This window comes from Equus przewalskii, chromosome 18, assembly GCF_037783145.1.
Source record: "Equus przewalskii isolate Varuska chromosome 18, EquPr2, whole genome shotgun sequence".
NCBI lineage: Eukaryota > Metazoa > Chordata > Mammalia > Perissodactyla > Equidae > Equus > Equus przewalskii.
The window spans coordinates 6,734,167-6,878,345 of NC_091848.1; the positions used below are offsets into that span (position 1 = coordinate 6,734,167).

General features: G+C 34.4%; 3 long non-coding RNA genes across 4 annotated transcripts; 1 reads left to right on the top strand and 2 right to left on the bottom strand.

The window, feature by feature from the left end:
• Window positions 1-4,299: 4,299 nt before the first annotated feature.
• On the bottom strand, window positions 4,300-12,285 carry LOC103543843 (uncharacterized). The gene is made up of 2 exons (XR_011529304.1): window positions 8,132-12,285; window positions 4,300-7,368 (listed from the first exon to the last, which is right to left on the bottom strand). It is a non-coding gene; the product is annotated as an uncharacterized lncRNA (long non-coding RNA).
• Window positions 12,286-15,302: 3,017 nt separating this feature from the next.
• Window positions 15,303-45,152, top strand: LOC139077091 (uncharacterized). The gene is made up of 4 exons (XR_011529307.1): window positions 15,303-15,418; window positions 16,366-16,458; window positions 31,988-32,074; window positions 41,803-45,152. It is a non-coding gene; the product is annotated as an uncharacterized lncRNA (long non-coding RNA).
• Window positions 27,314-94,801, bottom strand: LOC139077090 (uncharacterized). Of its 2 annotated transcripts, XR_011529305.1 has the most exons (4): window positions 94,649-94,801; window positions 89,098-90,656; window positions 37,267-37,324; window positions 27,314-28,419 (listed from the first exon to the last, which is right to left on the bottom strand). It is a non-coding gene; the product is annotated as an uncharacterized lncRNA (long non-coding RNA). The 2 variants fall into 2 exon arrangements; XR_011529306.1 differs by lacking the exons at window positions 89,098-90,656; window positions 94,649-94,801 and adding an exon at window positions 60,850-60,907.
• Between the last annotated feature and the right edge of the window lie 49,378 nt (window positions 94,802-144,179).

Sequence of the window (144,179 nt, forward strand, 5' to 3'; positions counted from 1 at the left end):
GACCAAACAATGTGCTGCCTCCAATAAACATATCTCAGCTCTGAAGACAAACACAGGCTTAGAGTGGAGGGATGGAAGATAATACTCTAAGCTAATGGCAAACAAAAGGAAGTAGGAGTTACCATATTTACATCAGACAACACATTCTTCAAGTTGAAAAAGGCAATCACAGACAGAGAGGGGCAATATATAATGATGAAAGGGACATTCCACCAAGAGCTCATAACACTTATTAATATATATGTACCTAATACAGGGGCCCCAAAGTATATAAAGCAATTATTAACAGACCCAAAGGGAGAAATTAACAGCAACACAATAGTAGTAGGGGCCCTCAATACCCCACTTACATCAATGGACAGATCATTCAAACAAAATGTCAACAAGGAAATAGTAGATTAAAATGAAACACTTGATCAAATGGACTTAATAGATATATGGGGAGCATTCCATCCAAAAACAGCATAATATAAATTCTTCTCAAGTGTACATGGATCATTCTTAAAGAGAGACCATATGTTGGGAAACAAGGCAAACCTCAATAAACTTAAGAAGATTGAAATCACCCCCAATCATCTTTTCTGACCACAATGCTATGAAGCTATAAATCAATCATGAGAGAAAAACTAGAAAAGTCAGAAATATGTGGAGACTAAATAGCATGCTATAGAACAACCATTGGATCAATGAGGAAATCAAAGGCAAAATTAAAAAATACCTGGAGACAAACGAAAATGAAAATACAACATACCAACTCCTATGGGATGCATCAAAAGAGATCATAAGAGGGGAATTCATAGCAATACAGGCCCATGTCAACAAGCAAAAAAAATTTCAAATAAATAACCTTAAAATGCACCTAACAGAACTAGAAAAAGAACAAACAAGCCCAAAGTCAGCAGAAGGAGAGAAATAATAAAAATCAGAGCAGAAATAAATGGAATCGAGACTAAAAAAGAAAAACAGTAAAAAGGATCAATGAAACTAAGAGCTGGTTCTTTGAGAAGATAAACAAAATTGACAAACACTGAGCCAGACTCACCATGAAAAAAAGAGGGAAGGCTCAAATAAATAAAATTAGAAATGAAAGAGAAGAAATTACAACAGATAGTGCAGAAATAAAAATGGTCATAAGAGAATACTATGAAAAACTATATGCCCACAAATTGGATAACCAAGAAGAAATGGATAAATTCTTAGACTCATACAACCTCCCAAAACTGAATCAAGAAGAATTAGAGAATTTGAATAGACCAAACACAAGTCATCAAAAACCTCCCAAAAAATGAAAGTCCAGTACCAGATGGCTTCCCTGGAGAATTCTAACAAACATTCAATGAAGGCTTAATAACTATCCTTCTCAAACTATGTAAGAGAATCAAAGAAGATGGAACACTTCCTAACACTTTCTATGAGGCCAAAATTACCCTGATAACAAAACCAGATAAGGACAGCACAAAGATTGACAAACCAAATACAGTAATACAATAAAAAGACCTTTTACCGTCATCAAGTGGTATTTATTCCAGGGATGCAGGGATGAGATTCCTGGATGGGTCTCAACATCTGCAAGTCAATCAATGTGATACACAACATTAACAAAATGAATAAAAAATCACATGATCATCTCAATAGATACAGAGAAAACATTTGGCAAGATACAGCATCCATTTATGATAAAAACTCTAAAGAAAATGGATATAGAATAAAAATACCTCAACATAATAAAGGACATATATGACAAACCCACAGCTAATATCATTCTCAATTGAGAAAAACTGAAAGCTATCCCTCTAAGAACAGGAACCAGACAAGGATGCCCACTGTCACCACTCTTATTTAACATAGTATTTGAAGTCCTTAGCCAGAGCAATCAGTCAAGGAAAAGAAATAAAAGGGATCCAAATTGGAAAGGACAAAGTGAAACTCTCACTATTTGCAGACGGCATGATTTTATACATAGGAAACCATAAAGAAGCTACTAAAATGGTTTCAGAAATAATAAATGAATACAGTCAAGTTGCCGTATACAAAATCAACATACAAAAATCAGTTGTGTTTTTATACGCTATCAATGAAGAAGAAGAAAGAGAAAATAAGAATACAATCCCATTTACAATTATGACAAAAAGAATAAAATACCTAGGAATAAACTTAAACAAAGAGGTGAAAGATCTGTACACCAAAAACTATAGAACATTGTTGAAAGAAATTGAAGAAGACACAAAGAAATGGAAAGATATTCCGTGCTCTTGGATTTGAAGAATTAATATAGTTAAAATGTCCATACTTCCTAAAGCAATCTATAGATTGAAAGCAATGCTGATCAAAGTTCCAAAAACATTTTTCACAGAAATAGAACAAAGAATCGTAAAATTTATATGGAACAACAAAACACCATGAATTGCCAAAGGAATCCTGAGGGAAAAGAAGAAAGCTGGATGTATCACACTCCCTGGTTTCACAATATACTACAAAGCTATAGTAACCAAAACAGCATGGTACCGGCACAAAAATAGACACACAGATCAATGGAAGAGAATCAAGAGCTCAGAAATAAACCCACAAATATATGGAGAGCTAATTTCTGACAAGGGAAAACACAGGCAGCATGCTTTTTGACATCGGTCTTAGCATCATATTTTCAAGTACCACATCAGACTGGGCAAAGGAAGCAAAAGAAAAAGTAAACAAATGGGACTACATCAAACTAAAATGCTTCTGCACAGCAAAGGAAACCATGAACAAAACAAAAGGACAACCTAACAACTGGGAGAAGATATTTGCAAACCACATGTTGGATAAGGGGTTAACATCCAATATATACAAAGAACTCATACATCTCAACAACAACAAAAATAACCACCCAATTAAAACATGGGCAAAAGATCTGAACAGAGATTTCCCTAAAGAAGATATACAGATGGCCAACAGGCACATGAAAACATGTTCAACATCATTAACTATCAGGGAAATGCAAATCAATACTACAATTAGATATCATCTGATTATAGTATAGTACAGTATACTAATTATAGTATAGTATAGCAGAATGGCTATAATTAACAAGACAGGAAATAACAAGTGCTGGAGAGGATATGGAGAGAAGGGAATCCTTGTACACTGCTCGTGGGAGTGCAAACTGGTGCAGTCATTGTGGAAAAATAGTATGGAATTTCCTCAGAAAATTAAGAATAGATCTACCATATGATCCAGCTATTCCTCTGCTGGGTATTTATCCAAAGAACTTGAAGACACTAAAGCATAAAGATGTATGCACCCTTACATTCATCACAGCATTATTCATAATGGCCAAGACTTGGAAGCAACCTAGGTGCCCATCAAGGGACGAATGGATAAAGAAGATGTGGTGTACATACACAATGGAATACTACTCAGCCATACGAAATGATGAAATCCGGCCATTTGTGACAACATGGATGGACCTTGACGGTATTATACTGAGTGAAATAAGTCAGAGAGAGAAAGTCAAATACCACGTGATCTCACTCTTAGTAGAAGATAAAAACAACGACAAACAAATACATAGAGACAGAGATTGGATTGGTGGTTACCAGAGGGGAAGGGGAGGGGGGGAGGATGAAAAGGATGATTAGGCACATGGGTGTGGTGATGACTTGTAATTCTTCTTTGGGTAGTGAACGTGATATAACCTACACAGAATCCGAAATACGTCACAATATACATCTGAAAGTTATATAATGTTATAACCCAATGTTACTGCAGTAAAAACAAATAGATAAATAATATTTGAAAATGTAAATGGTCGGATGGATTTGCTGTTGCTTACTTTTATCAATATGTAGGTTTCTTTTTTCCTTTTAGGTTAGTCCCTTGATAGGCCTTTCTGTGTGTTTTGGTTCACAGAACGGATAAACTTACAAAGCAGAGTAAAAAGGTGGAGTTTTATCTTCCGTACTTGAGTGGTCCAGGATCTCAGAGAAAATAAAAAGGTTAAGGTGCAGAGAACTATACAGTATGAGTCAAAGAAAAACTCTACACCCTCCTCTCTGGATGTAGATAAGAGTTTATATAATTTGGAAGGTACAAATTCTAATCAAGTAGACGTAAGGTCACTATGCTCTTTATATTCCTGTATTTATTTTTTAAAATGGTATTGAACTTTTATTGTGTGCCGTGGACACTGGTGAATAACAATAGACTTGACACTGCTCTCGTGATGCAAACACCAGCAGAAGAGACACAAATAATTAATAATAATGGAAATAAAGGTAAACTGCAGCATTACGTAGGAGAGACTAAATAAAACACAAATAGTAATGAGGTGCCCTTTAATCTGAAAAGTAATTATACAGAAATCAACAACATGAAAAGAACAGCATAAAATATAATTTTGAAAGTCAATTCTAATAATCATTATATACACATTTTACACACACACTATATACACATATATATGATATCTTTTATATTATATATAATGTAATTTATCAGACAGGATGATGCCACAAGGAAATTAATATGGATGGAAAATAAAGGAGTCAAACTACTGAGTCTTGTCACATTACAAAATTAACGGCCAGAGAGGCAAGGAGGGCATATGAAGTAGATCAGAGATCAGCAGTAGTTAGTAGCTGTTGGTGACTTAGCAGGAAAACCTGTCTTCTCTTGTAAGATAGATTTTTTCCCCCTAGTTCACCATTTCATTGAGGGTTTAGATCTCCATGGTCTCAAGTTTATTTTGGGGCTTGGTTCACTAATCTAAATATCTCATCTTGTTTGGTCTGCAGGCTCCCTTGCCTCTGAAGTGGCTATAGAAACCAAAGCCTTTGGTCACAGTTGATCAGTGGATATTCCCACCAGAACCACTAGCTTATTGAAGCAATATTTGTTTACTTCTCTGGATTTTTTTTGCAGTTTCTCTTTTTTGGAGTGGAGGTGCAGAGAGGGGATTCTTTAATATTTTGTCTATATCACCCATTCATAAAAAAGTGATTTTTATCTGTTGTCTGAATTTTCAATTGTTTTGAGGAGTATGGATCTTTCTTATACTTACTCTGCCACATTACTAGAAACATAAGCTCAATGTATATATTTTAAATTGATTTTTCTTTATCTTAATAATATTGCAGCATCTTTCTGTTAAAAACAAAATCTTAAATTATAAGTCACATTAGCCTTCAAAAAATTCACTGCATAAATATGTATACACACAAATACATGCACCCACATACATGGGCATCTGAAATTAAACTGATGCTTATATTATCTTTCATATGAAACTAGGGGCTATTCAGTTCATACTTATCGAGAATGGATACGTCAGCCTTTTACATCTCTCAGTATGGTATTAATACTCTTCAGCGTACTGGCATGAGCCATATATTTCTTCAGCCCATTAAACTGAAGCATGACAATCATATTGTTGACAATGCTGAAATTGAGAATAAAGAAAAAGGAGAATAATGTCTGCATTTAATGCATATTTATGTACCTATGACTTCATTTATCCAGGGAGATTCTTTGAATATTTATTCTGTGTTGGAGTCTGTGTTAGGATGTTGTGCTTGGGATACTCCAGTGATAAAAATAGATAACCTCTTTGTCCTAATGGATCTTACAGTAAATATAGCTGAAGTTGATGAAAAATTGCAAAAAACAAAGGATAAATAGTAGGATGAATCAAATCTCCTCTTGGCATTCTAATAAGTGACTGCATCATCCTGTGGAAGTGAAGTAGTTGGTGGAAAATATTTGGGAGACGGTTGAAGAGGAGGCTATGAGTGATTTATGGAAATAGCCATATAAAGAGGTAAATTTTATTTTTAAGAGCATTATGATTAGCAACTTTCAGAGGAATCAAAAAAAGATATGATCTCAAAGTTCTGTTTGCTTGTTTTTCTTAGCAAACCACGACTGGATGGTCTGCTGGTTAACAGCATACTGCATAAAAAATGTTTACTATGTTTTAAAGATTCCCAAATACCTTCTCCTAATTCTTGAAATTGCAGTTTTGTCTTTTTTGACAAATTTAACCACATTTCCTGGATATGCCAGCAGCTCCTCCTTGGTGGCCTTTGAATCAGCTTTTTCAACTCAGTTTAAGCATTGTACTCAATAATTTTACCATCTGCTCTCTTAGAAATATAGTATTTTATTTTTAAGAGGTTATCCTTTGAAGTAATTTCCTTTCCTTCCACAGATCTCTTAAAAATTATTTAATGTTTTAGACCTCCCTTGATTTAATGGTTCTTTATTATGAATTTCCATTCAATATCTTCTCACATCACACTCAGTATATTCAAAGACTAAATGTGATCCTGTTGAATGTATGTATTGTATCTTGATCAAGAGGCTGAAAGTATATGACATTATAAGGGGAAAATAAACATCGCAACATTAAGATGCACAAGTGACTTACAGCTGACCCTGTGCCATATCTGTTCTTTGCTGTGATCCCAAAGCAATTAAAGGAAAACGGAAACTTTGTTGTACTTTCAGCTAATCATTTATTTTATTATATCCAGCATATAACAGGTCCCTATTCTTCACCCCTTAATGACCTATAGTTTGTAGGATAATACAGTAAGCTTCTTTCTATTTAAATTTTTGGCCCATTGCTCATAAACTGATCAGTACCCTTGACTTGTTTTTCCTTAGATGTGCATGTTTCAGAAGGTTTTGTCATCCAGTATATGTAGGGTTTTTATGTCTTATTATACTTCTCTCTAGAGATTCTTTGCTAGATTAGAATATTTCTCTCGAATATATGGTCAGAGAATGATTCTTCTTCTCTTAACTTATCCTTAAGCACATAAAGTTGTTTTTTCTTGTAATTCCTGATCAAGGGTATATTCATATCAGTGCTTTCAAGCTTATGTGCCCTAAATATCAGCTCCTTCATGTAATCAATACCTGGAAGTTTGATTTTACCCAGAATTATTATGTCTCATGAGAGTCTCAACTTTCCTATGAACATCTCCTGAAATCAAATGAATGAGTCAGCCATCTTACATCTGTTTTTATCTATGCATTGAGGAAGAATGTTATGTTTATTGGGGCACTGTCTAAAATTATACATATGCATATAAACATATGCATAAACTGCTCCACAATTCAACTCTTGCACTTCAATTTATTCGACTTCGCATAAAAGATTCCAATTCTAAACCTTCATCACTAGTGTAAACAGCCCTTCAGTTGGATTTCTTTTTCATTCCATTTGCACTAAGAAATGCCATGTAAGCCTAATCACAATACGTTTAGCAAAGGCAGAAACGAAGGAGAAAAGCATGCTTATATGCTTTGTAAGGTGGCTGGTCAGCAACTGAGTTGTCTACCTCCATAGCCCAGTTGTTCATTCCCATACAGAAGCCTCCTAAGAAACTAAAAATAGCCACATATCAATGACCTGTAGAGTCACTTGTAAATATCTGAACCTGAAAATGATGGGTCTGTATTTCCTGCGTTTCTATGATTCTTGATGCCATTGTTTAGAATCATGACCACCATAATATTTCACTTTTTATTCAGCCTGTCTATATTATTTTTATCACAGAAAGATTTTTTCCACTCTAGGTCAATCTTTTACTTAGTTTCACAAAGAAAATCACATATCTTCAAGTGCCTGCTGGATACTGAAAAATTAATGTGGACTTCAAGTCTTCTTTATGATTAGACTGGAGTACACCTTATAAATAACAATAATCTTAGACAAAAACATTTAGAGAAATTTCCCCTTTCAGAAGTGTTTCAATAATGTAGAAGCTCTTCTTTTCCTAAGTACAAATACTGCTGTCTACAGATAAAAAAAAGTGGAGGATTTGAGCTATTTTTTCCCTGAAACATCTGAAGCTCTGGTGGCTGCTTTAAGTTTCCAGCTTAATATTCTCTATCAAGATAATATTAACTTTATATCTGCTGTAAAAATCAGTTTCATTTATTGTCAGAATAATAGACTCAACAACGTTTCAAAATTCCATGACAAGATTTTGTTTTCTATTTTGAAGACTAATAGTACTTATTTGGATCATCAGCATTTCTCTCAAAAGTAGAAATACATGCATCATTCACAGCAGTATCCACTACCAGATATCAGTTGTTTTCCTGTTGCTTTCCATTAAAAGATACTTTATGAGGAAATAAGCACCTGGAGCAATTCCCCAAGATAAGACTGTGATTAAAGCATTCAATCTTTTTTCCTGTCTTTCCTTCATGGATAGGCTCATCCTTCTGCTTTTCCTCAGAATAAACAGAGAGAACAATTTATAAGTGTATAATTTGTAAGGAGGGTGATGACCAATGCCTATGCTGTGTGGAGCCTGAAATGTTCCCAGAATTCTTTACAAAATCTTAATAACTTAGGACTACACACACACACACACAAACATACACACAGATCTATAATCAATATACTCAGCAGACTCTTCACAATTTGTTATCTTATCTGCCTCTAGTTAGTGATTTTCTACTTTTAAAAGAAAAATTTTGTAATAGCCAAACTCTTTCCTCAAGAACAAAATGTTAAGTGTAGATTCAATACATGTCACGTGGCCCTGCACTAGCTCTGGTTCTCTGGTTAGAGGTGGGAATGTGGGCCAGTGATATGCCACAGCCTTCCTCCCCTTTCTCTGATCAAATGAAAGCCCTAGTGAAAATAGATAAACAGCACAGCTTGAGTGATCTTGCTCTAGGTGTTTCCATGGCATGGAGGGAATATTTGAAAACTCTTCTTGATGTTAGCTTCTGTGGGAAGGGTAAGGACATTTTTATCGTTCTTGCTGTGGATTCTCCATGAAATACTCATTTCATCAAACTGGACAAGGAGGTATTGCAAACTCAAACATTAACTAAAATGATGAGTTTTCACACATTTTCACTGTGGTAACTGCACCATGAAAAGAAGCAAATTTTTTAGTGTTAAATATTTTAAAAGAGGTTTTCAATGAAAATTTTCTTTTAATATTTGAGGGTGTGATCCTTATTCAAATACAATAATCAAAGCTTTGTGTCAAACAAAATACACTTAAGTAGAATAAATTTATTTTTAAAATGAATGCTTGAAAAATGTGACATATATGTAAGTGTAAGCCGATTTGATTTCTTCAGGTTGAATTAGAGAGCTGTACACCAAGTCAAGTGCTCAGGATGCAGTGAGGAGGTCCAGACAGAAGAATTAGGCTCAGAGTGCTGGGCGATATATGCTTTTAGTCCAAAAAGGGACAGAAGTATTGAAAAAGAGCACATGTTCAGAGCTTTGCAGTCTAATTTAGTGTTCCTGAAAATTTGAATTAAAGTATATCTTAAACTGAGGCATTTTCCTGAAGCCCATAGAACGAAGGAAGAAAAAAAGGAAGGAAGGAGGTGGGGGGAGGCAAAAACGTGGGTACGAGAATGCTTCACAATAATCTAAAAGTTATTCACAATGTGCTCTGCAGTGGGGGTTGGCAATAGCATCCAGTAAAAGGAGCAGGAGGGGTGGAGGAAGAAGGCAAGAGGCAAGAAATTCAAGGAAGGAGAGAGGGGTCATAGATGCTTTATTTTCTGATTACTAGGGTGGGCATGTGACTGCGGAAAATGACAGAAGAACCAGCGGAAATCTTTCTCTGTTTTGTTTTGTTTTAGCTAACACGCTTCTGATGCTTTGTATTTCCTTCACCCAGAACCGGGTTTTCTATCCTGCAGCACTTTAGAACCATATTGGGATCTTTTAAAAATACCTAGACTGAACCCCATATCAGATCAATTAATAGCATCTCAAGCAAGGGAAGACCCGGCACTAGCTTTTTGTTTTTATTATTTTAATGTCCCATAAGTTATTGTAATGTGAAGACAATTTCAAAACTTATCACCTAGACTGAGGCAAGGATTGGACTGAAATTGTGAAGTGAAGCTAAGCCTGTTGAGGGGATTTTAGCACCTTTGAAGTTCTTGCCTTCCGACAATGGCAGCTCTTCCCAGCACAGGGATCATTGTTTACCTTCCTACCATAAATCCTATCTTAATTTCTAGAGATAGCAATAGTTCAGCCAATACTTGTCTTTTCAATTCCTTGACACTCTCCTCTAATTCCAATCTCAGGCTCTCCTCCCATAGGCTGACCCTAGAATAGTTCTCAACAATGATTTTTCACTATATCACCTGGGCTGCTTTTTAAAAATCACAGAAGTAAATCAGAACCTCAAAGTTCACCTCTGCAATTCTACCTGTATCTGTATCCATGAATCTGCCTTCTCACCTGCTGCAATGTCTTTACTCTTCAATCCATCGTCAAACTCTCCATTTGAGCTCAAGCTCTATTGTCCTAATTCAAAAACATTGATTCTGGTAATTTCCCCCTATATATCACGCATCATCAGTCTTCTTTTTTTACTGTATCCTCCCCATGCGTATATTACGTGTGCTTGTGCATTAGGCACAGATCAGGCAGAGAGTGTTACATAACTGGATGGGATCCTACACGCAGTAGAAGTGTCAGTGAGAGAAACTGTGTGGATCACCAGGTCAGTATTCTACTCACTGCAGAACACCCTGTGACTCCTCAGATCTTCATCATTTTGCTCATTTACTGACAGTTTATAAAGGTTGGAACAAACTTGAATAAAAATATAAAACAGAAGTTTTAAAGTTCAATTTGGCCTTGCCTGAATATGTTAATCACATCAGTTCCTCTCCTACTAACATTAAAAATATAATGATAGTCAAGAAGATTTTAGTTTTCCTTGATTTATAGGTATAAAAGGCACACTGTAAGTACAGTCCTTTCAATAAGTGCTATATTTAAAATGATATTTGCATTTAACTCTCTTAGGTTACTTCTGATGGCCGTACAATGTATTTAGAGTTTGAGAAAATGAAGCCATTCATTTGTCACAGAAACAATAATATTTTTGCTATAACTATTATAAAGTTTATTAGTGTTTTTCTCCCCTGCCTGAGGAGTAGAAATATCTACGGAGCCTTTTATTTTACCCAAAATAAAAACTAAGTGATTTTATTTTATTTTAAAAACTAAGTGCTTTGAAAAATTAAAATTGTGGCCCAATTTCATAGATCATAGTACTGCGTCTCTATTCCTCACAAATTTCTAAAATGACTTTGTTTAGATCCTGTTTTGAAAACTATATAGTTGATATTAAAAAATAAAATGCTTTTGATCAAATTAAGACGCCAATAACTTCCTGAACCACAACATTTTCTGGATTTTAATACAAAAAAATGCCAAGGAGAAACAAAAATAAAAATTTTAGAGAAGAAAATAAAGTTCCAGTGCCACATAAAATCTAGATTAATTGTCATAAAACGGTTTTATTACAATGTTTTTTATTTCAAGTTTATCATAACCCTTTCTGAAAACTTTAATTTAGGATAATTTATTATTTAAATACTCAGAGAACAACGTAAGAAAAGCTCTATTTTATGTTTAAAATGTTATATTTTACTTTTATTTGAATTTTTCTTCAAAGAATACCTGAAAATAAGAGGGAATTGAGGTGAGGACATTGTAAGATCTGCTTTATGACCACACAAACCTAGATTTGAATTTCTGCAACAATTGTAAAATTGGACAAGTCATTTACCTTCTCAGTGCTGCATTTTTTAACTGTAAAATTGGGGTGCAGTGCTTCTCATCAGAATTTTTTGTAGGGTCAGCCCTGGTGGCCTACTGGTTAAGTTTGACGCACTGTGCTTTTGCAGCCCGGGTTTGGGTGCCAGGCACAGACCTATACCACTTGTCTGTTAGCGGCCATGCTATGATGGCAGCTCACATAAAAAGAAAAAAGGAAGATTGGCAACAGATGTTAGCTCAGGGTGCATCTTCCTCAGAAAACAAACAAAGAAAAGAATTTGCTGTAAATTAAATTTGAGAGTATAGTAAAAGTACTTTGCTCAATCTACTGGTTATGAGTCTGTGCTCTTACCGCTAAGGCCAGGTTCCTTTCCCAGTCAGGGAACCACACCACCTGCCTCTTGGTTGTCGTACTGTGGTGACTGCATGCTGCTGTGATGCTGAAAGCTATGCCACCAGTGTTTCAAATATCAGCAGGGTCACCCATGGGGGACAGGCTTCAGCAGAGCTTCTAGAATGAGATAGACTAGGAAGAAGACTGGCCACCCACTTCCAAAAGAACTGGTCATTAGAACCCTATGAATAGCACCAGAGCCTTGTCTGATACAGTGATGGAAGGTGAGAGGATGGCACAAAAAGATCAGGCAGGGTTCCAGTCTGCTGTACATAGGGTCGCTAGAGTCAGAATTGACTGAAGGCACCCACAACAAACTTAATTCAATAACTAGCACATAAGGAAAGCTTCATGAGTAGTAGTTATAGTTTCTAATTCAACAGTTTCACATAGTTTTTCATGGGTTCAATGTATAATCTTGTGACTTTGTAATTTCTCAGTTTGCTTCATGTATATAATCACCTTGAATATTTCAAGCTATCATCTGGCTAGAGAGCAGAAACTTTAAGCAGGATTCTTTTAATAACAACAAAATAAAAATCTTTACTGCTTCTTAGGCTTCTGTGCCTTTCCTAGAGTGCTTCAGTGGTCTCACAATGAAAACCGACGGTCCTGTGGCTGTTTTGTTTGAATAAATGGGAAGCCATAGGAAGCCCCACAGTTCATTCCACAGTGTTCCCTCGAATATTTTGTGAAGTCTTTTATATAGTTTATTGGTTGTGAAAACAAGTGAAGCAGAGAGAAAGTAATAAGACTCTACTTCTTGATTCTGTATAGACACAAATAACATGTAACTCAGGAGCAGGTACGTGGTTGTGGTTAGGGGATACCTGTTTGCATGTATGCACATACATAAACCAAATTCATAATACGGAGAATAAAAATGTACTTCACATTTCTGAATTTGAAGAAAAATATATCATACAATGCTTTTGGAATACTCATTTGGGAAGACTATGATTAAAAATTCAAACAGAAGTTTAAGGTCAAAAATAAAAATTGAAAATATAAAAGATTTATGAGCTATCTAAGAGAGTGTTTTACTCATATCTCAGGTTTTCTTATACTTAGAAGGCTGATGAAAAAGAAAGGAGAACTAAAGAAATGGTAATGTTAACTAAGGAGAAAGAATAGTTCAAAAATGAAGTCACACTTAACGTTATCTGTCTGAACTAAACTGTGAGATTTACAGATTGTTAAAAACAATCATAAATGTGCTAGACACAACACATAAAAATAAAGTCTAGCTTGAGCTAATGACGATAAGCTTGATAGTTACAGAAAATCCAGTAAAATATTTAAAAAAATAAAAACAGCAAGAGTTAAGTACTGCTCTCATTCTTTTATCAGAAAAGTCATACAACACTATTTCCTAAAGAAATTGCGTTTATTATCTTTATATTCCTTTTGCTCCAACATGTTAATATGGAGATAACAAAAGAGAAGATAATCCTAAGCAGCTAGAGAAAAAGAGGAAACAATACACAATGATTGGTTGCTATAAAAGCATAATTATCAAACAAGAGAAATAAACATTTGTTAAGTTCATGACAGAAAGTTAATTTTCTGTTTAAGGGATAGAAAATTCTCAAACTGAAACATACTGAATGTGTGATGAAATTGATATTGTTAAAATGAGCATTATTGCTGATATGTAAGCTCTTACTTTGACAATCCATAGAATGTGAATGAATCATATGCATATCACCATGACTGAGCCTCTTAATGATTATTCAAAGATGTCCAGAAAAACTTAAATTGTATATCATATACTAAAAAAGTTAGCTTTCAATATTGTATAACTTGTCCTAATCATTATTAATGGCTTCAGCTTGGCTTTCTTAGTCTATCTATCTAGTAAATCTGATTTCCTCCTCTGCAAGAAATACTACATATCCACTCTTGAGATCCATTGTCCAATCTCCTCAGATTTCCAAGTAATACCCACCTAATCTCATTGCCTGCTTACTATCTCACCTTTGTTTTCTCTTTGCTTAGGAAAATTCGGAAGTGTGTTCTTGTTGTCCCAAATGGCCCTGCATTTAATAACACATCTTTTCTTTCTTTCTCTCTGGTCTCTCAATTTCCCATTCTTCTACTAGTTTTTGTGGGATTACCTCACGTACTGCTAGTTCACAATTCCTCATCTCAGGGTCTGCTTCTGGGGGAACCCAATTGAAGACACAGTGTTCCAATTAAATGTCTAAAAGAAAATCTACAGTATCACCACAAAAGTCAACAATTATGCAAGGATATATTTTTTAAAATTAGCTTGTTTTTAATCTTTGTTGAGCAAAGTGAAGTTTGTCTTCCATGAGCTATCAGAATTAATATAAGGAAAATATTAGGTCTTTAAAATGTCAAGAGAAATGAGACATTAAAATATAATTTAAAATTACATTTACCACCTTTTGGTACTTAGTATCTATATAACAAGTCCACTTGCTGAATAAGCAAGTACTTGAAAATTGCTGATGGAGGCTGACGGAACTAATTTACATAAAATTATATAACTTATATACTGTCAAAATTAGCTTTGACAGCGAACTGAGAAATAAAAGATTGGAGCTTAAAACCACCATTAGCATCCATATCAAATCTCCCAAATATTCCTTGAATTATAAAATGTGTATTCTTGTTGTTGGAATTAAACTCCCTGGTTTGTTTTAGTCAGAGGGCGATGCTGATGACTAGACTGCCTTTCATGGTTACCTCAGAATGTTTAGTGTTCAAAAACTTTAATCCAGAATTTTGAATCAAGTGAGATTCTTCTGTAAATTGTTTTAACATTAAAGAAACTATAATTCAGTCTATTTTAAGTAGAAGTTTAAAATTAGATTTCTAATGCTATCTGTGGGTTTCTAAAAGCAAAAGGAACACCAAGTATTTAGGAGTATGTAGAATAGTGTAATACATATTTCTGTAAACTTTCAATTAAGAATACTTTCATATTAGCAGAAAAATTGTGAAGGTAATACAGAGAGTTCGTATAACTCCCCAAACTCAGCATGAGGTGATACCGACCCTGATATCAGTTTCCCCACATTAAACCTGGCATACATGGGGTTAAAACCAAAACACTCATTCCCTGCTTACTCTCTGGCTTCCTGGCTCCAGAATCTACTATCCTCCATGGAGACAGACACCGTCAAGGACAACCACCTGGACTATCTCCTCCCGCAAAGAGATACAGGCTGGTGGGAAAGCTGCTGAAAAGCAAGGTCATGAGCTCCCTCCTCTCTGCAAGTGTCTCAAGGCCAAAGACAGGCTGGTGGGAAAGCTCTGACCAGCAAGGCCATATGCTCCCTCTCCCCAACCTAAAACCCCAAATAAAAACCCTTCCTTTTAGCTTTTCGAGGAGTTTGGGATTTCAGTGTTAGCTGCCCTCTCTCCTTGCTCAGTGCTGTGCAAAAATAAAATTCCTACTTTCTTCCAGCACACCCAGTGTCAGCGATTGGCTTGCTGTGCAACGGGTGAGCGAACTCACTTCAGGTTCGGTAACAGAGGTAGTAGATAAGAAGTTATCTGAATATTTTCTTTGTGTAAAAGAGCTTTCCTTGCTGGACTTTCTTTTCCCTTTATAATAGTGTGGAGTAGCCTCAAATGTTTGGTAATTTTGGACTGTGTCCTTATATTTTAGTTAGAATCTCCTTACATCAACTGCCCCATCTCCTTGTCCAGAATGCCATGGGAAGAGTGGGTATGGGTGTTGATTGGAGCAACTACCTTGATTCTTGCATTACAGCTTGTTTTCTGTGTCCAATGGAGAGGATGGAAGGGTGGAGGAGTAAGATTATAATAACAGGACAAGAAAGTACAGCAGGAAAAGATCTTTCACACAAATAAAACACTCAAAGGGCAAAGAGGAAATGGGGTTGAATAAGTAAAGATCCATGAATTTAAAAATCATCCTTAGGTTTATATTTTTATTTGTCCAGTTAAAAATATTATTTTTCATCACTCAGAAAATTTCATTAAGAAGACTCAAGTGTTTTTGTTTTTGTTTTTGCTCTTATTTTTTATTTTAGCTTAACAACTTTCCAATTTCATGGATTTCAAAAAAAAAATAAACCTTTCTGTAAGAGGAGAAACAGTGTCCCGTAGGAGAGGAATAAATCCTTTTCCTTCCACCCTTCTACATTCTCTGCTGGGGTCCCCGTAACAAAAGACAGATTAACAAGAGAAAAACAAATAGAAGTTTATTAACATGCATATCTCATATATACATGAGTGTGACTCAGGGAAAGAGTAACTCAAAGAGACGGCTTAGAGTTCAAGCTTACAGCATTTTCAACAAAGAACAATAAATTTATAGAGAAGTGACAAGACAAAAGAAAGCAGTTTTTGGCTTCCAAAGGAGGCAAACTGTGTGAAGTTAAATATACAGGAGGAAAGTCATGGAGTACCGTTTGGTTTGCAGATTCCTTTGGTGCCATCTCTGGGCTGATAAGAGTCTAGAGTCGTCTCCAGTAAAGGAGAACCTAAACCCTGCCTTTCTGCAGAAAGGATGGAGGTGAGAACTGCTTTCCAATGTTTGCTGCTTCTTAATTGCCTTCAGCTTAAAATAGCTCTTATGTCAAAGAGGCATGCTTTAGGGTGACATATTCTGGTTTCCTTCAGTCCTTTTCACGAAATGGATTAATTAAAACTAGAAATAAACTATCAGCCATAAGTAAGGTCATAGCTTCTTTCTTCCCAAGGGGCCCTCTCCTATATGTGTACATTGAACACAAGCAAGAATAAAAACCAGAAAGTACTGGCCTGCTGGTGACATGAAACAATAGACTCTGATTAGACACTCCAGTGTAGGTCTTAGCCTGATAGATGGCCCATAACTGGAAACCTGTCACTTTTCCTTAGCTGTTTATTAATTATCCAGATTGAGTAAATTATCATGTTATTTCGCCACTTTCTGGCAAAAAATATGCATCTGTTTCTTGGCTAAACTTGAGATTAAAAGACAGAGTGCTTGCTGGTTTTGCAAGATAATAGAGAATCAGCAGATGATGCTACGTCATCATCTAAACAAAAAGGCTTGGATAGCATCCCCGATCTCACTTCTACTGTAAAACCTTTCTACTATTTCTTAGGTTGGATCCAGGTATTTCTTTGGTCAAAATGCCATCTTACTAGGACATGGACAAGGAAAACAATAGCCTCCTGGATAATTCAAAATAGGAAATATCAAGATTGTGAGTTTTTTGTGGGGGAGAGGAAATTAGAAATAATCTTATCAAACTAAACTTGGAGAAAGGCAAATTGTCTCCTTGAATTAAAAATTGAATAAATGTAACTAAGCTTAAGTCAAATAAAAACAATTTTAAAAATTGCACCACTTTGCTGCAATTATTCACTTAATAATTGTTATGATTCTAAGTTTTCTTGACTTCAGAGGAAAAAGTTTAGACTAGTTTGATACATATTACATATGGAGTATGTATTTGTTTAATTGATGTATAAATGCATAAAAGCTTGATACATTATATTCGAAACCTAGCAGTCTATAAATCAAATTGTTTATATCTTCTGATTTCATTTAATTTGTTGATAATATTTTTCAATGCTCATCTTTCTCTTTTTTTTTAGTCTTATAGTTCTGTTTAATCTCAGGGTAATCACAAGTAGGTTTTTTTTTTTCTCAAATGCAAATGCTAAAGATATGTAGAGGGGAATGAACATAACTGTGGCACTGAAGACACTGTTGCTTTTTATTTCAGTTTTCCTGACTGATCATCTACTAAAAGAACAATATTAAGAGAATAAATTTTGCATACATTTCTTATTATAAGTGAGTTTTCCTATGTACGTCCAAATATCAACTGCAACTTCAAACTTAAAAATAAAACTCATTAATGTTTAGGAATAGTAGAAATGAAAAAAGAGCTGTATTACATATATCCAATCAAATCATATAAACATCAAAAAGAATGTGTTTGCCTTGGCAACAACAAAAACGAGACGCAGCTACATTTGATAATTCTGAAATTAATTTGCAAAAGCTTCGATACTGAAAAGTCCTTGCACACCATGATCTCAACGCAGTGGGAGGTTAGGAAGATCAGCCAGTAATTCAAGGCAAAGCCTCAAAGCCTCTGTAAATATTAGCAAAAGAGTTTACAGTATTCTATCGATACTGGGATGTGACAGAGTTCTCTAGAGCCAGGGAATTTGGCATAAGGTCTCATTACAACGGAGTGAGTGCACTAATCAAATTGCAGCTAATAAGTCCTGGAATGTATTCAAGGCTACACAACTTATGGTATTTGTTATTTTTCTCCAGATGGCTCCTTGATGAATTAATAAAATTAAAAGCTCGATTTTCTTATTTCTTGTTTGTCAGAGGCAATCTTTAAATTAGACTTACAAATGTTTCTATCCTCAAGCACGGGGTTAAATATGGGTTGCCTTTTTCCATCTCCTGGCACCACTGGGACAACCGAAACCTTGATTCAGTGTTGCCAACAGGCTTAATTGAGCTTGTGGAAAAAATAAGGATGTTCTACCCAGACCACAGAGAAAACTGAGACACTAATGCAGAGAGATTACCCAGAAGCCCCATCACCACTTCAGGCTTTCATACCAGTGAGTCAGTTTGAATACAGGAGACCACTGGCTTAAAGAACTGGTGTCACTATTTTACAACTTGCAACAAAAGAAATGTTTGCCTATGTTTATCAGAATAGGAAAATAATGTTATTTGAAAACTGACTGATATGAAGTTTTTGGCCTAGGATTCACCTAAGGGAAAATATTTTTCCTTTTTAAACCAAAAAGGTATTATGGCATTACTGATAGTGCAAACTAAGCCACATGATACTATATAAGAGAAATTTAAACAAAGAAATTAATTGATTATATAACAAGGTGATAGTTCAAAATTGTTTGAGGTCTGTATAGATCTACAATTATAAATGTGTATGATTATTTCAAAAACACATAGTTAATTTGATGTTTAGTCCACTCATATAAAGCCCTACTAAATTTTTCCTTTTTAATGTATATGTTTTATTTAATATATTTATATACCATCTATATTTTATATATATTCATTATATACCTTTTATAGAGAGAGTCATGAAAACCTGCCTGCTTTCTTTGGCCTTTTTCTTCTAAAAGGAGTTAAACTCTAATTCAGATTAGTTATTATTTCTTTAACCTATTAGGCAAAACTATAATCCATTCTCCTTCCAAATTTCTTCTTAACAGGTTAGATGGAAAAACTTGCCTTAGTCTCATTCATTCCAGTGTCTGTCTAACCTTCATTACCCATGTGTCATTCACTTTGCTTTTCACAGATGCTAATTTAATACCTGTTTTCATTAACTACTATTTTCCTTGAGCCAGTTTTTACAACAATTATTTTAAAGGCAACTAGAAGCAAATAGGAGACAAAATATGAATTCTAATAATATGCACTACTTATTGAAAAATTAAGTAATTCAAAGTAAAATTGTACCTATAGCAACACTCCAACATTCTTCCAAATGATTTTCTGTAGTTTATAGCTGAAGAAAAAAAAATAGCCTCAAGAATTTGGTAAGCAATAGCAAAGATATTATTCAAATGTAAAGGAGTAAATATATTTTTAGAATTCTGTTGCATATTAAATACAAATTTTTTTCCTGCTCTTCTTCATTTCTCCTTAATCATAAAGTCTGATTACATTCTATTTTTATCTCATAGGAACTTTTTTCCATTTTTCACATTTATTATCACAGTGTTTTGCCATTAGATTAGGTTACTGTGCCCTTGGTCATTGGGCAGGTTCTTCCTGTTCTTGAGAATACAATTCAGAAGACGAAAGGCCCATCTGCTTCCCTTTATTTCTTGCTAGATGCACTGCATTTGGAATTCCAGATGTCTCCACAACATCTATTATCTTTTTGGCTGTCAGCGTTTTTTGCCGTGAATATTATTCCACAGGGAAATATTGCAATTCTTGTGTTTTACTTTTCTTTGTATTATTTACTACCTCTTTTCTTCAGCTAAGTTTGTCACCGAGCATTCAGCGTCATCTATCATAGGACGAAAGACATAGACATTAAGCAGCAGCTTTCATTCTAGGAAAGAAAATTTGATTCCTGGAGCCATAATCAAGTTGCTGTTTTTGTTGAAATTTTCTTTTTCACTAAAATTATTTATTAAATTGCACAGTACAGTGGGCTAAAAATCAGTAGACCTGGATCCAAGTTATAATTTTGCCACTAGCTTGCTATGTGATATTGGACAGAGTCATTAAGCTCCACAAATTTCTGATTTCTCATCCATAAAATTAAAAAGCTGATATGGTGGGGGGAAAGTACATCTATATATATAGATACATATATATATATATATATCTATATCTATATCTATATCTATATAGATATATATACACTTTTTTTTAGTTTAAATATCCTTTTACTGAAGGAAATACACTTTAAATTGTAAATGTCTTTGTTTGAATATAGTGATAAGTGTCAACCAATCAAAAAACTTATTTAACCAAGTATTTCATGCTCATATTGTATTAATGAAGCCACATGAACAGTGCGAAATGTATCTTGAATAGCTCACAGAACATAAAATCTCATGAAGAAGAGAAATCAACCTAATTGTAACAAAAGACTGTGCATATTAATTGACAAAATATATTGTTTAAAATTGAAAGTACCAGGTGTTCAGAGGAAAGAGCAAATGTTGTGGGCTAGGATAATCTAAGAAATAACTTACAGAGAATAAATTTCTTTAAGGTAGATGCAAACCACGTGAAGAAATTTAATAAGTGACACAGAGTTTACAATTTACTTGTAATAGGTTTCACCTATTGTTGTGGTAATTCTAATTATAAATCTGTGGACACATAGCAATAAGCAGACATCATTTTTCATATGTAAGTGGTGATTTACAATAAAATGTAATATTTCATTTTAATTTATATGATAAAACTTTCCATAATGTAATAAATAATATAAAAAGAAATTCTCCGATTTGAGAAATGCTTTAAAATCAGTCCCTGTATATCAGAATCTGAAATACATAATGGAATAATTGTAATCCTGAAGGATCTCAGTCACTGTCAACTTCTAGACATTAAATATCTGAATTTGGCATTTGACCTAGCAGGAGTATCACTTGCAAAATAGTAGATATTTATTGGTTATTGTAAGGTGCACTACTTTCAGTCTCATAAGAGGCTGATCACGATAGTAGCCAGGAGACTAGGTTTCCTCCTGATGTAGGCAGAGGTCTGGAAAGTCTGGGTAGTTATATGCAAAGTATGCTGGCATCTGGGTTCAAAGCAAATTCTGATCTGGATTGAGAACGATCACTGGTACTCAGCTTGATTTATCTTCACTTTGGCTTACTACTAAACAAAAAATTAACAAAAGAAAGAATACACCAAGTAAGGATACCAGTATGTGAAAATCTTCCTTGAGTCCTTCCAAGTTCCCACAACGTTGGAGCTGCACAGAGAGATGTGACCACAATTCAGAGCAGCCAATCATCCCTCACTGTATTGTCTTTGATAACGCAAGATTTGAGAAAATCCTCAAACATACCGGATCTGATACAGTACCTGCTTTTAAAAAAATAGATGGCTTATTACAAATAAATATTTTATAAACAATAAACCTTGAAATGAAATTTATATATAAAATACCCCCACTTATATGCATATATCCCAAAATCCATATTTCAAATATAATAAAAGGGGAAAATAAATAAATTGAATGAAACTATATGCATTGTCTGCTCTGAAAAGGTAAAACTTAGTTCAGGTATGATTAATAATATATATCAGTATAAGATAAATTTTCTCAGCAAATTAAAGTTTCGTACCTTCAAATAATAGAAAATGAATGTAAAATATATGAACTCTCTGCAAGCCACAGAGTACAGTAGTGTACACTATAATCGTTCACCCCAGAATCTTCCCCTTGGCTCAGTGTGGACACAAGCTCGGTCTTGGTAGAACTTTGTAAACAAGCACAACACAATGTGAACGAGAGTTATCTGTCTGTGCATCACATCATTTCATGAGAAGTCTCCAACGGCTTTTCCACCTGAATCTTCTGATGATGCTGACAACCCTCTGCCCTCATTTCCACAATTAAATGCCACTGACCTTCTCAAACTTTCCAACAAACTACCTTTACCATTTTCCATAAAACATAAAAACTTCTACTTGCTATGGTACATCTGTTTTGTTAGGAATACAGTATATTTTTTAAATCATGTTAGTGTTTTATTATTATTGTTACTGCTTTTGCTAGTGTTCTTGTAACAATGTCCCATAACGTTTGGTTAGTCTTTTCCTAACCCAATCTCCCCAAAGCTCTGATACAATACAGAACTACAAAGAACTACAAAGCAATACAGAACTGAATTGGAGGACAATCTACCTCTTAGGTCACCATGAAATCATGTGGGAACCCAGACTTGCCAATGCCACAGCTGCAACTTCCTCTCATCATCCAGGAAGTTAGACAGTGGACATCCACATGTGTTACCTAGATTGAGAAACCATATTGGAAAACCAAGAAGCCAGCATCAACACCAAACTACTTCTTGTCATTAAAGACATTGGAGTATAGATATTGCAGTGTACTGCAGAGAACTCTCATTTGCACAACCATACTTGTCATCAGAATAAGACAAAAAGGGAGAGCAAAATGCTCTCCACCTTCCTTCTCACTTTTACATCTCACCCAAGTGCAAATGATATGAGAACCTAGTACCAGCTAGAAAATCAACAGTGGGCCAATCTGTGATATGTAGCCTTTGAATTCCCATCTCCTCAAACTAAAAGGAAAGAAACAAAAGCTGAAGGAGACAAACCATAGCATGCAGCACAATATGTAAAAGGTTGAACTTGACTGCATTGGAAGACAAAACTGAGTAATCAGATCCTTGTATCTGTTTTTAGTAAGTTTGTATTTAAGTGATATCTAAAGACAGAAGCCATTTCATCCAACACATGTTCTCACAAGTAGGACCCTAATTAGAAGTGTTGTGTCAATAAATACCTATTTTATAAAATGAGATAGAATTCCTGAGAGAAACAGAATTCCACCAAGCAGTTATCAAGGCACAATTCACGTTTTAGCAGCAGCGTAACAAGGGTGAAGTGGCAGGGATGTCTGCCGGCCATGCCGGCAATAAACATGTGCATTGTCTATTAATGGCCTTTAAATTATAATAAAAGAAGACTGAAGAGCCTGTTTGTTTTTCATTAACCTCAGTACCAGCAATTCTAAATAAAATCAGAGGTAAAATGTAGTTCCTGCAAAATTCTTTCCTGGTCTAAGTTCTCAGCAATTGTTATGGTTACAGGTGAGGTTTATTCACACACATGTAAACTTCAAATTACTGCATTTTTGTTACTTTTCTTTTGATAAATATTATTCTATTTAGAAGTGAATTTGGAGAAGTCTCAGCTATAGTTAGCCCCTAACACAACCACACACTCAGCCACATGGATGTGTTTCAGGAGCAGGTTTGTAACTGGTTGGATCCTTGTGCAGTTCCTGTCTCCAATCCTGTAGGACTACAGGTTCCTACATTTAAGCAGTAGATTTGAAAAAAAAACAGTGATAGCACAGTAACTGTAAACACGAAGAAAAAGAACTATGTTACTGCCACTTTGATATTCTATATGATTGCGTGGAGTATTTATTTGTGTTGGAAATGTAAAACCCCAAGGTTATTCAATCTTTTGTGGCATCTTTATTGCCATTACATTTCACTTTCAATTGCTACCATCAAGTCCTCTCATAAATCACATGAAAGTGGACATGAGCAGTCAAGTACAGAACCATTAGAATTTCTTTTAAAGTAGTATATTCTCTGACTTGTTTTATTAACATTTTTATAATGATAATTCATATTGGTTATAAAAATAATAAAGGCATGCTGAGTATCCTAGGTTTCACAAGATAGTCTGTAAAAATTCACTTAGAAATCAACTTATTCCAGTTACAGTGCAAATTTGCTCTCTAATCATGTATCTTTTGCCTGAGAGGATTTTCAGTTAAATCAGTTATCGGAGAATTAGCCTAAAAACCTGATAAAGTTACAATTCATAAGTAAAACTAAAGGAGAATAGAAAGCATTAAAGAATGAGTGAGTGAAGTCTTTCATTTTTTCCTTTACTCAATACTGATTATTTTGTCAGCATTTAAATGAGGACAGAGCAGAGCCTAATACATGTCTGAGTTTTGATTTTTCTCATTGTCTGCCTTCCAGTATCTCATTTTAAAAGATAAGTTCTACAAGTATAAACCACTGAATATCCAAGGGTATTTTCCAGGATCTCTCAGTATGTCTGAAACAATCTAAGTGTGCATTCTTATATAAGATAATCAACATATTATTCTATCTAAAATAAAATGATTCATCATGACTACATAATCTTACCAATTATTCAGAACTCAGAATTATGTTGATGTGCATATGATTACTGCTACCTCTCAGGGAATAAAGATAATCAGATTTGCCTAGAAAACTCCACAGTCATTTGTGACAAAGCTCTGTATTCTGTGTTTACCCAAAAATCATATTGCTATCTCAAACATGATCTTAGTCATATTTATTAGTTTTAGTGTATTTTTTAATTTCAATCATAGTTTTCATTTTCAAATTCAATTTTTTGGCATGCTTTGGAAAAGGCAGATTGCTTATTTTTTTTTTTGATATGGGTGAGAAAAACTGATATCCCTCACCGTAGTGTAAGACATGATTGTTAGGGTAATTATTTTCAAATAGTTATAATTGATGGGACTTAGATTTTATTGTTAAGAAATATATTCCATTTGTCTCATTTTTGACTAGGTCTTGGAGAGAAAGTTTCTCCACTGTACAATTTTAACACTACAAGTGAATTAGCTTAATTTCTCCTTGATAATGAAAAGCCTGCTCTATACCTTTCTGCACCTGGAAGACTATAGAGAATTCTTCTCCTGTCACATTTTTCCTGCCCCCGAGCTGGTATTATATATGTCAGGCAATCCAGGACAATCTTTTCTTTTGTGTAAGCAGCAGTATCTAGGATTTATGGCAGCTACTCCCTCCCGCTAGGAGAGTGGAGAATAAGACTCAATATGTTTTAAAATCCAGTATAAATCAAAATTGGTGAAAGGTAAACTTGAAAAAATTCTGTGCTCTTACAAAAACACCCAAACATTTGTGAGGATTTCTCTTTATACCTTCACCAGATGGTGGCGAGCAGTAATGAGAGGAAAGAAAATTACAATCTATAATTACAAGTGACTTCATAGATCTCATCATTAGTGACAGCTGAGGTACCTGAATGCATTTTGATGTGATTTGGAACAAATCAACTTTCCTCTCTCTGGCAATTTTTTTTTTTTTACACAAAAGCCGTAACTTTGAACAAGAGATGCAGTTGTGTGGAAAGTCTATGAGCTTTGATGTCTGAGGCCTCTATCCAAATTCCGGGTGAATTACATCCTTACTTACGATACTTAGTACAGGTTACTCAGCTTCTCAGATCAGTGACCCCCATCTCCATCTCTTGGGTATTGCTATATATCTAAGCATTTCCATTATGGAGGAAAAAAAATCCCAATATCCTAATATTACTACTGCCGTCACAGTTTTCCTCAGAAGGTATACCACACTCACAAACATTATTTTTGCAAAGATAATGCCAAGAAGAGATATAACTTCTGAACATGAACCACACAAGGGTAACAGTGGAGGAAGAGTTCCCTCCACATTCTCTCTGCAGAAGGCCTCCTGTTGTTAGAGATTCCAGCACAGTTCCTCTTTTGAAATGTATGTCTTTATGAAGCAATTGGGGTTAAATATATATCCATTCACATTAAAACTGAATTTTCTCTTTGTATTTTTTATGGTCCCCACATTTCTATCCTAGGGCATAATATAGTGTCAGATCTCTTCTCTGCTCTAATTGCATAAGAATTCAGGGTTTTATTACGTGACTTTATAGTAGGTTATGTCAAGTTCATAAGACACCCTATCTAGCAAGGAATATGGCATGCAATTGTAAATGGTAGCAATTATTGATAAATTATAATGGTTTATGTTTTCTAATATCAGATTAATAATTGATACTATTTTTAGTTATATTTCTACTGTATAATATTTGTAGTATTTTCTACTGTGTTGAACAATATTAGTAACATTTAATCATGTTGATTACAGAAACTCCCATTTTAGTAAAATTGAATAGAATTCAATTTTATTGAAATTTTAATAAATCCTATGATTTTACCTTTACTACTATATTTTAAGGTGAAACGTGCAATCCAATCAATTGCATGTATTCACTAATTTGACCATTTATCCAACAAACATAACTTTGAATCTAACTTTTCCAAATCTTGTGTAGGACAGTTATGTTGCAGGGAAACAATAATAAGAGTTTGTAATACAGTGCAATATCTTACACTATCTATTTATTATTGTCTTCATTTTAAAAAATATTTTAACAATCTCATATTCAAATGAATATCTCCTTTCTTTGTCTCCTTAAAATTGAAATTTTGATATTTTCTAACCATTGCTCTGTTATTTCTTGACACTTTCAGCCATTCATCAAAGTCCCCTAGAGCAGATATTAGCAGTAGAGAGAACCTGGAAGTCATGACATTGTAGTAGCAATAGCACGCCTGGCACCCACATCTTGGTTTCTAATACTTATCTCCAGTAACAGGAACCAGGGCTCCTTGGAGAAATGGCTGATTTTAGGACTGAGGCAGGAATTAGACAATTCTCTCCTAATTGATCTATAGATTCAATACAATCCCAGTCAATATTAAGCAATCTTTCTTTTTTTGGAGCTATTGGCAAGTTGATTCCAAAATACATATGTAAAGGCTAAGTTCCTAGAGCAGACAAAGTAACATTTTAAAAGAAGTACAAAGTTAGAAGAGAACACTACTTTATTTCAAGATTTATTTGGGGAGCCCAAAAAGAGCCACTAAGTGTTATTTACTGTAAAATCACTCCTTTTCCTGGGCTTCAGACTGATGCAGTTTCAGAACGGCTCTTAAATGTGTGGGGGTATGAGATGAGGTATTTTTATCTTTGTTGAAAAGCATAAAACATTTAGGATTGTGTCCATGTATCATTGACTGACATTTATATTTCAATTTAAATTAGCTGGCATTAGATATTTGTTTTCCATGCTCATGTGTTATTATAATTATCTGCATTATCTTCCTTAGGTTTATTTTCATGCCTTAACTCTGTGAAAAATTAAGTCTGCAGCTTTGTTTTCTTTAAAGGTTGTGCTGCTTTTATCTGTAAAAATTCATGAAGTGATTGAATATATAGTACAGAACAATTCCTTCCCTGGCATAAAACGTATTTGAACCTAAGAGTAAATGTATTCTTCAGAATAAGTATATTTCAAATTTATTCAAATCTTTGAGTACATTTATATGCAGAATTAGACATAGTTATATAGATACATGGGCAAATTGCTCTAGATTAACAAACACAATATCCATCAGAAAACTATACTTTCTGATTCTAAAAATTCATCTCAACCCATACAATTTGAAATATGGCACCTATCATATCATATATTTCTGTGATGTTCTTTTAATGATCATCAAGGCACTAGGAGTACTGAAATATGATTTTTAACTTGAAAAATTTATATCAATCATGAAGAGACCAATGTGTCTACAGTGTTAGAAGAAACATGTTTTCAACCCAAAACCTGGAGGTACTCAGAGCATGTAGATCAGCCTTCTTGGGCATTTCCATAAGAGAATTGTTTTCAGAGCATTTATTTACTCATTTAACACATCTTTAACAAGTACTTATTTTGTATACATGGAAAATGCTTCTGACACCAGAAGAGTTTTGCCTTTTAAGAGTTCATAGTGTAACAAAATATACATCAGATACTTTAAAGTTCACAAACAAAGTTACATGCATTTTTTCAGTTTTATTGTCAATTACAGAATGATATTATCTCTGTAAATAAGAGGACTGAAAATCATCATGTTTCAACGAGAAGTAAATGAAGTAAAACAAGTCTACATCCCTTAAATTTCAATACGGAACTCTAGTAGGTTAAACTATACTATGGGGTTATAATCTCCAAGTCTGGAACTAGTGCTCTGTTTAGGAAGAAAGTGACCTATCTATCTAGGGCAGGTTGGTTGAGAGAAGAATTTAAAAAACGTTTTCCTGAAGCTTCAATTTCTTTTTCTGGCCTATTCTAGAAGAGGAAACTTGAACAGTTTGAAATCTCTCTTCTTCATTACTCAACAATGTTCTCTTCCCTCAGTTTCTTCTGATGATCAGAAGGACTCGATTCTCCATCCCAGTGGTATCTAAACGGCTGCTCACTCATGTTCAATGGGTCCCCCGGACAGCATCTGTCTTCTTCCCTTCTCTTTGGCCTTTTAAAAATCTTTTTCTCCAAATTGCTCACACTCAACCTCTTCTCGTCATGTTGTTAGTCTTTCAGCTACATCAGATTTATTGAATCCTGGAGTGCAAGAAGGGAAAGAGAGAAAGTGGCTTTTAGAGTTTTCTGCCCACTGTGTGTAATAAGTGCAAGATAATAAGATCTTTCACACTCATCAGGTTAGCATTTCTGTGGGCCTCTCCTGTTCTACGTCACACCAAAAGAGTATTCATCAGTTACTGTTTCGCTACATACATATAAATCATTTACTTATTTTAGTGGGAAATTATTTAGTAAAGAAAATCAAATGTTTACACCACCATTAGTATGTGTCACAGAGAAACTGACCTTTCAGAAAATCATGAAAGACTAGAATCACAGGAAGCCACCCCTGAAAATCTGAGCTGCATTTTAGCAGTAAAGTAGATGATTGGCATCAACTTTTCAGAGAGCTCATGCGAAAAGCTGTATCTGCCATTTACACATTGTCTGTCTACTGCTATTTAGGTAAAATAATGTTTTTTCCTTCTTTTTCACGTAAGTTTTACCACTCTCAAGGAGAAGAGATCACAAAAGGGCGAGGCTAGCAGGATGTCAGCATCATCGGGATCTATTTTAGAGGATGTCTACCCCAGATAGATTTCAGGATGGCTTTTAATTGATTCCACTCACTATTTATTCACTTACACTTGGAGTTGTGTTCATAGATCTTAAGCTGCAATGTTTTGTTTTTGTTTTTGATATGTTACAAATCAATTTGAGCATCTAATAAATTTGGAACACAGTGGATTATTTGGAGCCATAAGTAACATCATCAGGTCAGTTTCAATTGCGCTATCTTTCAGTTTGTTGAAGCCACTGAACTGCAGTTAAAATGCCTCTTTTTAGCTTTACATTCAGCCCAGTGTACATTCCAAACATCAGCTGTAGACAACAAGATGGACTTTGCTGGTGCTATGGCACATTATATCTAGGGCCAACTCCTAACCACTCTAGAACTTTAAAAATGTTGCAGCAGCCATGTTTCTCTTGGGCTGCTCAGAGCTCTTTACAATAATTCAAAATATATTTCCAGTTTCTGGCAGGTATTTAAGGAGCTTAGAAGTCATCACTGTGTCCTAACATCAAGTATAGAGCTTGACAAACCAAAAAATCAACTACTCTTTTCTTAGATCTGTTAGAAAATTAGGTCACAGAGCAAAGCACTGCTCCCCAAATTGGAGAGATAAGCAGGCAGATACAAAAAGTGGAGCTGAGAACCCCATACAAAAACCACCACAGAAACCAGGATCAGAGTAAGAAAACCTGAGCTGTAATTGATGAATTGCTGGAGGCTCAGAGTAGTCAAGTCTGAGAATTAAAAACTGCTTGGGACCCAGTCAGAAGGCAGGCTTCACACTTTTGAGAGTTTTACCTCCAGAACCTCTACCAGGTTTGCAGTGAAGATGGAGAAAAACCTCCTCTGGCTTTTAACAGGGAGAGGAGAAAAGTAACCAACTTGAAATATGCTGCAGCATTCTGTTTTCTTAACGAGGCCTATGCTCAAGAGAAACTATTTTATCACAGCCTAAAATGCTGAGGCTTTATCAGAGCCTAACCAACCTGGGGCATGGGAAATACCCAACTCCAGCCCCCTCAAGCCATCATGTTCCTTCTAAAGGGGTGAGGAAAAGAAAAAAAAGAACTGAGTAACACTAGTGAAGTTCACAGTCCAGGTCACTGGACTGAGACCTAACCGTAGGTCTACAGACCTCTTCCCCTGGCCCTGCACCTTACCACTACACTACTAAGCCCTATTCACTGCTCTTCCTTTCAATCTGTATATCGTGCGTGTATTTCAAGGAAAAATTGTAAGGCATAATAAAAGGAAAAACGCACAGTTTGAAGAGACATAGCAAGCATCAGGACTAGAGCTAGATATGGCAGAGATATTGGAATTATCAGATCATGAACTTAAAACAACTATGATTAATATGTTACTGGCTCTAATGGAAAAAGTAGATAACATGCAAGAACGCATGGATAATGCAAGGAGAGAAATGGAAATTCTAAGAAAGAATCGAAAAGAAATGCTAGAGATAAAAGAGAAAAACACTATACTATAAATGAGGAACGCTTTCGATGGATTCATTAGTAGACTGGACATAGTCAAAGGAAGGATCTCTGAGCTTGAGGGTATTAAAACAGAAACTTCCACAACTGAAAAGCAAATAGAAAACAAGACTGAAAAAAACAAGAGAATATCCAAAAACTGTGGGGAAACCACAAAAAGTGTAATATACGTGTAATGTGACAACAGAAGAAGAAAGAAAGGAACAGACGTAATATTTGAAGTAATAATGACTGAGAATTTCCCCCAAATTAATGACAGACACCAAACCAGAGATCCACAAAGCTCAGAGAATATCAGGCAGGATAAACGTCAAAGAAACTGCACTTTAACATATCATATTCAAACTGCAAATAAAGAAAATTAAAGAAAAAAATCTACATTAAAGATAAAGAAGAATCTTGAAAGAAGCCAAAGGAGAAAAAAAAACCATGTTACCTATAGAGGAGCAAACATAAGAATTACATCCAACTTCTTACAAACTGTGCAAGCAAGAAGAGTGAAATATTTTAAGTGTTATGAGAAAAAAATCACCAATTTAGAATTCTCTTATTGTCTGAAGATTTCCTTGAAAAGTAATGGATAAATATTTTCTTGAACAAAATTGAAGGAATTCGTTGCCGATAGACCTGCCTTGCAAGAAATGTTAAAAGTTCTTCAAAGAAAAGGAAAGTTAGATAGGTCAGAAACTTGAATTTATGTAAAAAAAGGAAGAGCACTAGAGAAGGAATAAGTGGAGATAAAATAAAATATTTTATTTTTCTTAATGGATCTAATAGACAACAGTTTGTTCAAACTAGTAGCAACAATGTATGCAATGATTATAAGTGAATTAAATGGCAGCAATGATACAAAGTATGGGAAGGAGGAATTAGGAATATTTTGTTATCATAGGGTACTTTTCCCACCCATATAATGGGATAGTGTTGAAAGTGGACTTGGATTAGCCGTATGTGTATATTACAAACTGTAGGGCAACCACTGAAAAAAAGTGAAAAAAGAGGAATAATTGATGTGATAAGAAAGGCGAGAAATAGAATCATTTAAAATGCTCACTTAAAATTAGAAAAGGCAGAAAAATAGTAGAAGACAAGAATAGGAGGAAACAATAAGAGCAACAAACAGAAAACAGTAAGAAAATGGTTAATATCTGTCCAATTGTATCAATAATCACTATGAACATTAACAGTCTAAATACACCGACTGAAAGACAGAGATTGCCAGAATAGAACAAAAACAAAATCCAACTATACGCTGTCTAGAAGAAACCCACTTTAACTATAGAGACACATACAGACTAAAGATAAGGGGATAAAAAAACGTATTTCATACCACAACTTGGAATATGTAAAGAAGTTTAATCTATCCCTAAGTTAATATATTCTTTCTCGTAAGTAGCCACATCTCAACAATAATATGGGAGGGTTCAGAGAGGAAATTTTTATTCCTAACTGTTTAAAAGTTTAGAATAACATTTTTTAAATAGTTCAATTTAGGTAGTTTTAATAAAGAAAAATATTTTCTTTTTTTCTTCTGTAGTTCACTTGGCTGTGCTTCTCTTTCCAAGGAAATGCAACGGAGTTCTAACATCGGCATTCAAAGGGCTGGTCATTTGCTGGTCCTTAGGTATGCACAGGCTGGTTTCTAATATCAGACTTTAAAACCAATTGTCCTTAAGGCATAAGCTTTTGTAATTCTTTTGGGGTGTGCTTTGATATTTGTTAAATTTTTGCTCGGACAGTGCCCAGTAGCAGCCTCTAAATGATTCAGAATCACCTTAGCTTCCACTGGATGAGTATTTCTAACATTTTGCCATCTCTTTCAAAAAGCTGGCAGGCCCAGTGTTGTTCCATTCTCAACTTTTCCCACAGGATCAAGTTATATTGCCATGCTTGGCATATGGTAAGCCTATCAGCTCTCATCTCAATATATATAGCCCATCCCTGCCTGACCCTCAGACTCCACTTCTATTGTTATACTCCAGAGGAACAGAACAGATATCTCTTTGCCCTCACATTATCCTCTTATCCAGTGAATTCACCTTCTCAACACGCTGAGAAGTGACCTAGGTCTATAGTTTTTATTTCTTTGTTCTCTTACCTCTTACAAAAATATTTTTCCCCATCCAGGAGTAGATGATAGATAACTTTTCTTATATCCTAGTTTCCTCCTTCCTAATTTTAGCTTAGGGTTTTGTTTTTTTTTTAAAGATTGGCACCTGAGCTAGGATCTGTTGCCAATCTTCTTTTTTTTTCTTCTTCCTCTCCCCAAAGCCCCCCAGTACATAGTTGTATGTTCTACCTGTAGGTCCTTCAGGTTGTGCTATGTGAGACGCTGCCTCAGCATGGCGCCAGGATCTGAACCAGAGAAACCCTGGGCTGCCAAAGCAGAGCGTGAGACCCCCAGCTTAGGTATTTTATCTAAATATTAGGTGGACCCTCTTGTATAAGTTCTCCAGATTTGCTTATTAATAAGTTAAGTTGCTAGTTAGTAGCTTGCAAAACTAGAAAAATGTTTCATAATCCAATTTTCAATCTCAAAAATTGAGCATCAGTTACATGTTTATCTCTGCACCAACTCTGCCATAAACTATATTATCATTCCATACATATCATCCTCATTTCCCACCCTTAAACCATTCCAGACACATGAATTCCTAGGATACGCTACCAAAGAAAACAATTATTTCCATCAAAATTTTATTAGAATTCTTTACCTAGTGTATCTCAACATTATTTTCAGCCTGTATCGTTGTAGCTTGAGCTATATTGCCCTTGTTTTACTAAGATCTCCTCCATTTCTCAACAACATAGTTCATATTTTAGAACAGGGAATTCTACATGCTTTCCTTTAGTTTGTTATTCTCTAGGTCCTATCTAGCAGAAGGTCCTTCAGCTTTCTGATGTCTGAGTGATATTCTTTCTTAGAATTCTTGATAGACAAAATTTTCCCACTATTTATTCATTGGTTAAGATGTGGGATAGAAGATTTTGAACTTGAGTTTTGTGGAGGAAGGAGTTTGAGTCATGAAGAAATGACCTGGCTCATCAGGAGGCAGCATCGTTTCTTCAAGACCACAAAGTTAACAGTATTAGCAGTTGCACATCACCAACGTTCCGGGAAATACTTGTTTGACTATCCACTTACAGTTTTCATTTGCATTGCTAAGAAATTCTATAACACACAATTTCAAGTAACTCTTTAAATAATGGTAATCATTCATTTTTTCCTTAAATTAACATTCCTGTAAAACTAGCATAAGTAGGTTTATATAATAATTTCCAAAAACATAACTTGCAGAAGATTTAATGCAATTCAAAAAAAAAGTCTGACATGAACTAGTAGAATTTGAAGCAGAATATGTATGAGATCAGATGTGCTCCCTTAAAGGTTAAACACCTCAATAAGTACCTGAAGCTACAAATAGTAATATTAAGTACATCAGCTTTTTAGGTCATTTCCTAGATTCTACTACTTATAAGATATCATTGAATGATTATCATATTTATAAATGTCATACTTTTTATTCATTATTATCCTTAATGAATTTCATGGAAAGACTAGAAAAAGAGGTAAAACAGTATAATGTGGAAAAGATTTGCATATTCTTAAATATTGTATTAGTAGGATTAGCCTCCAAAAGCCTGGTGTGTGATATCAAAAATCAAACACATTTCCCTCTATAATTTTTATTGATTTACATATATAAATTTTTACAAATATAAGGTATGTGTAAAAGGATGAAGCTATATAACAAATTAATGAAATGGAAATGATATACAATTTTCAAAATATATGAATTCGTGAATAAAGGGAATAACTATGAAGAGATAGCCCCTAGACATGAGAAGAAATAGGTGCCCATCATTGTAGTACAACGTCAGCATCCTGGAGGCATCTCCTTAACAAAATGATTATTGTACCCAATTGTTCTTGCCTCAAGTTACAGCAGAATTTATTGCTTTAAATTAGATCTTTGCCTCCTGTTAAAAAAGCAGGATCAGAAGTACTTTTTCAAGTGTCATTTGTTCCTCCTCAGGAGTATTTTGGTTCAGAGGAAGCTCTAGGAATACTACGAACACGAACTAGACTAGAAGGAGTTTCCCCTACAGAGGAAGGGATGACAGTAATGGGTCAGGTATGGGCTATGGCTTCTTGGTTAAGATTTTGGCCTTAAACTTTAGAGGACCTGAAATCAAATGCTAGATTTCCCAATTGTGGACTAGGTGATAATATAGAATCTCTGATTTCTCTTCAGTACAAAAAAAAATTAATAATTCTATCTCATAAAATGTTTTGAAATGAAGAGAGATTATGCTGGTTAAGTATATGGCACTTTGTGACACACGCAAAGTGTGACACACACAGCTTTATCAAAACATATTTAGTACACCTGAATATGATGAGACTTTTCCAATATTCTGTGTTTTCCTCCCAAATTTTTCTTTCTTCATTTTTTGAAAGATTGGCACCTGAGGTAACAACTGTTGCCAAACTTTTCTCTTTTTTTCCTGCTTTTTCTCCCCAAATTCCCCCAGGACATAGTTATATATTCTAGTTGTCTAGGTCCTTCTGGTTGTGCTATGTGGGACACTGCCTCAGCATGGCCTGATGAGCGGTGCCATGTCCACACCCAGGATCCAAACCAGCGAAACCTTGGGCCACTGAAGTGGAGCACGTGAACTTAACCAATCGGCCAAGGGTCTGGCCCCCCAAATTTCTTAATTCTTGATTTCTACTCTAATATGGCTTTTTTTTCCCCTAAAGTAAAAGTGAGTAGACTCAAAGACACAGATATTTGTTTCTTAGATAATTCACTTCTTTCTGCCAAAGGAGACATTATTTCTGAAATTTTTGAAATTTCATATTGTCTATTATATCTTTTTAGACTTAAAACTCTATTTTGCTTTTCCTATATTAATATAATTCTAAATATCTATTGGGAAAATAAGAAATCACAGCTTGAAAATGAACAATAAAAGTGTGACATGATGAGCCTAAAGCATTGCTAAGAGGAAAACTTATGACTTAAAATGTACATGTTAAAAAAAGAAGCAAATTTAAAAATTAGTGATTTGAGCTTTCATGTCAAAAAATTAGGAAAAGCAAAGTAAGTTAAAAGCAAAAGTTAAATGAAGGAAATAATCAAGATAAAGGAAATCATTAAATAGAAAGCAGATGAAATGTCAAGAAAACAAAGACAAAATGTTATTTTTTGAAAAAAATAATTCATAGGTCCATAATATTACCCATTAGAAATTTTATTGCATTGTCTTCTAAAGTTGATCATATAGCTACCTTATGACCAAGTAATTCCACTCCTAGATGTGTATCAACCAAATAACATGAACAAAACATTCATAGAATTTTATTCATATTGTACAAAATCTAGAAAAATACCAAAATGACAACCGATAAAACAACAGATAAATAATTATGAGATATTACTGAAATAGAACACCCTAGAGCAACTTTTTAAAAAGCCAACATCTAATGAATCTCATAAAAATTATGCTGAGCAAAAGAATTCAGACACAAATTAGTATGTAGTAAGCAGTATAGCCCCATTTTTCATGTTCAAGAGTAGATTAGGTAGTTGGTGGTGATAGAAATCAGAGTAGTGGTAACCTCTGGGTAAGTATTAAGTAGGAAGGAGCAAAAAGAAGCATCTGGGGTGCCAGAAATGTTCTACACCCAACCTGTGGTTGTGTCGTGGGTTCCTCTGTGCACACACACATGTATCTCAGTAGACGTGACTTACTAAAGATGTCAGCGAGGTCAGATTACTCACATGATAAAAACCGAAATCTCTGTGAAGTGAAATAAATATAACTATTCATTAAATATATGAGAAGATGGTAACATTTACTAACAAAGGTAGAAATGCACAGTAAATGTGGTTATTTTTATCTTTAGAAAGTATTTAAAAATATCCAATGTCTATCTTTGAGGATTCAAGCCATCTGATGTACTACTGGTAGAATTATAAATTAATACAATTTTTCTGGAGGCATGCTGATGTTATATATGAAGAATAAAATGTGTGGATTTTTTAAAGAGAAACACTGCTTCTAAATATTAATTCTAAGGCAGTAATGAAAGAAGTGTGGTCATGTTTATGGTAAAGTGATGGTGTTAACGAATTACATTAACTGTAAAAATAGAGAATTTCATTAAAAAGCACATTTGTATTAAAAATAGGATCTTATGTAAAAGAAATATGAACAGTCCATTGCAAATGAGAAAAGACAGTTTTGGTTCAGTGGTTGTTAACGCATTTACTCCACCTATTTCTTCTATTTGTTTGACTTGTGCAATGAAAGAAAGCAGGCAGAGGGCATTTGGGGCATCTCTGTTTTGCTTCTCATCTATTGCTAATGATCTGATTGTAACATATGCTTTTACCCACCTTGTCTTGTAAACCCCAGCAATTAACATTTCCTCTTTCCAAATACAGCCCATTATGGTAAATAGTCTAGTCATTTAGAGCAGGAGAGCATAAAGACACAATCATATTCCTCAGTAAGGTTTTGTAGCTCAACGGCAAAATATTTATTATTTTGAAGGCATTTGAAATCAATATGCCTTATTCATAAAATATACATTATGAAGTAGTTTACATATGCATAATTATATACAGTATTAGCTGCAATTGATATCTCCCCTGCAGATTTAATACATACTCAAACATTCTTGAGGTTTTAAAGAAAATAAAAGGCTAATCATAAAATGGTATGAAAGCAGCCACTTAAAATTAGTCTTTTTCTAAGAATATAAAAGATGTCTAGTCTACAATATTAAACTATGTTTTGAATTACCTTAAACTCTGATACGATATTTCTAATTTTGAGAAATCTCAGTCCAGAGAGATTTTATCTGGGGATAAAGCAGACAGTTTATAACAAAATTATTAAGTATGCAGTGATAGTATTAAAGTATAATAAGAAAAAAAAGTAATTAGCCAAATTATTTGGGTAAAGGGAAAATATAATGGGTAACCTTCTAAAACTTAATAACAAAAGATGAATTGCATATGTGCTCTTGACATTATCTTGTTTGGACATTTTTGGTAGTTATACCTATTATTATTTTACAACTACTGAAATCTTTGGGAGAAAATAAAAAACAAAATTAACAAAAAAGGTTGAATTTATACCAATATTGAAAAAAATCAAACAGAACATATTCTTCCTTCCTTCCTTGCATCCTTTCTTCTTTCCTAGAACTGAATATTTATTCAGTGTAACATAAGTATTGCAGGCTTATAGTATAGATTTTGGAAACACTATTACAAATCAGCTACAAGATTCTGTAAGTTTGTCACCTTGAGACAACCACATTTATCCAATGTCATTTTGGTTGAAACGGTAACGCTTGTGCACCCACATGTACAGATATAACACTCATTCAACACATTTCTGTTGAATGTCTACAGTGGAACAAGCACTTTCTGGCCGCTTGGGACACAACAGCAAACAAAACAAGATCCCTCCTTTGTGGAGTTAAACTCTAGCAGAGTGACAAATAACAAACAAAGAACTGATGGACGCTGCGAATAAGCAGGTGAACAGAGAATACATTGAAAGGAGATACGTGCAAAGGAAGCAGGAAAAGAGGAGTTGGCAGTCCTGACAGGAGTGAGGGGTGGTGGAAGAATTAACTAGCAGTGAAGATACATTTGACCAAGAAGGTGAGATTTGAGTAAAGACTTGAAAGTGGTGAGAGAGTGACTATTTAGATATCTGGGGAAAAACGATACAGGCTGAGAGAAGAGAGTAAACTGTCAGTAGGGAGCATTGGTGTTTTAAAAAAGAGTGAGGAGACCCGTGTGACTTGGAGGAATGAGAGAGAAGGAAAACGGTAGGAGACGACATAGGAGAGGTGATACCTGGGAAATAAATCATGTAAGGCCTTTCCCGCAATTGGGAGGACTTCAACCTTACTCTGAGTAAAATGGGAAGGCGCTGCAAGATTTTGAGATCATCTGGATTTTAGTTTGAGAGGTTACTCTGAGAGTTGTGTTGTGAATAGATTGAAGGAGGAGGATTTAAGGGCGAGTTAGGAGATTGAGGGGTGATAATGGCTCAGACCAGGGTGGGAACAGTGGAGACAGAGGGCAGTGCTGTGATTCTAGATAGCAACACACACACACACACACACATATTCACAAATGTTTTGAGCTGGAAAAAGGAGCATGCTATATAAACTTCAGTACAGAACACATTTCTCTTAAACTGTAGTTAATATATTTTCATATCACTGAAGGTTTTCTATACCATTTTAATATTTTCATCCCATCCTATTACCTAATATTTTAAACATTAAGGATTTCTTGTATTTAGCTGTTCAGTTAAAATTTTGAACATATCTATGGATCTTTGTTTGGGATAGATTAATAGAAGGAAATTTGCTGGTTCAAAGGATTTGCATAATTAAAGTGGTTTAAATTTTTGTCCAAAGTCCCTTACAAAGAGTATAACAAACACATTGCTGTGAGAAATATTTAAGATACTGATTATTTTGCAACCTCCTTAACACTCAGTGTTTTAGGGGTTTAATATCTTCCCCCAATTGATAGGCAGGTTAAGAAAATGAGAATACTATCTCAATTTTGCAATTTTTGACTCAAGAGGTACAATATTTTTCACATGTTTCTTGGTTCTCTTTCTCCCTCTCCCATTCTACTGTTTCTCAGTTTATAAATTCACAAGACATTGCTTTTAAGATGCCATGAAGAAGAATTAAGGATCTGGAATTCAAGAAAAGACTGAATTAAAAAAAAAAAAAGCAATCTAGCTCTCCAAGTAGTGAATAGAAAACTAAATTACCCAGACAGAAAGAAAAACTAGAGTAAACAGATCTCACAAAGTAATTAGGCAGGAACTGCAGTTAAAGATAAACCTTGACACACACCACCCAATGGCACCTCCACCTTAACTACAATACAACTGTGGACAGTTTCCTGGCCTCCTCCTGTTCCAACATTTCCTGGCTTCTCTGGACCAATTTAATACTAGTTTATAGCAAAACACTATCACAGCAGCATATCACATATTTCCACTGAAGCATCAAGCTTTTAAAAGATAGGGAAAACATTATATGTGTAGGTGGAAATCCATTATTACTGAGCCAAATTAAAAGATGGACATACTGTAATTTTCTGACACAGTAGGAACACTGTAGAAAAGAATCTCTCGAAGTGGTATTTCTTTCCTCTGTTACTGGCCATAAAGTGTACTTTCTAATTAAAATTTTTAAATGACTTTAATTAATGAAATAAAAAAGGAACTATGTCAAAATTGGTTCATGCACACCAACTAGTCATTAATGTGAGATCATGAACTTGTTTAGCAGAAATAAAGATAGGATTTAGTAGTTGAAATCTTAAAATATGGAGAAAAATCTCCTATTTATGGTTGTTTGACTCTTTGGCTATCCCTGTATTACCACTGGCTTATAATGATTTTCAAATATAAATTATAATCTAATCCAGATGAAATAAGGATTTTGGAAAAGAAATTTACATTGACAGGAAGACTAATAATTTTGTTCCAGGGAAAGAAATAGTCATTTACCTGGCTCAAATATACTACGTAATTCTCTACCATATGACTTACCTGGTCACCTTTGCAAATAACTTTTTTTAGCAGCAAGAAGCATGAATTGCCCTTAAGTAGGTTCCACATACTTTAAAAATATGTTGTGGGATGAGATCTGGCGAGGATAAATGTCTCCACATTGTTCACAGGTCTGGAATTGGCTAATCAGACAGATGGAAAAAACATCAACCAGACACAAAGGATATTTCTTCTTCTACAGGTAGAAATAAGCCCTCTGCTCCTCTGCTAAAAGCCTGGAATATATTTTCCACATCCATTTGAGCATTGCAAGTGGAAGACTGCATGATACCAATAACAACGTTTCCATACTATTTCATATTCTTCCATACATAAACTTAGTTCCTACTTAGAATCTATTATAGACCCATGTGACTCTCACCAATCCCTCATCTCTACCTAAACTCAGCTTTTACTTCTTTATTGCATATGTTTTAGAACATATCACCCTTGTTTAATTTCTTTGACTTCACAGAATATAATACCCACAATGCTTCTTTCTCTATTCTGCAATCTTCTTTTTAAAAAAATAATTAGGGAGAAATTAGAGTTTTCTCTGTTTTGGTTTTTGATTTTTGCTGGGAAAGATTTGCCCTGAGCTAACATCTGTTGCCAATCTTCCTCTCTTTTTTTTATTTTTCCTCCTCAAAGTCCTGGTACATAGTTGAATATTCTGGTTGTAAGTCCTTCTAGTTCTTCTATGTGAGCTGCTGCCACAGCATGGCTACTGACAGACAAGTGGTGTGGTTCCAAGCCTGGGAACTGAACTGGGTCACCACAACAGAGCATGCGAAACTTTAACTACTAGGCCATCAGGGCTGACTGTGGGGTCATTTTTAAAGTAAACAGAAAAAATAATCATCATTCTAGCAGGAAAAAACTTACAGTTTTATAGTTAAAAAGTTAATGCTGATGGGGCTGGCCCCGTGGCCGAGTGGTTAAGTTCGCGAGCCCCGCTGCAGGCGGCCCAGTGTTTCGTTAGTTCGAATCCTGGGTGCGGACATGGCACTGCTCATCAGACCACGCTGAGGCAGCGTCCCACGTGCCACAACTAGAAGAGCCCACAACGAAGAATACACTACTATGTACCGGGGGGCTTTGGGGAGAAAAAGGAAAAAATAAAATCTTTAAAAAAAAAAAAAGTTAATGCTGAGATCTATCCAAAAGGCTATCATCTTGGTCACAAAGGACTTTTTTTTGCATTTTTTGGGGGCGGGGTGGCGTTTGGTGGTAGAGAGATGAGTTTTAATTCAATTTCAAGTAACTGGTGTCATGAATATTTTAGAGTTACCATGGCCTTTGCAACAGGACCTGAGATGTGTATGTGTGTGTGTGCATATGTGTGTGCATTTATGTTCATGAACAGTATCGGAGCGGCATAAATGGTAAGAGGGGAGATAGCTAGAATTGCCTTGCCCAATAAGTGACTCTTGGATATAATATTTATGATATTGAGAAACTCAGAGCCATTCTTCTCCATCTCCACCTCTCTCCAAAGTATTTAAGTAACTTTTTCCTTTTAGAATAGTTTTAGATTTATAGGAAAATTTTGAAGATAGTTCAGAGAGTTCCCACATATCCCACACTCAGTTTCCCTGTGTTATTATCATATGCATATATGATAATATATACATCAATGTAAGATATATTTCTCACAATTAATGACCCCATATTGATACATTGTGATTAATCAAAATCCATACTTTATTCAAATTCTTTATTTTTTATTTTTTCTAGTCCAGTACCTCATCTGGGATACCACGTTACATTTATTCATCATGTCTCTTTATGGCTTTGACAAATTTTCAGAAATTCCTTGTTACTGATGACCTTGACAGTTTTGAAGAGTACTGCTCAGAAATTTTGTAGCCCATCGCTCAATTGAGATTTGTCTGGTGCTTTTGCAATGATTAGACTGAGTTTATGTGTCTTAGACAAGAAGCACAAAGGTCAAGTGCATCCGTCATCACATCCTGCTAAGGATATATTATTATCAAACTGACTTACGACAGCAGATGTTAACCTTGATCACCTGGTTGAGGTGGCATTTTTCAGTTTCGGTACTATAAAGTTACTCTTTTTTCACCCTTTCCATACTGACCTCTTTGGAAGGATGTCACTATATGCAGCCCATGCTCGCGAAGTGGATAATTAAGTTCCACCTCCTTGAGGAGTATCTATATAAATTGTTTGGAATTCTTCTGCACAATACACTTTTATATTCTCCCCATTTATTTATTAAAATATTTATTCATATTAATATAGGCTAATGAAAATCTATTTTAGACTTTGGACTATAATCCAGTACTATTTTATTTATTTTGTCACTCACACTGGGAGTTTTTTCAGTTGGCTCTTGTGCTCTTTGATATATCTCCATCATTGTGGGGGCCTATTTTAGTTTTAGGGGATTCTTTTTGAGGACTTTACTTTCCTGCACTACAAGATGCTTCAGGCTTATTTTGTCTATCTCCTGCCCAAACATGCAATCAGCCATTTTACCAAGGAGACTTGATTTCTTTTATTGGAAAAATGGTATTAGAAACCAAGATCTGGGTGCTAGGTGTGCTCTTTAACACTGTGGTTACTTCTAGGCTCTCTGAGGTCACAGAGAAGAAAAATGCACGTGTGTATCCTAACCTATGTATATATACATACCTATAAACATCCCTATATATTACCAGCTACATCTATACTATACTAACCATGCCTTCAGGCTGATATCGCCAACTCTAAGCCATAATCACATAGATCATTCTAGCCTCTTCCCCTTGCTGGTCTGTAACGTCCCATTTTAACAATGAGAAAACTGGCTCCTACCATCTGCCATCCATTTACTTTATTGTTCAATTCTAGTACATACGTATTGTGATGTCAGAATCTTTAATTTGTGTTCCTGTGAGACTATAGTACAGTCTATAGTTTTCTTTTGCCTTTAGTCTTACAGGCTCCACTTATGTCCAAAGTTAGTCAGGTAAGGACCTTGCTTCCCCATTCCCTTCAGGGAAATTGCTTCGTCATACAGTTAGATTCTTTTGTCACAATCTGCATTCCATCTTGGGATTCGCAGATCTCCTTCTAAAAGGCTTTCTTTAAATATGTCATATATTAAGTTTCAGTCTTCCCACATTGCTGGGTAAATACTTTTAATTTTCCTCCCAAAGCATAGAATCAAACCATGTTAATTCCACCCACATTGGAAATGAGCCCCCAGCAGGAGACCCCGCTGGGCGCATCCCCCTAGCTTCGTAGCTCTGACAGTGGGAAGCTTTAAGGCTTTGCTTTATTGTACATCAGTTTTCTTTTATTCCTTGAAAATGAACCTACAGAAACTTCTTGGCTGGCTGAGTTTTTCACTTTGCATTCGTCTTCATAACCTCTAAACCCCTTTTTGGATTAATCTCCAACAAGAATGACTCAAAATCTGCATATATTTCAATTAACATTCTCCAAATTGATAAATATCATGGAGGTGTAAGAATTCCATATCATAAAGTTTCATTATGGAGAGAGTTCTTCATTTAAATCTTGTGTGTATGCATGAGTGTGTTATGCGCTCATACGTAAGACATGAGATTAAATATAGAGTTGAATTATATACTATTATATAAAGTAGGGACAAAGTATTGAAAAATCAAACAAGTTTTCATCTTCTATTTATATTTTGTGCTTAGAATATAACCGTTTTTAAAAATCTAAGGCTCTGAGTCTTTAAGGTAGCTCTGCCCCATTAATTTATTCTTTTACAAATATAGTTATTCTTTTAAATAATTAGCTCAAATATTTTATGAAGAATGATGTACTAAAAAATGACTCTTTTAATATTAAACACAATAAAATTTACCAATTTTTAAAATTAGGAATGAAAAAGCTTTAAAATCTGCTTCACATGTTGATGAATGTGGACAGAGACTAATTAGACAATTTGCTTAAATGTCAGACACTACTCTAAGGCCTAAAAAGCAATCTGGAAGCATGTTCATGTTAATTTCATGTTACTTTTCATTTTGTTCAACAAAAGGAAAAATCTTTTTTAAATAGAAAAACCAAAAAACAACGAGGAAAAAACAATTCCAGATGGATGACTCTGTTGACAACTGCACCAACAATCTGTCTCTTTAACTCAGACGTTAGCTTTGCTCCTAAAGCTAAAAATATTAGTCATTCTTGAGCCAAAACTTGCTTTCCTAACACATTTTATCAATAATCTTAAGATGCTGTTAGACTTATGCATAATCAGCAATCATTTTTACCTTAACCTGACTGTGCCTTAAATCTTGCTCACGCTGTAATCAATCTTCGCCTAAGTTTATTTCGTTCCCCTAGAATTGTCAGAACTCTTACCCCATACGACTTGGAGCCGGAGTGCAGTACAGGATTTACTTTTGCAAGATATAAACTTTTCAAATAATTTAAATTTAATGCTCCTGAACTCAAGTACAATTATTTTTTAGAGATATTTACTTAAAAATATATTTTCAATATGCAAAATCACTATGTGCTGTTCTTAAAAAGAATTAGCTCTAGGTCTAATTCAGACATATGCACGTGCTCTAATAATTATATTAATCTATATTCAAGATTGGCTATAAACTTATGTCATGGTATAATTTTGTTTTGTATATAATTTTAGCATGAAAATATTATAATACTTAATTCCATTTTATGCTTCATAATGGTGTTTAAATTGTTAGAGTTAATATTTATTTCATAGTCTGGGCTCTATGTATACTGTGTTCAAAGAATTCGTCATCATTTATTTGAAAAGGTGTTATCTCTATTATCTACTTTTTTATATATATTCACTATTATTTAAATATTATCTATTTTAAGTCGTTAAGAAACATTTTGTGATAAACTGAATAAGATAAAGTTCTTCTAACATTAAAAGAGCTATTATTTATCTATCCATTGTCTATTATGGTAGGTAGTAATTTGGATAGTGACCAGTGTAACTTTCTGGACACTTCTTAAAATTTACAAGTTAAGTCAGTTCTCTCTGTCTGTGAAATCAAAGTGCATTTTTCTTTTCTGATTAATTTGGCATGTAAATTATCCAGGAATTGAAAATAAAATATTCTACTCAACGTCATGTGGTTTTGGTTGTTTTTTTTGAGCTTATAGATATGAAAAAGCGAAATTCAAATCTTTAGGTCCAAATGCAACACTTGCCTTCAAGGTAATTCAGTTCTGAAATAGATTGGTTTTTTCCTACTCTTTTTTTCTAACTTTCAACTTGCTCAAGATGATTTTTTGTGTGTGTTTGTGTGAGGAAGATTGGCCTTGAGCTAACAATCATTGCCAATCTTCTTCCTTTTTGTTTGAAGAAGATTGTCCCTGCGGTAACATCTGTGTCAATCTTCCTCTATTTTGTATGTGGGACACCACCACAGCATGGCTTGATGAGAGGTGTGTAGGTCCAGACCTGAGATGCAAACCTGCAAATCCCAGGCCACCGAAGTGGGGCACGCAAGCCCAACCACTACACTATCTGGCTGGCCTTGCTCAAGATGACTTTTAAAGTTACTGAAAGAATATGTTTAATCTTCTATCTTCTGACCAAAAAACCCAAATAAATTATAAATGTATATTAAAATTAATATATATGTAAATATATGTGCTAAATGTGTATTCAAAGTCTGGTTCCAGTAATTAAATATCTGTAATTTATATCAAGACTTTTTCAGAGTCACAAAAATAGTAAGAATTGCAGATGAGTCTTTTTTTTTATTGAGGTTATGATAGTTTAAAACGTTGTGAAATTTCAGTTATACATTATTATTTGTCAGTCATCTTATAGGTGTTCCCCTCCCCGCTTTGTGCCCACCCCCGCTGTAACCACTAATCTGTTCTCTTTGTCCATGTGTTTGTTTATCTTGCACATATGAGTGGAATCATACAGAGTTTATCTTTCTCTAGCTGGCTTATTTTGCTTAACATAATACCTTCATGGTCCGTCCATGTTGTGAATGGGATGCTTTTGTCATTTTCTATGGCTGAGTAGTAGTCTATTGTGTATATATACCACATCTTCTTTACACAGTGCAGATGAGTTTTCAATACAGAATTATTGGTTATATCCCTTTTTTTCTGTTACAAAACTGCCTCTATCCTATTCTTTTGCACAAATTTACACATCATTTCTTCATTCATTTTTAGAATCCAGAGATGTAAAATAAGCCATAAATTTCAAAATTTAAAAAAGTAATATTCTACTTTTGTTTTACTATTTATTGAGATATAATTCACATGCCGCAAAATTCATCATCTTAAAGTGTAAAATTTAGTTGCTTTTAGTATATTCACATAATTGTGCAACCGTCACTATTATGTACTTTCAGAATATTTTCATCCCCTGGCAATAAAACCCTGTTCGCCGGTTCGGATCCTGGGTGTAGACATAGCACTGCTTGGCACGCCATGCTGTGGTAGGAGTCCCACATATATAGTAGAGGAAGATGGGCAGAATGTTAGCTCAGGGCCAGTCTTCCTCAGCAAAAAGAGGAGGATTGGCAGCAGTTAGCTCAGGGCTAATCTTCCTCAAAAAAAAATTACCTAAGATGTTGAGTGGCATTTTTCCCTTTGTGCACAGGTATTATTGACTGAGTTCACCGCTGTAAACAAAAAATTTACATTTAAAAGAGAACCTGAGTAATTGGCCAGATACTTCTGTCAAGTGCCTACTAAAAAGAGGTAGGAGCCACCTTCCTGCCATCAGCTGTCACCTGAGAGCAAGCGGAAGAGTCTACAGTGGTGAGCCAGGGAAAGTAAGAGAAGCAAGTAGATCCAAGAGAAGGCATCTTGGAGTTGTGTGAATTGTAAAAGTCACGAGAGCTCATGGTCCCTTTAAAATGGGCAGCTATTATGCAGTGGAAACAGATTAAGCCTTTATGCCACAGGGCAATATTGTCACCAGACTATCTGATTTATTAAAAAGAAGGCCGATCTCGGGTTATCCGTCTAGTACATAAGCAGTTTAGAAGTCTGCACTACATCAGTAAAACACTGAGCAAACTGAAAAATCAACAATTCTTCTTAGATTCTTCAGAGAAGTGAAGTCACAGGGCAAACCATTGTCCCCAAATTGGAGACATACACAGACAGATACACAGAATCACAAATTTACTGGAGCAGCATTCCACGCCATGAGTAAATACCTCTATGGGAACTAGCACTGGGATAGGGAAATCTGAACTGTAATTCAGAAATTTTTGGAATCTCTGTGTAGACAGGTCCGAGAGTTAAAAACTGCAGAGGTTCCTCTTACAGGGGGACCCTCCACACTTCTGTGAGTTTTACCTCCAGGAGCTCTATCACATCTTCACAATGAACATTGGAGAAAGAACTCCACATACTTCCAGCAGGGGGATGGAAAAAGAAGCCATTTAAAATATACCAGATCATTCTGTTCATCTGAACAAGGGCTGCCCTCAAGAAAAACTATTTTATCAGACATAACCTGCTAAAGTTTTTCAGAGCCTAAACTACCTGGAGGATGGGAAAATTTAACTGCAGGCCTTGCTAGCTGACTTGTCCCACCTAAAAGGAGAAAAAGACTGAGGAACACAAATGAAGTTCACAGTCCAGGGACACAGGGTCATCAAAAAACTGAAACCTAGTCATAGGATTAGAGAATGCGTCACCTTCCCCTACAATTTACCGTTAAGTTACTAAAGCCTTGTTTACTGCAGTTTCTTTTACCCAGTACATCATATTCACGTTTCAACAAAAAACTACAAGATATACTAAAAGGCAAAAAACCTGGTTTGAATAGACTGAACAAGCATCAAAACCACATTTAGATATGACAGGGATGTTGGAATTATCAGACCAGAATTTTTCTTTTAAATTATGATTAATATGCTAAAAATTCTAATGGAAAAGTATATAATACACAAGAACTGATGGATAATGTAAGCAGAGATATGGAAATTCTAAGAAGGAATAAAGAGGAAATACTAGAAATCAAAAACACCATAACACTAATGAAGGATGTCTTTGACAGGATCATTAGTAGACTGGGTGTGACTCAGGAAAAAATCTCTGAGCTTGAGGAAATGAAAATACAAATTTCCAAAACTTACAAGAAAATGTACAAACACTGAATTAAAAAAGAACACAATATCCAAGAACCATGGGACAACCGCAGAAGGTGTAACACACACAAGGGAAATATTAGATGGAGAAGAAAGAGAAAAAAGAATAAAAAAGAACAAAAGCAATATTTGAAGTAATAATGATGGAAAATTTCACCTGAAATTAATGTCAGATACCAAATTGCAGATCCAAAAAGCTTAGAGGCATGCCATACTCAACTGCCAAAAATAAAAGATAAAGAAACAATCTTGAAAGAAACCAGAGGGAAAAAATCTCTTATCCATAGAGGAGCAAATATAAGAATTACATCTGACTCCTAATCAGAAAACATGTATGAAAAAGAAGAGAGTGTAGTGAAACATACAGTTTTGAGAGAAAAAATCACCAACCTAGAATTCCATATCCTGTGAAATTTTCCTTCAAAAGTGAAGGAGAAATAAAGACTTTCTCAGACAAGAAAAATTGAGAGAATTAGTTGCCAGCAGACCTTATTTGCAAGAAATATTCTTCAGAAATAAGGAAAATTATGTATGTCAGAAACTCAGATCTACGCAATGATAGAAAGAAAATTGGAGAAAGAATCTGAAGATAAATAAAAACTTTTCCTTTTGTTATTCTTAGTGGATCCAACATATTATAGTTTGTTCAAAATAACAATAGCAAGAATGTATTCAATTATGCATGTTTACATATATGTACATATTTATGTAAGTGTTAAAAGAATAGTAGCAATGATATAAGGGATGGGAGAGAGGAATTAGGAGTATTTAGTATTTGCACTAGTTGTAGTTGTATAGTGTTATTTGAAAGCAGACTTGCATCAGTTGTAAATGTATAGAGCAATTTCTAGGCCAACCACTAAAAAAAAAGTTTAAAAAAAAGTCTAATTGACAAGAAAGGAGAAAAATAGAATCATGTAAAATGCTCAATTAAAACTACAAAAGGCAGAAAGAGTGTGGAAGACAAAAATGGTAACAAAGAATAGGATGGGAAATAGAAAACTAACAAATATGGTAGATATTAATACAGTTGTAGAAATAATCACTTTAAACATCAATGGTCTAAATAACAAATTAAAAGGCAGATTAGATCAATTAATTTTCAGATTGTATACAAAAATAAGACCCAATAATATGTTTCTAACAAGAAATAGACTTCAAATATAAAGACATATAAAGATTAGATCAAAGGTATGGAGATAGACATATCATGCCAATGTTAATCAAAGTAAGAGGGAGTAGCTATATTAATTTCAGACAGAGTGGGCTTCAGAACAATGAAAGTTATTACGGATAAAATGGGGCGTTGCTTAATGCTAAAAGGGTCAATATTGCAAGAAGATGTAACAATCCTTAATGTTTATATATCTAATAGCAGAGCAACAAAATGCATGAAGCAAAAATTGACAGAACTGCAAGGAGAAATAGATGAATCCACTATTATAGTTGGAAACTTTATTACCCCTCTATCAGAAACAGAGAGATCCAGCAGGCCAAAAATCAGCAAGGGCTTGATTGACTAACAGCACCATCAATTAGCTGGATAAAATGAACAACTATAAATTATTTCTTCCAACAACAGTGGATTATACACTCTTCTCAAGCTCACACAGAACATTCACCAAGATATACCACACGCTGGGCTATAAAACACAACATTTAAAAGAATAGTAATTGTACAATGTCTGCTCTTAACCAGATGGAATTAACATAGAAATCAAGAGCAGAAAGATAGCTTGAAAATCTCAAAATACTTGGAGATTAAACAAAACACTTCTAAATAATACATAAGTCAAAGAAGAAATCTTAAGAGAAATTTAAAAATATTTTGAACTAAATGAAAATGAAAATCTGATCTTAAAATTTGTGGGAAGCAGGAAAGCAATGCTTAGAGGGAAATTTACAGCATTGAATGCATGTGTTTGAAGAGGAGAAAGATTTAAATCAATAATCTAAACGTCCTCCATAGGAAAAAGGAAAAAAGAGAAAGTTAAATATAAAGGTAATCAGAGGGGCCGGCTCTGTGGCTGAGTGGTTAAGTCTGAGCGCTCCGCTGAGACCGCCCAGGGTTTCGCCACTTAGGATCCTGGGCGCAGACATGGCACGGCTTATCAGGCCACGCTGAGGCAGTGTCCCATGTGCCAAAACTAGAAGGACTCACAACTAAAATATACAACTATGTACTGGGGGGATTTGGGAAGAAAAAGCAGAAAGAAAAAAAAGAAAAGGTAATCAGATGAAAAGAAATAATGAAAATTAGAATAGAACTCAATAAAATTGAAAACAGGAAATCAATAGGGAAAATCAACAAAATCAAAACTGGCTCTTTGAAAAGATGATCAAATCAATAAAGCTCCAGCCAGACTAAGAAAAAAGAAAAAGAACACAAATTACTAATATCAGAAAGAAAAGAGGGGATGATACTACAGATCCCATGGACATTAAAAGGATGATCAAGGAATATCACACAAATTTGATAACCTAGATGAAATGGACTAATTATCTGAAAGACACAACCTACAGGAACTCACTCAAGAAGAAATGCACAATCTGAATAGGACTATATCTATTAAATAATTGGCTCAAAAATTAATAACTTTCCAAAACAGAAAGCACCAGGTCCAGAGGGGTTCATTTGTAAATAAACCAAACATTTAAGGAAAAACTTTTACCGAATCTCTACAATTGCTTTCAAAGGATAGAGTCAGAGGTAATACTTCCTAGCTCATTCTCTGAGGCCATTATAACCCTAATATCAATGCCAACAAAGAGATTACAAGAAAAGAAAACTGGTGACCAATATTTCTCAAGAACATAGACACAAAAATGCTCAACAAAATATTGGCAAATCAAATTCACAAAAGTATAAAAAGAATTATACATCACAACTAAGTGGGATGCAAATCTGGTTCAACATTTGAAAAATCAATTAATCTAATCTACCATGTTAATAGGCTAAAAGGAAATACCACATAATTATATCAAGATATGCAGAAAAAGCATCTGACAAAATCTAACACTATTCATGATAAAAGCTCACAGAAAACTAGGAACAGAAGATAACTTCATCAACTTGATAAAGAAGATCTGCAAAACATCCTCAGCTAACATCATACTTGATGGGAAACTCAGATCTTTCCCACTAAGATCAAGAACAAGCAAGAACGTTCCCTTTCACCTCCAATCTGATCATCATCTGGAAGTTCTGGCTGACACAGAAAGACAAGACAAGAAAAAAAAAGATACACATATTGGAAAGGAAGAAATAGAACTGTGTTTATTGGATGACATGATTGTCCATGTAGAAAATCTGAAATTATTGATAAGAAACTTCCTTGCACTAATAAGCAATTATAACAGGGTTTAGGATAAAAGGCTAATATACAAAAGTCAATCACTTTCCTATAAACTAGCAATGAACAAATGCAATTTGAAATTAAAAACACATTAGCACCACAAAATATTAAATGTTTAGGTAGAAATCTAAGAAAATATATACAAGATCTATGTGAAGAAAACTGCCACACATGTGGTATACATATACATATATATATATGATGATGCACTGTATCAAAGAAGAATTAGATAAATGGAGAGATATTCCATGTTCATGGATAGGAAGACTCAATATCGTCAAGATGTCAGTTCTTCCCAAATTGATTTATAGATTCAATGCAATCCCAATCAAAATCCCAGAAAATATTTTGAGGATATTTACAAAGTGATTCTAACGTTTATAGAGAGGTAAAACCCAGAATAGCTAGCTCAATATTGAAGAACAACAAATTTGGAGGACTGACACCACTTGACTTCAAGACTTACTATAAAGCTACCATAATCAAGACAGTGTAGTATTATCAAAAGAACAAACATGTCAATAAAACGGAAAAGAGAGCCCAAAAATAGACCCATATAAATGTAGTCCACTGATATTTGAGAAGGAAGCAAAGGCAATACAAGGGAACAAAGGTAGTCTTTTCAAGAAATGGTGCTAGAAATACTGGACTTGTACATGTAAAAAAGTAAATCTAGACATGACCTTACACTTTTCACAAAAATTAACTCTAAATGGATCACAGACATATGCGAAAAAACACAAACCTACAAAACTCTTAGAGGACAATGTAGGAGAAAACCTAGATGACCTTGGGTATGGTTATGCCTTTTCAGATACATCAAAGTAACGATATATGAAAAAACCAATTGATAAACTGCACTTCATTAAAATTAAAATTTACTACTCTGGAAAATATCGTGTCAAGAGACAAGACACAGACTAGGAGAAAATTTTTGCAAAACACATATCTTATAAAAGAACTGCTATGCAAAATATACAAAGACTACTAAAACTCAACTATAAGAAAACAAACAACTACATTAAAAAATGGCCAAAAGACCTGAACAGATGCCTCACTAGCAAAAATATATGGATGGAAAATAAGCACGTCAAAAGATGTTCAATATCACATATCATTAGGGCATTGCAAATTAAAATGAGATATTACTACACACCTTTGACATTAGAATAGTCAAAGTCCAAAACGCAGAGAGCAGCAAATAGTGGAAAGCGTGTGGAGTACCAGGAACTCTCATTCATTGCTGGAGGGAATGCCAAATGGTACACCCATTTGGAAGATATTTGGGTAGCTTCTTTAAAAATTAACATATCATACAATCCAGCAATCATGCTCTTTGGTATTTACCCAAAGGACTCAAAAACATGCCCACACAAAAACCTGCATGCAGATATCAACAGCAGCTTTTTAAATGGTTGCCAAAACCTGTATGCAATCAAGATGTCCTTCAGTAGATGAGTTAATAAAAAATGATGATATATCCAGACAATGGAATATTATCCAGCACTCAAAAGAAATGAGCTATCAAGACATGAAAATAATGAATGAACACTAAATGCATATTACTAAGTGATGGAAGCCAGTCTGAAAAGGCTACTATACTGTACGATTCCACCATATGACATTCTGGAAAAAGTAAAACTATGGAGACCCAGTAAAAAGATTTGTGGTTACTAGGGGTTAGTGGGGAAGGAGGGATGAACAAGCAAGGACAAAAGATTTTTAGGGCAGTAAAACTATTCTGTAAATTGTGGATAGAAGTCATTCAACATTTGTCAAAACTCGTAGACTCTACAACACCAAGGATGAACCTTAACGTAGACTATGGACTTTGGGGGACAATGTTGTGTCAATGGATTGTAGCAGATGGACCACTGTGCTCAGGATGTTGATAGTGGGAGAGGTTGTGTATGTGTGGGAACAGGAAACATATGGGCACTCTGTAATTCCCACACAATTTTGCTGTGAATAAAACTGTTCAAAAAATAAAGTCTGTTAATTAAAAAGAAGGCAAAGATTTGAATATTTTAATATAAAATTTCTTATATTTATAATACTTAGGATCCAATAGAAATATGACCATGTTTGAATTTCACCTATAGGCATATTTCTTACTCCTAAGTACAGAGTGTTACACACTATAGCAGAATTAAGGACAGAGCTTATCCACTTCCAGACTATTTCTGTTAGAAAATCAAATACATGTTTTTAGAGATGAACTGGTGAGGAACCAGATTAACTAGTTTGGGATCTTACTGACTTTTGCAGGATTAATGACTTCTTAGTGCTTAAAGCAATACGTCCTATAATTTGTAGAATTGAAATATATATTCAAAGTGATCTCTTCAATCCACTGATCTCTTCATTCTCCACAGGTAGTTGTGGAGATGGTAACAGAAAATATTTTGAAAAGAATAATTGAAATTTTAAGCCTCAATTTTAGGAAAATTGCAATTTTTAAGTAGATAAATGTGTATTAAATTTGCGGTGAAAATTTTATGAACAAATAATAATGAAAGGATATCAAACATATCTATATATGTTAAAAATAAAACTATTTTCGGGGCTGGCCCTGTGGCCGAGTGGTTAAGTTCGCGCGCTCCGCTGCAGGCGGCCCAGTGTTTCGTTATGTTCGAATCCTGGGCGTGGACATGGCACTGCTCATCAGACCACGCTGAGGCAGCGTCCCACATGCCACAACTAGAAGAACCCACAACGAAGAATACACAACTATGTCCCGGGGGGCTTTGGGGAGAAAAAGGAAAAAATAAAATCTTTAAAAAAAAAAATTTAAAAAAATAAAAAATAAAACTATTTTATAATTCTCTACATACATTTTATTTAAAGGTAAACAGATGTTATATTACACATGAGATCTGACCTAATGAAAGAATTACCTTGAAAATGTTCCACATATTCAGAAACTTTGATGACATATTTAGCTAATTTCCCATTGATGCCATTGATTTATTTTCTCATGCCCTGATCTGATTCTCTTAGGTGTACTTAGCCTTTACTAAGGGAAATATTTAAAAAAGGTGAAAGATGGAAAGAGCAATGTTCAAGTGAGTCACTCTGATGCATAGAGGGAACATCGGTATAAATGGTGTTTGGAATAAAATCCACCTAAACTTTTTTTCATTGTTGCCACACAAATCCATCATCATGAATATGCTTTTTAAAAACATTGCAGTGAAAGAAATATCCTCTTCTCTCTTTTTTCCTTCTGTGCATTAAATGTTTTCTTTAACATATGTCTATAGCATTTCTATCCATGGGTAACCATTCTGAGAATTGCAGCATGTATATAACCATGGAAATGAAATTCATATCTTTAAATTTTTACGTTTACTTGATAACTAGATAAAAATAAATAAAAAGACTAAATGATGTATGGACAAATATAATTTGTTAAAGAAATTACTCTCCTTAAAGATGAGTTGGAATCATAATTCCAATGAATAGTATTTTTTCAAAGAAAAAATAGTCTTCTAGGTTGATAGGGAAAGCAAATATTCTAGTTTCATATTTATGCAGAAGAAAAACAATTATTTTTGGTTTCTCAGTTCAAGAACATTTAAGTAAACCTTAAAACATGAACTAGTTCATCATGTTTATTTATTTACCATTACCTTCCTTTGGGGAAAACTGAACCTCCTGCAAAAGACAGTCTGACTTTAATAGAGTTGTATTTATTCTTTTTGCAATTAAGACTTTTCCTTCTATGCCATATGGCCTGAGAGGAAAAAGTAAACTATTCAGGAGAAGTATATGGTCTTCGTTGGGTCAGGCACTCCATCTATTTAGTATCTGGTATATCTCAAGTATCTAGCACAGCTCATGACACACAGTAGATGGTCAATAGTGATAGTTTCCTTGTCGTATAATGGTACGTTGCAGTTACTGACGTATAGTCCTTCCTATTGAACTGTTTTCTTTTTAGTACGTTCTAAAATTCAGTTCTTAGACAAACAAATATTAATACTTTTAAAAATTATGAGTCCGTGGAAAGAGTATGGTTGGAGGTTCTAATTCTACATTTACCATTTATTTGTTGTGATACCTTGGGTAAGTCACATAATTTCATTCGACTTTTGAAAAACTAACATTAAATAGATGATATCTGTATTAATATCCCATTGCTGCTGCAAGCAGTAACCACAAATTTGGTAGATTAAGGCAAATTTATTATCTTACAGTTCTAGAGGTCAGACGTCAAAACCAAAGTGTTGGCAGGGTTCCTCCTAGAGAGTCTAGGGCAGAATTCATTTCCTAGCTTTTTTCCAGGTTCTGGAGGTCACCCACGTTCCTTGGCTTATGGCCCCTTCCTCCAGTCGAGCATGTTCAAATCTCTCTCTCTCTCCCTCATTCTCTCCCTTTCCCTCTCCCTCTACTCCTGTCAACACATCTCTGTGTGACTCTCACTCTCTTGCCCTCCTTCTCATGAATAACCTTGTGACTACATTTGTACCACCTGGACAGTCTCCCCATCCCAGGACCCTTAACTTAGTTACATCTACAAAGTCCTTTTAAGGACTTTGATTAAAGTAATATAATCACAGGTTCTAGGGGTTAGGATATGGCTATCTTCAGAGGGTATTATACAGCAGACTACATTGTCACCTTAAAAGGTTTTTAAGAGGATTAAAGAAGTTTGAATATATGAACATTTGGTATAATGCATTGACCTTATTGGATACATTTTGTATATGTTTATATCTATCTATCTAACTATCGACATCTTTTTATATCTGTTTATTAAAGTTTTCTCTAACCAACAAATTAAGTAATACTTTAACATTTTAATATATTGTACTGTATTTTCATGTGGCTTATTTATGAGAACATGGTCATAAATATGAATGCAATATTTATTTTAGAAAACTTTCTGAAGTTGACTTTTGGAAGGTTGAAATATTTAATATTAACATTTTAAAATCAAGCAATGAAACACGAAATAGATTTGGAGGCTTAATAGAAAAATATTGAAATCACTGGAGTATGATATCTTGGCAGAGTGTCTAATTTTACACGATAATGGATTGTGCCTGAATGTTACACTTCAGTCTGTTCAGCCAGAAATTGCAGTCTTATTGTGTCTGTGTTGCAAGCTTTACACGTTCCTTTCTTTCCCTTTCGGAAAGGACTAAAGTAACTAAATATGGCATTTCATTCTTCACCATGACAATTTTTACATTTGTCATTTTTTATAATAAAACAAACCCCATATCTATTCTTCTTAAGTAAATTTGTATACTCCAGTTAATGATTTTGTTCAGTTAGTTAAGCATGTGATTGTATGTTCCATGACATAAGCTGCTACTGATCTCTACAAACCTTGTAAAAAGTCACAATATTATATCTAGAAAAGCAGTGCAGCAAATTCTAATTTTACTGAGTATTTAATACATGTGTTTAGCAGTATGAGATCCTCTGAGAAAGTCATATTGAAGTTAACGTTAACACAGAGGAAATCTTAGTGTCACACTTGAAAAGAAGACTGCAGTGCATATTTTCCTCATAAAAAAATTTCCTCTTCATATAAATGCCATGAAATATAAATTCACAGAATAAATTTATAAGATTTAGTTCACTGCACTTTCTACTATCTATGACTTCAACTATAAAACATCAATTGATTCTGTAGTGTGAGCTGAGTCATAGCTGATAGAGTACAATGGTGAATATTTAGGATGGCAGAACCAACTGCTAAATATAGCACACACACATACACACACATACACACAACATTTAAATTAGTCATCAATAGGGTAACATAAAAATCGATATTGTATGTTCAATGATATGGTATATTGTGTATAGTACACAATAAACACAGATATTTTATATTCAAGTACATATTGTACATCAGTAAAGATATTTCTTTCTGATAGAATTAAGTGAATATGAGCTTAGAGAAGTGACAGGAAATATTATTTAGATAAATATAAATTGAGGAACATAACTCAGTGCAAATTCACAAGAAATATTTTGAATGAAGACCATTACTATATTTTGTTATATGTAAAAATATATGTGGCTCTTACTAATATCATGTGTTAAATATTGATATTTTTCAAGAAAAGCCACATAACAATGGCTCTATTAAAGAAAATAAAATCAGTGTTCATTATTCTCTTGTGTAGAAATTTTGGATAACTATGTTCACTCTAATAATATAATATTTTTCTTATTAAAATTACCTTAACCCTTATTTCTTCACAATCATTAAATTACAAAACATAAGAAAGAAAATGGTAAACATATAAATATTCACTGCTAGTGGAGTTAAAATCAAGGAAAACCCCATAGGGATGTGAGTAGACTAGTCATATTCTGAAATATGAATTCCAAAAGAGAAATTTTTTGGAAATTTACTAATTTTTCTTTAATTCTATTTTCTTAAGGACTATGATTCACGGCTTTGAGGAATAATATCTGCTCTAACTAAACTTAGTTCATGATAGACACAACATTGTTTTATTTGTTCTCTAAACAGTAAACGACAAGAATATTGTCTGGAAAAGCATTGATCTAGCTAAAGGTCTGATAACACTTGTGTAATGCTCTCAAATTTAGATTTTAGATAAAATGTTTTGGCAAACTGAAGACACAGAGAATTGGAAACTAGAATGACTCTTCAAAATGTGGGTTTTGGTGTTGGACTGAATGAATTAAACACTCTAGCTCCATCATTAATTAGTTGTGTGAGCTTAGAAAATTCATTTAATCTCTCTTTGGTTATTTGTTCACCTATAAATGGGCATAATTATGCCGTAATTCATAAATTTATTTGTGAGAATTAATTGTTTGTTCTACTTTCTGGTACATATTGTATATAATGAATTATACTAATAAAATGTAATAGTATTATAATTTTCATTATTACTTCTTTAAAGATATTTCTCATGATTCACATTTAACTTTTATTTCCTTACATGCATATTCTCTGACATACTTTCCCTTTTTTGCTTCTATTTTTTATTATACTTTGCCAACTTTTTGTAAGAAATGTGACTCTTGTTTAAATGTTTGCATTTATTCCCCTATGGTTCAATGTAATGTGCTTTGGGCTTGTTTTAAAATTATTGTTTATAATATATAAAATTGTATAGTATAATTAAAGGAGGAATATCATTTGATTTGGTATTTGGGTGGTGATGGGGAAAAAATGTAAAATGGAGAAAATTTAGAGTCCAAAAGATAAAAGAAAACAAAATTTGCAGGAAATAAAATTCTTCCCTCCTCCAAAAAGAAAAGACCAAGTAGGAATCTATACTTTGCTACACTGATAAAATAAGTTAATATTGAACTAGGAATATTATAAATTATCTACAAATCCTCAGAATGGAAAAAATCTACAAAAATTTCTTCTAAAAATTAGAATTCAAGATCAACATACTTCATCTGATGAAAATTTTTGCCAAAATCTACAATGAAGCAGAAAACTCTGTCAGATAACACTTTACACTAAGTACACTCAATCCAGCATTTGTGGATATGAAAAACACACTGACACAGGAATTATTTTAAACTCAGAACAGAAATGGACAAAATACAAAAAATGAAAGTTTGTTGAACTCAGACAATAATGAAAGAAAAAGATAAACTCAGAGATAAAAACTAAAGTGAGAAAGGAGGAATTAAAATTTTGAGGGGTATTGAATAAAGGTAAAAGAGAGAGAGAAAATGAGATAAAGGAAGAGTTATAAGTTTATGAAAATTAGATAAAAAAGAAAGATGGAAAAGAGGGAATAACATCTATAAAATTGCTGTACCTGGGGAAGTGGGGGGAGCAAAAATTAAACAGCGGAACAGAATTAATATCTGAAACTATAATCAAAGAAAACTTTCCAGAAATAAAAGACATGAATCTTGATATTGAAAGGACCCAGAAGTCACCTGGGAATGTTATCCTAGAACAATCACCTGCAATATATATCCTAGAAAAAAACATTAGGTTTCAAGATAAAGAAAAAATTTTCAATTTTCCAGGCAAAATCAAGTAACATAGAAGGATAAAATAACTAGAATGACATTAAACATACAAGAGCTTACGGAATTCTGTCCCCACAAGATTCTCTTGAAGAATCTACTAGAGGATGTTCTTTATCCAACCAAGACAGGATGGCAAAGGACCGCTGTGAACATTTAACATTTATATATTAATATATATCAGATTAAATAAAAGATGGTTATGGGGGTGGAAGACTAATGCACAAATGTGTATGTTTATGATAAAATAACACAACTAAATAACACTCGTAATAGAAAGAAAAACAGGAAGAAAAATCTCATCAATTTTTTATAGGAAATACGTGAGATTTAATGTGTACCATTTAAAAATGACAAAATGCTTCAAAACACAAGAGAGAACTTAATGGTTTAAGGTATAACTGCAAAGATAACTACTGGAACAAAAATACAAACCTTCTTAAATATCAATTTACTTTAATACAAGAGAAAATAATACACATCTGGTAAAGAATGAAACAAGGCACAAGTACTATATTACATATAATTATAAAATAGTATAATGGAGTGGAGACCAAATTTGTCAGTCATGTAGAAAAACATAATTTTCTTAGGTCGCAACTAAAAAAAGGAATTTTGTCTAATCGAGCTCACAAAGCAAGATGTATTTATAATCTGTATAAAAGAGGCATACCTATTCAAAGTGAATTAGAAATACTAAAACTAAAGAGTGCCCAAAGTCAAATCTGAAAGATGGAAACAAGAAAAAAGTTGAGCAAACAATCTTTATATTTAAAAAAGTATAATTAAAGTCAAATGGTATTAAATATTAAAGGTACATTTTAATGCAAAAAGTCATAATTTACAATTAAAATATATGGACTAAATTACCCAGAAATTATCTCTATGAAGGAAAAGCCACAAAAGATGCAATGTAACATATGTAGAAACACACCAATTCTAGGAGAAAGAGTACAAGAAAAGTCTAATGAACAATAACAACAAATAAACAAGGGTATAAATGACATAAAGGTAATCAATAAAATTGATGTAATAGCTATAATCAAACTTTATTCCTCACATTTGACAATATACCTTTTTAGCAAGAAAAAAAAGGTGCCCCTGTGGCAAACACAGTTCATTGCCTACCCGCATCTATTCTCACTTTCATCCTTCTTCATTTCCCCATAATGCCTTGCACCTGTGGTGACCACGTGACCCAATACTGGGCAGCAGGTGACAAGGCATTTCTGTACGGAATTTCCAAGATATTGTTGCTACTGCTGATGTCTACTCCTGTTGTTTTAATTTTGGGGAGGAGGGAGACAAAGACTTTTTAAAAAATATCTTACATTTACCTGTCTGAAAGGAGAATCATGAAGCTACAGGAACCATGACAATACCATAGAAATAAATGGCACACTTAGGAATGTTGGAGCAAGAAGGTAGTGGGAAGCTACAATACTTGCAATGTTGAGAAGCCTCCCACAGACTCTGGACCACCTACTTTGAGGCATTTTGTTACAGGAGAAGAATAAATCCTTATTTGTTTAAGCCCTTGGAGTTGAATTTATGTTGCTTGAATGTAGCCAAATATAGTGTAAATAATACAGTTTATAACTACAACTATTCTATCTTTGTAGATGTTCAATTTTATAGATGTTAGTCTAGAGGATGCAGTGACTTTAATAAAACTGGAGGTTCTAAGCAACTTTGGTTTCCTGTGAAATTTTTATATTAAACTCCCTTCAGTTATCAACACTGATGCTCTCATTGAGATATCTTAATGCTCAGTTTTTAGCACTCAGTTTCAAGGACTAGAGTGAATTAAAAGTTCCTTGTGTTTTTCCTCAAAACTGTAAATTAACCAATGAGAATTTTGGTTTACACAGTTATTTCTCTTGGAAAATTTGGCTTTCACTAAATTCTACTGAAAATAGAGGCACATGTGTGGTGATGGATTATAATTAGTTTTTGGGTGGTGAACATGATGTAATCTACACAGAATTCAAAATATATGATGAGGCACACCTGGGAGCTGTGTAATATTATAATCCAATGTTACTGCAATAAAAAAATAAACTGTAAATTAACAAATGAGAATTTTTCTTCACAGTTCTTTCTCTTGGAAAATTTGGCTTTCACTAAACTCTGTTGAAAATTAACATCAATATGGTGGGGGTTAATCACTTTGTTTATATAACTTGCTGCTGTAAATTACTCTTTTACTTAATTCTTTATAGAATGTCCTCTAAAGTATTTATCTTCTTCATTAAGAGTACTTCAAAGTAGTTTAGGGAAAGGACCAGGGAGCAAAACAAGAGAAAATATGTTGTGAAAAGAAAGTTTAATTTCAGGCTAAATCAATATTCAAAATACATACTAAGATCTGTTTGAAATAACTCTGTTTAATATTTTGTTTAAAAATTACCTTTTCTTTGTATGTGAGACAGTGAAAATCTGAAATTTCTGGTTGTTTCTTTCCCTTAGGATTCTTGTCTATCTGGCTTATTTCCTTAATTAAATGCAAAACACCAGAATTAGGGATACGCTTTATCAAAGGCTGTTGGTGGAGAGTGGTTTTAGATACTTACAAATTTAAAAGGCTTTTTCTATGGCCTCTCATCCACTTTATATAGCTGATAAAATTTAAATAGAAATAAAAAGGGGAACAAACTCTCTGAAGCAGAATTACAACAGTGGCAGGAGTCACAGCATATTTTGGCTAAAGGATGTTATCCTTTCAGGGTTGAAATTGTGAGCTCAAAATGATAGCAAGAGTGAAGAAAAATTTCTAGCAGTTGCAAAGATATTGGGATTTAAGTAGACTTCAGCAATTTTGAAGAAGGAGAGATTGAGCTACACATGGCATACATTGAAATACATTAGGCTTTGAGAAATAGAGATTACTTAGGACTTGTGAAGGAAAATGGAAAACTGTAAAATTTATCCAGAATATAACATTCTATTCAATGTGGAAAGAATGTGTAAGATTATCCTGAATGTGTCTCTGAGTGTGGTGACTAATATGTATCTCAGCATTTTAGTGCACTTAAAAAGAAAGAAGAAAAGTAAAAGAGCAATGGAGGAGCACGGCTATGCCACTTGCAAGATAAAATGGAATCTCAATGTCCCTTTCAATGAGAATTTTTTTATTTATTTAATTAACGTAAGAAAAAAGAGGCCAAGAACTTTTTCTTTGAAATGTTTCCCCATCTCTCCTCCAAAGTATGTGCATGAATTTATATTCAAATAGACTAATATGTTTTGATGACATTTATGATAATGAAAGTCTGAATATATCAGCTGAGACTACAGTACTTTGCACCAAACATTCCTGCATTAATTCATCACATGTTTATTCAGCCTCTACCCATCTGGATGCCTGGGATACATCTATGAGAGAAGTACATAGTGATCCCTTTGTGGGGGACAGGAATTGGCCACCCCAAGATATGTCTCTTTGGCGTGAGGATTATTTTGGGCTGGTTACTTTTGAAAACTGCAGACAGGAAAGAGACTCAGAAAAGTGGAATTTACTTACCCTTTGTTAAGAGACATTTACATTGTAAAGGAAATCTCCATCTGTAAAGGTATCTCCCTCTCTGTACCAGGAAGGAGGGATGACCTTATCTCTAAAAACTCTTGATAAATCAATGTGGAAGGCAAGGACTTAAATCTGTATAATCTGGTAACCTCATATAACTGACTCCCCCCACCCCCAACATCCTCCTTTGTCTTTAGCTGAGGAGGGTATTTAAGGTGGTGGCTTCAGCCATTTTGGCGAGTTGCTCAGCTTGCCTGAGCCTCTCCCATGTATACATGTTATAAAGCTTTGTTTAACTTTCTTCTGTTATTCTGTCTCATGTGAATTTAATTCGTTCTCTGGCCAGAAGAACCCACAGCAGGTAGAGGAGACGTCTTCCTCCCCTGCACCTTCCATATTCCATAACGAGGGAACAAACAGGTGGATGGCAAGAGGAGACAGACAATCAACACTAAGCATAAAAAATTAGCATAGTATATAGTATACATGAAGTTGATAAAAATCTTTGGGAGAAAAAAGTAGAACACGAAAGAGAGATTAGGTGTGATGTGACTATTTAATACATTGGTATCTTCAGTTAGTTTTGTCTCGGAAATAGACACTTGGATCATACCAGCTTCAATGATATCAGCTTCCCATTCTAAATGTCTATAAGTCACAGCCAGAGCAAGGACAATAGAACCCTTCCCCAGCCGCCACCCCCTCACCCCAGCAAAACTCTCAATAAACACTAAAGTGACAACTGAACTAAAATTGACAGAGGACAGTGCTGCCCTGGGTGAGGAAATGTGCTTTAAGACAGAGAAAATACTCACCTCTTGTCGGTAATGTGGTAACAAATTACTCTAAAGTGGATCTACATCACAAGCACCAGAACAGAGACAACTATTTCAGATATTTTTTATGACAAGAAAAAATAGGTTGATAAATCTTTGTCCGAATATTAAGGAAAAGAAAAATCTGAGGATTGCTGTATATAGGAAAGTTTCCTAAGAAAAATACTTAGGAAAATATTGAAGAATCAACAGAGTATTGAAGCACCACATGCACGGTTAGTTGAAGAATCTAGATCATTCTTCATATGAATTAGTCTTAGTGAACATTGCAAAGGAGTTTTCTACCTATAATTAAATTTATCGTTAAAAGGGCAAAATAGCATTATGAGTATAGGTAGTTTATTGAGATATGCTATATCTGATAAGCAACTGATGTTTCAAAGATGAGACATGGCATTCAAACGTTTTAAGTCAATTAGAGGAAGAAGCTCATCTTGAATCTGAAAAGGCATGTTTGAATTTTTCGGAGAAAGTTATTTATAAACACATCTTTTGCTCCTATGAAGCTTTCACCACTGATAATGAAAGTGTTTTCTACTAGTTGGTGAAATTCTTCTCTAGTAAACGCCAGAAAATCACGTGCCTATGAGTTTAAGCATACAAGAAACGGAATGACTAGTTGTATGATTTCATAAAATAAAAGAGGTGATCTGACCGGTTCTGTCATTACGGATCTATAGGTTTATCTGAAGATATTAAAGTTATTTCTTTATTGGAAAGTTACACTATTTACTTTACACAAAAGAAAGAGAACATGTGGCTAGAAAAATTTTTTCAATAATCCTGCCTTCCAGATTTGTTTTGTTAACCCAATATATTTACCAGATGAATATTCAAAACATAAAGCATCATTAAAGAGGTTTATTTTAAATCTTGGAAAATAACAGTCAGTAATCTGTTTTTTAAACATAACAGGCAATAATTATTTAAAAGCAAAGTATGATTATCTTTAAATCTTTTACATTCAGTTGATGAGAATAGATCAAATTGAATCTCAGTGAGACATTTTTTATAAATGTCGTCTGGTGACTAAAATGTGTAAATTTTCTAGAACGTTCTCCAAAACACTTAACAGAAATACTTAAAGCAGTGCACTATAATTATTTTATGCTAATCCAATGAGAGTAGATTGGAAGTACATTTAAATGATGAAAAGATGTCTGCATTTTATTGTGCTGGTGGAAAAGAGGCCAACGGTAATGTTTCCAAGGGCACAACAAGTCTGAGAACACTCAATAGCAGTAATGAAGGAATCCGGTTTGATACTTTTAAAAATACATGTCAGGAAGAGAAAAAGCAGTTGGAAGACTGAAAGTTGAGTTTGATTCAACAATGGCTTTTTTGTTAACTCATTTTTTTTTTTTGTGAGGAAGATTAGCCCTGAGCTACCATCTGCTGCCAATCCTCCTCTTCTTGCTGACAAAGATTGGCCCTGAGCTAAGATGCTGTGGCATGCCCATCTTGCTCTCCTTTATATGTGGGACGCCTGCCTGGCACTGCATGGCTTTTAAGTTGTGGATAGGTCCACACCCGGGATTTGAACTGGCAAACCCTAGGCCCCCGAAGCACACAAACTTAACCCCTGCACCACCAGGCCGGCCCTGATTCAACAATGACTTTTGAAAAATTCAGCCAATTTTCACTAATTCATTCATTTGCATAGATTCTTCCCAGCATCTCTATGGAAATTATTTATTTTTTAAAAGATGACTAGGAAACAAGATATCTTTTTTCAAGATAATAAGTCCCCATAAAAATATCCAACCAATTTTCAATTTCATTAATTCTGCACCTTTTAAAATTACCACACAATCTGCAGCATGGTGCAATAAATAATGCATTATGATGAGCTCAAAACACCCCTTAAGATATTCCAGCAACTATAACACACATATTTGGCACCCCCATTTTCAAATATGCAAATCACACATATTATTCAAGACAACTGCTGCATCCCTCCCTCTTCCAGAAACATATCTGGTGGATTTTTTCTTTCATGGATCTTGCTTTTGGCATTGTATCTAAAATGTCATCACCAAACCCAAGATCAATTAGATTTTCTCCTAGGTTATTTTCTAGAAGTTTAATCATTTTGTGTTTTACATATAGGTCTATGATACATTTTGAGTTAATTTTTGTGACAAGTGTAAGGTCTGTGTCTAGAGTCACTTTTCCCCCCAGCCCAATTTGTTGAAAACATTATCCTTTCTTCATGGAATATTTATTTTTTACTTATAATTTTTAATATCTTTGTATTCTAAGTATGTCTCCATTAAAAAGTACTTGCATCTTTGAGAATCCAATCTGGCAATCTGTCTTAACTGCCAATGTTATTAAACTTTTTAAAATTTCCCCTATTTACTATTAGGTATTTACTGCTTTCTACAAACCTATTTTTTCTCCTTGTCTGTTTTTACTAAAAATGCTTTCTTCTGTATGCATTAAAAATAATTGAGGGTATTAGACAGTTTGTTTTGTTTCAGGATATTCCATTGCTGATGTTGAATTTACACATTCCACTGGCATTAATTTAATGTTTTTATTTTAATAATTAGAATGTTTTTGTGTGTGTGAGGAAGAGTGGCCCTCAGGTGACATCTGTTGCCAATCTTCCTATTTTTGCTTGAGGAAGATTGTCGCTGAGCTAACATCTGTGCCCATTTTCCTCTATTTTATGTGGTATGCCACCACAGTGTGGCTTGATGAGCGGTGCTGGGTCCATACCCGGGATCCAAACTTGTGAACCTCTGGCCACCTAAGCAGAGTGTGCAAACTTCAGCACTACGCCACCAGGCCAGCCCCTAGAATGTATTTTTAAATAAAATCATTATATACCCTTTTGGAAAAATCAAAACAAATACACGTTTAAGACAAGTTACTTCTTATCCATGAACTCTCATTAACTGTTGCTAAGTAAACAATATTTTAAAATAAATATTATTTTGAAATGTAAGAAAAATACAGAAATGTACACACTTCAGAAGTGTAGCACTTCGTGAATGAGAACAATGTCAAAATACCATGTTAGCCTTCAAATAGATCAAGAAATAGACTACTGCCAACATCTCAGAAATCTCCTCAATGCCCCAATCTCAGTCATGACATTTCTTCTCCCCACAAAGTTATCTATTGTTCTGACTTAAAATACTAACATTGTTTTGCCTGTTTTTGGACTTTATTTGAATGAAATCAAATGATATGTACTTTTCATATTCAGCAACTTTTGGTTAATATTATGATTTTAATATTCACTCATATTGTTGTTTATTGTCCACTGCATTGTTACATCTCGTTTTGTTTGTTTATTCTACTGTTAATGGATGTTTCCTTCCTGGGATTATTATGTTGTTATGAGCATTCTTGCACATATCTTTTAGTAAACATCTGTATGATTTCCTACTTCTGTTGATCATGTATGTGATAGCGGAATTGTTGTGTCACAGAATCTGCTGTGTCTACAAATAGTAAATCATGCCAAAGTGTTTTCAAAATGTTTGTGTTTATGTACACTCCTCCAGAAATCTATGGGAGTAGAATTTGCTCAATGTCCTTTTAAAACTTCCCGCCTGTCTTCTAATTTTAGGGACTCTAGAAGGATGTGGTAACATGGCACTATGGTTTTGATTTGCATTTTATTGATGCTATCAAGGCTAAGGAAAATTTTATAAGCTTGTTGGCTGCTAATATATGCTATATGATGAAGCGCTTATTTAAATTTCCCTCTTCATTTTTCTATTGGATAGTAGGTCTTTGCCTATTGATTTGTTAGCATTTTTATATTTGTAGATATGAATTCTATTATTTCATTTCCAGTAAATACATTCTCCCACTTTGTGGCCTACATATTCACTTTTATGAGGTCATATTTTTTGTTTATGTTTCTGCTCCTTTTGATTGTTTTAATAAGCAGTCCTATAGTCAAACGGACAAATAGATCTATGGAATAGAATAGAGAGCCCAGAAATAGCTCCACCCCTCTGATAAATATGGTCAACTGATCTTTGACAAAGGAGCAAAGGCAATACCATGGAACCAAGATAGTCTCTTCAACAAATATTGTTGGAACAACTGGATATCCACATGCCAAAAGTTGAATCTAGACACAGACCTCACATCATTCACAAAAATGAACTCAAAATGGATCATAGATCTAAATGTAAAATGCAAAACTATGAAACTCCTAGAAAGTAGCAGGAAAAAACCTAGATGACCTTGGGTATGGTGATTTTTTTAGATGCAATGTAAAGACATGATCCAGAAAAGAAATAATTGATGAACTGGACTTTATTAAACTTGAAAACTTCTTCTAAAAATACAGTGTCAAGAGAATTAGAGGCCAGCCTCAGACTGGGAGAAAATATATGCAGAAGATACAGCTGATAAAAGACTGTTGTACAAAATATACAAAGAACACCTAAAAATTTAACAAGTAAACAAACAGCCAGATTAAAAATGGTGCAAAGACCTTAACAAACACCTCACCAAAGAAGATATACAGATGGCAAATATGCGTAAGAAAAGATGCTCCATATCACGTGTCATCAGGGAATTACAAATTGAAATAACAGTGAGCTACCACTACATATCTGTTAGAATGGCCCAAATCTGGAACACAGACACTAGATCCTGACTAGGATGTGGAGCAATAGGAGCTGCCAAGCCATGAAAAGACATGGAGAAAATAACGTTCATATTACTAAGTGAAAGAAGTCAATGTGAAAGAGCTACACACTTTGTAATTTCAACTAATGATATTCTGGAAAAGGTAAAACAATGGAGGGAATAAAAAGATCACTCTTTGCCAGGAGTTGGGAGGGGAGTGGGATAAATAGGTGGAGCATAGAGGATTTTTAGGGCAGTGAAACCACTGTGTACAATATTATAATGATGAATATGTCATTATATATTTGTCCAGATTCATAGAATGTACAGCACCAAGAGTGAACCCCAAGGTAAACTCTATGGACTTTGGGTGATTATGATGTGTCAGTGTAGGTTCATTCTTGGTAACAAATGTACCTTTCTAGTGGTGAATGATGTTGGTAATGAGGAGGACATACTTGTGTGGGGGCAGGGGATATATGAGAAATCTCTTATACTTTCCTTTGAGTTTTGTTGTGAACCTAAAACAGCACAAAAAAAGTCAAGTTTTTAAACGCACACACACAAATAACACAGGGAGAGCTGTAGTCATGAGTTGTATCATTGAATATACTAGGAGATATGCTTCAAGCAATTCATTAATGATTGAGAAAACATCAATAAAATATGTGAGGAATGTGATAATGAGCATGAATACATTTTAATTAAAGACAGAAATGAAACTGGATAAGTAGAATAATATAGAGATATCACATATTTTTTCAGGGTATAAATAAAACAACTAAAAAGAGGATGATGAAGCAGAGAAAATAGGAAAAGTAGAAATAGAATAAAGTATAACATCACAAAAATCAATTAAAAATTTAAATAAAGATAAAATGTACTACAAGCATTATAAAAGATATTAGCATAATAGCTAATCACTAGAGCAAGATTGAAATTTTAGAACCAAAAATTCTATCAGAATCTATAAAGTTTGATATGTTTGAGACAGAAATACAGTAAAAATAGCATAACATAAATTTTAATTATAATTTGCCAGAATGGTGACAAATCTTTGCTTCCATCAGTGAATATGAGTTGTCCTAATTCAGTTATTAAGGATTTTTATACTTTTCAACGTTTTTATTTTGAAAATTTTCAGACCCACAATTTGCATGAATAATGAGATGAAAATTCATATACATTTATCTCATATTTAGAAATTTTGCCTAATACAAAACTTTCTAAGTTAGCTCTTGTGTGCTGTAGACATCTCCCATCTTTTGAATCACTTATTATTTACACAATAAAATGTTCCATATGCCCTTTACACTTCCTCTACAGTAGTCTAGAATCTGCCATTATTGATGCTAGTTTCTCCATTGCTATCAGGATATAGATTATTCCATATTATGAATTAATAATGATACCTCTAATTCCGATCCAAAATATAAAGTTCTTTTTACTCTTTTCTCATTTCATATTTGTATTTTGTTTCTACCATAGTGAAACACTTGATTATTCCAGACATTGGTATACTACTCATTTGTTCAATTCTATAAAAGGCAGGAAATAGTTTCAGAATTGTTACACTACCACTACCAAAAACAAACGTACTGAATAAAGTGCAAAATATCTTTGAAGAACTTTTTCTTCCCCTCAGAATATGTCCTGCTAAGGATGTATATTGTTATAATACTGCACTAAAAAAGTTATTTGATTTCCTTAATTTGTTCTTTTTTTTTCTTTTTCTGAGGGGGAGATTGTCCCTGAGGTAACATCTGTGCCAATCTTCCTCCACTTTATATGTGGGTCACCCTCACAGCATGGCGGATGAGCGGTGTAGGTTCACATCTGGGATCTGAACCCACAAACCTGGGCCAATGAAGCAGAGCACACCAAACTTAACCACTACCCCACAGGGCCAGCCCCTTAAATTATTTTCCTTTTAAAAATCTGTGGTTATGTTAAAATTTTAAACAAAATTCTATTCAAATATTTTTAGTTCTATATTCAACGTGGGTTTTTCTTTTTTTCCCATCCTTGTTGACTAACTTATTTAAATATGCAAACTGTATTATGATTCCAAATGTCAAAACTGTACCAACAGGAATGCTTCTAGTAGGCTCTCTTATCTCCTTTAACCTAGCCCCACCTACCCCTTGTAGATAAATGTATTCATTAGTTCCTTTTTCTTTATTGAGATATAATTGGCATGTAACATTATATTAGTTTCAAGTGTATGACATAATGATTCAATATTTGTATATATTGTGAAATGATCACCACAATAAGTCTAGTTAACATTCATCATCATACAGTGACAAATTTCTATTTTCTTGTGATAAGAACTTTTAAGATCTCTTAGCAACATTCACATATACAATACAGGATTATTAATTGTAGTCAACATACTGTATATTACATCCCCCTGACTTATCTCATAACCGGAAGTTTGCACTTTTTGACTTCCTTCACCCATTTTCTCCAGCCCCAACATCCACCTCTGCCAACCGCCTATCACCAATCTGTTCTCTGTATCTACGAGGTTTCTCTTTTTAGATTCCACATTTCCACATGTAAATAAGATCATACAGTGTTTGTCTTTTTATGTCTGACTTATTTCATTTAGCAAAATGCCCTCAAGTTCCATCCATGTTGTCGCAAATGGCAAGATTTTCTTCCTTTTCATGGCTGATTAATATTCCAGCATGTGTGTGTGTTTGTGTGTGCACACGTGTGTGTGTATCACATTTTCTTCATCCATTCATCCATCAATAGACACTTGGGTGGCTTTCACATCTTGGGTTGTTGTAAATAATCCCACAATGAACATGGAAGTGCAGATATCTTTTTAAGATAGGTTTTTCCTTTCCTTCAGATAAATACCCAGAAGTGGAATTCCAGGATCATCTGATGGTTCTATTTTGAATTCTTTGAGGAAATTCCCTTCTCTTTTCCATAGTGTTTGCCTCAGTTTATATTCCCACCAACAGTGTACAAGGGTTCTCTGTTCTCCACATCCTCACTAACACTTGCTATTTCTTGTCTTTTTGATACTAGTGTTTCTAACAAGTATGAGATGATATCTCATGGTGATTTTCATTTGCATTTCTCTGATGATTAGTGGTATTGAGCACCTTTTGATGTAGCCATTGTCCATTTCTATGTCTTCCTTGGAAAAATGTCCATTCCTATCCTCTGCCCATTTTTCAATTGAAGTTTTCATCTTTTTGCTACTGAGTTGTATGAGTTCTTTATATATTTTGGATATTAACCCCTTATCAAATATAATTTTTAAATATTTTCTCCCATTTGGTAAGTTGCCTTTTCATTTTGTTGATGGTTTCCTTTGCTCTGCAGAAGCCTTTTAATTTGATGTAGCATTAGTTACTGATTATCTTTATTATGCAAACATAAGCAAATGCATTTTTTATCAGACACATCTTTTTCGTTTCTTTATTTATTTTTATACAAAGTGGGGCCTACTGTAAACAATCTCTTCCACTATCTTTTACACTTAACAATGTATCCTGGAAATTACTCTCTGGTTTATCTTTATTTTTTTTAAAAAAACGATGGTTTCGTATCTTTTTCATTCTCTTCATCAAATGCAATGTGAATGTCCTTTAACTACAGTCTTGCAAAAGTATATATTGCCAAACTTTTGAATTTTCACCTATCTTATTGGTGAGAAATAAAATCTGTGTCCTATTGTTTTGCATGTCATTTATTGTTGAATTTAATCATCTTATAGATGTTTTAGATTAATTTTATATCATTTTACAGCCAAGTGTTTGATCTCTTTTTTCCTGCATTTTTAAGATTTTAAACATATTAACCTTTTATCTGTGATATGTCATAAATAGTGTGTTCCCCTTTATCATCTGCATTTTGATTCTTGGTGTTTGTTGAAAAAGTTATTTTAGTTTTATTTAGTCCTAGTTATCTCTCTCTTTTTTTTTTTTTAATTAATGTTATGATAGATTACAACCTTGTGAGATTTCAGTTGTACATTTTTGTTAGTCATGTTGTGGGTACCCCACTTCCCCCTTTGTGCCCTCCCCCCACCCCCCCTTTTCCCTGGTAACCACCGATCAGATCTCCTTGTCAATACACTAACTTCCACCTATGAGTGGAGTCATATAGAGTTCATCTTTCTCTGACTGGCTTATTTCGCTTAACATAATACCCTCGAGGTCCATCCACGTTGCTGCAAATGGGCCAATTTTGTCTTTTTTTATGGCTGAGTAGTATTCCATTGTGTATATATACCACATCTTCTTTATCCAATCATCAGTTTCTGGGCATGTAGGTTGGTTCCATTTCTTGGCTATTGTAAATAATGCTGCGATGAACATAGGGGTGCAAGGGACTCTTGGGATTTCTGATTTCAGGTTCTTAGGATAGATACCTAGTAATGGGATGGCTGGGTCATAGGGTATTTCTATTTTTAACTTTTTGAGAAATCTCCATACTGTTTTCCATAGTGGCTGTACCAGTTTGCATTCCTACCAACAGTGTATGAGGGTTCCTCTTTCTCCACAACCTCTCCAACATTTTTCGTTCTTGGTTTTGGATGTTTTTGCCAATCTAACGGGTGTAAGGTGATATCTTAGTGTAGTTTTGATTTGCATTTCCCTGATGATTAGCGATGATGAACATCTTTTCATGTGTCTATTGGCCATATTCATATCTTCTTTTGAGAAATGTCTGTTCATGTCCTCTGCCCATTTTTTGATCGGGTTGTTTGTTTTTTTGTTGTTAAGCCATGTGATTTCTTTGTATATTATGGAGATTAACCCTTTGTCGGATAAGTGGCTTGTAAATATTTTTTCCCAATTAGTGAGCTGTTTTTTTGTTTCATTCCTGTTTTCCCTTGCCTTAAAGAAGCTCTTTAGTCTGATGAAGTCCCATTTGTTTATTCTTTCTATTGTTTCCCTCAACTGAGAATCTGAAAAGATTCTTTTGAAACTGATGTCAAAGAGTGTACTGCCTATCTTCTCTTCCAGAAGACTTATTGTTTCAGGCCTAATCTTTAGGTCTTTGATCCATTTTGAGTTTATTTTGGTGTGTGGTGAAAAAGAATGGTCAATTTTCAGTCTTTTACATGTGGCTGTCCAGTTTTCCCAGCACCATTTGTTGAAGAGACTTTCTTTTCTCCATTGTAGGCCCTCTGCTCCTTTGTCGAAGATTAGCTGTCCATAGATGTGTGGTTTTATCTCTGGGCTTTCAATTCTGTTCCATTGATCTGTGGACCTGTCTTTGTACCAGTACCATGCTGTTTTGATCACTGTAGCTTTGTAGTATGTTTTGAAATTGGAGATTGTGATTCCACCAGCTTTGTTTTTCTTGCTCAGGATTGCTTTAGCAATTCGCGGTCTTTTGTTGCCCCATGTGAATTTTAGGATTCTTTGTTCAATTTCTGTGAAGAATGTTCTTGGGATTCTGATTGGGATAGCATTGAACCTGTAGATTGCTTTAGGTAGTATGGACATTTTAACTATGTTTATTCTTCTAATCCATGTGCATGGAATGTCTTTCCATCTCTTTATGTCGTTGTCAATTTCTTTCAAGAAAGTCTTGTAATTTTCATTGTATAGATCCTTCACTTCCTTGGTTAAGTTTATCCCAAGGTATTTTATTCTTTTCGTTGCAATTGTGAATGGGATTGAGTGCTTGAGTTCTTTTTCTGTTAGTTCATTGTTCGTGTATAGAAATGCTACTGATTTATGTATGTTGATTTTATACCCTGCTACTTTGCTGTAGTTGTTGATTATTTCTAATAGTTTTTCTGTGGATTCTTTGGGGTTTTCTGTATATAAGATCATGTCGTCTGCAAACAGCGAGAGTTTTACTTCTTCGTTACCTATTTGGATTCCTTTTGTTTTTTTTCCTGCCGAATTGCTCTGGCCAACACCTCCAGTACTATGTTGAATAGGAGTGGTGAAAGTGGGCACACTTGTCTTGTTCCTGTCCTCAGAGGGATGGCTTTCAATTTTTGTCCATTGAGTATGATGTTGGCTGTGGGTCTGTCATATATGGCCTTTATTATGTTGAGGTACTTTCCTTCTATACCCATTTTATTGAGGGTTTTTATCATAAATGGGTGTTGGATCTTGTCGAATGCTTTCTCTGCATCTATTGAGATGATCATGTGGTTTTTGTTTTTCATTTTGTTGATGTAGTGTATCACGTTGATTGACTTGCGGATGTTGAACCATCCCTGTGTCCCTGGTATAAATCCCACTTGATCATGGTGTATAATCTTTTTGATGTATTGCTGTATTCGGTTTGCCAAAATTTTGTTGAGGATTTTTGCATCTATGTTCATCAGTGATATCAGCCTGTAGTTCTCCTTCTTTGCGTTGTCCTTGTCAGGTTTGGGGATCAGAGTGATGTTGGCTTCATAGAATGTGTTAGGGAGTACTCCATCTTTCTCAATTTTCTGGAACAGTTTGAGAAGAACAGGTATTAAGTCTTCTTTGAATGTTTGGTAGAATTCTCCAGAGAAGCCGTCTGGTCCTGGACTCTTATTTTTGGGGAGGTTTTTGATTACCGTTTCTATTTCCTTACTTGTGATTGGCCTATTCAGATTCTCTATTTCTTCCTGATTCAGTTTGGGGAGATTGTAGGAGTCTAGGAATTTGTCCATTTCTTCCAGGTTGTTCAATTTCTTGGCATATAGTTTTTCATAGTATTCTGTTATGATCCCTTGTATTTCATTGGTATCTGTTGTGATTTCTCCTCTCTCATTCCTAATTTTATTTATTTGCGATTTCTCTCTTCTTTTCTTGGCGAGTCTGGCTAAAGGTTTGTCGATTTTGTTAATTTTTTTGAAGAACCAACTCTTTGTTTCATTGATCCTTTCTATTGTCTTTTTTGTTTCAATATCATTTATTTCTGCTCTTATTTTTATTATTTCCCTCCTTCTACTGACTCTGGGCTTTGTTTGTTCTTCTTTTTCTAGTTCTGTTAGGTGTTGTTTGAGGTTGCTTATGTGAGCTTTTTCTTGTTTAGTGAGGTGAGCCTGTATTGCGATGAATTTCCCTCTTAGGACTGCTTTTGCTGCATCCCAAATGATTTGGTATGTCGTGTTCTCATTTTCATTTGTCTCTAGATAATATTTGATTTCTTCTTTAATTTCTTCAGTGATCCATGGTTTGTTCAGAAACGTGTTGTTTAGTCTCCACATTTTTGCACCTTTCTCTGCTTTTTTCTTGTAGTTGATTTCTAGTTTCATAGCATTATGATCAGAAAAGATGCTTGATATTATTTCAACTCTCTTGTATTTATTGATGTTTGCTTTGTTTCCCAAAATATGGTCAATCCTTGAGAATGTTCCATGTGCACTTGAGAAGAATGTGTAACCTGCTGTTTTTGGATGAAGTGTTCTATATATATATCTATTAAGTCCATCTGGTCTAATTTTTCATTTAATTCTATTATTTCCTTGTTGATTTTCTGTCTGGATGTTCTGTCCATTGGTGTTAATGATGTGTTGAGGTCCCCTATTATTACTGTATTGTTGTTGATGTCTTCTTTTAGTTCTATTAAGAGTTGCTTTACAAATTTTGGTGCTCCTGTGTTGGGTGCATATATATTTATAAGTGTTATGTCTTCTTGGTGGAGAGTCCCTTTTATCATTATATACTGTCCCTCTTTGTCTTTCTTCATCTGTTTTGCTTTGAAGTCTACCTTGTCTGATATTAGTATAGCGACACCTGCTTTCTTTTGTTCATTATTAGCTTGGAGTATTGTTCTCCATCCCTTCACTCTGAGTCTGTGTTTGTCTTTGGGGCTGAGGTGTGTTTCCTGGAGGCAGCATATTGTTGGGTCTTGTTCTTTGATCCATCCTGCCTCTCTGTGTCTTTTGATTGGGGAGTTCAATCCATTTACATTTAGAGTGATTACTGAGACGTGGGGGCCTACCGCTGCCATTTTATGTCTTGTTTTCCGGTTTTCTTCAATTTCCTTTGTTTCTCGTCCCATGGTTTAATCTGTTCTGATAAAGAGCTGCTACTCTCTGTTGTTGTCCTTCTACTTATCTCCTCTGCTCTTGGTTTTGTAGCCCCTTTCCTTTTTTGGATTTTTCAGGAATGAGGGTTTTCCTGAGGATTTCCTGAAGAGGAGGTTTTGTGGCAATGAACTCCCTTAACTTTTGTTTATCTGGGAAAGATTTTATTTCTCCATCGTATTTGAAGGATATTTTCACTGGGTAGAGAATTCTCGGCTGTAGGTTTTTGTCCTTCAGATTATTGAATATATCATTCCGCTCTCTTCTAGCCTGTAAAGTTTCTGCTGAGAAATCTGCTGATAGCCTGATGGGGGTTCCTTTGTAGGTTAGTTTCTTTTGCCTGGCTGTTCTTAGTATTTTCTCCTTGTCGTTGACTTTTGCTAGCTTCACTACTATATGCCGTGGGGTTGGTCTTCTTGCATTGATAAAGTTTGGAGATCTATTGGCTTCTGTCACCTGAAGATCCATCTCTCTCACTAGATTTGGGAAGTTCTCAGCCATTATTTCTTTGAATAGGCTTTCTGCCCCTTTCTCCTTCTCTTCTCCCTCTGGTATACCTATAATCCTTACGTTGCATCTCCTAATTGTGTCTGATAATTCTCGGAGAGGTTCTTCATTTCTTTTTAGTCTTACTTCTCTCTCCTCCTCTGCCTGCAGCATTTCTATATTGCCATCTTCCAAACTGCTAATTCTTTCTTCCATATTATCGGCCCTACTGTTCAGTGCATCTAGATTTTTCTTAATCTCCTCTATTGTGTTCTTCATTTCCAGTATTTCTGTTTGGTTCTTCTTTATTGTATCAAACTCTTTTGTGACATAGCTCCTGAACTCGTTGAGTTGTCTATCTGAATTCTCTCTTAACTCATTGAGTATTTTAATGATGGCTGTTTTGAAGTCATCATCATTTAGGTTATATATCTCATTTTCTTTGGGATTGTTTTCTGTGTATTTGTTATTTTCCTTCTGTTCTGGAGATTTAATGTAGTTTTTCATATTGCTTGATGTTGTAGATTTGTGCCTTCACATAGAGATAGAGTTTAGTTGCTCCTTCCACTTGTTTCAGCTGCTGTGGTGGGGGAGCAGCTGTTTATACTGCACCAACCAGGAACTCTATCCGCAGTTGCTAACTGGGCCTGGGCCCCTCCTTGTAGTCACAGTGGTCTTCTGGATTCCCTCTTCTGCTGTGGGGGCCGTCACGGGGGAGCTTCAGGCTGCTGGTGCCTACTGTTGCAGCCCACCTAGACGTGCTCCCTCCTTGGGGTCTGCAACGGTGTTATGGGCTTTTCCAGCGGCCAGGGGTAGGATCACTTATATTTGCTGCTCCGTCACTGTTGGCACCCACAAAATCTCACTTGTCCACTATGGGTCGCAGCAGAGCTATTAGCATCTTCTACAGTCTGTGGTTAGCTCACCTAGCTATGCTACTTTTGTCCCGGGGTCTTCCAGCCTTGTGGCTGCCAGATGGGTGCTCTCTACTAGTGCTGTGCAGAGGCTTTCCCTGAGGCTGCTGTGAGCCTGTAGGATTTCCCCTTAGGCTACAGAGCTGGGTCGCTGGAACTCCACCCAGCCCCAGTCCTGTTCCCCAGGAACTCGGGGAGCTCTTTGCCCTGTCTGGGGGATACCTGGAGATCCCAATTTCAGTGGTAGCTGGTCAGCTGCTGCCCTGCCTGATATTCTCCTCTCTGGGCCCCTCCTGGTGTTGTGGATGCTGGGCGTAGCCCCTCCGCTAATAGCCGACAGAGAGTTTTGTCTGCTGCCAGGGCAGAACTCTGGAGCTTCCCCTCCGGGCCGCAGGGCCGGCCTCTGGAGCTCCCACCAGCCCCAGTCCTCTCCGAGATCTCCGGCAATCCCTTACCCCATGGGGCGGGCAATGGCAGCCAGGGGTCACCTCGCCCTCTGGGACTCTCCGGGACTTTCCCGGAGTTGTGAATGCTGGGCGTTGCCACTCCGCCAATGGCAGACAGAGTTTTGTCTGCTGCTCGGGCGGAACTCTGGAGCTTCCCCTCCAGGGCGCGGAGCCGGCCTCTGCAGCTTCACCCAGCCCCCGTCCTCTCTGAGATCTCTGGCAATCCCTTTCCCCACCGTGCAGGCAGTGGCAGCCGGGGGGCCTCCGTACCCTCAGTGATTCTCTCTGGGACCCTCCGGGCACCGCGAACACCAGGCGGGATCTCCCCGCCAATGGCGGGGAGAGACTTTCCCCGTGGGTTCAGGTGTGTAACTCTAGAGTTTCCCTCTGCATTTAGGAGTAATTGCGGGAGGTTTAGGTAGGGTTCTGGTCACCTGTTTCCACCGTCGCTCCTCTGTTGTGTGCTCACTCCTGCCCTAGGTGTGTGTTGATCTTCTGGGGGCATCCGTTGGAAGAAAGCCGCTTGCAGGTACTAGGCTGTTCGGTCAGGGTCGGAGAGTTTTCACCTATCTCCACAACCTCCCAGAGGGAAGTCTGTCCCCCTTCCAATGTATAGTCGCGTGGGTCTCTCAGACGTCCAGAGATGCTGTCTGGATATCCTTTGCTAAGCGATGAGTGTCCAAATAATTGTAGACTCGAAGGGGGAGAGACAAAGAGGACTACTCACGGCGCCATCTTGGATCCTCCTCAAATGGAAGCATCTTTTGTTATAATGTTTTTTCTCTTGTCCTCAGTTCCTGAAATTGCGTCAGAGCCATAAAGGTGAAAAGGGTATCTTGTTGTTCATAACAAGCCCCTTTCCACCACAACTCAGTTTATGTTAGTAAGATGACTTTGGACCACTCCTAAGGATGGGGGCTGATTGCCAGGGGGACCCTAGTTATCTCTCTTTTTAAAGATTTTTTTGATGAGGAAGATTGGCCCTGTGCTAACATCTGTTGCCAACTTTGTCCTTTTGCTTGAGGAAGATTGTCCCTGAGCTAACATCTGTGCCAATCTTCCCCCATTTTGTATGTGGGATGCTGCGACAGCATGTCTTAATGAACAGTGTATAGGTCCATACCTGGGATCCAACCTTGTGAACTCCAGGCTGCTGAAGCAGAGTGTGTGAACTTAACCACTTACATCACCCAGCTGGCCCCACACTCTTTTATTTTAATGCATCAAAAATTTAAATCATACTTAGGAAGACTTTTCTGAGTATTTTCTTCTGGTAATTGTACAATTTTATTCTTTTCATTTAGATTTCTAATCTATTTAGATTTTTGGAGTGTGGTGAGAGATGTGGATTTAATTTTGATTTTTTCCCCAATTGGCTATACAGTTTTTCTAAAACCACTTCTTGGAGTCCATTCTTGCTCCAGTAATTTGAGATACCACCTTCATAAGATGCTAAATTTTCACATATACTAGGATGTATACATTAATTTTCTACTTTATGCAATGATTTGTCTGTTATCTTAAAATTCATCCTCAGTTCCTCTTATTGTCTCTCCAGGCAAATGGTCAGGTCACAATATGGTTTGCACTCTGTACTCTGAGAGGAAGAGGATACGTGTTGAAAGGATTGCAAGGCTTGGCTAATACAGTTCCCCATTAACTGGTGGATATGTTTGGAGGTGATCGTGAGGTTAATTGTTGTTTTTTTGACCACTTGTAGGGTGCTGGATAGGAGATAAATTATTGACATGAGAGTACTTTCTCATGACTAGAGTTTCAACATCCTGGCAGGAACTTCAGGAACCAATAATAATTTGTTGCTGAAAATGATTCCTTGAAGTTTGTAAACAAACAGAGCCAATAGTGAATGAGGTAAAGGTTCTGGTACTGCCTTTGAAGAGTGTTTAGGAAGGGGTCAAAAGGCCTGAGAGGAAAGACTGAAGTGTTAGAATGGTTTTATCTCATGAAGTTAGAGAATGCACACTGGGCCTTAGAGCCCAAGAGATCATAGAACATGCCTTTCATGTAAGCAGTAAAAGCAAACGAGGGGACTCATACCAGCCTCTTTGGGAATCTCAGTGGTGACTGTCCTCCAACAGGTGGAAGTAGACAGCAGATACTGCTCCTGGAAAGAGCTTTCCAGAATTTCAGAATGGCCAAGCAGCATCATTTAACCTATAGAAACAAGGTGGAAACAGTAACAATCATGGGAAATAGACTGTTGTTACAGTCAGGGGGACTTTGACTCATAAGGATCAATGGTTAGGGTTGCTACATTTATGAATGTCTACACAACTTTCCATGTAATCAAACACAAAAGTAATAATGTGTCACATTGCACGTGCCCAAGTATCTACCAACACACAGAGTAAAGTGCACCATTTATTTTATATTTATTCAAAGCTGGCAACAGAATTGGTATGATTGACCTACAGTCAAATTGTAGGCATTTAGGGAATTGTGGTACACAGTTCTGGAATGGATGTTAGGGTGAGTGAATGTTTCCTCGCCATTATTTGCTGATTCATTCAGAGGTGATTTATCAAGCAGAGCCCTAGATTCTGGTATTTAAACACACACACACACACACAGAGACATGAATCCAGAATCTCTTCTGTATTATCTTGTTTTGAGATGGACATATATGTAATTGCAATATAGTAAAATGTAATAATTATAAAGGCAGTGTTTTCAAGTGAATGAAAGCACAAACTAAATGTCTAAGTCTGCCATGGAAATTTTGATAAGGCTTTTTAGAAAAAGAAATGTATTTGGTCTAGTACTTGAAGGATGAGTATACACTTTCACGGTTAACAGTTGGGGAATGTCTGTTGAGAAAGGAAGTCATATTCAAAAACTGGAAGTATTTGGGAATTCCAGTCTGTAAAATTCTAAGTGCATGAAAACTGCATGCCTTATTTGCATGGTATTCTATGCTGATGATTCTAAAATGGAAGGAGAAACTCTGGGAATAAAGGTCAGGCAACTGTATTTCAAAATGCAATCTAAAAGAAACTTGTGCACAGCCAGATTTAGAACCAAAAATCTAGGCAAGTGTATTAACTGGTATAAAACAGATTAAAGAAATAGCAGAAAAATAAGTGTCTCTGAATGTTAATGATCCTGACCAACGCTAAGATAAGTGAAGAGGATTGGAATTCTCTTTGGTTCTTCTGGTTAATTTTCAGTAGCAATTGTCTCTGAAGTTCCATTAAAGGCTAATGTCCCAGTAGCCCTATCCTTTGAATTTCTTACCACCTGTTCACAATTGCTGAGAACAATTTACTGCTTATAATGCACAAACATACTTGTACCTAGATGCATAGAAAGCACTGGTTTATAGGAGACCATGTGGAGAACTGGAACAGACATCCAGACTTGAGGGTCAATCATGATGCTTGGGGTAAAGTCTGAAGAGGAAAACACTTATTTAAAAATATTAGATGCTAGACCCACATAATAATTGCTTAGAATCCATGTGATTAAACTCCAGGTGGCTCTGGACTTCAATGTACAGTGTTAAAGTCCCTTCAGCTCGACACAGATGAAGTAAAATGATCGTCAGGAGTTCTACTGAAACCTAAGGGCAAACCGGTTGATTTTACATTTTGTATTTGCTGCAGGGCAGCTGCTAAAATGGAGACATTAAATTGACATATAGTGTAGCATCAGGACCAGGGTCTCATTTTAGGACACATTTAAATCTTCTCAACATTCCTCTCTTGTAATTGCTCTGACTTTTGAGCTCCATTTTACTTAATGACACTCAGTGAACTGAATTGCTTCAGTGAAATGAGAAAGCAGTGAGGAAATTCAGTGGAAGGTTTGATTACATCCTTGTTGTAGCCTAGTTTCTGAATAATCTTATACCTTGGTTATATAATCTTCTTTTCCTGGTTTATCCACCATCAAAATAGAGAACTATTCAGGGATGATATAGTTCCCTATTGTGTATTAGTCATATTTATAGCTAGGACATTGAAAAATAAGTTATAATATTTGAATTTGAAATTTCTCTCTTAGTAACCTTAGATTTATTGCTTTTAAATCCTGCAAGCTGAAAAATTTTGTACATGAATGTATATTGTTTTCCTTGGTGATTATAACTTATTTTGTGTGGCTTCTTCTGATTATTTGGTTAAAGTATTAAGTGCTGATGACATTTCTGTGCTAATCTGCCCATGCAGGGTAAATTTTATATTTTAAAAAGCATGTTTTACAGAAAGATGTAAAAAGTAGGTTACCAGAAATTTAAGGTTTCATAAGTACTCCATTGTCATGCTTGCATTTAAAGCCCCCGTGCATGCTGAGATTTTACGTACAGGCTGAGATTTTTATATTTAAGCAGATGATGAAAGGCAAGCCTACACCGCACCAGTGAGTTGCTAAGCCACCAGAAAAAAGCAAACTGTTCTAAGCATAAGAACCACTCAAGCTGTGAGCTGTGGAATCCATAAGCTGTGTATAAAATGAGGTCACTGAATCATGATCTCATTCTGAACAGAATCATTTGGATACGCATGTAAATCAAGATGGCTTGTTTGAAGCCCAAGTGGTGTTGGTGAAAATTACACAGTTTGGTACAATGATATGCGCATGCAGAAAGGTAAAAATAATATTTTTCATTATATAAACCCATTTCCAAGTGCAATCAGTTGAGTGCCAGTTCTTATTTTTATATTTGCATATTCAGAACATCTTTTTAATTATAATGATTAAAATCCACAACATACCAATGGATTTTTTAAGCAGGTCATTTCAGAAACTATTTAGAAAAAAGGATGATAATATACTAATAAGAGAATCTATTGAAAATAATGGTAATAATACACTATTGTTTAGCAACATTAATTGAAAGTTACTATGAGTAGAACATATTTTTATGCTTTTTGGGAAAGAATAAATAAATTTTCTTTTACTTCTTAAGTTACATAACTTAAGCATGTTTTACAAGGTATGAATGCAGACCCAGTTCAGAAAACAGGCTATCTGTCAGAACACAGATGACTATTCTGTCTTGTAAAATACAGGGTGGCAAAAGGGATAGAAAATTCACAAAGGCTTTGAAAGAAATTAAAATTAGCTTTTGCATTATGTGGCACTCAGGAAATAAAAAAGGAGCTCGATTTCACCAACTGAAAGCTAAAGCTCAAAGGACTGGATGGAAATTAAAACGTCATCCTGAGTTTCATAATAGGAAAACTCACCAAATAGCAACACCCCTCTCAAGTGCCAGCTCTAGTCAAAAATAAGCTATGAATGGTGATGCATTAGGAAAAAAAGCAGTGACTAACAATTGTTTGCAAACCTTAATATGATAATATAATTTTCTGTAGAAAAAGAGATGAAACTTACTGATTTAGGGAAGGAATTGAAAGGCAGTAAGCTATTCGTGAAAAGTTGAAACATTTTCAACACCTTATCTGTAAATAGATAGATACCTTTCATTTCACTTTGATAAGGGTTACAGGAAAGAATGCTATGATAAAAAGATAAAGTTTATGGTCTCTAACTGCAGTTCATTAATTACTCTAATGCCTGCTTGGTTTTCAAAAAATGAAAGAGTAGAGTGTGAACGCGTTAGTCAAAGGAAAAGAAAAATACCATTAATAAACTGCTCTCTAAATTTACTAAATTAAGACTGTAGATAGCATCCATTTCAACTATACTAACTTTTTTTAACATGTGCTAATGGCTTCCTAGAATCATGAATAATCAAAAACAACCAAAGAAAGGGCATTGAGCAGTAAGAGAGGTGATGTTTAGGTGAACGAAGTAAATACCATCTGGAGTGACAAAATGGAATGATTTTCCGAATGGATCTTATTGACCCTAAGGAACTTTTCTCCACAGCTTCCAAACTCTGTGATATTGTAAAACTGAGTTTGTTCTGAGTCTATCTCAGTCTCACTTTCTCTGTTTCTCTGCAAAACAACCAACAAAAAGTATAATTATGTTTGTTCTCTTTCTTTTACAAAGAGAGCTACTCACACTAGCAAAATTGGAAAAAAAAATAAATTATGTGACATCTGTTCTTTCCTGTATGTGGTTCTTACATTTCTTTACTTTTTACTAGCCAGGGCACCAATTCTGTTCAGTCATTATTTCTGAATATTTACCTCTCATTGCCACCCAGTCCCATAAGGGGTCATGTTGGAAACTAAGGTAAAAGGAAAACTCAATAAACCTAGTTTTATTTAGAATGTTGATATTTGTTATCTTGGATTTTTGCTTCATGGTTGGCTTATAAAGTATAACTGAACATTACTGTGGATGTTTTCATGGCCCCTTGAATTTTATACCTAACGTGTGCTTTACTCATTTCAGTCCATTCCAGCCCTGTAAAAATTCTCCCAGTGATGCAAACCAGCTTCCTTTTCATTCTTCTCATTGCAGATATTCTCCCAAGTCTGATTTTCTATTATTTCAGCAAAATTCATGGATTCTTAATATCATTAGGTAAGATGTCAGACATTTTTGGATGGGATATAAAATTAAGACATGGTCTTACTCCTAAATATTTTAAAATACAAAAAGATGAAGAAATATATACAAGTAATTATTGTGTATACTGAAAAATGCAAAGTCTACAAAAGAGATTAAAACCTATGAGAGACTAAATCAGTGAAAATGTTTTATACTGATAAAAAGATGCGATAAAATGGCATCATTTAAGCAGGAATTAAAGAGATTAAACCTTCAAAAAATCTTTAAACCTTTGAAAAGCAGAACCAGGCATCAGTTCTCAAGTTGGAATGAATGACATTGGAAGACACTAGGAAGAAAGCCTAGCTGCTACAGACAAGAGAGGCACTATATTATGCTCAGAACCTAACTCAGTGACTCAGAATAGCTCAAAATTTATAATTACAAAAACATCTGACTTTTGGGTTAAGATTCTGTTGGAAGATGTGGTTGGAGAACGTAAGTGAAAATGAGAATTTGAAAATTTTTAAGAGAGATTAAAGAGTATTGAAGAATAGATGCCAGTGGAGTTAAAAATGTCATAGTCTGTATTAAAATACTCATTTATATTGATTCAGACACACACCAGAATATAGTAGCACGAAATTTGGTGAAGAGAAATATGTGAATGAGTTTCTAATAGCCCAAGACTGTTTCAAGGGTGATAGCTGAATTGCGAGAGAGTGCTAGAAGCAGATTGCTGTTAATAAATGGCTAAGCGATAGTATCAGAATTACGGCCTAAAACACACATTTGAGAAGAAGATACACATCAAATATTCTCCCTTTCATTAGCATTTTAAAGAGTCTGAAAATATGATAAGAGAAAGTGTTTTTTAGAGATATTTTTAGCTATAGGGTTGGAAAGTGGGTTTTAGTCTGGAGAGAGTCAATTTCAATAAAAGTTTGAATGCAAATGAGATCCCTTTAGAAATGCTTCCAAATGTGGAGAGTTTTTCCCCAAAAGAATGTGATCGAGACACTGGAGGGACAGGTTGGTCAGAGAGATTGTGCTTTAGATAAGGCAAAACGATGAGATGAAACCTATCTAGAGGAATATCTGCCTCAACTCAATTCTTGAAAGTTAAGTGATGCTCTTTAATGTCAATACCTGTATCTAGGATCTCAACTGAGTTGAAACACTAAGGGCCACCTCCTTGGCAGCAAGGAAATGATTTCAATTAAGATTTCTAATTGCATATTCATACAGCTTACTTTTTTCTCATGATTACCCCCGAGCCCTGATGTACTCAGACATGACCACCATAAACCAGAACACTGGGACTTTTCAAACGTCTTAGACAAAGCATATCTTCAGTGTAGGTCATCATTGCAAATAGAGCTCAGCTTTCAAGGACATCACTGCCAACTCCCACACATTCATAAAATTAAGTCTGAGAACTTATCTTTCACATTCCTCAATTCCACAGTCCTTATCAGGGTAAATTAAAATGTCAGCAGTCTCAATAATTTTACAGCAAAATTAAATGAAAGGAAGAAAACTGTTAAAATCATAGAATCTCAGACTTTTAAGTTAGCATTTAAATTCATAACATTTGGGGTGGAAAGTATTGAAAATATTGAAATCCGATCCAATTAACTTGACGAGTATTACTACGCTAATATCTGAAATGATTTTAGAGAATTTTTTTAATGAAGAAAACATGATAAGTAATATACTACTATAGCCTTTCCATTACACAGATGTTTAAGTTGCAGGAAGAAAAGAAGGTCAAATGGGTTTTTCCTCCAAATTTTTCAAAGTCTCAACATTATTTGAGAAAAATTGATGGAATACAAGTTGAAACCAAAAACAGTTTTACAGAAAAAGTTCATGCGTAAGGCAATACGAACAATAGTTTCCATTTAGACTCCAGTAAAACTCAGGATTGGAGTGTCAGGTGTGCCACAATTAGTCGATATCTTTTCTCAAATGAAATCATTTCAACACTATTTATTTGTAGCTCAATTAACTTTTTTTAGATCTCAAAGGAAGTTAGTACTCCTCTTGGCCTTTATGAGGCTTCTTTCCCCTGATTTTATTCATTTATAAAGCAGAATTGTTAGGTAGAAGCTGACTGTCAATTTTCGCAACAAATCTTTATTCCTCTCGGCATTGGGAGTCCAGATCCTGTTCTTCCCAAACTCTCAGGTTATTCCCAGAAGTCTTTTCTTCCTGAGGTTCAGTCCTAACCTCCTTTTAATAATCCTACTCCCTTCTGACAGAAAATACCTACTGTTGAATATCCCAACCGTGCTCCACTGTAAATTTTATCGTAAATATTAGTTAATTATCCAACATTTAATAAATTTTAAATTCCACCATTTGATTCCTACTGCCAGTCACAATGTATGGAATGTTTTATTCTGCTTCTCTGTGTGAACTTTACATTCATATCCCTTCCTCTAAAAGCCTCATAGATTGGAGTTTTGAGTTTTTGTTTTTTAATCCAGTAAAATGGCTATTTTGGAGATCTGAATTCATCCTTGAAAAGTTATTCTTAAATATATGATGTTCATCTGTATTTTGGAATACTGACAAAATGAATAACATTCCGATTAATCGATCTTTTTGAAGGCAACTTGAACTAAATGGCAGTTTAGTAAAACCGGTGAAGATAAATAAGATTTGAGGAAAGGAAAAATATGCTGCAAGAGAGGGGTAAAGATAGAATCCAAAATGTATGCTGTAATTTCTGTGTAACCTGCAGTTATTTCCCCATCTCTTACAAAGCTATCATGTTTCCTTGTGGTTCACATTATGTGGATTTTCATTCTTTCTACTTCATACTCCTTGTCATCTACCAACATCCTTATCACTCATTTATATTTATTAGTATATGTATATTTCTCCTGTACTCCATTTCTCCTGTAATGGAGTATATCCTATAAAAGCTATACAGTGAAAAATATCAATGGTGACTTATTTTAATCTGTAATTAATCTGAGTTAATTTTAATTGAATTAAAATCAAATGTGAAGAGTAGCATATTTTTGATGCTATAGAGCCCTTATCAATTAAAATATTGGAGATAACACAGTAAATGTAGATTTTATTAACAATGTATTCACTAAAATTTTGCTTGATAATTTAGATTAGAGAGGAAGGAAGGGGAAAGGAAGTATCCAGTTAATATGTAGAGCATTGTGATTTTGTCACAATTTTATTCAGAGTGAGCCCTCTGTTTGCATGTATGAAACAACCATTGGTTCAGTCTATAATAAACACGGAACTACAATCAGAGAAACTATCCTTTTATAATCACATCACTTATAACAACATTTGATTAAACTTACAAATTTTATGGCATGCCTGGTCAGATAGGCAGAAATATTTTGTTTCATAGTTTTCTACAATTTAATTGTGCAGAGAATTGGCTAAAAGTGAAAAACCCCTTGGAAAATTGTAAACACAATTGTTTTTGTTGGCTTACTTGTTTGTATTTTTAGTGTTAAAAAGAGTGGACAAAGGATACCAGAGGTACATATGGTGCAAATAACCAATGATCATGGTTGCTTAGCCAACAATGGACCTGTCCCCCTCATCCTTTTTAGTACAGTAATCCCACTTTTGTTTAGACATCTCATAGACTTCAGATGAGGTGGGTCTCAAACATAGCTGTAACAAGTGGATCGTGACTGGAAGGCACCTCTGTCAATCTTGTTTCCCTTCCCATTGATCAGGTTAGAAATGGGTGTGTGTCAAACTACTGGCCAACTCTTCAATATTTGATCATTTTTAATATGAAAAAATATTCATTATGATTAAAGATAGCTGGGTTGAAGTTTTCTGTTATGTGTGGATAAACAATTCTGATATAATAAACTAAAATGGTGAATTGGCAACTCAAGAAAAAATAAAATGTTTTCTATAAAGCTGATGTTTACTTTGTCAAGGTGTGTGGACTACTAGCGACCTATATAGTGTGATGTGCAGAATTTGACAACATCTACCTCTCTAAAATCTTTGATTCATTACTCCTTTCTTAAAAATCCCAAATGAACTTATTCAATTGATAAAACCTGAAATACATCATTTAAAAATTTTGGCTACCGTGTTTGTTAAGCATAACTCTGTGATCCGGTCAGTTTTACCAAATCAAGCAGCCTGTTATTCAACAAGGCCTGAAGGAATGTGACACAGGACAAGTTGTGGTGAAGGATAACAAGAGGAACACATGACTAGAGCGGGAAGTACATTCTTACAGTGCAACTCAAAGGGTAAAAACAGTCTGAGCACTGATCACCTGGGAAGACAGCACAAAACGCACAAATAAGGATGGAATGACAGACAAGATCAAGTCACATTTACCTTGCCAAGGACTGCTTCTGTTTGACAAATTATTATCACGCTCAGAATTCTTCTCCAAACAGTCTTTGGTTCTCTGCTGTGTTTGCAGCCTTCTAATAGCCTTTATTTGGGAAGCCATTGTTCAAGGAAAGTTCATGAATTTTAAGCTTGTACAATAATTCAACAACTTTCTAGGTTAAGGATGAATATGAATTGCTGTTTTTATGAGAAAGCATAGTGTAATTTTTAAAGGTAAATATTATCACTCAAAGGTAGCATTTCTGGAGCTAGGAAACACATAGTTAAGCAGTATTTTCATTCTATAAGTGGCACTGCTCTTCATACATTTAGGCTGAATCAATCACAGGAATATATCTTATCATAGATGTTTTTAATTTTAATACCAATAATAAATAGATATTTCTTTCTAGTATTTTTTCCTAACTGTGAGGACGTTCAGGATTTTGTTTCCTTTTTTTCTCTACACTTTCATTTGAAAGTCTAATCTATGTTTGTATAAAGGATGGAAAAATATCTTACAGTTAAATGCAAATCAAATCTTTGATCCAAAACAACCTGAAGTCAGCTTTTTATTTTCCAAACTCTGAAATCTTTGATCATGTTTGCGAATTTTACATTGAACAACTATGTATCAAACACACATACAAATGTCCCTTACATCTATAAAGCAGTCAATTTGATTTAAAAGATCAGAACATATCTAATAAATTAAGCTGTTATTACTCTAATCCATAAAGTATAATACAAAATGAAGGGTAATAATATTTTATATATATTATACATATGCACACACACACAATCTCACATATATGTATTTGGTGAGTTTTTTTTGCCAAATAGAAAGTGAGTTTTAAGTTTGCATTTATTCTATTGACTCATTTGAATTCCACCAATTGTCAGAAGGCAAATTCAATCAAAATAGACTCTTTTCAATTAAAAGAGAGACACTGGGATTGCCACTCTTATACAAGCCTAAGAAACCTGGCTGCGTCCCATGTGAAGAAGAGAAGTGGAAGTGAGGATCTCTTTTAAGCAGATATTCTGGAGGGCTATTTTCTTGACAAAGGAGAGTGATTTGAAACAAAACAAAGCAAAACTTCAGTAATAGCACAGGGTAAAATAAAGCTCTGGGGCAGACCCAGTGCCATAGTGGTTAGGTTCATGCTCTCCCCTTTGGTAGCCCGGGGTTCTCAGGTTTGGATGCCCGGCACAGACTGACACACTACTCATGAAGCCATGCTGTGGTGTTGTCCCACATACAGAATAAAGGAAGGTTAGCACAGGTGTTAGCTCAGGGACAGTCTTCCTCACACACGCTCAAAAAAGAAAGAGGGGCTGGCCTGGTGGCGCAGCGGTTAAGTTTGCATGTTCCACTTTGGCGGCCTGGGTTCTCTGGTTTGGATCCCGGGTGCAGACATGGCACCACTTGACAAGCCATGCTGTGGCAGGTGGCTCACATATAAAGTAGAGAAAGATGGGCACAGATGTTAGCTCAGGGCCAGTCTTCCTCAGCAAAAAGAGGAGGATTGGCAACAGATCTTAGCTCAGGGCTAATCTTCCTAAAGAAAAGAAAGAAAAGAAAAAGGAAAAGAAAGCTCATTACTGCTAAGGACTCCAGATAGATGGAAAAGAATTCCCATGAAAAACTGAAACCTCAAGCCTGTACAACTAGATTTGTGCAGATATTTTCAAATTTGAAAATTATATGAATCTTTTTTAAAGTTGTGAGGAGTAAAAGCAAAATGGCAGGAGTCTGCAAACTGTGTTTCCACTTCCAAAAACAACACAAGCAAGATCTACCATAAAGATATCGGAAGACAGCTTTATATGTATGTAGATATACATGATACACAAACACACACGCACATATATGATTCTGTGTGTATTGTATGATGATCTGGCATGCAAAGTCAACCTGTGTGTTAGATATGTGTAAAGCTTTACACACATGCACACACAAGTGATTTGACATTGCTATGTGATGTTTTTAAACACTAAAATCAATTGTATTCACCTAAGGAAGTCTAATATCAACAGAATAAACAAAAATCATTGAAACATAATTGTTATTATATATATAAAGAGAGAGAGATTGTAAACATATCACAGGCATTTTTTAAGTTTGAAAATTATAGAAAATGAAATTTCCTTTGTTTAGTCTAAGAAACAGTGAAGCACTTGTATTTAGTTGAAAATTACTGTAAACAGATGTGACCAGAAGATAATGGTTGTAAGAGAACATCTCAAATGACACTAGTTACACTGAGGTTTTTATGGTGTGTGAATTAAAAAGCTTATTTCTATGTGGAAAAATAATTTAAAAGTATGATCTTCAAAAAATGTAATAAATTCAGTTTTCTGTCCAGAGTGATCAACGGTATCTATAATGAAGGACAAGTGCAAAATTGTAGAGCCTGGAACTTAGCAAAATACTGGAGAACCCCTTTACGAGAAGAATAAAACAAAATCCGACTGTCCTAATTCTGCAAAAGGGGCTAGCTGCGTGAACACATTGCGGGGCCCCTCCCTGGCCTTGAATGTGCCTTCAGCACTGAAGGGCCCTGACCCTCAGGCTTCACAGCAAATCCACTACTAGGTACAATTAATGAGAATTCTTTCTTTCCTATATGAGCCCTATTTAATGATTTTTCACAATTGTAAATATTTCTCAAGGCATAATGTTCAAATAGACAAAAAAGTTACTTTTCAGATGGGTAAAAACAAGCTCAATTGCAGAACAGTGACAACTAGAGCCTTTATCTCTTTAAATTGAATCATCAGCAGATACAACAAAGAAAACATGTTGCTTATGACTAAGAATAAAGCATACTCTAAATTAATCTCACTTGATACCTTTACCTCAATATAATTAAAAAATGAAAGTTGTTCTTTTTTTATTAGTTCCCTGCTTAATATACATTCTGCAGCCTGCTGCTTTCTTTGGGGCCCAACTCATTAGAGAGCAGGTGAGTTTAAATAATTGTATTTTACCTTGCCAAAACACATGGAAAAATTAATTCAATTTTGATGAATTAAAATGTAATTTTACAAAATATCATTTCTTAATCCCATGAGATCACAAATTCTGAAGAAATGTATCTTATCATTATTTTGTTTTAGCTAAAACAATGGCTATACAAATTACTCCTGGTGTTACTAAGCTATAGGAAGTCAGCTAATATTCTTTCACATGAACAAAAACTTAGTCCCTCCTACGTGCTTGGCACTATTCCCAATGTTGGAAGAATAAATCAAACAGAAAATATCCTTGCTCTCCTGTAGTTTACACTCTGGTGGAATGAGAGAGACAAAAAAGCAGTTTCTGCTTTGCAAATTTTTCAGAGGAAATATCTGCATTTCTATCAGTTTCTGTTCCATAAATGTGCTAGTGACATGCAGTTACCAAAAATATTGTCCTAATGGCCACATCCCTCATGTAACTCAAAAAAATTTGTATGAATATTGGCAGTATGCTTACTAAATTTCTCACATAAGGAATGTGTCTAGTGAGTGCTGGACTAACCAATGAATCTAATAGCCCTGGACAGAACATTATTGAAATTAACTGTCAAGTTTTCGATCAAGGGAAATAATAAATATATTCAGCTGTTTTCATTCTTTATTTGCAGGAGGATATAATCTAGAGACAGCCAAAGACCAGACAAAAATCAAATCAAACAACACACCCAGAGAAGAATGGAGAGATTGGCATCCTACAATGACAGCAGGCAGGAAAAAAGAGCATAAATTCAGCAATGGAAACAGAGAAATGACTCTCTCGTGGAGTTCTGTCTCTTTTGCTTAAGGTTTGTATGCATTAACTTGTCAGACTATCATTACCACTCATCTTAGACGAAACTTGAAATTCAAAGTTATTTTAGCATTTGTATAGTTTTTCACTATTGTTAAAACAAGAATGTCCTTTTCTAGGTAAATATTTCCAAACCTATTGATACGTTTGAGATGATACAACTATGAACACAATGCACTTTAGGAAATACCATGATAGGGAGTCTTCAGGGAGGGTGCTGATGAGATGTTATGCTCTTGTAAGAGCAGGGATTTTAATGCAGTTCGTTATTTTTCTACTGCTGTAACTATAACATAATACACATAGTTTTCTATAATTTGATTTAAATTTTGGTATTTAACATAGTGAGTCTGTGTGGTGTTGGAAAAATTAATCATATCTATATTCAGAAGAAGTGAGTTTTCTTACTCGTCCTTCACGCAAATGATTTGAACAGGCTGTTTGTTCTTAGTCTCAGCTCTATCATACATAATCCTTCAGTAATTATTCTAAGCTCACAGAGTTAAAGACTAAATAAAACCACCAGTTCATACATTCATTGATTTATTCATTCATATACTTACTGAGTAAATGTTTCTTTGGTTGTTGTAGTATGAGAGACACTGCTAGGCCCTGAGCATAAAACAATGGAAAAACACAGTGACATTTTGGTTTCTCCTCTCACGGAGTCTGAAGCCTAATAAGTGAGGCAGATATTATTAAAGTAATTTTTGTTGTTAGTGCGGTGGAGTTGATTCTCACTCCTACTGACCCTGTGGACAGCAGAGCAGAACCCTGCCCAGTCTTTCTGCACCATCTTCTCACCTTCCGGTGCTGTATCAGACAATGCTCTGCTGTGACCCATAGGGTTTTCATGGCCGATCTTTTCAGAAGTGGGTAGATGGGTCCTTCTTCCTAGTCTTTTGGAGTCTGGAGGCTCCACTGAAACCTATACACCATTGGTGACCTTGCTGGTATTTGAAATACCAGTGGTACAGCTTTCAGCATCACAGCAACACACAATACCACAGTGTGACAACTGACAGGTGGGTGGTGTGGTTCCCTGATCAGGAAATTAACCTGGTGGTGAGAGTGTCAAATCTTAACCACTAGACCACTAGGTCTGGCTATTAAACAAATGAAAATTTAATTTTGGAAAAGCTAAGAAGACAAGATATGCAGTATTATTTGAGAGCATATAATAGAAACCTCAGTCTGTGGGTCAGGGAAGGATTCCTGTAGGTATTAACGTTTCCATAGTACATGACACCACTTAAATTACGTCATTTAGGAACCTATTAGATGTGTGTCTATATATGAGACTCTAAGTTCTTTCAGAGAAGGGATTTCAGTATTTTTTTCATTGCTCTATGTCCCAGTGCCTAAAATAGTGCATGAATGGATGGATGGATGAAGCTAGCACAGTGTTTATAAGGCTGGTAAATTTAATGACTTTCTTCCACTGTCATATTGTGACACTTAATAGAAACTCAATTTTTCTCAAAATTTTCAGTTTTTAAGAAACTTCAGATGCAGGAAATATATTTTTAGTTTATTCATTCAACATCCCTTTGACAGTTATAGAGTATCTACTATTGCCAAACACTGTGTCACCAAAAGGAAAACTACCCGCCTCTTTCCTCTATATTCAGAAAACACTTCACTTCTGACACCAAATGTCCAGAGTTTTCCATGCCAACCAATGCTCTAACTCTTCAGACACCCGCTGGTGCCCTCCACTTCAATTACGGCACTACCTACCCAGAGTCGGTGCAGAATCCACAGTTTAAGGGCTCAGATCCACAGACTGGCTCCACTTAAGCGCCAACCGCAAATGGCGGATCCTCAGCTTACCCAAATTTTGTCTGACGTGTCTACAAATCTGGAGTTCCCATGACCCCATCCTCAGCCCTGTAAAAGAATAAGTAATATAATGGGTTTAAGGTGCTGCATTAATAAGAGCTGCCATTGATTAGCTGTCTAAAAAGAACTCAAACTTTAATTTGAATTCATTTCATTATCTCTAATTACGTCTACAACCGTGAAAGAAAGCTATCACTTATATTCTTCAATTATGGAAACTGAGGATCCACTAATTTAAGCAGATTATCCATGCCACCTGGGCAAAACTGGTGATTTGGACCTAGGACTGCCTAGTTCTTAATTTTTCTTAAGAATTCTTCTATTCATATGCCATTTAGAAGTGGGGTGTTTATTCTCTTAATATCTGGGGATTTTTAAGCTATCTTTCTGCTGTTGATTCTAGTTTAATTCCATTGTGGTCTGAGAGCATTCTTTGTATTATTTCTATTTTTTTGTTTGTTAAGATTATATTTTAAAGCCCAGAAAGTAGTCTATCTTGGTGAATATTGCGTATAAACTTGAGAAATATGTGTATTCTGCTGATGTTGGATGGAATGTTCAATAAATGTCAATTAGATCCAGTTGATTGATGGTGCTGTTCAGTTCAGCTGTATCCTTGCTGATTTTCTGCAGGCTGAGTCTGTCAATTACTGGCAGATAGATGTTGAAGTTTTCAGCTATAACAGTAGATTTAACTATTTCTCTGTACACTTTGCATTAGTTTGCTGGGGCTACCGTAACAAGGTACCACAGATGAAGTGGCTTAAACAACAGAAATTTACTTTCTCAAAACTCGAGAGGCGAGGAGTCTAAAATCAAGCTGTCAGCAGGTTTGGATTCTTCCAAGGCCTCTCTCCTTGGCTTGCAGATGCTTGCGTTCTCCCTGTCTTCACATGGTCTTCTGGATGTGTCTGCGTCCTAACCTCCTCTTCTTATAATGACTCCAAGCTTATTGGATTAGGGCCCACAGTAATGAACTCATTGTAACATAATTACATCTTTGAAAAACTTATCTTCAAATACAGTCAAATCATAAGGTACTGGGGGTGAGGACTTCAGCATATGAATTTGGGGGGGCACAATTCTATCAGTGGTTGCCTCACATATTTCAATGCTCTGTTAGATGCATACACATTAAGGATTGTTATGTCTTGGAGAACTGACCATTTTATGATTATGTAATGTCTCTATCACTGATAATTGTAGTTTTTCAGAAGTCCTTCTGCTTTGTCAGAAATTAATATAGCTAACTCCAACTTTCTTACGGTTACATTAGGATGGTATATATCTCCCTATCCCTTTACTTTTAATATGTCTGTGCCTTTATAGTTAAAATGAGTGTCCTACAGAGAGCATATAGTTGGGTCTTGCTTTTTTGGTCCACTATCTGTCTTTTATTTGGTGAATTTAGACCACTCAAACTGGAAGTGATTGTAGATCTGTTGGATTGCTATCAACCATGTTTGTAACTGTTTTCTACCCACTGCACTTATTCTTTTTCTATTCTCTCTTTTTTTCTTTTCTCTGTTTTTCTCTTGCTTTACTTGAGAACTTCATATGATTCTATTTTTTCTTCTCTATTGGCACATCAATTATACTTCTTCTAAAAATAACTTTAGGGGGTGGCCCCATGACACAGTGGTTAAAGTTTGGCATGCTCTACTTTGACAGCCTGGCTTCACGGAGTCAGATCCTGATTGCAGACCCACACCACTCATCAGTGATGCTGTGGCAGCATCCCACATACAAAATAGAGGAAGATTGGCATGGACGTTAGCTCAGGGAGAATCTTCCTCAGCAAAAAAATAAAGAAAGAAAATACTTTAATAATTGCCCTAAATTTTGCAATATGTGTCTACAACTAATCTAAATCCACTTTCAAATAGCACTCTATCATTTCACAAGTAGTGCAGGTAGCTTATAATCTAGTGCTCCCAATACCTTCTTCCCATCTTTACTCAATTTATGTCATTTATTTCACTTATTCATAAGCTATAATCACCTACTACCTTGTTGCTATTATGTTTTGAACAGTTATCTATTAGAGCGATTAAGATTAAAAAGATAAAAAATTGTCTTTTCTTTATTTATTCCTTCTCTAATGATCTCCTTTCCTCATGTAGATCTGAGTTCCTGCCATATTATTTGCCTGTTCTATGAAGAATTTATTTTAACGTTTCTTGCAAGACAGGTCTACTGGCAACACATTCCTTCATTTGTTGTTTGTCTGAGAAAGTCTTTTCTTCTTCCTACTTATGAAGGATGATTTCACAGGATAGAGAATTCTGAGTGGGTGAGTTTTTTCTTTCATCGCTTTAAATAGTTTATTCCACTCTCTTCTTGCTTGCATGATTTTTGAAGAGAATTCCAATATAATTATTATCTTTGTTCCTCAATAGATGATATTTTTTCTCCCTCTGCCTTCTTTCAAAATTTTCTCTTTGTCTTTGGTTTTTCTGCAATTTGATTATGATATGTCTAAGTGTAGAATTTTGGTACTTAAACTTGCTTTGTGTTCTCTGAGTTCCTAAGCTTTTGGCTTAGTGTTTGTCAACAATTCTTGAAAATTCTCAGCCACTATGACTGCAAATATTTATGCTATCCATCCTTACTTCTCCTTTTAGTATTCTTGTTATGTGTTTGTTACACATTTTATAATTGCCTCATACTTCTTGAATATCCCATACTCAATTTTCTATTCTTATTTTCATCTTTGTTTTTCAGTTTTAGAGGCTTTTATTCACAGACCTTCAAACTCACTGATTCTTTCCTCTGCTCTGTCCAGTTCACTGATGAATCAATTAAAGACATCCTTTACTTCTTTTACAGTATTTGATTTCTAGCATTTCCTTTTGATTTATTCTCAGAGTTTCGCTTATTCCATTACATTGCACATCTGTTCTCAAATGTCATCCACTTTTTACAATACAGAGCACAGCATGTTATCATAGTTATTTTAAATTTCAGGTCTGATAATTTCAAAATCTCTGCCATACATCACTGTGGTTCTAATACTTGCTTTGTCTCTTCAGACTATTTTTCTTGAATTTTAGCATGCCATGTAATTTTTTGGTTGAAAGCTGGGCATGATGTATTGGTTACTTGAAAGGAGATAAATAGGCCTTTAATGTGATGTTGTGTATTTATGTAGCAGGCGTTATCTTGTGTTTAATGTTTGCTGTAGTTTTAGGTGTCTGAGGTTTCAATTTCCTTTAAGTGTCTATTTATACCCCAACTGTTGTCTTTGGGTTCCTCTATAAACTCCTCCTTAAACAGAGTCTGTTTCTAACAGGTCTCTTAGTTGTCACCCATTGTTGCACTGAAGTCTTGTTGATAAGATGGTAAAGTATTGGGGAGGGGAAGTATTCTCTAAGCATATGATTAAATCTTAGTTTTCTAATGGGCAAGAGTCCCTGAGCTGTGGCCTTCAGAAGAGCTTCTTACCATGTTGTTCCTCCTCATATGTGTGACAGAGAGAGTAGAAAGGCTCAAGGTGTGTAGTTGCCCTTCCCCCATAGCATACTAGATTCTAGTAAAGCAGTTTTCCCTGAGGCCAGAACTTTGACACTCAGAACAGAATGTTTGAAGCATATGTCAAAATGGTTACTTTACCTGTCTCCCTAATGAAAGCAGGAGGGAACTTTTCTCCAGTCATCACTATGAGAAACTGATGGGCTCTGGGAGGTCAAACCCATGAAAATGTGGGAGCGACCATATGACTGGTCCCCCAGGAGCTTTCAACTCTCCTGCTAGACCCCGCTCAGCCTCCAGCAGTTAGTCAATTACTGTTTGTTTTCTTACCAGTTACTGGTCCCTGTGGCTTCTACTCAGGGTGTGCTGTGATTCTCTCTATTTGAGTTTCTCCAATTTTCAGGATATCACTTTGCCCTGTCACCTCAATTCTCTGACGGATATTAGAAGAATTGAATTGTAGTTTGTTTAACTTTTTTGTTATTGTAAGCTGGGGAGTGACAACTTCCAATCTCTTTACATGTTGGAGCAGAAACTGGAAGTGGGGACAGCCTATCTCAGATGCTCACATTTTTACTGGCTGTATCCAGATCCTACAGTGACAGCAGTGTTGGGGTGGATGGACCAAAAAGGGAGTTTTATTGTAACTATTCAGGTGATCAGTGATAAGAACATAAATTAGGCAGTAGATATTGTATATGAATAAATAGTCATGTTTTCATTATTGTCAGATCACCAAAGTAAGTGATAAGTAAATGGCCAAACTGTTTGAATATCCCAGGTTTGAATTTAAAGCAAATTATAAACCCTTGTACAGGATATATCATATTAAGTGAGGAATTGATTCATGGATCCTTTGTCAATATGTGTGATTGTCACTAAAGATACCAAATACAATATGATTTTTTAAAATAAGTCCACTTGAATTATAGTATGTTTTGAAAAAATTCATAAATTATTAAATTTAGGTATTATATAGATGGACTAATAAATGCACTAATATATGAGGCTATATTAAGCCTAATTGTGGGGGTTAAATGGTCCTGATAAAAATATTACAGAAAGTGGATAGAATTTAATGAGGGAACATACACCAAATATTGTCACCATTATTCCAATTATTCAATGTATTTATTTTCAGGTAATTGAGTTTTCCACCATGATCACAATTTCTATTATCATTTTTATACAAAGTTTATGTGAGCCGCTTACATTAAAATATTTTATTTCTGGGGCTGGCCCCGTGGCCGAGTGGTTAAGTTCGCGCGCTCCGCTGCAGGCAGCCCAGTGTTTCGTTGGTTCGAGTCCTGGGCGCGGACATGGCACTGCTCATCAGACCACGCTGAGGCAGCGTCCCACATGCCACAACTAGAAGAACCCACAACGAAGAATGCACAGCTGTGTACTGGGGGGCATTGGAGAGAAAAAGGAAAAAATAAAATCTTCAAAAAAAAAAAATTTTATTTCTTCCTTAAAAAATCTAGTTGATATCTCATTTATATGTATCAAGGATACCTCAAGGTCCTGACTAATTTTATTTTAAAAGGAGTATGGCTTTTCTATTCTTTGTCCCACCATTTTAAGTTTTTGGCATCCTTTTCTAAAACAGAGCCTCTGTAATCTCAGAATTTGATAGTACTAGAAATTCGAACTGGCCCTCCTTATTGAGGAAGTTGTCTGGCTAGCAGTGCATTTTGTGATCTTCAGGCTTTGTTGACCTAGTTAGAAAATAATTAGTAGTACACTTAATCTGAAATGTTATGTAAGAAAATGGAAAGTATCACAACATAATTGATTTTTCTTCTGAACATATATAGAATTTATTGGTAAGGAGAACTTCTGGATCAAACTTTGTGAAAACCTGTGTTGCTTAACGATTTCATTAAAGCTGTGTTCAATATAATCTATCAGGATGCCATTTAATATATTTAGCAGGTTGACATATGGCACACTTGTCAAATATTTTTTAATTAATTGAAATAACTATAAAATACTATCTTGACTCAAGCATTTTTAATACATGTAGCTCCATAGATAGGTAGTTTCTTGGTAGAGAAATAAACATAATATTTGTAGCCCAAAATTTGGGGTTGAAGTAACGACTAGTTTTTGTTGTTTTCCAGGGTTCAAGTACTAGTTTTGTTGCTGATGTTTTGTCATAACATTAACCAAAAAAGACCTGTTGCTCTCTCAGCTCATGTAATAAATAGGTTATGTTAATGTGTATAGATAATTTAGAATTAGAAAAGCACTTTTAATTTTCTGCCAAGGTAGTTTTAAAATTTTAAAAAAATGTTTAGTAAAGTGGCTTGCCCGGTGGCACAGTGGTTAAGTTTGCATGTTCTACTTTGGCGGCCCAGTGTTTGAAGTTTCAGATCCCGGGTGTGGACATGGCACTGCTTGGCAAGCCATGCTGTGGTAGGTGTCCCACATATAAAATAGAGGAAGATGGGCACAGATGTTAGCTCAGGGCCAGTCTTCCTCAGAAAAGAGAGGAGGATTGGCAGCAGATGTTAGCTCAGGGCTAATGTTCCTCAAAAAAAAATTTAGTAAACTGTTATAATAAATTATAAATTTGTGTAGTTATAGCACTTAGCCTACTATCTATAAGAAAACTCTTTTAAATTAATGTGAAAGAGGCAATAATTAATATTTTTAAATGAGTTACAGAAAAAGTGATCCAAACTCTTTGCAAGTGTCATCCTGTCATCTTTGCCATACACACAATTATGATAATTTTGATTAATGTTTTTGATGTTCTAATCTTTATCTTTAGTGTCACTGTACAATGATGTTATGTGTCTTGTGAGAGTTCACTGTGGCAGGCTTAGAATTGGTTTAAACTGTCTCACTGAAATAAGAAATGTACCCTCAGAGGACTGACTATGATCAAGGCATGAAACTTATTGTATCCAAGGAATTTTAGGCTGATTTGTAGAAGAAATCTGTCAACATTATCTATCGATAACAATAAGATTGGTAATTTACACACGATTTGGGTGAGAACCCTGGAGGATTAGCTATATAGCAAAAATATGCCCACGTGATCAGCAGAGTATAAGAACCCCTGGCCAAGTCTTCATTTAGGTTTCCCTGGTTCCAACACGGTCTGTACATATGTTTGCGGTTCCTGATCTGAGAGAAAAAAGCATGGCCTTGTAAAGCTCTTAGAAGGGCAACTTAAGCTGGTGGCTTCTCTGGATCCCTTCTGTGTGATGGAGTCAGACTTACACATATCCTTACTTTAAATGCTTCTGCTATGTAGGATCCTTTTTCTGCAATAATCTGTAGGTTTGTTTGAGCTGTCATTTTGGGTTCTGTGAGTCATCTTTAGTAATTGGATCCTGACTTCCACTGCTAGTGTAATCTACTGTCGTGCAATGTTTAAAGCTACCCTTAGATTGATAAAACTTTATAACTAAAGGGAGTTTTAGCCAGTATCTGTCTTATCCCATTCCTTTCAGGAAATATGAAATTGAAGCAACCAACGTTTAAATTATTTTACAAAAAACACACACCTAGTTGGACACAGGACTAAAACTAAATCTTCTTCCTCATTGAGAATAGACCCTTTCAATTCATCACACTAAATCTAAACCTAATAAAACTATTCCTAACTTATGTGAGCCATAAATGTTTTCTCAAAGTTAATAGTTTGCTAATATCAATTTTTATTGCTAATATCAATAGGCTATGTTTGTAATAACATGCTTATATCAAACTCATATATTAGGAGTACAAATGTTTCCTTTACTTGTATTGTTTATATAATATGACATCAGGGGAATCTGCTTTATACAATGTGATTAATGTTCACATAAATATTTTTATATATAATTTGTGTTTATAATTATCAGAGTAAATCATATCTAACATGAATTTCATTGAACTGAATGAAGATGTATCATTACCATTTACTCAAACAAAACACACATATTGAGATTTATCAGTGTTTATTGTAGATACCAAGTATAAAAGGATGCTTAATTTTTGTGTCTTTATGGGGAATTTTAACCAAATGGAGGAGATATTAATAATGAACAGCCTACATAAAAATTATTATTTCTTTGACTGTCTTTTCAAATACTTTGGTTTTGGATTTTTGCGTTGTTCTTTTCTTTTTTGCTGAGGAAGATTCACCCTGCTGACATCTGTTGTCAATCTTCCTCTATTTTTTTATGTGGGTCACTGCCAAAGAATGGCTGCTGACAAGTGGTGTAGGTCTATGCCTGGGAACTGAATCTTGGCAGCCAAAGAGGGGCACACTAAATCTAACCACGAGGCCATGGAGCCAACCCCTCAAGTCCTTTGGTTTTTAACATGAATTTTTCTCTATATATAGCTTTTAAAAATTTATGCCAGAAATATATGACATCTTAATATGCAAAATTAAGTGATCTAAGGAGCATCAGTCATATACTATCCATCTCTAAATATCTCCCCCGAATTCAACTTGACGTAAACTATTGTGGTCAACATCACATAAGGAGCTGTGTATTAGCTTTGTCTCTCCAAGTTAAACTCAGTGTTCACAACCACGGTACTCATAACTCTTATGATAATTTAAAGATAGAGCAACATTGTTTTCTAACAAATGCTCATATTCCTTAACTACTACCACATAACCCTGTAGAAGGATTCACTGTACAAAAGGTAATAAAGACTGGCCTAAGTTATAATGTCTAAGAGCTCATATCAAGAAGAATATGAAACAATAGACTGACCAAAATTACCAGTATTACAAACTCAAAAATTATACCAACATATTTACATCAGTGAAATGTAAAAATCAATATAAGAATATTAAGGGGCTGGCCCAGTGGTGTAGAGGTTAAGTTTGCACATTCTGCTTCTCGACGGCCTGGGGTTCACTGGTTCAGATCCTGGGTGCAGATATGGCACCACTTGGCAAAAGCCATGCTGTGGTAGGCATCCCATGTATAAAGCAGAGGAAGATGAGCATGGATTTAGCTCAGGGCCAGTCTTTCTCAGCAAAAAGGGGAGGATTGGCAGTAGTTAGCTCAGGGCTAATCTTCCTCAAAAAATAAATAAATAAAAATTAAAAAAAGAATATTGTTAAGATACTAACAGGAACTTCTCTTACATTTGGAAGAATTCAAATTTGTACATAATTTGAAATATTTTTAAAGTATATATATTTAAATTTCTAGCTTTTGTGTATGTCACAGGTGGTTCAAATGAAACAATGAAGCTATTTAACGCTGTGTGAGTTGTACTATGAAATGCAAATACTATGTTTTGTTAATTATTTTAAAACAATTTTACATGGGTTCACTTGTTAAACAAATTTAAATGGCTATTGTTTATATAGAAAGAAGTAGAAAACCTTAATGAGCAAATAAGTAAAAGTTTAAATAAATTTTAACCCCAACAGCAAAAAAATTCTCTATTAATATTTTTATTTTGACATGCATTTTGTTTCTGGTCATATAAATAAATATATTTCTAAAATTAGAATCTCCTGGATAGGCTACTATAGAACATTAATATTCCACTTTTATAATAGTGACTTTATTTCATTTCAGCATTATACTAACACAATAATATTTTGTATATTACATACATACCATTTTATAATACCATGAGGTGATCAGATGTTTTCCTAATGTTGGCCATTTAGTTTGTGCCTAAATTAAATAATATAAACAACCCATAATGAGTTTATTTTTGTTCAATTGCTCACAGTCTTCTTGTTCTTGGTATTTGAGTTAGGAAACGGATATTATTGACATAAAATACGTATTCACTTTTATATGTTTTGTTATATATTGCCAATTAATGCTCTAGAATTGTGGGATCAATATAGCCAGATCTATAAAAGACTGGAGTACTATCCTCACTAGATATTTATTCTTTCAAATCAAATATGGAGAGACTATCATCCCATTATTCTCTAATTTGTATATTTTAATACTAATAAGGTTATTCCTTTCATATAATTTATTGTTTATATATTTTTTCTTTTTAAAGAAACCCATGTTTATTTTTCCATGGAGTATCAGTTCACATATATTTTCATAATTTTAAAAGTTCTTTACGTGCTTAAATCATTAGTCTTGTCTTGGGATGTAAATTTAAAATAATACATCACATTCCACTAATGTTTTCATTGGGAAAAAAGATTGAAACAAAATTTTAAAAAATCAGAGAATCTAATGAAACAAAACTTTAAACAAAACAGTAGAGTTGATCCATAAAACAAACTTTCATAAAATCTTATAAACAAACAGGTAAATAAGTGGAAATATTAAAAAATGCAAATACTAAATCGTAATAATAAGAAAGCTAAAGTGGCTCTTTTAATATTACACAAAATAATATTCAAGAAAAGACATTACAATAACAAATAGAGGCATTATATTTAACAAAAAGTACATTCACCAAGAAGAAACAATTATGTTTGTCTGTGTGTGTATATACATATATACACTTATGAACATATATTCAAAATAAATGAAGCAAAACTGACACAATAAAAGGAAAACAAGACATCTAAAATGTAATTGGTTATTTCATCACTCTTTTCTCAGTAATCAGTTGAACAAACAGTAAAAAATCATTAAAATATAGAAAACTCAAATAACATTATCAATTTATATACAAAATATAGTTATATTGCTTTTTTATCCTCAATAAAAATCTCTGCTTTTTAGTTGGTTTGCTGGTTTGGTTTAGTTGGTTTCAATTCATAGTTAATATAATATCAATAAAATAATAATATGGTTGAGTTTAAATATATCAAATTTTGGTTTGTTTCCTATTTATCCAATCTCTTCTGCATTCCCTGTTTCTTCATTCCTTATTTTGGATTAGTTGAGTAGTTTTTGTTTTCCATTTTACCTCTTCAATTCACTTATTAAAAAGAGTGCTTCTTCATTAATAGTCACTCTCAAGTGTATAATAAGCCTCTTTAACTTATCACAATCCATGTTAAATTCATATCAGTTCATGTGTAATTTGTAACATTATACTTACATTACAACATTATACTTACATTGCCACATTATATTTACAATTCCCCACATTTTTTCTTGCATTTGTGTCTGAGGAAGCATGCATATCTGTGCTTGAAAACCCCAGGTGTTTGTGTTGGTCTCAGCCTATTAATAGCAATGCTATCAGCTAAGGATGACTGAGGTGCTCACCAGGGCTCGTACTTCTTGTAGTGAACCCCACAGACATTTCCCCAACTAGAGCCAATTTTGTGGCTGGACCAGCCCTTGTGTTCCCATTGTGATTGCAAGATGCACATCAACAACAACCATTAGGGAACTTTGAAAAAACAAGGTTTATTACTCACAGGTCCTGAAGGGTACATGACATGCCCAACATCTACACAAAGAGGCTGAGAACAGAGTTAGAGAGTGCTGAATGGGGGAAGGCTCTGACTTTATGAGGGTTCAAGGGCTGAGTGCTAGGGTTTCACAGGTCCCTGAGGCTCTTTTTGCTTGTCTTCAGTCTTTTTTCTTTCTGTTCCTCAGATTCACTAATCTCCATTTTCCTATCTTCAAGTTCACTGATTCTTTCTTCTTCCTGCTCAAATCTATCTTTGGACTCCTACAGTGAGTTTTTCATTTCAATTATTGTATGTTTTAGCTGCAGAATTTCTTTTTTGATTTCTTTTTAGATTTTTTCTCTCTTTTTTGATTCTTCCATTTGTTCATACATCATGTTCTTGGCTTTCTTTATATTTTCCTTTAGTTCTTTGAGTATTCTTAAGGCAGTTGTTTTAATATGTTTGTTTAGTAGATCTGTCATCTGGTCTTTTTCAAGGACAGTTTCTGTTGATTAATTTTTTTCCTTTGAATGAGCCATACTTTTCTGTTCCTTTCTGTTTTTATGGTTTTTTACTTTCTTTGTGATCTTTTTTTGTTGAAAAATGGGCCTTTGAATTTAATAATGTGATAACTCTGAAAAGATTTTCTGCCTTCCCTAGGGTTTGCTCCTTTTTGTGGTTTTAGTTTTTTTATTCTTATAGGCTATCTCTGTGCCAAGGATCAGTCTGAGGTGTAAACTTAAGGTCTTCTCAGGTCTTTTCTAAGCCTTTTCCTAGGCATCAAGGTCACTTTTTAATTTTCTCCACGTATGCAGTTGATTTTAACGTCCTAAGGTTTAATGTCTGACTCCCAAGAGGGAAAAAAGAGAAAAATAAAGAGAAGTGAGGGTGCTGGCCCTTTAAGACTCCTGGAAATGATTTCGGTTGGAGGAAGAAGGGCTTGCAACAACAGGGGAAAGGGCAACCACAATGGCCACTGGCCTCTTTGTCTGCCCCTCTGTGATCAGAAGCAACAATCAATCATGATCAGGGCACAGATCCCTGGTAGTGGGAGGACAAGGTCCTTTTTGCCCACCCTGGCTCCCTCAAGCTGGATACTCCAAGAATATATGCACAGGTATCTGCCATGGGGCTAGCGGTGGAGGATAGGTAGCTGCTACTGTACTAAGAGCTGAAATTAACCTCAATTTACCATCCAAGTCTTTCTCTGGAAGTTGGAAGCCTTCAACAGACTCCAGAGTTCTAAAATAGTTACATGAGACAGATTCTTCCAGTGCAATTTTTGTCGGATTCCTGGCATTTCTTACTTCACCATCTTACTCAAATCCTCCTGTGTTGTCATCTTTAAAAGAGGGTTTAATTTGATTCTTACAAACCATTAATTTACATTGGATCGTTTTAGTGTGGAAAATTTTACAGGTGACAAATAAGGGTCATTGAAACCTATCAAAAGCAAAGACTTGAGTTTTCATTTCCAGGAAATATTTTAAAAAATAAGATATCTAATATTTAAAAATGTCACAAATAGAATAGCATATTTTCTGAATTACTTATATGCACAATGCATTGTGGAGAGTAAGTGAGATTATAAGACAGACACCAACTATTATTCCCTGTTTTTTGAGATATGTTTTAAAAATATTTTGCAGATATATTCTTTATCTGAAGAGTGAGAATAAATAATTTATCATTAAATAATACTATATAATTAAAATGCTTTAAAAAGTATAAATCCCTAGAGAAATTTAAAATATGTTCTATTTATCTTTTTTTTAAACCAGCAAAGATTGTGTATACAAGAAGATAAAGAATTAAAAAAAACTTGCCACTTTTTAGGAAATTGGAAAGATGTTTTAGAATTGTATATTTTGTAGGATATTAATAATTCTTTATTTAAATGTCTGTCAAAGATCTAATTTTGAAGACAATGTATCCTAATTAATTGCTTGGTTTTTTTTAAGTATTTGTGAAGCTAAATTAAATGTATACCTAGTCATTTGTTTTCTTAAAATTATCCATGAAGTTAGAAGTTAATGTAGATTTTAAAACATCATGGGTAAATCATTGAACCTGTCTTCCCCTTCATTCTCCTTATCTAGACAAAGTCTTATTTGGACTGCAATGACCTCTGTCTATAAAAATTCTAAAATCTTATGGATATTAGCTAATGGAGTGAAACCCTTTGATCTTTGTAATATAATTTGAGAATTAACTATATAATGACTTGTATTGAATAAACGATGTTAAATAGATGACATAGTTGACTATACATAAAAGTTGAATGTGGCAAGGAGCTAAAACACCTATTTAATGTATATTAGAAATCACAATATATTTTGAGGACTATAAATATAAATAAAGTTGAGAATTGCAATATTACGAAGTCATAAATTTTTAAAGTGCTTTTCTTTCTGTCAGTTGTTTTCAAAACTACCTAATACATAATTATACGCCATTAAGTTAGGGCTAATTCTGGAATGGACACTGAAGTAATGCAATGGTTAATGGAGATGTTACCAAAAAGTTTAGTACTTTTATCAATTATAAATTATGGAGAATGTTATAAATGAGAAATTTTTAATTCAAGGTATAATAAGGTGACCAAAAATAGCAACTTCTGTAATCTTATAGAATATGAAATAGGGGAAAGGTATCTATAAAGGAGAAACAATTAACATGAATTTCTTCTAGGGCTCTGTTATAGATAAAATTTAGCATAGAAAGTTAGTTAAATGGGATTATTATTAGGAGATAAGGGTCCTCAGGACAAGAGAGATGACACTGAGGGAGCTGCCATAATTTTATAAGTTGGTGATTTTTATGGACATGGAGGTTACTAATTAAACCACTGTTTCTCTTGTAAATAGTTCTTAGATTTAATCCCCGTATTTCTGCTCTGAAAACACAACACAAATGAAGATTTACTTGTTGAACAAATAAATGAAAGAATGAAAAATAAGTGGGAAAGGGCAAGAAAACAAAGCAGGAAAGGTAAGAGGAAAAAATGAGGCAGTAATGGCAAGAAGAATCACTAATCAAATGTTTCTCTTGCAATAACTGATGTAGGTATTATGGGAAATATTCATAAAGACTTCCAGAATGATAATGACTAAGGAGCAGCAGAATAATATCTATAGCCCTCTAGACCGTAAGCTGAGTGCCCTAAAGATCCGAGCAATATTTTTAACACAAGTTCCATCTTGATTTCCATCCCGACTTTCCCCTTAATTTTCTGTAACTTTCTGTATTTTTAATAATAAATAATGTATACACATAGAAGACATCATTTCTCTCTTGGAGATGCCAGAAAAGATTTTATTATCTCTACATAAGTCACTTTTAAGTAATATTAAACACAATGCAAAAAGAAATCTGAACTTTCAGATCAATTGATTTTAATTAAATTATTCCTTTAGCCCTTCTTTAAAATTTCTCCACAGTCCATTATCACAATAGTCTTTAGTATTTTAAATTTACTAAATTCCAAATCCTCTCAAATTTTGATAATGCAAAACTTATCATGTAATTATAACACAGCTTCATGTATGCTCATTTACGTTTTTTATAGAGCATTGTAGTTAAGAATACCTGACTTGAGGGAGCCAGCCCCGTGGCCAAGTGGTTAAAGTTTTGCATACTCCCCTGTGGTGGCCCAGGGTTCATAGGTTTGGATCCTGGATATGGACCTACACTACTCATCAGCCATGCTGTGGCAGTGACCCAAATACAAAGTAGAGGAAGACTAATATAGATGTTAACTCAGGGCTAATCTTCCTCAAGCAAGAAAAAAATAAAAAAGAGGATGATTGGCAAAGGACATTAGCTTGAGGCAAACCTTCCTCACAAAGAAAATAAAAAATACCAAGTTTGACACTTTCTTAATCTATAGTAAAGATATTCATCATTAATATTTTATTTTCTCTTAATTTTTTAAAAATATCACACTAAAATGAAAAAATACAACTGTTTAATTTAATTTTGCATACTGATGCAATAGGTGATTAAACGTCTGTTTTAAGAAAGCAATAAGACAAATGATATAGAATAAGTCCTATAGCTAAGGGAGTACTATTTTAAAAAGTCAATTATTCTCTGAAATACAAGAAGCTACTTTTCAGAAATTACAACAAAGCAAACTGCTGGTAACCATCCTACTGTATATCCATTTCTCAAAATAGTACAAGCACTTTCACAAAAAAAGCCAAGTCATTCATTATAAAATGCCCCCGAGGCATAGATTTTCTCCAAGTGAGCTTCACATTTCTCCTTTGCAAAGAAAATCAATTTCAAACATAGGGAGAAATGCTTAGCAATAGCAATTCAGTCACTTTAAGCATACGTACTGATATATAGTGTATAAATATATAGATACTTCAATACCATTTATACTTGTAATTTAAAAGTGAAGTAGATATTTTCCCTGAATGTTTAAGTGCCTAGCACATTTGCAATAACATTCATTGTGTACTAGAACCATGTATTGCAACTCAAATTTATATAATAATAACCTTGTAAGCTTTTTGAATAATTATACAAATGTTTTATTTAAGTACAAATGCGTTATGAAAAATGAATGATTTCCCGAGATGGTGTGTTATAATAGATCCTCCTCAAGGTACACAATCTTCAAAAGACCTAAAATCATTCTTTTTAAGGACAACACTTGCAAGTGAGCACTTTGTTCTTTTAGCAGTAAAACAATGTATTATTTTAACACCTGTTGGCAGTTATTGTAGTTTATATTTTATAGTTTCACAGATATAACACTAATTCAGAAAAATACATGTTTTTACTTAAGAATATGGACAAAATTGGACAAACGAAAATAGGTTTATGAGAAGACAAATGTTGCAGTTTTATGAAAGGTTACTTTTCCTAGTGTGTTACTTAACTCATACAACAGCAACATCTGGATAATAAGTTGATCATTTTGGATGGGGTCTTCCCAGAGAGCATGTCTCCCCTTTGCACAATATTCAGCTACATATTTTAAGGCATATAAAAGTTATAATTTCTCAACTGAGGGTTAGTAAACATAATTTTCCTATTCTTTCAAGTTATAAAACTCTCTCTTTTTGAGTGTTAGAATAACTAATCAACAATAGCCCATGATGCCACATGATTATTGGTAGTTTTAAGTGTTGATTCATGAATAAAGATTATCTTAATTTTTGAAACCTGCTTGTTTTCTTGGAACGTTAGAACTGAACACCTAGAGAGAGCTTGCCTATGCCTGTAGGCTTCAATCATACTTCTTGTTCCAGGAGACTGAACGTCTAGGTATATGCTTCTGATTATTATATTTTTAGATGTGTTCTCTGCTGGCTATATTTAAGGTAAACAAAATAAAGGTAGAGTAACTCAGAAATGAACAAATTCTTTGTCTCTTTGTTCTTAGTTCTACCAAATATTTTGAAGACAAAATTAATTTGTGTATACTTAACATATTTGCTGATATGTTAAAATCATACAAAGGTAACAACATTTTTACTTATACCACACACTATGTTTTAAAAATAGCTTCACATGTATATTTGAAGCTCATAATAATATAATGAAATAAGTGCTGGCAAGAGATGATTTCAGTATTAGAGATAGCAAACTGAGGCTTGCGTTACAAGGTGTATCGAAAATCACAGAGCTCTACGAATTAGCACTATTCTCAAAACTAACACATCATTTATCACCCTATTCTCAATGGGTTTTATGTTCTACTACATCAGAAGAAAATTGCACTTAATCTCTTTGCATCTACACTGGATTAGAACCTTAAATATGTGAAGAATACACTTGGCTGTATGTATTTGGGGAAAGCTGCATATATCTCCTATTATAGGCATTTAAAATGATATTGCATATAACAGGTTCAAAAAACCAAACTGACATTGTTTTTGTCAGAATTTTTATAATTAAACAGAGAGCATGTAATAAAGAGTTTGACTCCATATTTGATGTTTGATGGCTGACAGATCTCAAGCCCCGCATTCTCTTCAATTCCCCCATTCAATTCTCTCTCAATTCCCTTTCTCTTCTCCTTCACATCTGGGAATGCCTGGATGTTTTCTCCTTTGGTGCTGGTAAGAAGTTCAAATTATGAAAGTCCTGGCTTTCCTGCACAGAAATCCTCACTCTGGCTCCACCCCAAAACTACCATAAAACCCCAAACTAGTCTCCTTTCCCTGTTCTCTTGAACCGTTTTTGGATCAGCTTGAGAACTGCCCAACTCTCCACAGAAAGCCTCATTACGTATATAGGAGAACTCCTCATACTTTCTCAGTGCCTGTGTGAATCCTCAGCATTGCTTCTGAACCAAATTTTGAGTGAGGGGTCGATCTCACTGCTGTTTAGTGTCCAAAACAGTGCATTATGTAGAAAACTTCCTTTAGCATCCACTTGACCAATAACAGCTTATGAAATGAAGCTCAGAGAAACATTCCTATGTATATATGAACCTTCTCCCACTTTTTTTGGCTTATAAAAAGAATGTAAATTAATTGTTTATAATTCCCCTAGAGTGAATGTTTGCAGGCAAGGGACAAAAATGTCCTTTTGGATCTATGAGCTTTGGTATGTTCGATAAAAATCAGTCCTGTGTTCTTAGTCACATGTCATTTCATGTTCATAAATTATAAATGTGTCTATCCCATTGACTTATATTCATATATTTAAAGTCACTGTGGAATCAGTGTTGTTAATATTTGAATGCATCATTACTCTATAAAATTCTTTATGTAAAAAAAATGTTGAGTCTACTTCGTACAACTAGAAAAGCCATCTAATTTCTGTGCAAGTTAGTGCTTTGTGATAGTTCTGAATCACCTCCTGCAATCATCTCTTGTGTGCCAGTTGGGTCTGTCAGAGAAATAACTTCTCAAATTGCCAATCACTTAATATAGTGTAAAGCATTTAACCAATAAATAAATTAATCCAGACCTCAGCTGGACGTCTTTGTTGCCAACAATAGAGACCATATTTCTGCTACAATTTGTAGCTGTTTCTCTGTCCTCTGGATTTCTGGTCATTCATACATCATCTCTTTGAGTAAAGATATTCTGCACCACAGGTATGACTCCAAAAGTATAATATTCTATATTCTGCCATGACATCATATTAATTCTGGAATATGCTACTACATTTGTTAAAACAAAGTTTTATGTATGCTACAGCAAATTTTCTATCAATTTTCACACCGGCAAAGTGAGATCCACTGTTTATTTTACATCTAGATTGGTATAGTCCCTTTCCTTCATTTTCCTTTCTGTTACATTGGAAGATATACAAAACTTAGGTTTGGCTCCTAGATGGCTATTTTTTGAACTGTTAAAACTGTACTCCACACCTGTAGAGGTTCCAGCATCCTCAGTAAGACTGAAGAATGAAAAAAACAAACAAAATCTCTTTAGAAAAGAATTCCTTGGAGAAAGCCATGGGACTTCAGGTGCAAATAGCAAAGCAGCAAAGAGCTTTGGCATTTCATTTCACATTTCAAAATTCCTTCTGTTTAAGTAAACAGAAGTTCAACAAGAAAAGAGCTCAATTAAGCTCAACAAGAAAAGAACTCAATTAAGGAAAGAAGAGAGACATTTTCAATCAAATCAGCAGTAACAGTAGAGAAAATACAATTTGAAACACTACAACAACAATAAATGAAATATTGACAGCATGGGAAGGAACAGAGAAAAGCAGTCTAGCTACCAATTAGAATGAGGGTGGATTTTATCCCCTGTGAATTCCTGCATCTACCCCTCTCCCCACCCGACATCTTGTGATTCAGACTCCTGCATGCCTGGCTGTTCAATTTTTCCTGCAGGGGTTCTCTAATGCTTCTATCCATGCCTTACCTGCAACTGATAACTACAAAAATCATATCATACTGACAACTCTCGCACTTTGCTCTCTGTGCTGTGGCATATGTTTCAGCTTAAGCTATTTACACTTAGAACACTTCTTCCTGGCTCAACCTCTGATTTTCTGAATTCGTTATTGTCAGCACAGTGGGACAACCAGAAGCATTCTATTCTGGGACTAGCTTGAGGAAGTATGCAGGGATCAAGTATAGCGTGCTAAGGAATCTTTTGATTTTTAGAAGCTCTTCTTATCCTCCAAGAATACACAAAGAGATTGACTCCAGATTTTTACTGCAGTTTTCTACAAGAAAAGAAAAAATGAAATGTGTAAAAGAGAAAAAACTTAAATCTGTATTTTCCAAGTTTTCAATTATAAATATAAACGTCTTCTAATATGAATAATTTGTAGTTATGATTGGTTTCCATACCCTCATCATACTGTCACACTGTATTTTCTGATAATTTCCCAGAATTTTGTCCAAGTTTAAGACTGTAAATTTCTTATTATTTTTACTTAAAAGATGGTTTCTCTTAATGTGCATATATTGCTTTTTAATATCCATTTAAGTGTTGTAAGTATACTTTTGATGTTATTTTCATTTTATTGCATTATTGTCCTAGACACTAATACATATGACATTAATCTTTTGAAGTTCACTGAGGCTTAATTTTTGGTCTATTTTTGATCTGTTTTTGTATGATTTCATATGTATTTGAAAAAAATGTGTATTCACAGTTTATTAGTATTGAAATCTAAATATGTCTAATAAATCATTCTAATAAATAGTATTTCTTAGGATTTTTATCTGTGTCTTATCTACTCAATCAGTTTCTGAGGTTGATAGATTAAAATTATCAAGTTATCATTTCTGTCTGCATTTCTGTCATTTATCATTTTATATATTTTAAAGTGTCTTGTAACAAGCATATTTAATACTGATGAATGTAGCTTCTAGTTTTATGGATCTTTTATGTGTGTATATTTTTCTTTTTTGAACTATAATTCTATTTTTATAAAGATTAAAAAGAAGATTAAAATTGATACTTCACTTTTTTTGGTCCATATGTTACCGCACAAAGGGCACAATCTGCTCGCAGGGAGACAAAAGCCAATCATCAAGAGGCAAGATGGTGACAGAGAAAGGGCATTTTATTACGGCTTGCCACCAAGGAGGAAGATGGCCGACTAATGTCCAAAAGAACCATGTTAAGTGGGGCACACAATTTTGAAGCAGTGATACAGGCCAGTGGGTTATAGGGGAGGAGGGGGTTAGGAATGTTGCCTCTGGTGTGACAGATGGGAGCCGCCACACCAGATCTTTCAGTTGTCATTGATGATGACTATCCGCATAGACTCTCTGTTTGGGGTCATCACATTCCTAAGGAACTCAAAAGAATGAAGTTATCACCTTATCACAGCTGGGAGGTATATGCCCTAGCAGGGGTCGTAAAATCTACAGAACAGGTGGATCTTCTGGAGGGTGCAAATCCAGCTGGGTTAGTTAGCCAGAGGTCACTCAAAGTTAGAACATAGTCTCTTTTCTGCAATATGGCTTCCCTTATGTCAACCTTGTGTTGAACGGGTTTCACATATTTGCCTACAATGTGTTTTATGCCATCAATCTACTTTCAAACTCTCTATATTTTTTTGTGTTAAGGAGGTCTCCTATAGACAAAATAAAACTATGTAATGTTTTTAAATGCAATGTGAGTCTTTTAATTGATAGGTTTAATCCACATACATATATTAAAATTTATTATACATTTATTATAATTTCATACTAGTAATCATAATTACTAGTTATGCCATATTTTATATTTTCCATTTGCTGTATTTTCTCTTTTTTCCATTCCTACGTATTTTGTTCTCATGGTGGTTGCCCCTACCCATAAATAAATATCTGTATTTATTTCCCCATGTTGATTTAAAATTTTTTTTTAAATTACAATTTACTTCCTTCATAAGAAACATGTACTCAAGTGCTTTTTTTAAATTTACCTCCCTCTTCCCATTATTTTGATGTTGCCTAGAATTTAGTTATGAGTTTTATCTACATACTCATTTTTTTCTTTTCCTTTACTTTTGTCTATCTTTTATTTTAATATGAATATTCAGTTGTATTTTCTTTACTTCCCAAATCTTTTATACATTTCTTTTTCTTATTACCATAATACTTTAGACAATATTATTTTTATTATGAGCAATCTGGACTTATACGCCTAAGAATATATCCATTATTCATATTTGGATAAAAATTTGTCTGGATATAAAATCCTAGCTTCAAAATAACTTTCCACCATTAATTAAAATTTAATGCCATTATCTTCTTGAGTACAATATTTTCTTTTCAGGAGCATCTAGTTTGAATTGATTCTTTTCCTCTGGTGTAACCTGTTGCCCCCTCTTTATGGAGACTTCGAGATTTTCCCTTTATTGCAGACGTTTTCAGATTTCACTATAGCATAGTCAGGTCTAGGTTTTTCATTTTATTTCCTGTTTGGCATTTGATGGGCCCTTTCAAACTGAGGTCTCCATATTCTTAATTCTGAATCTTATGTCTTCAATATTTCTTATAATTTGACTTCAATTTCTTTCTCCTTATGTGATTTTTATTATCCTAATATTGGCTCTTATATTTCTATCCTTCCAATCTGTTAGATTTTCTTTTTTACAGTCTAATTTTTATCTTTCCATTATGCTTTCATCATTCAGGTAAATCTTTGGTGTCATTTATCCCATCTTAGGGTATTTGTTTAAACTCTTATAGGTTTTATAGAGTAATGTGTTTATTTGGTTCCATGTGAATGGCTTTTGGTTCATAGGTTCATATTGCTATCATGTTTCTATATATCTCTAATTATGGATGTGTGTGTGTTTGTGTATATCATACTGATAGTATTATATATATATATACACATATAGTGTTTGGTACCTTTCTATTGAGGCAGTTATGAGTTCATTTTCTCTGGAGATATCAATTATTCTATGTAATAATTTATGATGGAGATAGACCAAAGCAGTACATAATTCTATGTTGATTCTGATCACTCTAGAAAGAGCCCCAGGAACCAGAGAAAGACTGTTGATTACTCTCATTCACTGTCATGATAGCACAAACTCCTCCACTGGTCAAAATTTCTCCCTTAAATCCTTAGCATGAAACAACAATGGGGAGAGGCAGTCTTGAAAGAGTAAAATCAACCAACCCAAAAATTTTGAACAGAAAGTAGGTAGAAGAATAAAACTTCATATATAGCTTGTCAGTCTGCATACATGTTAATCAAACTCTCACTCAAGCAGAGCTATGATGCTGCTGTCACATGACCTAGGGGTCAGGGTGGCTACTGCTATCTTACAGCAATGAAGTGACAGACAAAGATTATTCTCAGGCAAAACAAGAGAAAGGCAAATGTTCAAGATAGTTTTCAGACTCCCAAGGGATTTTCTCTTTCTCTCTCTCTCTCTTTCAGCTAACTATTGGAAACCACATTTTTCTTTCATTTTTATACTTTCTCCAATGTTGATTTTGAGACAAGGAACTTATACTAGTTACCTATATTGAAAGAAATTGTTTACAACTGTTCAGTAATAATTTTTTTAGTAAAATAGATTATATTCATGAAGGCAAAACTATCTATATAGATATAGCTTACTAACTACATTAACATAACTCTACTATTCCACTGTATTGCTGTCCTCATCCACATGATTTTACTGTTAAAGGAGACTCTTGTCTAGGAAGAGAAAAGTTACAGTAACTTCATTGTTCATTCCTAGAACTTCCCGAAAAACTCATTTAAATGAACAACAAAATGGTCATCTCTTAATTGATAGCATTAAATGACTGTTGATTCCTCCAGACTCTTCAAAACCCTCATCATAATCACTACCCTATCCCAAAAGACCCCAGATTGAAAGAGCATCTTAAACCAGACTCCAAAACACATATACATTCCAACTTAAATCTCTTCCTCCTTCAAGATTCTATGAAGACACTCTTGAGCTAGTACTCTCCCATGCTACGGTAAGAATAATCTCAGTTTTTTCTCATCAGAAGTTTATTTTAGCAGTAGTTTGAGATAACAAATTGGAAGTCTAAAGAGATCCAATTGAGACCTCTTCACTATCACAGCCCAAGATCCTCAAATCAGAAACAGTGCATTCCTCTGAGGCCACTTCAGATCCCTACCAGGACAGGAGGCTTCACGGGCATGTACTTGTGCAGTCTTACAGGCCCCATCCTTAGAAGGGCTCTGGGCTTGGTTTAAGGCTCTGTTATTAATTACTTAAATTTCTCAATATCTAAAAACGTGGCGCTCAACGTTGATTTCGCATTGGGACCCCAATTATATAGTCAGTCTTGTCCTTCTATCAGGGATGTCTCTGGTTAGAAGTGAGATAGCTAAGTTTCTGATTTATGTATTTTTTCTCGTTATTTCATTGATAAAGTCAAATGAGAATATTTTGTCTCATATGAATAAATTAATCATTTTAAGGGAAATTTTGATTTTAAGATTGGAAAACTGTTATCTCTGATAAATATTGCCTTGTTATGAACAACTCTACTGTTGTCCTTGTCTGTTCTTGTCATTTTTTATTGTACAACTATAAGAGAGGAAGTACATGGAGAAGTTAATGGGAAAGAAGATGGCTGATTTTCCTCTGGGACTCACTCAGCTTCACTTAAAACCAATAGCATGTAATAAGTAAGCTGTTTTTCTGAGAAACTGGAATAAAATCTTAGGTTATCTTTTAGATGGTAAACATCACAATGGATCAGAAAGCCAGAAATTTTAAATGCCTATCACATTTTACTTAAAAAACAAGCCTATCTTTAAGTTTCTGCCTTTGTGGAAGCTATCTTTTATAACCAAATTTTCACAGACATAGAGCTTGGAAGATTTCCCATTGTAAATCTTTTTGGCAAATATATTTTGAAAAAATATGCATATGGAGAGAACTAGGTCATTTAAAAATGTAATGATTCCCCTTGTTAGGTTGTATGATGAGTCACAAAAACTGTCCTTCGATGGGGCAGCCCCATGGTCTAGTTGTTAAGTTTGGTGCACTCCTCTTTGGTTTCCCAGGCCCAGTTCCCTGCGTGCACCTACACCACTCATTGGCAACCATGCTGTGGCAGCGACCCACATACAAAATAGAGGAAGATTGGCACAGATGTTATCTCAGGATGAATCTTCCTCAACAAAAAGAGGAAGATTGGCAACATATGTTAGCTCAGGACAAATCCTCCTCAGAAAACAAAAACAAAAACAAAAAACTGCTCTTTGAGAATTTTAAACGCTTTTTTTAAAAAAACAAAACACTTTATGTACCAATTTTTACCTCTCTTGTCCCAACTGTACAGAAGATTCTAAAATGAAACATAAAGATTCAGTAGATAATTAAATTAGTACAACATACTGCTCTCTATGATTAACCACTTTTTTACCTGAAATGTAATACAATTTGTTAATTCCTATGACATTCTCTAAATTCATTCCAGTTTTAGCAAGCAGGCTTTCCTCCAGTTGTTAAATTGTACAGAATAATGCTGGGTTTTATTGTAGCTCAGCATGTGGTATATGTTTAACAATAAAACATATTTTTGAAGAGTTGTAAACCTTAGAGTAATCTATGCTTCTTTTCAGGATGTGTATTAATAAAAAGAATAATACCTAGAGTATTTATAATACTACTGAAAGAACTTTCACAATCAACACGAGTAGGTTTGGACACTGTAAAGTGTGGACTCAATAGTTTTCTAAGGCGGAAATAAGTGAATAGATTCTGTTTCTTGAGCAAAATAAAGCAACAAGAAAAGACATTAATACCAAGTGCTATTAATTCATGCTTCTGTGTTTTTACCTGAAAAATAGGCTAGAACATAAGACCAGTTCATTTCTTATTTTAAAGAAAGTAAACATAGTAACTAGGAAGTAGTCCTCTATCCATAAATTAATGATATTAAAACAGTTCATTTTAACTACCTTTTAAAATTAAAAATCCATTTTCCAACAGAAAAACTACCTGTACTTGATAAATTATAGTAAAAATTTATGATTTATTAAGAGAAAAGATACTATGCAAGCTACTTTACAGGGATTATTTCAATTTTTGTTTACAACAACTCTATGAGTTAGGTAATACTATTATTTTAGAGATATAGAAACTGAGGCGTTTTAAGATCAGACAGGTGGAATTTGAAATGTCTGATACTGAGGCAGAGCACTTAACAACTATGTGAAGGCAGCGCCCAGTGAGCCATGCAGAAAGTTTCATTGAAAATACCCTATTTGTCCTAGGACATAGTCAGAATACAGTATTAGTGATAACTATAACATTTCTTCCCCAAGTATACACATTTTGAAATCTAACTAGAGATAGTAAGTAGACATATATTGCTTTCTGGGAAGTGAGGACTTGAAATTCTGTTCTACATTCTCTGTCAGAGCTAACCATGGGACATTTAGGTGCCTCATTCTAGAGCACACTGGGAATGTTGTGAATGCCTGGGATAGTTGATACAGTGAGTTGATAGAGTAAGCACGGGACATTTAGAAGAACGCTTAGATTTAATGCATAGTAGGATGAGAGTTTGAGGGAGGGTCTAACAGTAAAACAGCATAAGAAGATATTGGAGTAGTGTTGAAGCTAGGCTTAGGGTAGAGGATGAGGAAAGGCTAAAAGAATGAAAGTAAGAGTTAGGAGTGAAAGAGGAGGATATGTAGGGAATGAGGGAAGAAAATGTGGCCTGAGAATTTGTCAGAATTACAGACAGAGGTGGCAGTAATGGACAAAAAAGTTAGATAAGCTATTAAAGAAGTATATACTATTATATACTATGATATGTATTAATATATATAATTATAATATAATAAATATGTAAGTAGTAAAGGGAAATATTTTTGAATTCAGAAATGAAAAGAGCAAATGTCTTTTTATTACTTAGATGATATCGAGATATTTAAAGAATAATTATGTCAATCAGAAAGGGTATATATTCATAGGTACATACAAGAGTCTAGGTATCACTGTCCAGATGAAAGGATATACTAAGAAGCCAATATTAACAGATAGTACATATGAAATTTGTTGGCTTTTAAATAAATCAGAGTCTTAATGAATTAAAAATATAAATAATATTACTGTCTTGCATTTCACATTTGTTCCATGTTCATCATATGCATTTTATATATGTGTATATATATATATATATATATTACTTCATCATGTTTTTAAAACAATATCCTCACCAGGCCAACATGAAAGATTTGTCCAAAATATATAGGAAACTCCTAGAACGAATGGTAAAAAAACAAATAACCAAATTTTAAAAAAGGTAAAGGATTTGAATAGATATTTCTCAAAAAAAGACATACAAATGACCAAAAATATATGAAAAGTTGCTAAACATCACTAATCATTAAGGGAAATGCAAATCAAAACCTCAATGAGATATCACCTCACACCTCTTAGGATGACTATTATCAAAAAACCAAATGATACCAAGAGTTGGTGAGGATGTGGAGAAAAAGGATCTCTTGCGTATTGTTGGTGGAAATGTAAATTGGTATGGCCACTATGGAAAACAGTATCAAGATTCCTCAAGAAATTAAAAATAGAACTAGCAGATGATCCAGCAATCTCTCTTCTTGGTGTATATCTGACGGAAATGAAATCACTATCTCAAAGACATATCTGTACTCTCATATTCATTGCTGCATTACTCACAATAGCCAAGACACAGAAACAATCTAAATGTCCATCAATGGATGAATGGATAAAGAAAACATGGTAATTACATACAATGGAATATTATGAAGCCTTAAAAAAGAAGGAAGTCCTGCTATTTGTGATGATATGGATGAACCTATAAATATTATAAGTGAAATAGCCAGACACAGAAGAAAAAATACTACATGATCCCACTTATATGAGGAATCTAAAATAGTCAAACTCAAGGTAGAATGGTAATTACCTAGGGCTGGGGGAGGGGGAAATGGGAAGTTGTCAGTCAAAGGGTACAGAGTGTCAGTTATGTAAGGTAAATAAGTCCTAGAGATTGACCGTACAGTGTAGTGCCTATAATTAACAATAACGCATTTTATACTAATAATTTACTAAGAGGGTAGATCTTATATTAAGTGTTCTTATCACAGAAAAATGAAAAAAGAAAAGAAGGTGGGAGGCAACTCCTGAAGGTGGTGTATATGTTTATGCTATCAATTCTGGTGATGGTTTCCTGAGCACACACTTATCTCCTAACTTATTAAGTTATATACATTAAATACTGTACAGCCTTTTGTGTGTCAATAAAGTTTTAAAAAAAGATTTATCAACTTTATGGCTCTATTTTAATTGTAAATGAGTACAAGAGTAATTTGTTCATAAATTCAATATGTTACAAATTTAGTTTGCATGAGTCTGCATTCTTTAATTCCAAACAATACAGGAGCACAAAAAAGATTGATTTTAAACAGGTGAAATATTGGAAGAGTTTCTATACCATTTCCTATTTTTCAATTAGGGTAATTAATAATTAATTCTGTGGAAATTTCCAGCAGTAAGATTAGCCACATTCTTTCGTAGACACCTCAACTTCACTTTATACCCACTTTCAAATTTCAAATAGAAATACTATCAGTGACAGGATTTTGGCTCTCTCCTTCCTCTTTATTCTCTCTCTTTTTTCCCTGTCTTCCATAAATTACCCAAGTATGGGTCAGGTGAAAAGCAGAAGGACCAGAAATGAGAAGAAGTGACTCCATGTAAATTGGAACTTACAGTGATAAACAGTGATAAATGAAAGCAGGATGAATCCAAAGGCTGAGGAAAATGGGACAAAAGTGGTGCATCTGTTGCTATATGACTGGTAGTCACCAACGTATAAATTGGTACATTAGGTTGACTGTGGAATGTAGAGATCAACAGAACTGAAATGAGCCCAAGGAGAGAACACGTTAAAACTCTGTTAGAAATTCCTGTTTTTCAGACCAGACTCTTAACTGTGATGGGTTTACTATGCATACTTACGTAAAATGAACTGCAAAGCAATGTAGCAGTCTCCAGTTCCTCTTCACTGAAGAACTTGACCCTGTGGTTCCTGAAACTTTATGTTTAGGTTGGATTCCTTTCCACTCCCCTGTATTCAGCTACATTGTCAGGCCCTTTATTGTAAAATATTATTTGCATGTAGCAAGCCAAGACACGTAATATATGCACCAATATACTTTTAATTATTTTCTGTTTTTTCTAGGTGTATGTGTGTTCTTAAAAGCTATATTCTTTCTAGAAGTACAAAATTCTTCTGAGATGAGGTGATTGTCCCTCTTAGAAAGATTCAATTTTGGTTTGAAGTAGTAGATGAAAATTAATCCCCCGGAAGACAGAAATTTGGAAAAAAATTACTCCTTACACAAAGGCATTAAATATCTTCCTTGAAGTCGTGCTCTATCCCCTGTAAGTATTGCCATGTAATCATAGTCAGAAATAAACAAAATAAAATAATAATGAAAAATGGTACTCTTTCATATCAGGAGTCTCAATGTAGGAGACCTCAAAGAAGGGGTCTTTAACAAAGGTGTGGAGATCCTGTCTGGCTTAGGCAGGCTGATTCAAAGTTAGTGCAATGCACTCATACTCCACTTGCACATTTAAGGGACATTTTCCTATATTCAGCCAATGAACATCTAATTGAGGTCTGCAGTCGAATAATCCTGCTGCAGTTTGTGCCAAAGCAAGAATTCTTCAAGACAAAGTAAAAGGTAAATGTAGCTATAATCTATAAACCATGAGAGCAGATTGATTATAGCTATAATTCTTCCTGCCCAAATTTTCTGCCTGTGAGGTACTAATAAACCTTGTGGAAATGGAGAATGAGTAATGCTCCGCTCTTTGCTTACAGTGGGTTTCTGCTTACATTAACACACCAGAAATAGTCGCTCTAATGTTAGTGCCATGGGTACTCTCGTTCACCTCTCTGAGCTTATCACCTAGAACAGTGCCTGGTATACAGTAAGCGCTCACCCAACATTTGTCCAAAAAATCATAAAATTGTCCTAATTCTAAACAGAATCCATGAAGAAAATTTCACATATTGCCTGCTATTTCCTTTTAATCCTTTAAAAAAAATGAGTAAGAAGTAGGTTACAGGATAATCAGAAAAACAGGTAGTTTTGGGGGTTTGTCCAATATTGGTTTTGGAAACCTCGAAAGCCTACTACATATTAAAATCCCATATTGGAGAAATTATAACCCCAAAAGTCTGAGCCTAATAAAGTTTCCAAAAATTTGTCCAAGGAGTTACATAATAGAGAAATATTAGTTGATAACTACTTCGTCTCCTTTTCTACTTATTTGATAAATTAGGCTTGCTATTTTCAGAGATTTTTCTATTGAATATTTGGTTCACAAATACCACGAGTTCTGATAGCACCTAAGTTAATTTTGGGATTAAATGAGTTAATATATGTAAAATACCTAATAAAGTTACTACATAAAATGTTAGTGTCCAACAAATATTATCTCCTCCCTGTGTTTCCTCTGAAGGTTTAAAATAACATATTCTAACTTACACAAATTATTCATACTGTTCTAACAACTTACTTAGCAGGATGAAGCCACTCTTGCCCCAGTGCCCAGTCAGCAAACTGCAACTTAGAACTCGTGAGTCCCTGTAAGTGCTCTGTTTAACGGAAACACAGTATAACAGCAATGCAGTATAACAGAAACGCAGTGTGCCCAGACAGCCAGACACCAAACACCAAGCCAGCTCTGGGCTCTCCACTTACTTGCTTGTTCCCTCTCATCCTGAACAAGGTTGACTATGTGGCCCCAGCCAATAAGATATTTTCTATTTTTCTCTTCCTTGTTCTTTATTCTTTATCCTATAAAATCTTCTTGCCTTCTGTCCCTTTTTGTAGTTCTCCAAAAGGAGACCGTCCACCTCATGAAGTGTTAAAAATGTTTGTTTATATCCCCTCTAACCTCCCTTACCGGCGTACTCCTGTTCTACTAATCCTCCATCTGAACTGCCTTTCCACTCTGAAGAGGCTACAAGACCACAAATAAAAGTCTGCCAAGTTAGTGGCCTTCCAACTGCAACAGCTCCAAGGCCAGAGGCCTAACATAATACCTGGTCCTCCTCCTTTGCACCCTCCTAATGCTCTATCATCTAAACACTGGCCCAGAAATCAATGTCTCATTTGCAATTGATGGGGACACTGGAAAAAAGATTGTCCCCAGAGATTTTGTGCAAATCCTTGGCTGCCAACTCAAATGCCTCCACATTGACCCTCAGAGGAGGGCCCCCATAATGTCGCTTCTCAGATGGATGTGACTCTGAGAGATTTTCTGGTAAAAAATGTGGGACTGTTGAAGCCAATGAGTGATAGAGCCTTTGATGTCCAGATGGAATAGAGAAATTGAGAAGAATGATGAATTTAGAAAATCTAACTGAACAAATGAATTTAGGAGTCCAATTTAAAAAAATACTAAAGGAAACAAAAACATACATATGCTCACACGTACACACACACACACACAATCTTTACAGAGACAAGAACAAAGATTTAGTAATAGAAAATATCTTGGGATAGTTAAGTTTACCATCATGTTACAAAAGAGAACAAATGTCTGAGACTCTCTCAACCAAATCATACCTAACGAAATTCCTCCTCACCAACAACATCTGTGAGCCATTTGTACCATCTTGCTTTTCTGGTTTTTTGTCTGTTTTGTCACCTCCTTTCAGTTAAATGTTGCATAAGGACATTTCAATCAACAGCAGATTGCATGTACAACAGTGGTCTCACAAGACTAGCGCTGTATAGCCTAGGTCTGCAGTAGGCTATACTATCTAGCTTTGCGTAAGTATACTCTATGATGTTTCCACAAGGACAAAATCTCCCAGCCATGCATTTCTGAGAATGTATCCTTGTATTATGGAGCCACTCTAAGAACAGCAAGGAAATGAAAATCGTTTGTTATATTGGGAAATAAGTTTATTCAAGAACTGAGAAACTGGTGTCTTTTTGTAAGTTAATTCAGCATGTATACCCACAAGAATTGTATGATTAATATAGGCCTCTTCTATCTACGAAAAGTAAAGAAAACATTAAATCACAGATTATGATTACCAAATTTACTGCAAATGTGAACACTTTTTTCAGATTAATGTATATCCTTATGTCATAGGATTTTACACTATTTTCTGTCTTGGTAATTGTTATATAAATAACCTGTATAAGCAACTCTTCTCTCATATGGAAAATTGTATCACTATATGGAGTTACTCATATTTGAGAGTCAAAAGATTTGTGTTGTGTAAAGGATAATTAATGATTATGAAATAAATTGGTGTTAACACTATGTGTCTTTTGCAAGTATTTTTGCTTTCATTAGATATGTAATTCTACATGAACTATAGTCATAGCAGTGACAGAGAAAATCCAAAACCTAGAATATTATTAAGTACTTATCTGTGAAAAGTCTAACAGATGAAAAATGACAATTTACTTAAAGAAATAATGATCAGATCATTTTCTAATGTTATCTTTAAATACATTTTCTCATCTGAGTATACGACCAGAGTCAAAAAAATTCTACTTCCTTAAAAATCAGAACCAGAGTGAATTTTTGCAGATCTCTTGAAGTTTATGACAAGAAATTCTATACATCTACTTGATTCCTGTCTTATTTAAAATAATAAAAATCTGAAACAAAAAATGCAACATCTTTATCAATGTTATAATATTATGGTTATATTATACTTTTATAATATGGTTATTTGGTTTAAAACATTATAACTGATAATGTTACATGTCAATTATAGCTCAAAAAATATTTACCAACTAGTATCATAATATACACTGGCATGCAATATTCAGTAGATAAATCAAGCTAAACATTTATATTTCATCTTATTCTTAATTACACCTTATAAAGCTACTCACTAAATAAAATATTGAAGAACATGTCATTTATCAAATCATTCCCATAATGTATAAATTTCTTTGTCTTTTAAGAAAGTGTTGATGACAGTTTTGTTTTCTGTGTCTAGCTATATTTCACATCTGCCTGACCAAAAAAAAATAATATTATGGTGAAGAGAAATATGAAATTCTCCTAACATATTTTCTCTGCACTATTTAGGAGTTCCATATTATAGAGTTTATTAAAATTCATCTCCATTTCAGCTGTACCGTGTTGACCTTTTAACTTTATTTCCCTGTGGTCTGTGGACTATGTAACTTTCTATTTGGCTTTATTACTAATTTAAAGATTTTATTTTCATTTTATTGTTGATGATGATTGAACATTATATAACTTAGATTACTTAATAAATTAAATGTAATTTTTAAATACTATTTTTATTTTACAAAGCATTACCATATTTTCTGACAAAAACCAAACATCACATATCTGTTATCAGTAGATATTGAAATATGCATAACAAAATGAAAGTAATTATATTATAAATTTCTTCTAACCTAAATTTACAGGATCAATAAGATGTCTGTGCTTGGTGGAATAAGTCATCTCAGTCTTCTATATTTCTTCAGTTCAAGTATTCTCCAGAATTGCTAAATTCAGTTGAAAAATCCTAACCTCAGTCTACTCTTGTTCTCTGGGAAATTCACCCAAACGTATAAACTTCAAAGCAAAAATTTCTTGAACTTTGCCAACAATTATGCACTAAGTATACTCGCCTTCTAATAGTTTCCCACTTATCTCCCACTGACTTATTCAGATCTAGCAACACTGGTCTGCTTGCTTTTCCTCAAACACTCAGGGTTTGTTCCCAACTTTGGGACTTGTCAACTGGCTATTCTGTGTACCTGAAATGCTCTCCCCAATAATCTCCATGGCTAACTCCTTCTTCTCTTTCAAGACTTTGATCAATGTCACATTCTATTTGGAGTTACAGTTAAAGTCCCCCTACTTATAGTTCTAACTCTCATCCCCACACATCACTCTCAATTCCCATTTCCCAGCTCAGATTTTATTTTCCCAAAGTACTTGTCACCTTCTAACATAAAATATGACTGAAACTGGTTACATTCATTGTTTATTTTTTGTTCCACACAACTAGAATATAACCTCCATGAGGCAGGTATTTTTGCTTGTTGTGATCATTGATATATCCCAAGTGTCTAGATGGCATCTGGCATAAAAGACTCTTAATAAATTTTTACTAAATGAATAAATTTAGTATTGAAGAAATTATGCTTGGCTCATATTTTTGATATATCTTATCTGTTGTGTATCAAGCATTATGCTACTGCTGGGAATATAACAATGAACCGGACCCACATAGGGCTAACCTTAAGTCATTCATATGATTTCGTGGAAGACGGACATTAAAGAAAACTCAAATGACTGGTTAATACAATTTGAAAAGGCTTTGAAGGAAAAGTGGTTGGACATTATGGACACATAAAAGATGGGGATTGGGCTAGTCTGGGAGAGGAAGAGTGTGTGAAAAGAGGGGAAGGCATTCACAGAAAGTGATGTTTACACTACGTGAACTTATTAGTCCTAAACATTTCCATATGTTACACCATGACAAAATGAGAATGCTAGGCTTACATGAGATTTTCATCAGCAGCAACGTGCTCGAAGCTTCCACAATACACTTCTGCTTGATCTTTTTATCAAGAACTTAGTCACATGGATCCACTCTACTTGAAGAAGACTGGACAATTTAACCATTTTGCTGTGAATTGTGCCTTCCAAATAAAACTGAAATTCTTAAAGTGTCAAAAAATAATCACCAAATATCTGAAGAAGAGCAGGGAGGATAGATTAGCCCTACATGATGTAAGGACATATTTTGAAATAGTAAATTAAGACGTTTACTATATGTGAAGGGATAAACAAAATGACAATGGAAAGAAGAGAGTCCCAGGTTAGACCTATGCTTGGATAAAATTTTGACAAAAGTAGTGAAAAGACAGACACGTGCATAGAGAGAGCTGCAAAAAAATAGCTTTCTATATAAAAGAAAATATTGGTTTCTTACCTATCATCACATATAAAACTCATTGTCAGATAGATTAAATACTTAAATCAAGGATGATAATTCACAGATCCTGTCCTCAAAAACATTGATGCTTTCTTTACATTTTCTGCTTCCAGGTATTTAACTTTTTACATTTAACATGATTAATTAGTACACATATTTTAGTAACACAAGAAACAAATGTTACGATTCCTTTCTAACTAAACTATCTTTATTGCTTTGTACCTTCAGATTTGTGTGTGTGTAACTATTTTTGATTAATCATATCAAAACAGTAGGTAGATGAGCACCCTCAATTGTTATACTTTTCATTAATTAGGCAACAAAACCTTTATTTGGTGATGGCTTTGATTATTACCTTTGTTCTTTCCCTTATAGTTTCTTCATTGGGGAAAATAACATAATATTTTTGTCATCTTATCATTTTATTTCTTTGACTTTTTGCTTTCAGTTATAAAAGTGCTTTCCCAGCTTCTCCTCTGTATCACCTTATCAGGTTTTTTTTTTTTTTCTGTTTGAAATTTATTTGCTTACTCTAAATGGGTTTAATTCCATTTTTACAGAGTCCTTATTTGGGTAGTCTGTCTGTATCTTACCTGTTTCTTTTCATCACTGTCTGCTGTTGTTTTTAGGATGTATTCATCATGTGGTGAAGAGAGTATGAAATACTTTTTCTTAAAATTAGTTTTCTTATTAGCGCATCTATTTCATACCCTAGATTTATTTTTTAGTCGGTAAAGAATTGCAAATCCATTATATTTTGGAGCATGACCTCAAATTTTTACAACTTAACTACTTATTGTGTCTCTTGGACATATAAATTCTCTCTGAAACTCAGAGTCCTAGACTTTAAAATGCATGTTGTGGACACGATTAAATTAAAACAAATAATGCATTAAAAAGCACCAAAGAGGTTGCCTGGTAAAATGCTGACTGATATAAATTTCATGGAAAATCCCACATGCAGATGAATAGACAACTTAAACTTTGGGTACAGAAATTAAGCATCTCGGGGGAAGTATAGAGACAAAAATACTCCGAGCCGTCGGAGGAAATTATTTCCACTTAGAACAACCTACCTTTCCTGGAGATAACTAATACACTTCGTTATCAGACAATCCTCAGGGTTGCCCTGGAATAATGTATGCTCTCTACCGACAGCTCCAGAGGTTTGCACAGTCATCTAAATGTCTAAATTAATGAAGAAGAATGTTATCCTCTCTCTTCTAAATCTGAATAGATAGTTTATCACTAAACTAGGAAAATTTTGAGAGTAAAATAAGGTGCCAAATAATTGTAAGAATATAGATTTTGAGATATTTATTATTGACTAACCAAATTACTTATTATATTAGTGGGTTTATAAAAATAATAATATTCAGACACTATTTTAAAAAGTAATTTAAAAAAAACCCCAAATAATATAGGTATATGGTAAAGTCAAAGTTAAAAATAATGTTTTCTGTATATTCATGTACTTTGGTTATTAAGTCTCAGATGTTTCTAAATCTATGCCGCTGGTAGTTTTTGAAGAATAATTCTTTAGTGTATGATCTTATTTTAAGTTATTGCTTGAAATTATTTTTGTTTTAAGGTTTAATTCTAAAAAAAGTTGCTTGAAATATTTTTTTGTTTTAAGGTTTACTAATTCTAAAAAAAGTTGCAAATGCTGACATATTCAGCTAATCGTTTTCTGAAGGCCTAACTATTTTTAACTGAGACAATAATTTTTCTATAAATGCTGAGATACCTGATAAACTCGGGGCAAATTCTGATAATTACTGGATGCTTTTAAATTCTAGTTTTCTATACAAAACTTTTCTTCTTTCTTTTATTGTTTTTTGGCCCCCATTCAAATTATCCTTCTTCAACAAATATTTTTACTATGCAAACTCATCTAATAAAGTTGCCTGTATTTATGCTTTAAAAATATTTCTTTTTTGTGGTAAAAACACTTAACACAAGACCTACCCTCTTAATAAAATTCTTAAGTGCATAATATGGTACTGTTGACTACAGGCACTATACTATACAGCAGATCTCTGGAACTAATTCATCTTGTATACACGTGTCCCAACCTATCAAATTGCATACATTGCCAAAATGCAGGTTTTTTGTGTGTATCAATTATACCTCGACAAAGCTCTTTTAAAAAAAGAAGTGGGTTGCCAAATTTAGTCACTATGAAATCATAAGCCTTCTCAATTGTATTCCATTATGATTCAAAATGCAAACTTATTGAGTTGTAAATATGAGCTCAGTCCTACAAACTCTTGCCACTAGATGAAAAATTTCAAAATACAATAATAAACTTCCCAAATTGAGTTTTTCACATTGTTGACATCTAGTAATTTAACTTGTTTAATTCCTCCCTCTTCTGTAAGGATGAGTTTAAATTTTTTCTTGCTTGCAAATTTTATTTTCAGTAAATTACAATTAAAAAAGACTTCAAAAGTTGAAATTTTGTCATTTCATTCATAGAATAATTTGATTAGAGATTCTCATCAGTTTTGAATAAAATGTTAGCAAAACTTAAAGAACGTAGTAAGAAAAACTTTTGATCTCATTGTAAGACAAACAGTTATATTTACAAAGTAGTTTTCCAAAGGCTCAGATATTTCTAAAACCAAACCGACGACACACAGCAAGAGAGAAAACACTGACTGCTGGGTAAAAGTACTGTTTTTATTTTAATTATATTGTATTTTAATTAATATTTTAATAATATTAGTTATGACAAAATTTTATCTCACTCTATGACAAAATTTTATCTCACTCTCTGTATATATTCAAAGTATTTGAATATTTTGACAGCCATAGCCTCTATTTTGATTAGTAGAATTTTGGATGTAGATATGAATTATGTGGGCATCATAATTAACCCCAAGTAATTTTTGCTGCATAAGTTTCATAATTCACTAATAATATATTTTTACCATGATGTTGGACTCTGTTGAATTTGCAGTCTTTTAACTTTGTATTTAATATTAAACATTTAAACTGAATTTATTATACCATGCACAATGATATTGTAATGCTTCACCTTCAACATAATGAACTTTCAAACCTCTCTTTGATTCCATATAGTGGATAAAATTATCGAACTGGTATTAGAACTAACACAACTGATTTCTCTATTTAAAAATCTTATGACAGATGTAAAACTGGATCATTCCATTGTTTTTCAAAAGTTCTTCTTTAGTAACCACGGCACATTCACAGCCATCACTGCACCTTTTGTTCATGGTCACCTGTCACTTAACATCCATTTTTCTAAATATGGCAGTAAGTGTAAATAAGCATATCTTGGGAAATTACTGGACAGTCTGCAGCTACTTGTCTTGTTTTGATATTTTTTTTAAGTAAGGAAGGAAATATGTTGGATTAAGTAAACTAACATTAATGTTATTTAGTGAAAATTACTTCGATTTATATAAACTACAATTGTATTTGGAAGGAAGCCTTGCAAAGAAGAGTGAAATGATAGGGTGTTCAGAATCATGTTGAGGATTTTAAGGACTATTCTGATATGACTCAGTTTAATAAGACGAAGCAGAGTCTTCAAAATATTTGTATTCTTTTGACCACAGAACGTGGAAAGTAGTAAAAATTTTTGTGTAATTTAAGTAAAGAGAGAATAGGGAAAGGTCAGCATGTGGTACGGCTGGTTTGTCCTTAAGAGAGTGTTTCATAGGAATTGGGGAGGGAATGCATAATGATATCACAGAGGAATGTGGGGACTTCAAAGGCAATACAGGCATGAATATGCATATACAGAAACTCTTAGGTATTGCTGACTTGATCAGAGTGATTATACTAAAAGTATCTGATATCTATTTGGCATCATTTGTTAGACCCAGTAGCTACTGGAGAAGCAGCACAAGTGGTTGAAATGGAGTTCTTTCTCATGATAATTGGTCTTTGAGAATTGATTTGAATTTTGGAAATCACAGAAGCCTGCTGTTTTGATTATTCAGCATGGTGTACCGACACTGAGAATTTCCCTGTCTTTCAATGTAACATTTTTTTTAAATGCGTAATGCGGGGGATAAAAAAGTTAAAAATAAAAACAGAATTATCCAGAACATTAGTCCCATCATATTGAAATCTTCCGTAAAAACTTTTCAGGTGTTTTGCCACTTCATGTGAAGATACATATAGGGATATATTTGTATTAATATGTACCATTTTCTATAGCCACATTTCTATACTTAAAATATTTGTGAACTTTTGGGGTCTATAAATGCATTTTTCAAAATGGGCATTAATGACTTAAGCTTTCCACAAGCCCAATGTCTTATTGTTGAACATCATTGTTATTTTCACGTTATTAGAATTAAGCTTATTCTAAATATATAAATGTGTATTCCAGTATTTACATATTTAAGATTAATTAGTATTTATTTAAGATTGTATATTTAATCTTTTCCTTAACCCATAAGAGATTTGTTGTCTAGGAAAGTAAATAGATATATTTATTTATCTTTTAATTTATTTTTAATATATTACCAAATGACTGAATTTATTTGCCCACATTCCCTGAGGCTGCCAATTCTTCTGCCCTCAGGACATATGAGATGTTACTGTTCTTTTCTTTATTTTTACCAAATTTTTTGTAAAATCAAATGATATTTTATTGTTATAATAGCCATTCCTTGTATTAGTAATGCATCTGACCAATTTCTATAAGTTATTTGACCAATCCTTCTAAGTTACCCTTTACTCATCCTTACCCTTTTTCCTACTAAAGGTTTTGTCTTTTTGGTTTTGAGTGATCCATATGTCACAGAAGAATCTCTCTCACTCTCTCTGTATCTTTTAAAATGAAAAGACTTGGTCATACTTACATTTAAAAAAAGAAAGATCTAGTTGAGAAAAAGTGGCTAAAATACAGAGAAGGAGATTGAAATTTAGACAGAAGTTCAGAGGAGGATGCTTCCTCTTTAGTAACAGATGGGAAGAGAACAGGACAATGACTCGGTCGGGTTTAGGTATTGCTACATACAGGAGCAAACTCAAATAACAGTGACTAAACACCTTTACATTTTCTCCACATGGCCAGGTAGAATATCTTCTCAAAATCAAGAACCCAAACACTTTCTATCTCCTTGTGCTGCTCTGCTAGCATTTGTCTTACAATCTCAAGGTTACATCATAGTACGAAGTAGCTTTTGATCCTTCAGCATTCATTATCTCATCCAGGCCCAAAAAGAGGATGAGAAAGGTATAAAGGGTTAAATGCCAGCAGAGTTTTCTCTCTTTAGTGACTTTTCTCGGTTTCCCATCATACATTTCTGTTTCATCTCTTTACTGAGAACTTGGTCACACTGGCATGTGGAGCAGCCAGTGAAACCCAGCATGCAATGGCTTTACTGGGTACATTGTCTCTCATAATACACGGAGAATTCTTGTCCCCTTTCTACTTTTTAGAGGTTATGGCCTAATGCCTTTAATGATTTTCCAATTTTATTAAGATCATTTTAATGCTCTTTCGAGATTGGTATTGTATCCAATATTTTAGTTCTCATAATTTTTGTGACTATTCTTCCAAGATTCTATGTTTAATTATTACTTTCATTTTTCAGTATGTTACTTTTTAAATTTGTTTATTTCCATCAGTATTTTAAGGCAATTTCTATTTTCTATTTCAAATACTGAGAAATAATATTTAATGAAATAATGGACAAAAATGTTCCAAATCTGACAAAAACAATAAATCAACAGATTAAATAAGCTTAACAAAGCCCAAGGACATGAAGCATGAAGAAAACTATACTGAGACACACACACTCACACACATGTACAACTGAGGGCAGATCAAACTAGGGAAATTTGAATAAGATCAGTGGATTGTGTATATGTAAATGTCCTGGTTGTGATATTTTAGTGTAGTTTTGTAAGAGAATATCATTGAGAGAAATTGGGTAAAAGATAAATGGGATGTCTCTATTATTTTTCATAACCTATAATTATCTCAAAATACAAGATTAAAAAATGAGCAAACAGGAAAAAAACAAAAGATCTATTACGTACAAAGGAACAAAGATAAAGATGATATCAGATTTCTCCTCAGAAATAATTTAAGTGGTGCAACATATTTAAAGTATTTAAAGAAAAATGTTTATCTAAAATCCTATATGCAGTGAAAATATCTTTCCAAAATTAAGACTTTTTGAGAAATACAAAAGCAGGAAAAATTCATCATTAGCAAAATCTCACTACAAGAATGTTAATGTAAAAACAATGATGACAGGTGAAAATATGGATCTACACAAACTAGTGAAGAGAACTAAAAATGGGCATCTCCTATATCCAATTTATTCCTGGAAAAGTTCTACACACATCTCCTAACCCCCAACAAGGGAGAGCTCAAGGACTGGTTGATGAGGTAGCTGTGACCTTTGCCAGCTGCTCATTATCCACCCTATCAGGCCCATGACGAGGAGCAACAACTACCACATAGTGGTGGTTGTCTCAGTTGGGTAGACAATAGAGCGCTAGTGCAGAAATGGTCTTTCCACCACTTGCAGGTTGTACCTGATGACTAGTTAGAACACCTCCTGCCAGGTACTGAGCTACGGCTGGAAGGCCGACACTCTACACATCATCGACACCACGGGGGGCCACCCAAATCTGTCTAAAGTGCCACACTTCATTCTAAGTCTACTCAGTCGCCAAGAATCAGACCCCAAAAGAGCTGAAGGGGTTCTAAGCAGGTCAGCAAAATATAAGACAGCCATCTGTACAATTCCACCTTTTTGCTGGTGGGCAGCATGAGGCAAGAGAGTCCTAACAAGCTGGGAATCAGTGGTGGAACCTCCTGATGGGTTGGAATTGTGCCTTCATGGAGACCTGGGCCAAGATCTTGGCCTACTTCACCCTGCAGCTGCCAGTTGAACCAGTAGAAGCCTGACCTCTAGGTTCTCAGGGAGAAAGCTCAGGTACTCATGACTACTAAGATATAGCTCTGCAGGTGCACTGTTATGTGAGCTTTGGAACAAATAATGTGTGCAAAGAGTATGACTTCATTGGCTGTAAAACGTTACCTCACATGAGTGGGTTTTTGTGTTTTTAAGTTGCGCTGTGGTTTTGGCTGTAATAATTAGATGTAAGTAAATGTTCTTTGACAGTTGGAATTTAAAATAGTTCCTCTCCCCAGACAAGGGAATCCAAATTGATAAAACATTGGCATTTGATGAGGAAAATAAAAGAGTGTGGGGCATTCCAATAATAAGACCTAGACAGATTTATGAAAAAGGAAAAAAAATATAAAATTCTAAAATGTACTAAAAGATGCCAAAACACATTTTATAAAACTATAATTGGGTATCAATTTTAAACATTTCAAATCATGTTGGTGTCCAATTTTCTTCTTTCTGTTGTGCATTTAAATGTTAAGAAAATTGTTTTTCCAACAAAAGCTTTTACAAATTGTTGTCGGAAAGTTGTAATTAAAAAGATAAATAAAAGAGCATTAATTATTGCCGGAAAGTAGGGTAGAGAAAAATATGAAAGTGGGAATTTCTTACCAAAAGTAAGGTAAATATTTTATAAAACATTTAAAAATCTTTGAGCATTCCTTATTGCTACTAAAAACAAAAAGTGACAGTTCTGCGACTTAATAACATTCTTAATGCCATGAAAGGAAAGTATATAAAAGTATACATACGTAAGTTTTAAACTAAGATTTATTTTGACAATTATTCTAAGCTTAATTATAGAAACTTTATGTGAGGCTGTTTAATGAGCTCTTTCATATATATGTTCTCTGATAAGTAAGAAATATATCAGAGGAAAAGAAATGTAATGGGTAGGAAGAGCTTCTTGACATTTAAAATGAGATTTTGAAATATTCTTCTAAGGAATTGGAAAGGTAACACATGAGTGTCCACTAACATAATATCAAGAATTTTTTTGTTTTCTCTTGTTTTTTTTTCCCAATTACTGTATTGAGGTCATAATGGTTTATAACATTGTGTAATTTCAGGTGTATATTATTATTTATTAGTTTCTGTATAGACTGCATCGTGCTCACCACCAATATGCTAATTTCTATCTGTCACCATACATATGTGCCCCTTTACCTCTTTTGCCCACCCCCAACCCCTTCCCCTCTGATAATCATTAATCTGTTCTCTTTATTCATGTATTTCTTTATCTTCCACATATGAGTGAAATCATACAATATTTGTCTTCCTCTGTCTGGCTTATTTTGCTTAACTTCATACCCTCAAGGTCCATCCATGTTGTTGCAAATGGGATGATTTCTGTCTTCTTTTATGGCTGAGTAGTATTCCGCTGTATATATATACTACATCTTCTTTGTGCATTCATCAGTTGAAGGGCACATGGGTTGCTTCCATGTCTTGGTTATTGTGAATAATGCTGCAAGGAACATAGCGGTGCATAGATCTCTTTGAATTGTTGATTTTAAGTTCTTTGGGTAAATACCCAGTGGTGGGATAGCTGGATCCTATGGTATTTCTAGTTTTAATTTTTTGAGAAATCTCCACACTGTTTTCCATAGTGGCTGCACCAGTTTGCATTCCCACCAGCAGAGTATAAGGGTTCTCTTTTCTCCACATCCTCTCCAACATTTGTTATTTTTTGTCTTGGTGATTATATCCATTCTGAGAGGTGTAAGCTGATATCTCGTAGTTTTGATTTGCCTTTCCCTAGTAAATAGTGATGTTGAACAACTGTTCGTGTGCCTGTTGGCCATCTATCGTCTTTGGAAAAATGTCTGTTCATATCCTCTGCCCATTTTTGGATTGAGTTGTTTATTTTTGTTGTTCAGTTGTGTGAGTTCTTTATATATTTTTCAAATTAACCCCTTGTCAGATACATGATTTGCAGATATTTTCTCCCAGTTGGTGGGTTGTCTTTTCATTTTTCTCATTGTTTCCTTTGCCTTGCAGAAACTTTTTAGTCTGAAGTAGCCCATTTGGTTTATTTTTTCTTTTGTTTTCCTTGCCTCGATTTCTTTAAATAATCTCTTATAGTTATCAATGTATGGGTCTTTCACCTCCTTGGGTAAATTTATTCCTAGATATTTTATTCTTTTTGTTGTGATTGTAATTGGGATTGTACTTTTTTTTTTTTTGAGGAAGATTAGCCCTGAGCTAACTGGGGCCAATCCTCCTCTTTTTGCTGAGGAAGACTGGCCCTGAGCTAATATCACTGCCCATCTTCCTCTACTTTATATGTGGGACGCCTACCACAGCATGGTGTGCCAAGCAGTGCCATGTCCACACCCAGGATCCGAACCAGTGAACCCCGGGCTGCCGAAGCAGAATGTGCACACTTAACCGCGAAGTCACCAGGCTGGTCCCTGGGATTGCACTCTTGACTTCTCCATCTGCTAGTTTGTTACTAGTGCATACAAATGCAACTGATTTTTGTAAGTTGATTTTGTACCCTGCAACTTTGCTGTAGTGGTTGATTATTTCTAATAGTTTTCTGATGGATTCTTTACAGTTTTCTATATATAGTATCATGTCATCTGCAAACAGTGAGACTTTCTCTTCTTCCTTTCCAGTTTGGATACCTTTTATTTCTTTTTCTTGCTCAATTGCTCTGGCCAAAACCTGCAGTCCTATGTTGAATAGGAGTGGATAGAGTGGGCACTCATGTCTTGTTCCTGTTCTCAGATGGAAGGCTTTTAGTTTTTCACCATTAACCATGATGTTGGCTGTGGGTTTGTCATATGTGGCCTTTATTATGTTAAGGTACTTTCCTTCTATACTCATTTTATTGAGAGTTTTTTATCATAAATGGATGTTGGGTCTTGTCAAAGGCTTTCTCCACATCTATTGAGATGATCATGTGATTTTTATTCCTCATTTTGTTAATGTGGTGTATCATATTGATTGATTTACAGATGTTGAACCATCCCTGCACCCCTGGTATAGATCCCACTTGATCATGGTGTATGATCCTTTTAATGTATTGCTATATTATGTTTGCCAATATTTTGTTAAGGATTTTTGCATCTATGCTCACCAGCAATATTGCCATATAATCTTCCTTCTTTGTGCTGTCCTTGCCTGGTTTTGGTATCAGGGTAATAATGGCCTCATGGAATGAATTAGGAAGCAGTCTGTCTTCTTCAAGTTTCTGGAGTGGTTTTACAAGAATATATTAAATCTTCTTTGAACGTTTGGTAGAATTCTCCAGAGAAGCCATCTGGTCCTGGACTTTTATTTTTTGGGAGGTTTTTGATTACTGTTTGAATCTCTTTACTTGTGATCAGTCTATTCAGATTCTCTATTTCTTCTTGATTCAGTCTTGGGAGGTTGTGTGAGTTTAAGAATTTTGTCCAATTTATGGGCATTTAGTTTTTCATAGTATTCTCTTATAATCCTTTGCATTTCTGTGGTATTTGTTGTAATCTCCTCTTTCACTTCTAATTTTATTTATTTGAACCTTCTCTCTTATTTCCTAAGTGAGTCTAGCTAAGGGTTTGTCAATTTTATTTATCTTCTCAAAGAACTAGCTCATAGTTTCATTGATGCTCTCCACTAATTTTTTATTCTTGATTTTGTTTATTTCTGCTCTAATTTTTATTATTTCCCTCTTTCTTCCAACTTTGGGCTTTGTTCTTCTTTTTCTACTTTTGTTGAGTGTAGTTTAAGAGTACTTATTTGAGATTTTTCTTGTTTGTTGAGGTGGGCCTGTATTTCTATGAATTTCCGTCTTAGAACTGATTTTCCTGCCTTCCATAGAGCTGGTATGTTGTATTTTCATTTTCATTTGTCTCCAGGTATTTTTTAATTTCTCTGTTGATTTCTTCATTAATCAAATCGTTGCTCAGTACCCCATTGTTTAATCTCCACATATTTGTGACTTTCAAAGCCTTTTTCTTGTAGTTGATTTCTTGTTTCACAGTATTGTGATAGCAAAAGATGCTTGATATTATTTCAATTTCTTAAATTTATTGAGGCTTGCCTTATTTCCTAAAACATGGTCTATCTTTGAGAATTTTCCATGTGCACTTGAGAAGAATGTGTATTCTGCTGTTTTTTGATTGAATGTTCTATATATATGTATTAAGTCCATCTGATCAAATGTTTCATTTAAATCCATTATTTTCTTGTTGACTTTCTGTCTGGATGATATATCCATTGATGTGAGTGGGCTGTTTAGGTCCCCTACTATTAGTGTGTTGCTGTTAATTTCTCCCTTTAGGTCAGTTAATAGTTGCTTTATATATTTTGGTGCTCCTGTGTTAGGTGCATATATATTCATAAGTGTTATATGCTCTTGGCGAAAAGTCCCTTTTAACATTATATACTGCCTCTCTTTCTCTCATTGCTTTTTTATCTTGAAGTCTGCTTTGTCTGATATAAGTATGGTAACACTTGCTTTCCTTTCCTTGCCATTTCCTTGGGTTATCATCTTCCATGCCTTCACTCTGAGCTTATGTTTATCTTTAGAGCTGAGGTGTGTTTACTGAAGCAGCATATAGCTGGGCTTGTTTTTTAATCCATCCAGCTATTCTGTGTCTTTTGATTGGAGAATTCAATCTATTTACATTTAGAAGGATTATTGATATATGAGGGCTTAATACTGCTAATTTATCTCTTGTTATCCAGTTCTTCTATACTTCCATTGTTTCTCTTCTTTTGTATTTCCAACTGCCGTTTCAGTTTGGTGGTTTTCTCAGTTTTCTCTCTATTTATGAATTGTGGCTCCACTCTGATTTTTTGTTTAGCGGTTACTGTGAGGTTTGTATAAAAGATCTCATAGATGAGATAGCCCTTTTTCTGGTAGCCTCGTACTCCATTAGCCTAACCAGATTCTATCCCTCTCCTTTTATATTATAATTAGCAATAGAAGTAGTATAAACAGTAAGTTCTGTTTATAGGTGGAACATCAGAATCATTCTCCCTGCATATTACAGGAATAAAATCAAGGAACTCGTGTTAATCAATAGAGACTGGATAGAAGTTAGAAATTATACATAAGATATCCTTACTGTCCCTATAGGAGGCAAACTTTGAAACCGCACTATAATACTAGATCTAAGAGTGAACAGAAAGTGAAAGAATAAGATGGGAGAAAAGAAAGAAAAAGAAAGACACAGGCAAACAAGCTCCTATCAAGCATGATCTTCATAGAAAAATTCTTAAATATGATCAAAATCAGTAGTAAGATAGATATAAAATTCAATTATAAGGAAATGAATACCCTCCAGCTAAAACAAACAGATAAAACAATCTATAACTAATTTTAAAGTAAGTTTTTAACAAGCTAAAAATGTTACATCAAAATTATATGAAAAATTATATGTTAAAGAGAGCCAATAAATATGTTAATAAAATATATAATCATTTAATTAAACAGCAATAAAGAAACTCCTCAGTACTTGGAATAAACAACAAACTTGTTTCAGTCAAATTTAGTAGAATATAAGAGAGTGCTAAGGACTTCAGCAAGAAAGAAAGAGATTTAAAAATTTGAAATTGTCTTTAAGAGACATGGTGGAGAAATGGAGAGGCATCAACTTAAATTTAACAGGATTTTTCAATAGAACATGATACATGACTTGTGGGAGACAAAACATTTGATAATAGAACATTTGAGTATTCTCTAAAAGTAAAAAAAGAATTGATTCAAATTTAAAATATTTGCCAAGGATTAAATAGAAAAATAAGTAATGTCAGACACAGCCAAAAAAGTGCTAAACAATAAGGTCTGAAATTATACCTCAGGTGGAGGATGGTTAGGATGTTTTTCCTGACAAAAACTAATTATCCTTATCTCAGATTTCATCAGGCAAGAATATGTCCCAACAGTTTTATGACCTACTAAAGAACTACAAGCTATCCACAGATTACTTTTCTCTGGCAACAAAAGATCTCTGGGAGACAATGAATTAAACTCTTCAAAGTGATGACAGAAAATAATTCATAACCATAATTCTATGCCCACGAAAATTATCAGTTGAAAATGGAGGAGAAATAAATGTCTTGAGGAAATGTAAGAAATAGAAAATTTACTACTCTTGCTCACTACCTACAGAAACTAAGTTTATTACTTATAAATCCTCCTTGATAAAAAACACTAAATAGTGTCCATTTTTCAAGTAGAAGGAATTATCTAAGGGCAAGAGGTAGATGCATGAAACAATGATAACAAAAATATTGCTTTAAATTAAATTAAATATTGGCAGTAATACAATGCTTATCATTACTAATAATGTAAATTACTACTATTTTGATGAAAAAGTTGGAACTAAAATTCTAAAAAATGTTAACAAAGATGGAAGTGGATATTCAGTCTGGGTAAAGCATGACTTGATTCAGAGGAGGACTTGAATTACTTAGAATTTGAAAATTTTATAGACAGAATAAGTGTGCAACACTTATGAATAACCAATGGGATAAAAAATATGAACACTATATTTTGCACAACATCAGAATAATAAAGATGACAAAATCTACATTCATCAAATAGAATGTGGGGGGATTACAAAGAAAAGAGATAACACAAAGAAACACAAACATATTCAAATATAAAAGTATTAAATTCTCCTTTTAAAAACAAAGAATATCAGATTAGATATGAGTGTAAACTGAGATATTTTCTTATAAATGTACTTGTCCCAGGATGTTTAACACTAAAGGTTTTGAAAATTATATCAAATAATGACAATGCTTTGAAAGTTTCTGTATCAATATTAATTTTAGGCCAGTTAAAATTTTTAGTCAAAAAGAGCATGAATATAAAAATAAATTTTAAAAAATCATGATGCAAAATCACAATTAACCCAAGCTGATAAGAATCTTGATAGAACCTTATTATATAGACTTGAACATATAAATCCCAAAGTGACAGAATTACAGGAAATTTCCAATTAAATTTGAAGTTTTAATACCTTATATATCAGAAATTGATGGGTCAAGTAAACAATATTTAAGCAATATAAGTAATATGAATGTTACATATATGTCTAGAAATTTAAGCCATGTATAAGTACACACTTATAAACACAAAATTAGCTTTTTCATGCTCTAGGGCATGAAATATATCTTAATAAATTATAAAGACTCCTTATAATAAACACCAGGCTTTCTGATTCCTTTGAAAATAAATAAGAAATAACCAAGAATCTAGACAATTTCTTAAAAATATATTTCAAACCTTCGGAAATGCTTTGAAGAAATCAAAGTTAACAGAGGAAATCAGAAAGGAAAAAAGAAAATATTCAGAATTGAATGGCAAATTGCAACGTATGAAAATGTGTAGGATGTCAAATAAGCACTATTTTGAAACTTCTCTCTAGCCTAAAAGACAACATGACATTTTTTCACTGTGTCAGTGTGAGAGAGTCTTCTAGATATATACTTAAAAGTAAAAATGTACGTTTGTACTGTCTGCTTCCTATCTTTAATATACTGTTCAAATTACTCTTCGAGTTCTTGTGCTAATTTTTAAGATTTTTAATAATAAATAAAAGCTCTGTTTCCCTATATCCTCAATAACACTTGTTATTTTAAAAAACATTTTAGTATTTGAAAAAAGATACATTGTTATTTTAATTTGCATTCCCCTGATTACTAAGGAGTCTGAAAAACTGTTAATATTTAGGTATCATGGTAATGCTTGTATGAATTTGCCATTAAATCCTATATGAACTTCTTCATTTACTTCAGTACTTTTATTTTTGAATTTTAGAAGCTCTTTGCATACTGTGGATACTAATTCTTCTATTTTAATTTTTCCCCCTGTGACTTTTCTTTGTTAAGGCTCTCTTATTGTAAAAATAAGTTTACCAATACATTTTTGCATATTATGTGTGTTTTTTACTAATTTTAACATTTTTTCTCAATGCTGTAAAGATATTCAATTACTTTTGCTCCTCTTAAAAAAAAATCGGCAGTTCTTAGATCTTTAATCCTTGACAAATTTCTTTTTGCTGTTGAGTGGACCACAAATACATTTGGCTTTTAAAAATACAGTTAATTTATTTAACAGTCTAAATGTCCCTCACTGATTTTCCTTCCAACTTATGTGTCATATGAAAACTATAGAATTATAACTTATTCAGTAAAAATGATGTTCAATATCATAAATACAACTATTCTTCCCAAATAACCTAACAGTGAAATTCAATTTTAGTCAAAACTGCTATAAGAATATTCCCCAAACTCAGCAAGCTAATGCTAAAATTTCATATGGTGGTATGAAGGCAAATAAAATCAAACCAGTTTGGAGAAGAATAAAAAGGAAAGGACTCATCTTCAAAATATTGACTTAATATAAAGCTGTAGTAATTAAAACATTGTGCTTTTTATAATGATAGCCAAATAGATCAATACAATACAGAGCATGGAAATAGCATCTCTCATATATGGAAACTTGATATATAATTCACCAAAGAGGTTTATAAATTTTAGAGGTAATATTTTACATTCATAAGGGATATAGCAATAATTTCTGAACCATAGATTATTTGAAGATTTCTTTCTCGTGAAATAATGTTTTCAAAGAAAACTTTTTTTTTTAAAGATTTTCATTTTTTTCCTTTTTCTCCCCAAAGCCCCCCGGTACAGAGTTGTATATTCTTCGCCGTGGGTCCTTCCAGCTGTGGCATGTGGGACACCACCCCAGTGTGGCCCGATGAGCAGTGCCATGTCCGTGCCCAGGATTCGAACCAAGGAAACACTGGGCTGCCTGCAGCAGAGCACGCGAACCCAACAACTTGGCCACGGGGCCAGCCCCTCAAAGAAAACCTTTTTAAAATTATACTCAGTAATATATTATTTTATGCATCTTTGGAAACAGAA